This window comes from Poecilia mexicana, unplaced genomic scaffold (assembly GCF_051168715.1).
Source record: "Poecilia mexicana isolate PSO_F unplaced genomic scaffold, ASM5116871v1 scaffold_7, whole genome shotgun sequence".
In the NCBI taxonomy this organism is placed as follows: Eukaryota; Metazoa; Chordata; class Actinopteri; order Cyprinodontiformes; family Poeciliidae; genus Poecilia; species Poecilia mexicana.
Window position 1 is genome coordinate 15,450,940 of NW_028263376.1, and position 109,204 is coordinate 15,560,143.

Below are 109,204 nucleotides of genomic sequence, written 5' to 3' on the forward strand. Positions count from 1 at the left end.
GTGCAGAGTCTCATTTGAGTCTAAGCCATAAAAGCTTCATCTTTTTAAGATAATTGACAGTGCTCTCCTTTAATAACTTCTCGTGATTTATATTGTTTGCTTTCTGACCTTATCTCTGTGCAACACATCAGCAGCAGCTTCTAGTTTACTAACATCATTTCCAAAAAGCACGGCGCTGTGCTCCTGGTGATCATTCCCAATAGAACGCACATTTTGCTGCAGAGGCTGAGAGAATGACCCACTGCAGGGAAAAAAGGAATGAGTTCAAGGAGCAACTTTAGCTTGTGGGATGGTAATAAATTTCAGTTGCCCTTGTGGTTCATCAGTAAAAAGTTGTTGACAAAAATCTCATCTACATAGCATCTCCCCAGATCAAACATCCTTGCTTCATTTCCACTCTTGATCATAATCACAGTCTCTTTGTTGCCACTGTTTGAGTGGGAATTTAATTGTGATAGATGTTTTTGGGAAACATGCCCTGTTCCCTTAATTTTGTCCAATGACGGGTCATCTGTTTGGCTTTGATCTCATAATAACACAGGCTAGAATAATAAAGGGTGCTGGCAACAATTGTCTGGTTGCTTTTGGCCCAATGCAGAGTTACAAGTTTATCAACAAGATTTTTGAAAATACATGTATAATAGGATATGGAATGCTGATTTGTCCAAAAAATCATTTCATTTAAGCAGAGAATTTGGACTACGTTTTTAGGTGTCTACAACATATTTTTAACGTACTAACATTATTTGTGTGCGTTGTTAGTAAAAGTGCAAAAAAGTATCATTTAAGAGCAAATTGAAACAAAATCTCTTGAGGTAGAGTTGAGAAACTTCAAAAATAAAATTCACTTAAAAGTGTGAATCTGAAACTAAAGTATCAAGCTTACCACAATCCAATACTGATTTGGTATCGATATTATCAATATTTTGGATTGATCCACTCATGTTTACTGTAAATATCTGTACCCACGGGGGGAAAAAACTGTTATGCGATAATTTGGTCTTGGTCTGGCAGGGACTCCATCAAAAATATAATTTCAACTTGTTTGTAATATTTCATCAGCAACAAAATAGCTAATATTTCTCCACAGAGATAACTGGGTTGTCGATTAGGAGAATTGCTGAACCTCTCTGCACCCCCTAATCGCAGAGGCCAACAATCAACAACGTTTATCTACAGAGAAACAAATCTTGGGCTCCTGCTCACCAGCCAAACACCCTGTCATTCTGCCCGAATGATTTCATGCTCGGTGAGCCGAGCGGAGGGAGAATCTATCAGGTAAGAAGGGTCAGAAAGAACTACGAGGCTTTGGCACCTTCTTAGCACAGATAAACTGATTTGTCCTGGCCATGTTGTAGCGCAGTACGAGTGTGTGATTAGTGCTTTGAGTGCTGCTGGATATCTGAATTATGTTGTACTCTAAGCTTGAAAGGATCCACAACCAATTAGATTACACCAACTGGAAAAAAACAAAAAAAACATCTAAGTTATTGTTCAATTTTCATGGAGAATTTATCCAATAAAAGCTTCTCTCAAGCTGTCACGACGTTTGTTTAGTAACATAAACTCATAAACAACAATCAGTTTAATCTGAGCACAGTGACATCGGAACGCACACACTTCTGACACACTCATAATCATTCCTTTTTGTTTTCATTTTCCTTACATAACGTCTTGTTTTTAATTTCTCGAGTATTCCTGAAACCGCTGGGCTTGGTTGCCGTGGCGACTGGATCACATTTCCTCCTGTGGAATGAAAACAAGCTCATTTAATTTGTCATCTCCGTTCCCCATCTTCCTGCACCTGGTCAATACAAAGATGCGACTGTCTTAAATTACTAACAGACGTATCGCAGCAGAAACGGCTAACTCCAGGAACTATGGGCTGAGATTTTGGGGTTCACAGAGAAATTGACCAACTTTTCTTGCAATCTTTATTTATTTATGTATTTATTACTGAAAGTTACTTATATTCATATATAATTATTTTCACTTTAAAAAAAAAGAAAATAATCAATGTAAGATTTTCTAGTATGTGAGCATAAAAATTCACAATGTCAGATATTTAATTGAAAATTGTTTTTTCACAAGTAATTGTTCAATTACGTTTCAAATGATCCCACAATCTGCAGACTAATGTAATAAAAACATGGATTTTTCCCTTTCTTCATCTAAACTTTTATTGATGATATCTTCTACAGTCAAACTGCTTCTGTTTGTGTTGCTGATAAACTTGTGATTTGATTGTAAATCTGAATGGAGACATGCAGCAAATGATGAATGATGGATTTCTGACCATTTCTTGATGAAGTTTCTATAGTTTAATTTTTTTGCAGATCCAAGCATCGCCTCGAGATTTATTTATTTTTGTTAGTAATCGTGCGTCTAAGTGATTGTTCCTTCTTGTTCTTCTCTGGTAATACCAGAGAATAATAGAGGGCACTGACAACAGTAGCCTTTATGTGAGATACTTTCTTACTGTACTCAAACATTTCTTTTATTACATTAACTCATGTAAAATGCATCTTGTTTAAGTTAATTAAATTCACAACTCATCCCTGATGTATATGGATTTATGCAGATAAAAAGGAAAGCTTGCAAGTCATCATAGCTGTTGGTGAACTTTCTGATCCATGTACGTATAAACTTTCAAGAAACAAATGTAAAAGTTTAACAGGTTTACTGCAATTCAGGAAGTGGTAGGACATGTCGTGACCCAGATGGTTTCCTTTTAATGTGGAGGAGTGGAATCACTGCGAGGAAGAGGCTTAACAAGAATGAATATTGCTGAGAGTGAGATTTGTGGAAAGTCTTACTGGTTGGAGATGATTAGTTTGGAGCCAAGGAGGAGTAAGTATGAAAGACATATAGTCTCATTAGAACCAGACATTTTTTTTAGACACTGAATATTTAGGTTGTGCAATTATCAAATAATTTTACTTCAAATCTGCCTGCAAAAAACTTCATCTGAGAAAAAAAAAAAAACCTTTGAAAATACCTGCTCAAAAATAAATAAGTCATCTGTGAATGTGGCGACCTTCTGGTGACCCAACCAGAGTCAAGCCAATCAAAGTGTAGAACAGTTACAGCTGTAGTTGTTCTAGAAAGGCAAACAAAAAAAAACATTGTTGAAAGAAAATCTGAAGAAGTTTCTTTAAACAACACACAAGCCATGAGGGAGCCATGAGGGAACTTTCCGTATGTAGAAAACATGCGGAAGTTGTTCTGGTCAGATGACATCGGACAAAGTCTGCCAGACCACACAAACTTTAGATCCTTACCTCTCAGAAAAATTGCAATCTCACAGCTAAACCTCCATTAATTAATTTGTTCATTCCTTTGGGTACCTTAATTACCATTAATATGTCCTTCATTACAACTGGAATAATTCAAACCGTCCTGCTGAATCTGTCTGGCGGCCTCCTTAACAGCTTCAACTCAGCCTGGTAGTAAAAGGTTGGCCGGACACCAGCCTGCATGGTTGATTCACGGTGAAGATCCTTTCATTGCTCTTTTATCCCCTCGGCTCCCTGAGTTCTTCCCAGACGAGCAGCTTCTACACCTCCAGCTATGAAACTTATAATGAAATCCTATAGGCTAATTCATTTTAAATGCCTCCCAGCTCTCTGCATGGAGAAAGTGACTGTACAGCACTACTTCGATCATTGGGCCTATGAATAATTTATCTTATTTAGTAACTGGTGTGAAGATTTCTTCATATTTTCAATATTTTTATAGAACTGATCAATTTTTTATGGCATCTAAATATATAACATTTTGTTAAATTATTTACTGAGCTTTCAAAGTAAATGAAACATAGTTTGTTTTAACGCGAGGAAAGTTGATTTATTGCACATCGTGCCAATTTAAACTCTCAGAGGAGCAGTATTATGTATTTTCCCTGATACAGAGTGCCTTTTTATAGCACAATCAACTATGTTACCTACTGTTGTTATAAAAAATACCATATATATCAAACATAACAGAAATTTGACTTCACAACTGGACACCTGGAAAATGAGCCTCTGTCTCTTTAAGAAGTTTCTACACTTTCCGATGCTTGCGCCTACAGCACGTCATCAGTGTTTCTTCGCTAAGCTTTTTACAGCCACTCTTTGGAGTGTTGTTGGATTGTGAAGTAGTTCTTTGGATAAGCTCAGGAGTCTTGCAGTTCCACCATATGTTTGCTAATTGCTGCTGCTAGTCTGGAGGAGCACAGGGAGCAGAATAAGGAGATTCAAAGATGTCTCAAACATGCATGAATGAATCAAAGCAATACCCCAGCTTTGCTTTTGATAAGGCAATAAAATGATACAAAACAACAAAAAAAGTTGATTTTACACACTCTTCCTTTAAACGTTCAGCTGGGAAGATTCAAACGGAAACCCAACATAAAACATTAAAATGCTTCTTAAAAAGAAACCCCTTCTACGACGCCTGTCTCTTGGAACCGAGAGAATAGATCAAAGACATCATTGATCCTCTCCGCCTTCATTCACGCTCAGATCTGAAGAGAATCACTCAGCACACACCTGAGGAGCTGCTGTATTTACTGTACTAAAACTGAGCATTTTGATTGAACCTTTGATTTCTTTTTCATGTTGACATACTTTAAAATTGTGCACAGTTTTACCCATCAGGCCACACAAACAGTAAAGACTTGTTTATATAGAAGGCTGCCTGAAGAGACCTGAAAAGACACACACTGATCTAATTAAAACAGCAACAGATTTTAGTAAAAAATATAACCCGCTAAAGCTTTAAAGTCTCTCAAAGGAGGACGCGTCTCTAATTCAAGCTGTCATTTCACTAATGAGTTGCCAAACAGTGTAAAGCAGCCTCTCCCAGTAGATCAGTGGTGAACTGAGCACCTTGGTATGTGATCTGTATATGAAGCCAGCAGTGGATGTCAGATTTCTTTCCTATGAGCGAGGACAACAACAAGCAGACACTTTCCAAACACCACAGCTGGCCTGAGAACCTTTTCATGTAGCTCAATAAGGTGAATGTGGAAGCTGTCAGTGGAGATGAATCGAAGGGCTCGGCGGCAGACTGCCCCCACATGTTGCTGGTGTTGCTGTGAGTGGCAGCAACCTGTACTTAATATGGAAACAGTGTGGCAGGCTGTATAATGGTTTCTCTGCTTTCAAAAGGGGAAACAAGCTGCAGGAGCCGGAGAGACAACATAGATCTTTTTCTGTCTCAGACGCTTAGATGGTCAACTATTGTACCGAAGCAGCTACAAAAAATAATGACTTCTAGACATTTGTGGTGTAACGATACATTCAGAATACATGGCGAGACAAAACTACATTGGGATGCTGTTTTTGCCATCCTTAAAAAGTTAAGATTTCAAGGAAGTACTCTGGTAAAACTACACAGCCCATGTTTTTTTTTTTTCTTCTGGGTAATGGATTTTTTGGTCAAAAGAATTTGTAATAAGCACAGAATATGTCTCTGGTGTAGCTTCTCTGCCATCCAATGTCTTTATCTACTTCTCCATACAGGATCACATGGGACCTTAGGATATATGCTTATATCCAAAGGTCATTAAATGAGATTCAGGGTAATGTAGTTTGTTAGTTTTACCTTAAAATGAAAGACTGAAGCAGCTTTAGATTATTTGTTTGGAAGCTGAATATACTAGTACCAGAATAAGATTATAAGAAAATGAAAAATGTAAACTTTTATTTATCCATTTTTTACAGATATTTTTCTGGGACCTGTAACTATATTATGCCAATCTTCAGACTCATGAGAAGGCTTTGATATTCATGGCAGTACGTAGAGATCCCTCTGGAATCTTGTGCTAGTTAACAGGAGATTAATTAAATGCTTCACTTCAAGAACATGTGCACGTGTGAATGTATACCCCTTGGATGAAAAATGATAATGCTGATCCAACCTGCATTACAGTTGTTGTATTCTCTGGGCCTGAAACGATTAATTGAAGTCAAGTGAATTAATCGTCAAGTAAATGAATAATCGTCTAATCATTACCTAGACTATAAAGACTCAAAAGAAGTCCATTTGTCAAAAAAATGTATTCAGAGTAGTAATTAAGCCAAAACTGTACAAAAATATTTTGATAAAAAAAACAACAACCTTTGCCTGTAAATCTGTTCTATCCAGAACTCACCAAATTGCATAGTTTTAGCTTCACCTAGTTAATTTTTTTTATACAATTCATAAATTAATTGTCAGAATAATTGATTACCAAAAGAATCATTAGTTGGAGCCCTTCTATTCTTTTTAAGCCTAATTGGAAAAAGTAAAAAATGTCATTTAATTAAGCCAATACGGGGGCTGCCTTAAAATGGAAGAAGAGTATTCTATTACATTTATCCCATTCATTTGATGATCTATTCAGTCATATATTATTTGGAGGTACAAGCTTGATCCAAGTCCTCTTAGATAATTGAAAGCCGATTCCAATTAACTACAAACTAAGGTAGAATTATGTAGTTCCTCTGCAGCACTGCTGATTAGCAGTTCTTAAGCTAAAACCTGAACACAGCCTGGAACAAACTACTGCAGAAATTTTGCAACCGTGCCCTGCAGGACAGGTCCGACTCATGATGATTAGCATAACTTTGAGTGAGCCAGCAGTTTGTCATGCATCCGACACGATGAATCAAGTTCAGCATCTGCGGCCACTGGGCTGCCATCCCGAAAGATGAGAAGGATTTGCATATCAAACTGAAGTCCTACATGCTCCTGCCCCTTCATTGCACCTGCTATAAAAGTGCCTGTGAGGTCATTCTGGCATTCCTCATTTAGTTGTAGCTTATAGGCTGAATTCCTAAAGAGATCAGCGGGTTTTAAATCTGTTGGATTTAAAACTTGCTACCATTTAAAACCAGCTCCCTCAGCAGTCATTTTGATTACCGCATTTGTTCACCATTATCAAGCAGGGGGATACTTATTTGTTTTCTTCTCAGCACTTTTCTTTGTGCTAAATGATTTAGAAATGGAAAACACTTTTATAAGAGAGACATCACTGGGCCTAGTGAATAATTAACATGGATGATAAAATGTTCTTTGCAGGTAGATCTGAGCTGTTTAATCAATGTTTTATTCTTTTAAACTCTGCCAAGGTGGTCGTCTTACACACTTTACACCTCAGCAAAATAACTGTGTTGCGCCAAACGTGATATTCAGCAACATTCTTCCGTTACTGATTTCTATCTGTATAATATATAGTTCACTTATACCTGTGTATTGAAGTATAACTCAAACTGTAATGTGTAGATAAGATTCTAACTGAAGTCGATAAGAAGAAGGAAATTGTAAGGCTTTCTTGGTGATGGTAAATTATCCATTACAAGGCAGGTTATTTCACAGCTATGCCAGAGTAATTGAAGACACCCTACCAAAGAACATCTGGACTTCCAGTCCAGATGTTTAAAAAAAGTAATCAAAGTAACACAAGTGATGATTATTTGGAGGGTTTAGTAATAAAGCTTAATTGCTTTTTTTTATTTTTCTTTTTTTCCAGGGTGGAATGATCACACAGCAACCGACTTGATGTTTTTTTAAAAAACAGGAACTGGGTGGAAATATTTGAATTTATTGTGGATTTTCTCCCCAACACACATACATCCTTGCACTTCTATACAAACTGAGGACTTTGCACATTTTATTAACTGAATTAATGCCTAAACCAGGCATTTTCCCTAAGCCTAACCAGCACTAGTCTATTTCTTATCCTAAACTTAACCAGAACATCTAACTAGTAGAGCAGAGTGAGCCTGTAAAAAAGTGAGGACACTTTGTACAAATGACCTCCGTTTGTTGGTTAATAATATGTTAATAATGTACTAACCGACAAAGGTTATTTACAGTATTTTCAAGTAATACTCACACACCTTTAGATGACCTTGATATCTTTACAATTATAGTAGCGTAGAAAAACTAGCAGCACAAATGAATAATTTAGGTAATGTGTGGAAGTTGGTAGACCTTTGATAACCTCTGTAAATTCATTGTATTATCTTTAGAATCAGAGCACAAACGACATTAGTAATTAAAAGTCTTATGGAAATAAGACTTGTATGCAGTGGTTTTTACCCAGTTTGCCCCCATTTTCCTTTTTAAAATCACTTCAATTATTTATCGGCTAATTTCTGCATCATTTGTTGTCATCTATAGAACACACTTTGTGAACCCTTGTGTATCGACCAGACAGCACAGCAGTACTGATGATTGGAATTTGTATTAGTGGCATCTGAAGAAGTTCTGCAAATGACTCTTTTGAAAAGCCACAGCCAGAAACAATCCATTAGTCGCTTGTTAGGATACGCCAAGAAGAGTAGATCCAATCTAACAGTGACAGGAAGCACAGCAGACCCCACATCCAACCTCTAGGAAGACAGGAAGGGGACTCTAATAAGCTCTCCATTATCTAAGTGATTTATCAAGAGTAGCCCACTCACATGGTCACCAAAGTATTTACATCCCAGTTAATCAAATTATGGACGTAGTCAAACTGTGGCTGGCTAAACTCAGTGTAGTTTTTGTAATTACATAGATGTGATACTTCTCCTTAGGGAGTATTCATCAAAGTTTACAACATATCTTTTCTTAGTTAAAAGATATGTTCAGATGCCCTTTAAAGGAATACTATGGAAGAGGATTAGGGCCACTGGGGAAAAAACATAAAATAAATTCTGACTTTAATCTCAGAATTCTGAGATTAAAGTCAGAATTCTAAAAGTCACAATTATTATTTATGAATAATAATTGTGAATTCTGACTTTTTTTCTCAGAATTCTGAGATTAACATCAGAAGTGTTTAATTTTTTTTTCCAGTGGCCCTAATCCGAATACGGTCTGTATTCCGTAGAATACAGACCTTCCTTAGTTAATGGTTTCAAATTCAGTTAATTTTTTTCCGTCTTTATCAGCTCCTCTTCAAAATATTTTCCTGTAAAAATAAAAACCATATATATCAACAGTTAGAGATGTGTTTATCCTCAATTACCTCCAGTGCTAAAGTCCCGAGACACACTAGAGCATCTTCACTGCAAAATTACAATCAGTCCAATAATTTAGTGCCCAATGAAACACCTAAATAATTCCAGCACCTTTCTGATGCAACAAAAAATATAAAAGGTAGTTAGTTGTTTACAATAGTATTTCAATGCCTGGACATATACACGTGGACAAATTTGTTGGCACCCCTGTGTTAACGAACGACAAACCCACAATGGTTGCTGAATTAACTTGAAGCTGAAAAAAGTGATAAAAATTGGCTGAAATTTGACACATTGCGATTGCAATGTGGTTCAACAGAATCCATTAAAAAACAAACTAAAGGAAGAGGTAGCTACCATGTATGACAGCAGCTTTCCCTGTTTAGACTAGTTGTGCCTCAGATCATGTGTGACACATAATGTTCCCTGCATTTGCTGACATTATATCAGCAACTTCAAAGTATTCTTTTACACACCTGATAGTGTTGATTGGGACCATGTTGACACTTCTGGGCTGACAGTCATGAATCAGTCACCTCCATCTGGATAAATTCCTCTTCTGCATCACACATCTAGCTCACACACTTAATAACGCCAGGTTCTAAAGACAAAACAAAACGTCGAGCTAAATAAATCGGCTCCCGAAATGCTTTACAAGTGAAGACTTTTCAACAGGTGTCAAAAATGTTTTGGTTGGAAAACCTAAACAGATTGCTTACTGGTGTCCATTAAATGGGACACATAAAGCCCCTTTTTCACAAGCTTCCCTGTCTGCTTGTGTAAAAGCTTTCCTTGCTCAGATGAAGCCGCCTGTGGCAGCTTTTGCAAAATAAAACGAACAATATAGACCACATCAGATTCCTTTGTAGACTTGTTTTTTAATTGCAGTTTTTTTTCCAAACTTCTTAAATGGTGTTACTCCTCTCATAATGGTTTATTAAGTGCTGTGAGCTCCTTGTTTATCCCTCATCCAACTTCTCTGTGCCTCTGTTTGTACAAACTAAATGTGCACTGAAACCTTTAGAAATATTTTGATGCAATACCTTCTTAACTCTGGTCTGAAATGAATGCCAAGCCCACCTTTCACGTTATCACAGCAAGCATATGGACAGCTGTTTCCAATAATAATGAGGCGATTTCCATTGCCACCTGACACCTAATAATCATTAAAAGCGCCACCTACTGGTGTTTATTTAGCACCCAAACCAGCAGGTGTTTAATGAGTAACAACAGGCATTAATTAAACACCTGCTGACCGTAAAACGTTTGGTGGTGACATAACTCTGCCCTCTTATTTTGATAGCCAGTAATTTTGAAGACTTCTCATCCAATGAGTAAGCCGCTGAGTTTGACTTTTCAAATCTTCACTTTGAGATATTCAATAAACAGTGTGTTCAGTTTTATTGAAAAGAGGTGACATAACCTAAGAGTTTTGTATTGATGTCCGGAACAGTCACAATTTAAAACCTAAATAAGTCACTAAGTTAGAATCAGAATCAAATTTGTTGGCCAATATTATGTGCACAAATAAGGAATTTGATTTTGGTTTTAACCGGTCACAGTAGAGACACAGATTAGAAATACAAGGTTCTTGCTTGTAGCAATCAAACTATACATTGCCCAACTGTGAATATTTTCATATACACTTGTTATTGTATTTATTTTATATTCAGTCAATTTTAAATTACTTATAATTTAATGCTTTTTAGTAATTTTTTATGTTACTTATGGTTATATTTGTATTTGCTAATATTTAACATTTTGAATGGAGCAGCTTGTAAACAAATAAGCAATTTCCCTTTGGGGATCAATAAAGTGTATTTTCATTCTGATTTAGAGTAAATTAAATAAGAATAAAGGAACAATCTGCACATATATTTGCAGCCATTTTTTAATATTGTATTATAGGAGAGAAAAAGGAAGAATTGTTATGACAGTGCAATATGCTTAATTTGTTCCACAGCGGAGACGCTGTCTGCTTAGACTGAAAGGTGTTCATTGCGTTCATCAAAGAGACAACCTGGGGGAAGAAACTGTCTCTGTGATGGCTCGTTTTTGCAATAAGTAGATGTATAAAAAAATATTCATACATGTGATAAACAAAACTATAGACATACACTACATTAAATAAGAAAACACATCATATTTTTCCTACAGGAAATAGACTGTTTTAGAGTAAACTTTCCTGAAGTGTACACCTTCTTGTTGTCAGGTATACTGTGGCACATAGGCTATGTTAGCATAACGGTTTATAAAAATGTATTTTTTCTTGTTTTGTGTGTTCTTTAGTCGTTGTGTTTTGTTTGGAAATTATGTCAGTAATTCACCAGTAGGGGTCAGTAACGCTCCACCAATGACAAAGACGTCGAAGGAGAAAAGGAATTCTTAGGGAAATATCGCGCTATCAGACAGCGAGATGACCGTTTCTAAGATGGTTGTGCATGAGCGTTGTGTAGAGGCTGCACCACTAAACTGAGCTGCTTTTTGTTGCATGTAAGCTGATGATGTTAAAGTATAAAGTACCACAGTGAGTTCTATATTATCAGTTATTAACTAATTTTACTTTGTGCACTGCCGTTGCCATTACAGTGTTTATAGCTTGGGAGAGCAGTGTGTGTGTGTGTAGATGGAAATACTCATTAAAATAGAGGGAATATTAACCATACATTAATTTTCTTTTCTATTGTAATACATGTAAACAGAGAGATGACCGTTTCTAAGATGGATATATGAGCGCTGTGTAGCTACTGTACCACTAAACTGAGCTATTTTGATGTTTAATGAGGTAGTCTCCGTTTCTTCTCTACCAGGACAGCTAGCACAGCTACCATTGCTGCACAGAGCGCGGCAGTCACGTTGTGCGTTATTGTGAATGCTTGATCTGATATCAGGATCATCAGCTCAGTGTAACATAAGAAATAGCTTGATGTGAACACTGTTTCCTGTGTGAGTCAGTGCGTCACCGAGCATGTGGTCATAAAACTTTATTACCTTTGTGTGGATGTGCCCAGGAGACAATCTGTACTCAACAGGTTGTTGCTAAGTAACCAATGAGTTAGTTGATGCCACCAACCTTGCTTAAATGGGCTGTGAGGTTGAGCCGCAAAAGGGTTACCTCTGCCTACATCCCCCAGAAGGCTGTGCGGTTCTGGATCGGAGTTCAGTGGAATAATCAGCATTCTATCAGACGTATTTTCTATTGATTTTGATCACTTGTCTATAAGGATGGATGCCGTTATTGTTTTAATGCACATCACTAGCACCCATTAACCGTTTGGATTTACACATCCATTTTCCTCTCTTTTTAATCGTACCTTTTTCATACCAGCAGCAAAAGTGCACATAAACGCTGCTAAGGAACACACAGCCTTCTCTTATACCTTCTTCTGTTGCCATCATGTTTGTCACACAACCAGTTCAAACACCATCAGTACATGCTGTAAACAGAGATCACATCTGAAGCTCTGTCGGTGGGGACAGGGAGACCCAGCAGTCACTGGTGGTTCATCTCTGGGGAAATTTATCACATGAGACGCTCTGAACTCCAGAGACCCGTCATGTCAGGCGACCTGTGAGAAACAAGTAGACATTATGGTGGGTGTTTTTTTTTATTTTTTTTATTTTATTTTATTTTTTTAGTTTTTGCACAGGCCGGTAAGGGTGAAAGGTTTGACATTTGCAAATGTATCAAGTCTTATCTGTGATTTCTATGGTTCAAGTGAGTTACTTCATTAAGATATGATGCAATAATTCTATCCTTACATCACCTGGGGACAAATGTGATTCATGTCTGCAAACAGTGTAAGCACTGCTGGTGAACAGCACAAACAACCCACTCATGCACAAGCACACTTGAGAGTATCTGTGTGTAAACGCTGATGAGAGAGAGCGTAGATGAAGGAGAAGAATCAGCCGTGGATGGAGACAAGTTGCATTTATCTTGATGCGGGGCTGCAGCGTGTGAGCTTTTGTGTTTGGATGTCTGTGTGGGGGTGTGTGCGCTAGTCCCCTTGGATGAGCACACGCGTCTGAGGATGCAGCTGGGAGCATGAGTTCTGACCAGGAGGAGTATGACATGGTCTGTCAGAAAGCTGTGACCCTAATTGTTGACCTCTGCCTGCACAACAGCACCCTGTTGGATCAGGAGACCTGTCAGGATTTCCTCTTCGTCTTGACCAGCCAGGGCTTTGATCACAAAGACGCAGGTAAGTAACCGACCTCGTGTGCTGTGTGTTGTGTGAGAGGCAGCAGCCTTCCTTGTGTGCTTTCTAAAAACTAACTGCAAAGGATTTCTAGTTTGGCTGTTCTTTTCATTGTAGGGTCACAGACGGTTGTTCGGTCAGTTTCAGCTGAATGCTCAAAGCAATAACTACACCCTTAATAAGTTTTGTGACCCACCTATTGGAACAGAAGGGAACATAGGTGCGCGCGCAAATTCATATTGACTCCCCAATTTATTCCAGAGAGAAAGCATGTGTATGATTAGTAGATCATCTTGAGCCGAGTCGATTCCAGCTGATGTTGTCCAGACCACTAACCAAAAAGAAGAGATAAATGAATTCCTGTTTTGTGCCTCAGTAGATAACAAATGGACACAAGTGCAGCAGTTAGTGCAACACAGAAGACTTCTGTGTCTAAATCTCAACATCCTGAATGGGCTTTCTAACTTATTCATGAGCTGATATACACATGTATTTAAGGCGTGTAAGCACATGTTTTGAACTCTTCAGGTAAATTATCAATCAGCTTCTTCATTGTTAAGCTCCGATTCCCTGTCTGATCCAGACAAGATTGATTTTACTGTCTTGGGTTTTCTTCTAGCAGAAACACTTAATTTAATTTCCTTCTCACATGCAGATAAAATACAATAAGATATGATCAAAAGATGTTGAAAGCATTATTGTATTTCCGACTTAGAAGAAGCATGCCTCCATGAGCTTTTATCAGGTCGAGATTTGGAGATTGCGTGAGTTAGATGTTAAACACTTCCTTGCAGCGTGAAAAGTGATTCATTTCCATCTGATCTCATGAAAATAACTACTGCAGAACAGCTGTTTTAGAAGCTTGTCAGAGAATACAATTGTGCCCCAGTCTGTGATTGTTTTCATAGATCTAATCTGTAGTGGTTTGCTAATCTTTCCCTTTTTACATTTCTCCTCAAACCAAAACATGTTGTCCCCTATAGTGCTGATCTGATGTGCCGTGTTTATCTAAAAGAAAAGTTTTCAGCCTTATCCTCAGGTGCATGCCACAGTGGAAATATTATTTCTGGCTGTTTCTTCAAGAATGCTTTCCTGCTCACAGAGTGCATGTCGCACCAATCCTGACCAAATACACTGTCACCTCACATCATCCTCAGCAGAGGCATTGAACGTACATCACAGAGCCAGTGGCGTCCACCACTGAGCTGTGGGGACACTAAATGCCATTGCATGTTATGTGGCCACTGATGTAAATTCCTTCTGCCACATGGAAGCTAAAGACAAGCTGCTTCTCATAATGTTGGAGGATGTCTAGGCTGGGGGTTGTAGAAGATGTCGTCTTGCATGTATTTTCTGTGCAGCAATGCAGGAATCCCGCAGAGAGAACGCGGGCGATGGTATGGAGAAACCACCACTGAAATGAATTATTTAATTGAAGATTAAAGAGATTGTGACCTCCAGCTGTGGAGTCTAAAGCTTTATTGTAATTACAAACTTAACACATTAGTCACAGACAGACCCTCAGGCACACCCACTATAGGATTGCCTGGTCACTTGCAAAACATTTGCAATACAAGGTTTATGCGTATATTTAAGCCCTGGCAAGCTGTTACTTGCATCTAAACTGTGTGGCTTTCTAAAGGCTTTATGCATTAATTTCTAAGAAATGCATTCATAACTGTTCATATGCATGTAACCTAGAGCAGAAAAGAAAAACATCTGATTCCTAAACATAACTAATTGTGGCGTGTAGTTAGCATTTCATGTCTGCTGTCTTCTGAAAGGTTGTGGTACTTGTGACATAAGGGAAAGAAAAACAAAAACACTAATAGAGCACAATAGGAGAGAACCATTGTTGAAAATGGTTTAATTCATAATATTCTGTTTTAACAGAATGTAGAGCTTTACATGCAGAGGTTAAAAACTACAAATTAAGTAAATTTACTCAAAAATAACACATTCACTTTAGGAACTCATACAGAAACTATTGTTAGAACCTAAGCTAAGTTTTGCATTCACTAGCAGACAAAATGACAGTCAGTAGGGAAGCTTTTTAATATTCTGACTTTTCAAATTCAGTTTCAAAGACTATGGATAGACCAGGGGTGTCCAATGTGTGCCTGGGGGCCTTTTGTGACCCTTGAATGAATTTTTTGTAGTCTTTTTTTTCCTGCCAGAAATATATTAAAACATTTTTGAGACCAACAAAATGTAAACTACATTATTTTGTTTTTAAAGAAAACATACTTTGACTTTTTTTTCCCAGGCAATTTTGGCCCAAACTCAAAAAGTTTGGACAACACTGACTTAGACAAACAGTTTTATCTTTAAGTCATCAGTCAGGCATCTCTTACAATCAAGTTCTGGATTATAAACAATCATTTAGAAGTCCCATCCCAAATGTAAATTATCTTTTAAGATATTTTAACAGTTGTTGAGGTTGCAGTACATCATCTGTGGAAATCTAGAGGTGCTTGTGAGCAAAATGTTGCATCCCTGCATCTTTGGTGTCATTTGCTTTATGGATTAAATCCAGAGATGAAGCAAGGAGTCATTTATGAGCAAAATTGTGACATAAGAAGTAGTGGAATGTGAGGATATTGGGGCCTCAGCGAAGGCCGATGCAGGCTTATGCTGGTGTGGGCAAAATAAGTTTTGTCTTCACCTGGGTAAAACGTTTTTTGCTTGTGTGGTGCATTGGGAGGGGTCTGCGGTTCTACACTTGAGTTCTTATGAAGTATGAAATGTCATGGCTGGAAGTAAATTTATACTTGTTCTTGGCATCTTGAGTAAAAGAACAAATTTCTCGATTCTTGCATTTTTGATAAGGCTTAAGAAGTTAAAAAAAAAACCCTAATATTCCGTCCATAATAATATCACCAATAATAGGATCCATATAAGATGGCAGAAGGGCTTCAAGACAAATCTGTTTTCTTTCTTTTTTTGACTTTTTCATAAGAGTTTCAGTGTACTTCTTTACTATGCATATTTTTGCTCACATGAAGTCTATAAAATAACTTCAATAAAGTAAGCCATTAGATATAGTTGGTGTTTGAAAAACTTTGTGTTCACTTTCAAAATAAAATGTCAAGCAGATCCATAAGTGTTTTGGGACACTTTTGTGAGTTTTGTTTGTGTTGTGCTCTTCTTCTCCCTCCTATGACCACCTTGACAGCATCCCCCACTTATGTCTTTCCTTTTTTGGAATATCAAATCTCACAATAAAAGGATTAACACCAGCACTTGATTTCTAATTATGATTAGCCTGATATCTGTGATGGATCTCTCTGACTTAAATCTGCTACTGCAATAAATCACACAGTCTTACATCATAAAAGACACGGGTTACAGTCAAGATCTTATAATCTTGAGCTTGCACTGTGTAGCATGTTCAAATCCTGTAGGATTTTTTTAAGCGTCACCATATGCTGGGCTTCAGCTCGTAAAATATGCAATAAAATACAATATTGCAAACACTATCAGCGTTATTGTGGTAATAAAACCTCCAAACGCTCATCAACGTACAAAGAAATACACTTCCAAAATGATATTTTGTGAATACAATCACTTGTCATTTCTGTGGCGGGCTCAGCTTTATCCCGAGCTGCGTTTATTCTTACAGATACGACAAGGTATCGGAAACATTTCTCAGAGATTTTTGTCGACAGTGACAGAACTGTGGGCTCCACATCCATGATATGAAGCTTGTGTTCCTTACGTGTGTGTGTTTTGTGTGGCAAAATCAAGAATTAAATAACCATATACATGGTGAGGACTGTTAGATGCAGAATGTACATGTGCTATCTTACACAGATATGTCCTTTGACTCTGTGTTCCTCTTCAGCACCTGGGACTCATCAGAATGGAGTTGCCCCCATAGTTTAAAGAACAAACCTCCTTCTGTCAACAAGCCACACATTCCTCTACGCTCCATTAAATCACCAGTCAAACACAGGCCACTCAACAATAAAAACAGTTACACAGCTCATTCAACTCGGTCAATCCTTTGTTAGGAAACACTCACAAATAATAGTTGTGTGTTATATTCCATATACCTAATGCAGACATGAACACACACGGGATGTTTATGTGCGGAACTAAAAAAAAGCAATTCAGCATTATATAGTGTAACTTCAAAAAATGATGAACACCAAGTCAAACTCTTTTTATCCAATCAGCCCAAGTTCCACTCATCTTATAAATGCTAGTCAGACGAAGCTCCTTTAATGACGGGGGATTTTCCCTAAAGCTGTAAATGCTGCATTCAGGTACAGCTGGGACACTAGTTTGTTGAAATTAAAAGACAACAACAGCAAAAGTTATTTAAAGATGTTTAATTTTCACATAATTGCACACTGTCTTATGATTTCTATAGATTAACACTGGATGTTTTCAAAGGGTTTTATTGTGTCTCTAGCCAGGCATCGGCTGCTCATGCTACTTTATTCATTGAAAATAAATCCAACCGAATCTCCAGTCTTCAACTTTCCACTTTTTGTGATCTTTAGAACATTATAAAATCTAATAACTTTAAGGAAAAGATAAAAAGGCTGTTTACTGCTGACCGAAGTAAAAAAATAAATCACATCTAATGATGTGTGGCACAAACGTATCAAACCGTGTTTTTGTTGTACCCAGTGGCTATTGGAGCCTCTTTAGCCTGTCATCTAGAGGCAGTTTGCCTGTTCTCCTCTGATCTCAATGCATTTTGTCTTTATAACTGACACACACAGAATATGTTCCCCCTTTTGACACATTCTCTGATAGTTTTGAATATGCATCCCAAAAATGAGCAGTTTCTGATGCACTCGCCAAGCAAGTTAAAAGTTACTTAAATCCCCTTTCTTTCAAATTCTGATGGTCAGTTTGAACTTCAGCAAGTCATTTTCACCATGTCCAGATGCTGATGACTAGATATGTTGGGTTTCTGGCATGTTATTGACTAATTTGACATTTTCATTACTTGTATATATTATGTAGAAATTAATCAATAAACTATGGTGGTGACTATAATTCCGTTTTAAGTCAATATAAAAAACAACAAGCACCCTGGTCTATTTCTGCCAAATTTTATAAGAAAAAAAACAACTATTTATGTATCCAAGGAAGAAACTGATATATAATTTAAGCAAAATGAAACTCAAACGTACCTCAGTTATTTTTCATGCATCAAAGTCTTCATGGCTCGCTACAGTCTGTTGAGAACACAGTTTTGTCTTTGTTTGCATCAGCCTGTTGGTTTCGTCTTACAGCATCAAAAAGGTTACCTAATTCAGACACCAAAGATAGTAAAAATATTTTAGATCAAACTTTCACGTTGAATATTTCATTGCAGCATTTTTAAATAGACACATATCTTTGAAATGTGATTTTCTACCCAAGAGACCAGGTCAAGCTTAACATCCTGGTCTTTAATCAATAAATGTGTTTCAAAATCTTTAATAGAAAATGAAATGGCAACTTCTTTATTGTAATGTTTCAAACATGATTTAACAGAAATGTTCTAGTCATCTTGTAGGATGTTATTATTAGATTATTAAAATAAAGATGAAAAACAACATGAGAGGTTTGCTATTCAGTAAAATTAAGCCAAAGTGCAGATCAGTGTGTAAAAAATATGCAGAACAAAATAACTCCTGATTATAGGTGAACCCTGTTTAGCCACATTAACTCCAAGTAATGACCTTGTCACTCCTACAAATCGTCATTTTGGCCCACTCCACTCCCACAGTTTAATCATTTGTTTATGCACAGCTCTGTCAAAGCTTCACCACAACATTTTAATAATGTTGAAGTCAGGACTTTGGCCTTTGCAACACCCTTATTCTTTTCCATTTTGGCAGGATCTATTTTAGATTTAATACTTTGCCTGATGCCAGTTTTGCTGCATTACCTAATTTAAAAAAAGGTGAAGCATTCAAACCTTTCAGTACTTGTCTAATATAGTTATTCAAACACAAATGTGTAATTTATAGTAGAAAAAAAAAACAAGAAACTCAATCTTACCAGATATTGAGCTTAATGTGGGATTTTCCTCTCCACTGTCACCAGGAGCATGCTCAGTATGGGGGATTGCTTCAAAATCAACAACACAATGCAAATGATTGTCAATGAGGAATGAAATCTACAAGTGACTTGATGCAATCTACTGGATTTTCAAGAAAACTTCTTAAACCAATTTCAACAATGAGCTGAACTTCATGAGTTGTATGTCCATATATTTTTATTCCACGCCATTTCTTTGTAAATGACAAAAAGTATAACTTTGTAAATCACCTCATGCCAGATTTGGTTGAACTCTATAAGAACAGTTTTATTTCACATGCTGGTTATTCTTTCCAATTGCAGAAAATCTCAACAACAAAAATCTTTTTAATTTATCTCTATTTGCCTTATAACCTCATGGAAAAAAAAATAAAATCATGACAATGGAGATGATTATATTAATATGTGGCTATCTTGTTCCCAGCAGCACAGTAGAGTCATTTCACCTTACCATATTTTCCCTGCAACCCCCCCTGCTGTCGGATGAGTAATCCACTTAGTAGTTTTAAACCGATTACAATCAAATGAAAACAAATAATTAGAAAGCCTTGGGACTTCAATTCCCTCATGTTGATGTGGCAAGGAGATAACAAGCCCCTGACTTCAATAACCAATGTGTTGCATCCAGACCTGGTTGATTGTATTCTAATCAAAGCACAATGCTGGACCCACCTGCTGTTAACGGCAAAACTTGATGTTTTAAGGGAGGAGATGAAAGCTTGGATCAGTGTCTCACACTCTGCTGAGAAAACGTTTCCCACAGATCAGGCGCTTGTCTCAGTTATTGATATTCACTCCGTAGCCCTGATAAAGGTTACAAAGCATATTCCTTAAGCCCAGCATAGCTCCTAAATGGCCGAGTGCACGTTTCACCCCCTCCTCCTCCAGCTTCTCCACCTCGTTGCAGATTCCTCTCTCATTATCAACCGCTGCTTCAGGTGTGTGGGCTTGAAATGACGAGGCTCATATTTGATCACGGCATTTCTCTCAAGCTTGTCTCATTTCCAGGTTTATTGAGCAAGACCTCGGCCGGCGGAGGACATTAGCATCGGCGGATCATTCATTTGCTTCCCACTGATCTGCTCCTCTCCGTTTGTGATATTTGCAGGAGTAGATGGTGCATTGCAGGTTGAATCCAAAACAGAAAAACAAGAACATCAAATTAACTGCGCTGTGGAGATTAGCCTGAACTGCGGTGGCTTTCAATAATTCATACCCACTTTCTACTGTCTTGGCATTTTATTGATACAACATTTCACTGTAGACCACAAAGGAACGCAGCAGACAGCCCGTTCCTGTTGTGAGAGATAACACATGGAAAAATGTCCGTCTCAGCTGCCATGAAAAGACCAAACGCCAGTCCTCAAAGGCTTGTGCTATTATTGCTGCCACCATTAGAATATAAAATCACATTCCAACACTATTTTGCTGGTACATTTGGTTTTATTTTCACACAGCATTTAATTACCTCTGTACACAGATCCACGAAAAACATAAGCGAACCCTTAACAGATTCTTCTGTTTTTGCTTGTTTTGTTAGCTGAGATGTTTCACGTCATCAAATAAATTTTAATAATTGAAAAAGTGCAATTTCTAATTCAGGATTTTATTTATTAAAGGAAAAAGAACTTCTCAAACCAACTTGTGAAATAGTATTGTCCCCTAAACTCAATGAATGATTGTAGCTACATTTGCTAGTGCAATCAAGTGTTTTCAGTAACTGGTGATGTATTTCTTGCATCACTATTTCAGTGCACTCTTCTTTGCAGAATGGTTTGAGTTCATATAGAATGGGATGTGCTTGTGTTTTGTGAGACATTCAGATGTGAAAACCTTCTGATAATGTGATCGTTGCTCTATGGCAAAGGATGTTCTGATTCTTGTGTGATCTCCTGCATGATGCACTCTTGGAGTAATTTTGGTATATTGACCAGTGCTGAGAAGGTTCAGCAAGCTTCCATGTTTTCTTCATTTGCAGAAAATGGCTCTTACTATCTTTTAATTGGAAGACCAATCCTTAGAAATAGCTTTTGTTTTGGAATGTCTAGATTGGTACATGTTGGAATGCTTTTTAAGATCTTTTAGTCTATGTAATTTAGCCAGATATTCATCTGTTTCTCTGATTTTTTTCAAACTATTGTGGAAAATGAAGTGTGACAAAACCATAAGACATTAGTAAGGGGGCGAATACTTAGCAAAGCCAGTGTGCCTTAAAGTTAGGATTGATAACAAGATTTAATGCAGAGGTATTTTTTGACCTGGGGTCAAAAGCACAGCACCAACTTCGGAGAAGCACTTCAAGAGAAGGAGGAAATAAAGACATTCCATGTCAGAGTGATTTTTCATTGAAACAAATGCTCCAAAGATGAAACTTCAGCAGTGGCTCGAATACAAATCACCATCTCTGTAAGAACATCTGTGAACAGCATTATAAACGGAAACACATTTATCTCTCTTTTTTTTTTTCGGAAAGTCTTCGGGTGCTTCTTCCTCATTTTAATTCTGAAGACTTGAAGGCAATAAGGACATCCCTGAAGGTGATAATTTCATGTAATGTCAGCTGCTCCCTGGTTGAACATATGTGGAAGTGCATTGAAATCGTGTCCATGAATAAAAAAGATAAAAATAGTTCCAGAAAGCTCAGGCAATAGCACTCTGTGTTTTACCCGTGTGTAGCCTATCACCAGTCAGTGCCCTTCTTGAGGTTGTCTCCTGCAAAATATTTCAGTGCTATTAATAATGAAAGTGTTAGAAAGATCAGTATTTTAGACATGCTTGCCTTGTCTCTGCCCGAGGTCATATTTCCTATCATACTGCTGCAAACTCTTCTTTTGCCTAGTTCAAGCAGGCTTTAGAAACCTTAATTTTGCACTACCAGTAATGTTTTTGACATGACATAATGTGGACTCAAATCTGATTGAGATGCTTTGACATGACCTTTAACAGACCTTTCATAATCAAAAACTCCCCACTGTGGTAAAATTAAAACTTCAATTTTACATTGTAGGGCAACAGAAATATTACTGGTGAGTGGAGACTTTGCTAAAAACACTCTGAGTGTAAGACTGCACTTATTTATTGAGCTTTCTTGAGATGCAGTTAGCATTGTCCCAAAGAAGTGGATAATTAATTTCAACCCCTAAGATGATTGGATTGAAATTACTTTTTTTTTTTTGTAAAGTGCCTTGAGATGACGTGCTGTAAATTGGTGTTATCTAATTAAGCGGAATTTAATTGAAACTGAATCCAAACCTGCTGATAGGAAGCATGCTAAAGAAGAACTTCTTTCTGAAGACAGACAGTTCGCCAGGATTCTGTAACCTGAGTGAATCTTCTAGGAACCAAAGTGCTGCCCAGTTTAGAGAATCAGGGTGAAGCTCTGCAGGAAGAGCAACATGGTGGTAAAAGAATTTCCATCACTGGCTGCGTTTCCACTACAAATGTGCACAAATCTTCGTCAATGCCCTGCTGATGTCGAAACAACACTAGATATATTTATATTGCAGACTTTGTTGCTAGCGCTCATCGATCAGTCATCAGAGGAGACATCTGCATCTTATTCAGGCATTGGAGAGACAAGCCTGATAGTTGGGAGCGGCTACTTATGCAGCGTTTTGGGGAAATTGTAGTCGGCGATTTTACAGCACAGCTGTGGATTCAACGGGTTCGAATGACACACAACTTTTTATGCACTATGCAATGCTGTGAGAGCTTTGATGGAGAAAGCTGCACATTGCCCGAAAAAACCCCAGAAACTTCCTGTCATCTTCTACGTCGTTTGCACCAGTAGTAACATCCGATTACGTGATTGTGTGAAGCAAAAAAAGTGTTTTTTGGAGTTTTGTGATATACGATTAAATAAAAACTATTTAAAAAAATTTTTGTGTGTTTCTATTAAGCAGATTTTTCATAAATCCACTTTGCACATTTTTATAGTTAATAGAAACACAGCTATTCCTGCTTGACATTAGAAAAGTTATCCAAAAGAATAATGCAAAACATAGCAACAATTCTGACAGTTCCTGTGAGGTGGAACCTGTGCTTTTCAAGCCAGTCGAGGTCAAATTGGGCTCTAGCACTGTTTCAGCTTTTTGTTGGAGATTGCAAAATTTCTAAACAACAGCTGTCCTGTTGACTGGAATGCTGCTGATGAATCTGTTCAGTACCATTGTTCTCGGTAGGTTTAAAAAGAGTAGAGGGACGAATAATGTGGACTTTGTTGCAGAACGTGACAGAACTCTTGATGGGGAAATATTCCAAACTTTGCTCGATGCTGTTGTAAACCATCATTCTGGGGTGAAGATTTCTAACATAAACGTAGCAATCAGCTGAAGAAGTAGTGAGATGAGGCATCGAGCAAGCAAAAGAAAGTTCATGACCAAACTGATGAGAACAAAAACTCATTAGGACTTGTTCAAGTTGTTGCAGAAGATGAGTAAAGGGACAAAATGTCCTAAGTACTGCAGAAAAATCTGACTTTTTTCATCTATACATGATGCACTTCATATGTCATAGTTGGTAATGTGCTACTGCTCTTGAATGTTTTTCATCTATTTCTAAAATGAATAAACAAATCTTACATTGGAGTGTGGAGAGTTTGGAAGTATGAAAGAGATGAGGGCAACAACCTGCATCAACTCTAAAGTGTGCAGTACACTTTGTAGTGAGATTCATATATTTCTTTCACCCAAGGCTTCAAAGTATAACAGCATTATGAGGTGGAACCAACCAAAGGTATTTGCTGAAAGTATGAAGGGGTCCTAAAAGTGGCTGGCCTCAAATAGAAACCTGCTGTGTGTTACCTAGACTGTCACACCAGGCAAAAGCCTCTGCTGAGTTATTGAGAAGTAGCATTGGTTTATTGATTTAGCAGTTCAGCCCCAAGTGAGCATAACAGAGGGAGCCAAAGAGGCCGGAGAGAGAGACAACAAAGCATGAGATTTTTGTTTCTTACTCCTGTTTCCCTTCGAGAGCTCTACAATGTGCGACAATAAGATGGAAGCAGTCCTCTTTAAGATTGTTGAAGCTTTCTGCAGGGGGTTGCTTCCTCAAACCACAAAATTTGCCATCAAAATTACACTTGGGTAGTTTGAAATTTCTAGCCAGCAGCTATCGATTTATTCACAACAGCCTATTAGATTCATAGGCTAATGTGATGAAGAGCCCAAACCTCTCATTATCAAACATCAGGGAGGCACATTTGGTGACCACGCTACTTCAATCTGCCTCTAAAGAGCCAAATGTAAACAAAGAAGAAACGTAGATGGAATGATCTGAAATGAAATTGTATTTTTCAGTAGTATTGATTAAGGAATACAGCACCCTCATCATTTATTGGCATGTCTGGTGAAGATGTGCAAAACAGCAAACATTAATCCAGCTTTTTCTGCAATAGCCAGGGATTATTTTGAGTACCTTTATTCAGTGAACAGTATTTAACATAAATAAATATTTATCAATTTCATAATGACAGACTTATTTACAGCCCTTTCAGTTCCTAAAAATCAAATGTAATTACTGCATTAGTAATGTGTGCATTCTAAGGTGATCAGATTATTTAATTAATAAGCCATATCTTCTTGTTTATGCTTAAAAATAGAAATAGATGCAAGAAAAAGGCGTCATCACACATTTTAGAAGCAAAATGAGAAAAAAAAGGGAATTTGAACCTGTCTGGTGCCTCTTTATTGGATCAGAAGAAATTAGATTGAGCCTCTCTGCCACATCCACTCCAGTTTGTTCTGGCTTGAAACAAAGGCTGAGTGTGAAAAAGCACCTAATGTCTGCTGATAAGCATGGTGGAGGTTTCATGATGCTCTCGATCTGATTCTCCTCCAAAGACTGTTAATAAAATGGAGAACATCATGAACTATTTGAAACAGCAGGGGATTTCAAATTAAATTCCCCAGGAGGTACAAACTGACTCCTTTTGATGTGGAGAAGCAGCAGTTCTACTTTGAGTTCAACTTGAATTGGTATTAATATCAAGCCTGGACGTAAATCCTTCTGGGTTTTTTTTCTTACTTTTAACTGGAATGAGCTCAACTCCTAAAGCAGGACCAGTGCAGCAGTTCTCGTTTCTGTGATCAAAATCAATGTAACAAAACTATTTTATATTATCAAAATGGACACACACAAGACTATCAGGGTGAATCTCAGTGCAAGAGCAGAGGGGGAAAAAAGGAGACATTTATTATTCTGTCTTTTGTATTTTTTCCTCCCATGACACCCTTGCTTTGCACATGTCAAAAACTTCTGCGGCCGTCTCCAACTTCCACAAGCTGAATCGGTTCGTGTAACCGTTTTGTCATAATGGCCGTAGAGCTGTCTGTCATGGTGAAAGCTTCAGGCCGACAGGGTTTTCACGCTCATCGGGTTGATGGTGTAGAATCAGACGTCGGGCCTGCACACTTCATCACACAGATTAATGTGCAGCCTTACAGCCTAATATCACTTAACGCTTGATTGCTGAAAGTATTGTATTGTTCCAGCAAAGATCGAAACAAGAAGTGACAATGCCAGCATTGAAGATACAATTTTGTAACTTTGTTAAAAGTAAGAGGAGCTAGATGCAGTTTTTTCTTTTCCACCAACAGACTTTATGCTCCATATAGTGGCATTAAACTTTTTACTTTGGAGGCTGGAAGCGTATTTTACTGAACGACTGCACATTTATTTATAATTAATGAGAATTAAAACAGCAGGTTGTGAGAGGGATTAGCTTTTTTTGGTGTATAATTAAATGAAACAACAGATGCAAGAATGATTTTTCATGATGATGTACCCCACTGTGTACTCTAACCCACCCCTAATTTCTTTATTTCCTGCAAACAGGGAGCCAAACATGGTAATCTTTCACAGCTGACTGATCAATACTTCTCTAGGCATTCTGAAGCCCTGTTGCTTTTTCACTCCATTTTCAGTCCAGGCTCCGAACCCTGAAAAAAAACTACCTACTGTAGATGAACATGATCTGAGAGTCATATTTTTATAATAAAGGATAAAGTATTGCAAAGGCCTGACACGGGAATTTAAAGATGCATCATCCTTCCATTTATCATCTAATGTACGTCAAGTTTTTAGCTACCAACTCAAGAAATCTCCATGTTGACATTAAAACTCTACTTCCTGTCTCTCTTGAAGTTACAGAGATCAAATGTACAAAAAGGGGAACAAAGGCTGCGTGTAGCAAAGTGCCTTACAATATTTAAAGAGTTCTTTGTTAAGTTGTCTGTTATGTGTTGAAAACATTATTCATCTCCTGTGTTTTACAAGCTGTTGTATGAAGGCTTCACAGACAAGAGTTAAGAGGCTAAGCAAAGAAAAAAGGCATTCTTCAGGAACTGGAAGTGGAAAAAAAGACAATCAATCAATAAACATGACATATTCACTGAGTCACAAATAAATGATGATGGATTCCTTTTGGAAAAACTTATGAATGTCTGAATAAATATTGGCCACTTTAAACAACCACCATTAAGTTTGGCTCCTTGGAAGAAAAAACAACTCTTAAAACTCCTAACTTTTGGTATATCTACAAAATCTCTGTCAAAAGTCATGGGGGTCTGTTATTGTGGTGGGAGCATATCTGGTTGCTGATCAATGGCTTGCTTGCTCTGGTATGGATCAGATATTAGAAGATTGATTTAATGGTAAGTCTACAACTTCATTATTCCTACAGTCCATCTAAGTTATGGTGAGGCTCTTGGTGGCAGAGCGGTGATGCACATTGTGTAACAAAAAACATCACCAAACAATCCACAATTTTTACATCGATAAAATCAAATTTAACCATTAAACATTGTGATCAGTATAAGCTGGGCTTCCCATAGAAAATGTCTTCCAAATGGAAATAAATGCTCGCACCTCCATATATACAATGCTGTGAGAAATTATTTAACCCTTTTAGGAATTTGTTTTTCCCCACTTAAATGTTTTCAACAAATATGAAAATATTTAAAGGATTCATCCCCCTGTTAGAAGATGAATTAACAGATTTTATTTCATTAATCTCACTCTCAATACAAACAGACCAGTTTGTTTAAGAAATACCTTCCCAAAGTTTTTGGGGCTCCACTAAACTACAATGACAGAAACACTTCTAGCCTCACTTGCTTTAGTTAAATCATCATTGGACATGATTTCAGCTTCAGAAAAGACCGTGTTGGTTTGGATGACTTTTTATCTTTGTCAAGCATTTGAAAAATGCATTTTTTATTCACTTCATCTTTGTCCAACCTCACTGTCTTTGTCTAAATGTTAGTTTCATAATCTAAGCCTTTGGTTTTTGTAGACTGTTCCACCAAATTAATATTTTTGTTCACAGAAGTGTCATTAGTTTGCATTTTATGCTTCTAATGACATGTAAAAAAAAAGTGGTATTTTCCCTTTCAAAGTCAGACCACAATTGCTGGTAGAGGTGCAGAAATCTCTATTATTTACAGATAGATTTGACTGATCCTGTGGAAACATCTTGGTACATACTGCTATGATTGGTGACATTGTGGTTTCTTTTATTGCTCTTCATACATCCACTCCTGAATCAAGTCATTCACTACTTTGAGATTGACTCCTGTCTCTTAAAAGTCACAGTTTGTCACTTGCTTGAAACGAAGAAGTGCAACCATCGATTTCCAAAATACCTACTTCAGGAGAACTGATTATTTGTTTTTGGAAGGTGGGAGGAAACCAGAATAATGGAAGAAAGTCCTCACTGACAACAAGTTTTCAAGTTGTTTTATCGGTTCCCCTGAGGTGGTTGGTGCAAAGAGTTTTCTCTCTTTTTCAAATCTATTACCTCCAAATGGCTATGACAAGATAATGAGGTTGAGGTATAGCACATTAAAACTTTACCCACTAATTAGATAAAGACACTGCACGCATGGATGTCTAAATCAAGTATATAATATCAGAACTCTAGGGACAAAGCAAGGGTGTAATAAACATGCAGCAGAGACCTGTGTTGATTTTTTTGCACAGTATTGTTTGACAGTGATTGAAGATGTTATTCTTAATTTATTTAAGGTCAAATTGAAGGAGAAGAGCACAAATTTCTGTATTGGTGTATGAAATGCTCTGCTACAGAAAGTATCATTCTTGAGTTGAGAAACCTTTTGTGTGCAGAATAAACTGCTGCTGTTAGTCACAGTGCACCTAGAACATATGGTGCCTTAGGCCCTCCTTCTGTTCAGACTACATCTTTTCCATTTCTTGGGATCTCTGCTGCTTCCGATTTTCAGAGTTTTCATTTATACTGCCATTAACAACGCCCTGAGGAAACATGACCCACACATTGTACAATCATGGAGTGGGAGGAGGGACACACACAAAATTGAATAACAACCTCATCACTAAAGACTCGGAGGCAAATAGAAAAGTGACTGCATGTGTCTAATCATAGAAATCTATAAGCAAGTTGATAAGTATGCATTTTTATACACATCATCAGGATGATAAAGTTTATGACAGCTAAAGATAGGGTTGAATTTTTTGGGGGTGATTTTCTGTTTCCTCTGCACAAACACAGCTGTACTCTGAGGTTTGCAGTGACATTTCATCCTGTGATCATATTAGCGCCTGCTGCGAAGCAGCCGCTATCCAGACTTAAATGTTGTTACCTAAGCTGACAAGAATTGATGTAATGACCTTACAGATTGTCCACTCCTGAAAAATTACCCATTGGCTTCACTATGCGACAGTGAAATATAAAGAAGCGGCTCTTTGTTGTACTTGAAAAACTTTTAGCATTTGTAAGAAAGCAGACTTGGAAGATAAGAACACAAAGTAGCTTAAAACTTATATGTGGTTTTACATAAATCATGTCTTTGGTAAGAAACATAAAAGTTGTTTTCTATATCGGTACATTAACTCTGAAAGTCTTGGCAATAAAAAAAACAATGTGGAAGGATTTGAGGAAAACTAAGTTTAACCCATAAAACCCATTACTCCATTGACAAATGTATTAAGTTAATAGAAAAAAGGACTTGAAAATAGCCTCAACAGCAGGGGTGTCATAAAACATCTAGCTCTGTATTTACTTTCATTTTTGGGTCATGGTTTGATGCAGGGTACTGTAAAGATTTTAGACACTACAAACATCTTCATCTAGTTTAAAGAATTTTGCCTCGTGCAGATCATACATATGACAAAAAGTTTGGCTCTAAGCTAAAACTTATCTAGCTTAGGGCTAGATAACTGTTAAAAAAATTAACATTTTGCATGTTTTTCTACTTTTATTTGGATTTCTACTGCTTCTAAAAATAGACTAAGCAGTTACAAAAAGCAAAAACCTCCAGCCGGTTTTTGACAATAAGTTCATGCTTATTGATGTCTGGAAAATTACCTGTTTCAAAAACCTATGGAAAGTAACATCACAAATAGGCAGGCAACCCGAGCAAAGCCCAGTACGTTACCTAGCAAACCATGGAAAGCCCAGCCAGTCACCTAACAACCCAAGTTGAACTCTATCACATTTGATCAGTTTTACCGCTGTATGTGCTGTACAATGGCTGCTGGAAAAGAGAAGTGTTCTGTTGTTGATTTACCATCAAGAGACCACATGTTGCATTCCTGTTGGATGTGCAGTAGGCTCTACTTCTGCTTTTCAAAGATATGTGGTTGTATAATTGCACATCTGTTTGCAGCCATTTTCATGCGTGAGTGTAAACATTGACTTGGGAGGCGTGGCCAGTAGCAGCTAATTTGGATTTAAAGTAACAGAGGCCCGAAAACAGCTGATTCTGAAATGAGCTCAAAATAGACAGATCTGACCAGAAGAGAATCTCATTATCTAAGAATGATTTTGTGCAAAAAAATGTGATGAACATATTTTGTATAGCCCATAGACCTATTCTAACCTGTTCAAGGAAGCATAATAGATCATCTTTAAATTGATTCTGCTACTTAAATTTCTTTTTAAATCATCATGGTCGCTAGCTGATATTTGAACGTGACAATTTTCACGAACATGTTGCGAGCTGGAAGACGATTATCACAGTTGCATCAATTATCATTGCAGGTGAAATATGGTGGGAATGTGACAGAAACAAGACAGACCAATTTAACGCTTTAAGTGAAGACCCGGAGGTCAACCATGGAAATTTCTCGGTGTACATGATGTTTTATTGATAGTAATTTGTCTCCTGCTAGATCGTAGCCTCCCTTTGACCAACTAATCTCCAGCCATGCATGTAATTTGGAACAGAGTTGGGTACTCAGGGAACATGTTGCATGAGTGTGACATGTCAGTGAAGAGGCATTTTGTGCTTTCAGTTTAGCAACTGATGAACTGTCACTCAGAGTTACTGATCAGGCAGTGTCTAAAGCGTTCTCTGTGTGAGGTTGACATCATTTCATAATGATGCTCTACAAAGTCAGTCTGTCACATAGGGCATAACAACCCTGAATATGTCTTCTAAAGTGTTATAGGAAGGTTAGAGGGAATAATGAGGGTTTGAAGCCCCAAGCACGAACCTACTACAGTGCTGGATCCGTAACATCAAATCACTTCACTGCAGCAGGGATCCTGAGGGGTTTCTACTGAAACTAAGTCAGCAGTTTTGCTACTTTGCTTCTTCTTAGAAATCCTTGATCTGATTTCATTCTAAAACAATGTTTCATACATGAAAGCAATTATTCATAGTCTGTCAGCTGACTGGATGAAAGATCCAATGCAGAAAATTTTAATTCTGCCAAACAATTGTGAAATTTTGGCTAACAGTGTTGTGTTTGGTTTGGTTGAAGCAAGGTCAAGACACAGCTAGCCATTAGAGAAATGCATTTTGAAGCTTTTAATTAAAGCGGAACTTGAAATGAGGCAAAGGAATAGAAGAATCCAGCAAAGAGACAATGAGAAACCAGGAGCTTAAATACTGAGGAGGGGTGGAAGAAAACAAGGAACCAGATAAACTAAATAGAGGAAATCTGGTCGAGCTAAGACAGGAAAACAGGTAAACTGAGGGAGAGATTAACACAGAGGGATCTAAACTAAAACTCGAGGAACTACAAACCAGATGTTAAAAATGTTTGACAATAATCTAAGCATTGTTAAATAGACACTATATTTGATATAATATTTTAAATCTATTTGAATATACAAGGGACCTATAATGATAATGAACATAAACAATTCAAGCACAAAAGAAAACCAAAGGGATTGTAACAGATCAGTGTATGTTTATCAGAGACTGGATCTGGGTTATGATCTCTGCAAAAAAAAAAAAAATTCTGGACAATTTTGTTGTCTTTTACAGGTTTAAGGCAATTTTGAAAACCTCCTGCAACTGCTGAAATCTTCTGTCCAATTTATTGATGTAGGTATTTTCAATATCAATAAGAAAAGTAAAAACATCTCAACTTGATCTTTAGTTTAATTGTTCAGGAAAAACTTCTATCCCTCTTCAGCAACGCACAACAGTGACAAAAATGGCATTAACTTCAACATTGATCTGTTAAACAGTTATTTCCGCTGTAGCTTGAGTTGGATCAATTGAGACATAATTGCTTGCACATCAGAAAAGTCAGCCAGCTTCTGGTTGACTTGCAAAACATGCAAAATGATTTGGCACTACAACAGTTGTTCAGCTTTTGCATGTTGGTTGACTTTGCCTTGAAAGCTTGGCAGACTCCATCACAGGGTACGAGTCAAATGACCACCATCTGGAGCACACAGAGGAAAAAAACTCAAAAATCCCTGGTTAGTTATTCCAGTCAGGGTTAAAGCCAAGAAAAACTATACTCTGGTCTTACCATTAACAAAAGCAGAATTTATTTGCTGAACGTTTAAACTTATATCAAATTTTTGTCAGACTGAGCAGTACAATACATTTTGATGCACCATTTGTTTGTTTCCATAGTAAAGCAGCCCATGCAACCAACCAGTTCTACACCATTCCTGGGCCCCTTTCTGTTCCAGGTCCATAAGACATTGGTACTGTACGGTTAGAGTGATGCTACAATCCAGCCCATTGATCAGGGAACAGAAAATCATTACTGCTTGCATCAACAGGAGACATGCCAGTGTGTCGTTAGTCTTCCAATGGGCGGTGGAAACCTTCCTCAACAGCAACATTAGTTGCTGTTCTCCTGATATCCACCTCCTCAGTAGATAAATTTCCACATAAATCTTCACCTTATGAACTTAAATTCAAGCTGGAGACTTTGCTATCACTACTTTTATTTGTTGGATGTTATAACTCTACCAACCAGATGTAATGTCATCACTCTTTGGCAATTTACAGCTGTGTCCTTGGCAGCCTTGTCCCCTATTCTTTCTCCAGTTTTTATATATACCGCAATTTGGGTTATTGAAATCAAAACAATCCTAAACACAGAGGTAAAGTACATCAACATGCAATTTTTGAAAATAAATTAGAAAATTACTTATTGTTTGTTTGCTTTGAACCTTTGGCCTCAGAGCTCAACTAATATGAAACCATAAATGTTTTTTTTTTTTCTATGCCATCCATTACCTTTTATTGCTCTAAAGCCACTAGCACATTTTACAAGCAACATTCAATCCAAAGTGCAGCTCTAAGCATTTATAAAGTGGCTTGACAATGTTTTTTTCTCCAACATTATTATGCAGCCGACAGTGACTGAATTCCCTTTCAAGGTCCGCTGCACAAAAATACCCATCAGAGAGAGAGGGCCCTGCATACCAACGTGCTCTACAGGGTAGTGCATCTGTCTTTCACAGTGTAAAGATAATATATTCAGTCGGGAGGTGTTTCTATAGGCACAGCCCCTGGGCTTGTGTGGCATTCGGCCAGGATTGAGGAGAGAATGTGTCAGTGTTTGAGAACTGCCCTGCATTCAGAGTGGAGTAGGTCAGTCAGAGAGGAAATGGAAACGCTCTCTGTGGACTGCCCAAACCACTAGGCACAGAAGTCTCGCAATATCCGGCCTCTGCCAGACTTGATCCGGTACTGATATGTCTCAGTGTGGCTCTGCAGAGATCTTCAGAATTAGTGGTGGGAAAAACACCAACCACCCTCCGGGGTTAATTGACCGCTCTCTAAGCGCCGCAAACCCTTAGTTACTGCTGACATTTTGCAGCCTGAGAGGATGCAGCTTGCAGGACAAGATGTACTGTTGCAGAGCAAACACAAGCAAAGATTTGTATTTTTCTAATAAATAAATTACATACCTGTGGAGGGAGCGATAGAAATTCAAAGAAACCAGCCTAGCTCCAAAGTTAGAGGAGAAAATGGACAAGTGAACCACAGATGCAATGAACCACACCTCAAGCCCATAATTCTTTTTCTTGCTGGCCTTATGCCTTTCTTTTATGAGTTTTCAATTTTTATGTGGTATTTTCTTAACAATATTTTAGCAACAACCATAAAAATGCACAGTAGGTTTACTGTTACCTTTTACTCTAAATGAGTCGTGTCCAAATCCAATCAAGAGGAGCCATCTTGACACATTTACTCTGTATTCCAACCTTTGATTGCTTTCCTTTATCTTGAAAACGCAACGTAATGGTTTCTGGCCGTTTGTAGTTTTATGTAAAGCATTTTGAATCACCCCGCTGCTGAAATGTGCTTTACAAATAGTCTTGACACGTTTCCCTTATCCATGCCAATGAATCACATGAATGGTTAATTTCCTCACTGCTGCTAAATATGACTATGAGCGATTAGTCAGATTAGTTGTGTTGGAGACATGACACTTCTAGTATGCAGGACATCAGCCCTTGTGGACCTTAACTGAAAATCACTGGTTTTCCTATCAGGCCTTTATGTCAAATAAAATGAAAAATGTCCTGACATTAGGACATTTTTACACATTAGGTCAGCGGTTATCAAGGTAACTCGTGTATATACCCAACTTTTGACACTTCACTTTTCATGACTGCCCTTCTGAATTGCATTTTTGGCATTCAATAATAGCTGGTGTTACAGTTTCCTGAACATGAACATTCTCACATAAACTTTTTTCTTTTATAAAATTTTCAGAGTTTTCAAGCCGAAATAATTAAAGATGACTTCCTTTCTAATAAATCTTCCTTTTTTAACTTCTGACCTGACCTTCTTCCAATCTTCCCTTTGTTTGTCTCGATGTCTCTGCCACTTTCTGTACTTTTTCCCCAAACGAATGTCTTTACCTCAGATCTGCTGATAGGAGTAATTCTAAATTATCTGCTGGCTCACTTTTCCTCCAACCTACATTTGCTAAAACCCACATGAGCCTCATTAACATATCTTGACTGATGAGAGTGGAATAAACTGAGGGAAGCTTATAAAGGAAATCTCAACAGACCGCTTTTTAGATGGAATCTAATTTTCAGATGGAATCCAAACAAACTGAGAATATTTCTTGCTTTGTTGTCCCTCCATCAGCTGTAAATCTAAAAGTTTTTTTTGCTAATTGCTCAGATTGTTTGATGTTTAGCGACTAAGAAAGGCCGCTTCTAATCTTTTGACACGTCAGTGAAACTGTGCAGACAATGTGGGTATTTTTCACTAACATGTAGACTGGTGCAGTCATTCCCTCCCATTATATGTTCTCAGTTTGCAGCTCGTCACATTTGCCACTCATCAGGAATCATCACACCTGCCACTCATTCCACAGACATCCTCCCCGGTACTTATACTCCCGTTTTCTTTGCCAATATTCACATCATTATGGTACTTTTATACACGATCTTTTTAAAGGTCTTTTTGATTTTTATTTTGCTACCTACCACTAGCCTACAGGCTATGATTAATTTGGTTTACTATATAAATCTACTAAATGCTATTTGTTTTTGAAATATTTGGCTGGTTTATCTTATTGGATATAACCTGTGTGATGTCCCTAATCTCAATATGTCTTTAACATTATGCTATTTTGATGTTTTAATTAGTTTTCATTAAAATTAGCTATGGAATAATTGGGAAAATCCTTTTTTATTATTATTAAAGAAACCAGAAATCAAATGGGTGTGAGGAAATGTCCTATTACCTGTGATACTGAAGTGGAAAAAACTCTACCTGATAAAATCCAGCAGATCTTATATTAACTAAAAAAATAGAGTTGTATAGCTCTGAGTTTCAGGTGATACAAAATGAAAGACTTTCTGATTTAATCTTAGTTGTTGTGAAGTATTAATTCATCCAACATTGGTAGCAGAGATTCCTGGTCAATATTTTCTTTGTAGAAGGTTCCACCAGTCTGCTGTGTTTGCACAACAGTCTATTGGCATGGAGGCAGTTAATCTTCATCATCCATCAGTCTATTCAGCAGCTCTGTATACCGTCTGGTATCCACGGCTCACTGACTGGGACTGAAGTGATCGAAGCCATTCCTGTAAACAAAGCAGCTTTCAAATGTCATTAAAGGTCTTCAGAAAAAAATCAGACAATGTTTGGACAACGTGAGGAAATTTCCTGTCTTTTTGCTAGAAATCATCCTTCATTTCCGAACAGCCGTCTCTATTTGGCCTTGTTGCATTGTTGCATGTCAGAACTTTACATATAGCCACACATCATTGGCACGAACAAATTTATGTTTTTGTTTTGAGTTTATTGTAAGCAATAATACAAGTATATACTTTTTAATTTTGGATGCTCAATTTTGAATTCATTGCGGATTTCCTGTAATGCGCAGAGGGTCAAAATTATCCCTAAAAGTTTCAAGTTCATTTGCATAACACATTTCAGCAACAAGGCAGTTCAAGGTGCTTCACATCATAAAAACACAAAAATATAAGTCATAGAACCACAGCCAACAACTGAAGCATTGTTTTTTTTTAACAGGTTCATTTAAATGTTGCCATCATGTATTCATGTGAATAGTGAATAATAACTGCTGTATTAGTTCAACCTCTAATCTGCATCATGCATCGCAGGTTAGACACAACCAGCACGTACTCATAGCAAAATGTTTGAAATTTACAGCTTGCAACTGTGTTGCTAGGTTTAAAAGACTCAACTTCACATTCTCTCAAAACAGAACAATCTCTGTTCTGTCTGCTCTGGACATAAAACTCTGTTTTTTTATTAACTATTGGAAGCAAGTATGATTTCCTTTCTTTTTTAAATTGCTCTAAAAATGATAAAGTGTATTTTGAAATAAACTTCCTACACAATGACCACATGTGCAACAGAATAAAGTTTTGTTTGTGAAGATGCTTCCTTGCCCTTTCACTGTGTTTTCCTGCAGCTCTGCGGTAAATCTCTCATTTAACCTTCTCCACATTTTATTTCCCAGCTTAGAGCTCAGTTCCAGGTCAGCCTTGCTGATGCATGGAAGGATTTCATGGGGGGCTCTATTAAATCTCCTCAGGTGAAACTGAAAGTGGACGTGGTTTCATTTTGTTCTAAAGGCTTCCCTCCCTGGGGGGAAAACAGTCGTTCAGCCTTTGGAGTTTTCTCTCCTTTGAACCCGACTCAGATTTTCTCACGGAGCTTCCAGCCGCAAACGGATCCAATGTGTTGTTAGGGCGGAGGAGGAAAAGAGGCTCCTGATTTATAGCTCAGTAGGAAATTAAATGTGCTGAGTGCATTTCTGTTGACCCTTGACCTTGTGAGATCGTATTCTGAGCTTATTTATGAGTTTAGTTTATTGGTATTTTCACTTGAAGAACGAATCAAATCAATGTTTTCTCATCACAGAAGTCCAACTGACAAGAACATTTAACATACCAACCATTGTTATTATAGTTAACTAAAAAGAACTAAATAAAAACATTTTCATTACCTGAAATAAATAAAAATGATAATTGATTAGGAAAAGCTATAACTAACTGGAACAATATTGTGTGATTAACTAAAACATAATGAAATTCTAGATATAATACCCTTTGTTTTTGTATTTATAAATCTATTTATTTGCCTTTCAAATTGATGTGAAATTTATTTTTTCCCCTCACAATCAGTTTGCATTAGCTGTCGGCAAATTACGGTATTCCATCAAGATTTGCAAACATGGAAACACTGACATGAAAATTGATTTCAGTTATATGCAAAAAAAAATGTGGTGAGGACAATATTGGGCCTATCCTTCATCCTTTTCTCCTATTTAAAATCAGAGCACATGGTGCAATTTCACTCCAACATTTTCAGCGTAGTGAGCAGTAAGGTGAGGATTGAGCCTCATCCCCTCTGGAGAATGTATAGGTTGTGTCTACATGTGAGAGCAATCAGGCTGACAAAGTCTGAAACTGGCGACCAGACTCCTGTCTTTGTTCATGCACGCAATACCGGTGCAAGAAATTGAATATTTGTAGAGTGGAATAGCTGAAACAAAAGCTTACTTCTGCATCAATTCACACGTCAAACAGAAAGCGTACCTGACGGAAGAAGAAAAAGCCAATTAAAACTTAATCCATAAAGTTGTTTTGTTACTAACTTTTACCCAGTGGTTTATAACACCTCTCATTCTATATAATTCTCATTTTTGCTGAAAGTAGCAGATGAATAGTGTCAAATGCCTCAAGTAAATCAATAAAGGCTCTCACTGCAAGATGTGCCTTATCAACAGTTGTTGCTATATTTTCTACAAATTCAATTACAGCTGGAGAGGTTGATTTCTTTTTTTCCTCAACTCGTATGGATGGTCTCCAAGCAATTCTTGTTTCTCCAAATAGTTATGAACTTTTTCACAAATCATTCATTTAGTTTATTTTAAAAACTAAGGCAACAGGAACACAGACTTATAACTTAACTTAACAAACCTTGAATTTCCATAGATCAGCGATGTTTGCAGCTCTTGGGGGGGGGGGGGGGGGCTTTGTGTGGCCGTGCAGCACAGGCATTTTGTGCAGGGAGACACAGTTTGCAGCTTTTTAGGGTGAGACTTTAACAGAAAGTTTTTAATCTTGTCTAAATAGAAAATGTTTGGTTAAACTCAAATGTTTTTTGTTTTTTTTGTCTTGCCTCACTTTTCTCTTATTTTGCTTTGATTTTAACTTAACGGATCCATAAACAAGTCTTGGACACAAATCTGCAAAATATGACTGTTTTAAAGAAATGGCCATTCTGTAAATCCTTCCGGAAATACTGAGAAAATAGGCAAGAGACATGCATGCCTCTCTTTAAAAACAAACCTGTGAAGATCTATAATGATTTATAGATATCTTTTCTACAAAAATCAGAAATCAATGTCTATAGAGATAACTCTGTGTCTGTCACTGTCTGTAAAGGACTGTTTTAATGGGAGTATGTGAAATGGTTATGTAGCTGTTTGTGGTGACAGAAAAAGGATGAAATAAACACAGGTGAGTTTTACTAAAGTAAACACAGGCAGGAAGGTGTTTGTTTCCTCGAAGAAACTTCCAAATGTAAAAGTTATGCAAGATTCTCAAAAATAAACTTCTTTCTGCCATTATTCAGGCCTTTAGCAAATGCATAATCCTAAATAATAAATCAGAAAATCCAAACTTACCTAAAAAAGAGAAAGTTTTCTCTGAATTAAAGTGATGGAAAAAACTGCACACATCTGACTGTATATCTGACAGCACCACTTTTACAAATACTTAATTATAAGTAAAGTTCTACAAAGATCCCACACTGATTATATCCATTTTCTGTAGCTGCTTTTGTGTTTGAGATCACCGTAAGTTTTCAAACACATTGGAATATTTTCCAGAGTAACTGAACATGCAGATTATTGAGGTTAGAAGAGAACAGCTTGTCAGTCTGACCCAGAAACGGTCTCAAGGGAAATGTTGAAAACATCACCAGAAATGTCACAGGACTGATAATCAAAGCAAGGTCAGCCTGCTGATTATGACATGAAGTAATCATCTTTAATTAGAGTATAGAAAGTGAAGTAAAGACTTATAGATTTCACACTGTTGCATCCATTTTCCTCCTGACTTGAGGGAGTTTTTTTTAATAATAGATAAGCTTGACTGGAATGTGCAGAGGTTTAAGCTGCACAAGTACAACCTTATCTAGTAAATATTGATCTTCCACATATTGACCCGATCATAACAGAATATTTTCCACTTTTTTCTGTTACCTTCAAGATGAAGGCTTCACAAATTTTCAGCGAATAAGCTGGTGGACGATTCCGTTAAATTCTGTTGCGAAATTACCAACACATAACTTTAAAATTGAAAGTAGAGTCATTTTCAAAACTGATTTTACCAAAACTGTAGGAGAATCACATCATATTATGTATATATTCTGTGACAGAGCCATAGACCAACACACTGAGGTGTGGAGAAAAGCTAAAAAAACAGTCATCCAAAAAAGCTATTTAAGTGTATAAAATTATTTGGTGCAAAGGCTACTGATGTTCTGGTTTACTGATCACATCTGATTTAATATTTATTGTTAAGAAGATCTTCTCTGGTCAGGAATAGACTTCCAGAAAACTGCAGAAATGCAGAATTTCTTTAAATCAAGGCTAAAATCCCTTTTGTTTAGAGTTTTGTTCAATTAATAACTGCAACAGAGATTACATATAGATTTAAAACAATAACATTATTGAATATTACGTGCAGAGAATCACCTTTTAAAGACTACTCTGTTTGGTTTGAGGTGTGATTTGTTTGTTTTTGCAGATTTTACAGCCACTGATTGAGATTTGAATATTATTTGCCCCCCATACTGTATGCTTTCATGCAAGATGCTGGATTTTTTTCTTGCCCTGAACATTTACTGCATGACATCAAACCTGAACCATGTTCTTCCTGCAGACTAACTTTAATCAGTTGTTATTCCATGACTCTGAATTAGAAGCTAGCTGCATTCAGCTGAGACAGAAGTTGGAGATTCTGCTTGGTGGCCTTGCAAATTACTCTGGAGCCACGACTGATTAGATCTTTTTTTTGTGGATGTTTGTTGCTGTTGTTTGTTGGCTATTTTTACCCTGTAGTGACTTTGCTTCCAGTTATGCTTCATGCTGTGCGGCCTTTTGTTGCACAGGCGTGAACAATTGTATCATTGCCATCTTTTTCTCTACTAATCTTACCGTCACAAGAAATGAGGTTTTCTGCTGCTGCATATGCGATGGCGCTTTTGTTTTTCCTCAGATATTTCTCAGGGGCATCTTCTGCACAGACACAAGGACAATAAAATCCTGCAGTTTGCTTTTGTTTTTTAATTTTTTTATGTTAAAACTAGCCCTCTGTGCTTGTTTAGGGGTTTCTTTGGTTGTTGTGTCTCTGTGTTAAACTAATGACTTAGGTGTGACAAAGGAGGTGCTATAACACATCAATATGAATCATGGAAGAACCATAATAGTTTTGTTACCTCAACCTCAGACATTTTTCTGGCAGTCTTTTGGAGCAAACTCGGATTTAAGTGCTTTGAATTATGAATTATACAGGCTTGAAGAATGGAATGCAAACCTTGAACATAATTTATCTGTTTTGATTCATGTTGTGTGGGTCTAGTTCTTCTTAATTTATTTCAAATTTGGCTTGTTTGTATATTTTTTCATATTGAGTGTTTTACACGTTAAGGTGATACAGAGTGCTTCATATTGACTTACTTAGTGTTTTCACAGCTGGTAGTCCTGTAGACTCGGTTCAATGGGCTCTTTGCACCTCAGCTTCCGCGTTCGGGGTAAAGCGGCTCGATTGTTTCCGATCCAATACAAATATCATTTACATTAGGTGCTTGCAGGGCTTGGCCAAGGTTTGTACATCGATCCGAAGCCCCAACAAGTCAGCTGGAGAAAGGTTTTAAGATGTATGCCTTGTTATACATTCACTGACACGAAGGTGAGTTTTACTTAAACTTTGTGGCTAACATTAACGTTAGCTTATGCTAGTAGGCAATATTCTCGGACATTGTTCTTGTAAAATGTGCTATTTAAGTATCTAAACATTCTAACGGACAATGTATTTATCTTATTTTCAAGTATATTATGTGTGTTTATTGTCGTTAGTGTCACAGATTAACGGGGAGGTTACGGTTTGGGCTTTTTACTTCCGAAGCCTGACGAAGCTCAACAAGCCTCATAGCTTAACAGTAGCGCAGCTCTGGTGTCAGAGATCTGGTTCAGCTGTTCAGGTTCAAAGTTGCTGCTTTTAGAAAAATATGACCGTGTTGCTTCATGTCTCCGTGTTATTTTGTTTTATTACCTTTGCATGTTTCTTGTGAAGAGCTCAGATAGGACGGTGTTTACAGCAGGATGTACAGGCGGATCAGTTGCTCGGCTGTCTGGCTCTGGTCTGCTCTCTCTTTCCCATAAACTCTTTCAGGCTGAATATAGAAGTGATTCCATGGAAATAACTCAGGGAGGCTCCTTTATTTACCATCCGTATCCCTGGTAGTTTTAGGCTGATCCGGAGTGAAGTGAAGGCTGCAAACTTTGCTGTGCGGCGTTAGCTGGTAGCGACAGATATTTACAAGCCATCTTCTTAATTCGGGAACGCTTGGAAATTAACAAAAACTTAAAAGCCCATTATATTAGGAAGACAACAATGTTAATAGTATTGTTTTTTTGCATCTGAAATACAACTTAGTCTTTTCTACCAGTCATGGTAACTCAAAGCGGAAAAAAGTGAGCCGCATTAGCTTCTGGAGATGTGACGTCAACGCCTTAGGTGCAAAGAGCCCGTTGGGAACCAAAACTGCAACATTTGTTCCATTTCCAGCTGGTGCTGTTTGCTTTCACACTACACTGTGCCAAACAAACCAAACCCTTTGAGCAACCTGTTTCCTCCTCCTCACATGTGGTGGCACTGCACCAAAACCCACTGAAGGAAACAACACAAAAATCTCCAAAGAAGACACAAACTTCCTTCTTCATGTAATGCAAACAAGAAAAGGAATGCCATCAAATTTTAGCGGTTGTAGGATTTTCTCTTGTGTTTGTTTTGGTTGTATTTGCCCACAATACCCTTAGATTATAGCGCACCTTCCTACTTTTGGAGCAGTCTCCAGTTCACTTGCATTCACATATGCATTCAAACCCCACCAGAGTTCACTTCAACCAAACTAAAGATCTGGTTAGTAGGTGGACCAGAGTTTGATTTATTTGGTCTGCATCAGAGTTCAATTGTGCATTCATACCAGATTAGTAGACAAACAAGGCGGCCATCTGGACTACAATCATAGTCCAGATGGCCAAAGGTCATACCGACACAGATTAATTTTTCATTATGCGATATGTCTACTTGGGTGTCAGGGGCAACCCTGATTTAATAAAGCCAATAATGCAATTAGGCTACCACCCTCATCCCCCTTTTTGTAGTCAACCAGTCTCTTCATATGGTATTCCTGGAATGCCAAGGCCTAAGGAAGGCAGTGGAAAAAGTAAAAAGGAAGAAAGGAAGGTGACAGTAAAAAAATTCTGACTTTGTGATCTCTGGTTTGTGACTAAAACTATAAAACACTGTTCTATTTTTATTTATTTATTTTTTAATTTTCATGAAATCTGTACCTCCAAAAAAGCACTGAGATGAAACAGGGGTCAATGCTTGACAATTTCTTCCGAATAAATCTGTATGTTACTTTTGTAGTCAAAACATAGGGGTGGCACAGTCAAATCCCAACCAGTTCTTTTGCCATGGAGTTTTTATACTTCCTCCACAGTCTAAAAATGTGTTTGATAGGATTATTACTTTATATTAAGAGTGAATGTGTGCATGACTGTGCATGAATACCCCAAAACTCGACCCTGACTCTGTCCAGAAATAGGATGTCTGAAACAATGCTTCATCGGATTAACCTTCAGTGTTGTTTTATTGCATCTTCACAGCTATTGCAAAATTAAGACCATCTGATTAGTTGCTGGTTAACTTGATTATAAATAAACTGGAAGCCGTTTATAACAGGGAACAGGTCAGACTAGATTCCATCACCAAAAAACCACAGAGGTCTATTTGAGACAAGCTGTTATAAAAACTATTAGGCCTGATTGATGTGTTCGGTGAAGAAGCTGGAAGTGAAAGATGTTCTTGAAGTCTAAACAATATATCCTGTCGGGATCTGCTGTATCTCCTGCTACCTTCCCTTTATGCTGATTGCCAAGCAGACAGACGTATCCTCCCAGGTAGCTCCACTATGACGCACCTGCATGTCAGCTGAGGTGACACAGACAGAATACCGTATAGAGAACATGTATGGATTTCAAAGCAGAAATTTAAGTAGACTTTTACCAGTTTAAACTCCAAACATTATAATTGTCTTCCTCTCTGTTTACTGCAGATTTGTCATTTGCAGGTGTATCAATCATAGCTTGGGGATCCCCAGAGTCTGTGGCCGAAACAAAAGACATCAAACCCCTCGACACTCAAACGTTTCCTATTTCTGGTCTTTATTGTGTCGTCAGACTTGCATCCTTGGGGGTTCACTGGAATGGTTCATTGGAATGTGCAAAACTGTGCTTTTATTTTTATTTTTTTTTGCCTGCTAGTTTCTTTTCAAAATCTCCACACATTGTCTTTTTCAGGCAAGCTAAGCCTGCAGACAGGCCTGCAAAGTACCTCTACCTTCTGTTTCTTCAGCCATGCATTTTATAAATTCTTGAGTATGTTTTTTTGTATATTTTGCATTGTTTTGCTGAAAAATTCATGGAGGTTTGTGGAAAATGTGGTCTTGAATACATATGTTCTCTGCTATTTACTTTTCTGCATTAATGCCACCATTATAGAAGTGGAAATGAGACTTGCTGAAGGCACTGATCCGACCCCACACCATCATTATGTTATTCTAAGCCATCCCATCACTTCTAAAATATACCCCCACCTTCCACCACTCCCTCCAGTTCTAAGCGATCAGCAGAAACAACGCTGGCTTTTTTAAAAGCGGTGAGAAGCCTTCTGAGCCGGTGTTTGCTTTATTTGCTCTGTGCTGCAGTAAAAACCTGATCGTGAAACATTGCAGTCTTAATGGGTGGGAATCTGTGTTTTCTGCAGGCATAATAAATGGCTTGGCTTAGCTGAAAAAAAAAACAAACAAAAAAACCCTTCGAATTTATATGTGATTATACAACGCTGTAATAAGTAGCAGTATCATAATAAATTTGCAGCAGGATTATGCACTGGAAATGTAATTTGGGATCCTTGGCCTTTATTATTCTGACAGTCCAACTTTTCTTGCCCTCCAAAATACTAAGAATTGCTCAGTTTGTGAATTTTTAGTTATTGAGCAAATATAATATTTAGGTCATTTAGAGCAGTGTTTTTCAACCACTGTTCCGCGGCTCACTAGTGTGCCGTGAGTGATCGTCAGGTGTGCCGTGGAAATTATTCAATTTCACCTATGGTACCGTATTTTCCGGACTATAAGCTGCTACTTTTTTCCTAAACTTTGAACCATGCGGTGCGGCTTTTCTGTGTATTTTTCTTCAACCACCAGGGGGCTCTCTAGCAGGAAGTGAATCATTAGAAGTCAAAATTATAAATCAAAGAAGAACGCGTTAATTTTCATTTAGAACAACCACGTGCTAGCAGCAGACACGACGGAGAAATGTTTTCAAACTCATATGATGCAGCTTTTAAGTTGAGGGCTGTCGAGCTGCCACTACAGGAGAGAAATAGAGCCGCTGCACTTAAGCTCGGCGTGAACGAAACCATGGTTAGTCATTGTCTCTCTTCAATTTCTGCCAGAAAATCAGCTGTTTTATCCAAACATGCACAGGTTTCACACTAGGTCGGTAAAATATACAGATATTGACATTTTCTACATGCAAATCTTCATATTGTAACAGTGAAATCTTTCCCAAATAAGCTAATCTAATAATATAATTTTATAATAATATAATCTTTCAGAATAAGAATTATTTTCTGTATTCCAGCTATAAGAATGCTTGTGGATTAGTTTGTAAAACACTAAAGTTTAATACAACTTCTTTAAATTTAAGACCACATTGTTGTGGCCCTGTTCAGGTGTATTTTTGAAGTGGACATGTTACGTGCAATTTGAAATAAGAAATGTAAAATGTGATAAAAATACATTTTTGTGTTTATTTTATTCCTATTCAAGACACTTTGATAAGAATGGCTATATATGTAACATAGGCGGATACAGAGTATCTTTCTTTACATTTTTGGTTGGTGGTGTGCCTCGAGATTTTTTCAATTAAAACAGTGTACCTTGGCTCAAAAAAGGTTGAAAAACACTGATTTAGAGCATAGATGCTATTACCTTTGCTGTTCATACTGTTCATTATTTTAAAATATTTTGTTTTGTAAAAATGGTGCCCCACTGAAATTGATTCTGTAAAACCTTGTGCAACTTAACCTCTATCACATAAAATATATGGCATAGAAGTTATGTTCTAACATATTTGTTACTCTCAGTGAGTAATGCTGTTTTGAAATATTATTATAATTCATAATTGTTTTTATAAGCAAAATCAAATGAAAAATTTGATAAAATTGACAAATTAATTAGAACATAATACATGTTCTAATTAATTTGTTTAATTTTCATTTTAATCATTAAAAAATTGGACATAACTTTATATTTTTATTTGTCTGATTAAATAAGTTTTAAATATTAAATGAGGTGATATAATCAGATCCTCAGTAAAATAGTATTTTACTCTTACTTGAGTCATTTCTTGGATGACTACTTTCTACTTTTAATTGAGTAAAAAGATGTTTAAGTAGTGCTACTCTTATTTGAGTAATGTTTTTGACTTCTCTATCCCACTCCGGTCAAAATATGTTGAGTTTTCACCACTTGATATAACTTTTTGATTTCAGTGTTGATTTTTATCCCATTTCTTTAAAACACACACTCACACACACACACACACACACACACACACACACACACACACACACACACACACACACACACACACATGTTTGTGTTGCTATCTTTGTGGGGACTTTCCATTGACTTCCATTCATTTCTACAGCCTAAACCTTACCTTTACCCTTTTCCTAACCCTATCCATCACATACCTAACCCTAACCAAAACTCAGTTCACACCTTAGCCCTAAGTCTGACCCCTGACCCAAAAACAGGGTTTCCCCTTGTGGGGACCAGGCTCCGGTCCCCACAAGGAGCAATTGGTCCCCTCAACGTAGTATATGTCAGGAAAATCGTCCCCACAAGGTATTACAAACAAAAACACACACGCACACACACACCACAAGTTTCAAAGCAGAAAACTTAACTGAAGCATTCAAATTTAGTTTTTGGATGAGGAAAATTTGAATTTCTCATCATGCCTTTTTATACTTTAAAACAAAACTGCTGCTGGAGAAAACATATTTTCTTTCTATAGTTCAATATTTGTTATAGTTTTAAAGAGAAGAGTCCTCATTATATTTATTTGCATAATTTTAATTTTTAAATGTGCAGTTTTTCCCATGTATTTTGTATGAAAACAGCAGCTGAGAATCACCTTTAAAACTACGAAACTTTACTTTTTAAAGTTTCACCAAGAGGTCATAAATAAATAAATTATTTTCTAATTAGCAAGCCTTGAGGAGTAATCAGAAGAAGCATTTTGCAAACACAGTTAGTGTTATATGGAACAGAATAAGAAGGTTATATTGAGGAAGAAGAAGGTTGAACATAAATGAATAAACAGTGCTCTAAATTATTGCATTAATTCTTCCCCCTGTAATTATCGCACTGTAATTAGATGGGTGCATATAATTTGTTAAGATATGTGTGTATGTGTGGCAATTTTTTGTGTTATAATTGTACTTAGCTGTGCTGGTAACTCCAAGTTATATTTGGCTTTAATTATTCTGCTCTCAGAAGACACTTCTCTGTACTTTTAAATCCAGGACACCGTAAAAAAAAAAAGATCTGTCTGAATTTAATTCAGATGTGTCTGTCTGGATCTGTGATGCCATGTCAGAGTTATAAAAATGTTAATTACATCACCTTCAGTCTATGCTTGTCTCAGTACAAAAGACATGTTTGGGACAGAGTTTTCTTTTTATCTGACAGTCCCCGCTCAGACACATTGTGTGTTTTCTCATCTACACACCAACATTTGCTTGGCTAATACCCATCAGCGGTTCACCTTAAGCTGAGGCATCACCACCCCCTCGCTTACACCCATCATTGCCCCAACAAGAGCCTGTCCAGCTGCTGTCAGCTGATTGTCATGCTGTTTGCTACTTATAACCCAATCTGTCATGCATTGTTAATGTTTTAGGGATGTTGATGTGTGTGTGTTTATGGCAGCTCCATCAAAGGAAAGTGGATGATGTGATTGGACAAGAGGGCCAATAGATAATGGATGCATCTACAAGCATCTTTTTTTTTTTTTACATGTTTTGAATGTTTGGTTGTTAATAAAGAAATAAAATCACTGAGTGTTCAGTAACAGTCACCGTGACCATCTTGGTAGAATTTGATGTGCTTTGACAATGTCAAGCCAGGAGTATTACATGGGTCTATTATACAGGCTTAAATAAATCTCATTACAAATGCCAGGCAGTCATGTCTTTGAAACCACTGATTTCACAGCTTCTTGAAAATGCAACTAAGATCAAACAGATAAAGTAAGCCTTATAGCAAGCGAAAAAAATATTTTCCCTACGTATCTTTGACAATGAACAGCTATTGACTTTGCGACTTCGCCCTGCTTTTGAAATAGTTGCAAATAATGATGTAGTTGTATGATTACCACTTTTTTCCAAAGCATCACATACTCTGGTTTTTCCCAGTATCGTCACTCTGATGTGCACAGGTATGCCCTGGCATTTTTCTCCAAATGACTGTGTTGGAAGAATACAGTTTGTATTGTTTAAAGCAGCAGCTGAAAGTTTTATTTCTCTACATGCAATCAGTCAGTGTTTTATTAGTGAACGCTTAGCTATGCTACAGCAATTTATATATTAAAAACAGTATTCTGATCTACATGGTCATGCCACTTAAATTTTTTACATCTAGATTTTACTGGTTACAGTAAATGCTCACATACAAAGAGCCACAACTAAGCGCTCCCCTTCATTTGCTCAGACACTGACAGAAACTCCTCACTTCTACAGCTAATTTCTGAGTGAACACAGAATAAATGTTTGTTTCGAAAGAGTGATTATCAATATAATTTTAAGTGATTTGTCAACAGCAGAATACATTTTATGCTTAGAGAGATCAAATTTAACACAATTTCTGAGAAACTTTATGCTCACAAACAACACCCGATGTCTCCTCTATGGTCTGGCTGATGACTTTGCTAAAACTTTCTGTCACTGATGTGGCATTAAATTTGCCCCAACCTATTTGTTTAGTTTCAGGTTCCTACTTCTCTTGAAGGGAAGAAAACTGAGTGGCACCTTTTGGAAGGTAGAGAAAAATGTTCATCCCGTTCAGCAGTTTAATTTTGCAAAGTTTCCCCAGTTTTTCTGCAGAATATTTTCAGGGAAAATGGATTCACTCAGTCTCTCCTGTGTTGCTAATTAGATGCTACACAGGCTTTTAACAAATTCCCATTTGAAATCTTTTTTTGTCCAGAAATCAATCTGTTTTCTGTTCACAACAAACAGTCTCATCCTGCGGTTCGAGGTGACATGCCATCATTGATAAATCAAAGAGCATTTCTGTTTAGAAAAATACATTTTTGTGAGAAAAATGTTTTAAAATAGATTTTTGATGTGAGAAGCATTCAAAGGTTAATTGTGATTTATTTAATGTTACTACTTTCAAGATTCTTTAAAATATGTTTGATTTTTGACCACCTGTTGATGTGTACTGCTAGTCAACAGGTGTGGGAGGGACGCTGCTGTGTAATCAGAAAACCACCACCACATTTTCTCTGCCATCTCATTAAATTAACACTGAAGCTGAAACCAAGCTACATGTCTACAACAGTAACATACTTGTATATCCCAGTAGCAACGAACATTTAAAATAATTTAAATGTAAAGATTTGTCATCACAATGTGATGGTTTAAAATTAGCAGTCTTATTTGTTAATCTGACCATCCAAGCCATTAGAAAAATGAATTTACCACCTCTCAAGTGTACAGCAAATCTCTTCCTGTCCTCATTATAAACATTTTCTCTGTTTATTTGCTCTATTTTCAGCTCGGTGAGCTGAACACAGATTTGCTAATTGACATCATTCCTGGAGAGAACAAGGTAATGAGCATTTCAGGTTCAGCGAAGCTCAGAAAAGTTGGACAGATTCTCACTTCCAGGATCAATACCTTCAGAAATAAACTGTTGCTGAATCACAAACTTCACCTCCCTCCAACTACAGAAAAGTGGACAGGCATTAAGCTACAAATAGTTAAAAAAAATTCTCCTGGATAAATATTAGTAACTTTCTGAAAGCAGCTGTGACAGCAGTTCTTGTGGACGGTCGAAAAAGTGTGACTTTCTCTCTAAGTGCTGTGGAGGCATCAACAGGACGAATAACTACTCCAGTCAGAAAGTACAACTTTGGTAAATACAAAGTTTGGTAGCTGTCAGTATCTGAGATCTTGTTCAATGATGGGAATTTATTCAGTTCAAATAATTGAAAATTCAGGACAAAATTTTACTTCCATAATGAACTACTTCACATTTTTTAATTTATTTTTTTCATATGAAATCCAAGTCTAATAGACCATGTTGGCATATTTAGCATAACTAAATTGGCATTAAGTTAATGTTTTTTTGGTGTCTGAAAATCGAGCTGTTTCAAAAACCTCTTGATTGTTGAGTAGCACTGCGCTGTTACCTAGCAACCTCAGAGAAGCCCAGCCCATCACCTAGCAACCCAAACAAAGCTCCAGGACGTTTGGCTGATTTTACCGCTGTATGAACTGTACAATGGATGCTGGAAAAGAGAAGTGTTTTGTTGTTGACTTCCAGAAACCACTTGCGTCATTCTTCCTGGTTGTGCAGGAGTCTCAACTTTTGTTTAGAAGACATACGATTATATAACTGCACATTTGTTTGTAGCTATTTTCATGTGCGAGTGTAAATGTTGAGTTGGGCGTGGCCAGCATTTGGATTTACAGTGTCAATAGGCCCTAAAACAGCTTTTTCTAAAAAGAGTCAAAATAGGTAGAAATGAACAGACTAAAGTCTCATTATTTAAGAATGATTTTGTGCAAAAAATATGATGAATATGTTGTTATAGCTCATAGATGATGTTCAGCTAAGAAATCTGAGACAAACTTATCTGTTAATATAATATTATCTTTTATTAGATTTTTCAACAGGGACAAATGTTAAAAACATTCCTTCATATGGAAAACACTAGCTAGATGTCATGGATAAAGGTTTTGGCCAATGAGCCAAAATGAATTTCTAATCCCCGAGTCAGAGTTTGAGCTAGTGTTTTACCTGTCATAAATACCTTATCCAAACTATACCCCGTAGATTTCAACTTTTACAGTTTGATTAACGCTCCAAAATGCCTTTAGCCTGACTATTCTGAGGATTGTACAAGAATATTTGTGTGTTATAAGTTATGAAACTATTACTTACTACTTCCAAAAAGCTGACAATCCCTTTAATGCATTCTGCTGCTGTTCTGGATGCCACTGGGATACATACACAACAAGAATGATCCAACAAAAATGACAAACCTTCAGTTGTACTTACAGTAGGTTTAATGCATTGGTAGCAGCATGTGTTATACACATATGTGTATGCAACAGTCAGATCGAATGGCAAACAGCCAGTAAACTAAATAAGTATTACAGCGTTTCTCTAGACGAAGTTGCAGAGGATTGCCTTAAACAGAAAAGTGAATCACACTCATTCGAACGCTTTCACAGGCAACCCACTGCCGAGAGCGAGGGTTGAAAATTTATACATTTGGTTTATAAAGTGAGAGAACAAATTTTCCTCGTTTCTGTTTATATTCAGACACTTGCAGGCTCGGTTTACTCACAGCCACTAGAGAGCCTCATCATTTTGCTTTACGCTGCTGATACTGGGAGGTCTGTGGTGTCCTTATTTCATGCAGGATAAAATAGGAATCAAGAACAACCCAACATTTTGCACTACCACGCTGGGTTTGAGACTAATCTATAATGCATTGGTTAATGTAACAGTTGGCAAAGAAAGTGTTTACCTTTCATAGCTGTTATTCAGAATGCCTCATCTTAACTTTGCAACTTCTTATACTGCTATTTCAGGTAACTATATACATATATTTTGTCAGAGCTGGTCTGAAAATTGATTTCAAGGAGCTGTAGTCAGAAAGTAATTCCCTTTTGACAAGAAAGTGATGATTTTCCAGATAATGGTTAGATAGGGGGTAATATAACCCCTTCCCCCCATGTTTCCGCCTCTCCCCTTCTCTCTTTGCTGAAGATTGTACTGATTGTGCTGCAATATGTCGCATGACCACAGTCAACGCTGCAGACCGGGGGAGCGGTGTCCCATGCTTATTAAATCAATGGTGTGTGTCTCTTGAAGCAGTGTGTGGCATGTACGCGTTCATCGCAGCATCTCACTGCAGGCTCTCTTCACACAGAACAAAGCGCTGGCTCGCATTTGTTACTCATCAAAATAAAAATGAGGGGGGGCAAAAAAAAGACTCCCTTTTGATCCTTCGTTACACATTTGCCTAATCTGATTCTGTGTAGGAATAAAACAACTCTCTGAATGTGTTATCTGGACATCTATTCAAGGAGATTCTTTGATATTTATGAGGATACCCTCATCTATATTCATTCACTCTAACTTGTGCATGTTGACTTTTTTATTTGCTGCATTGCCTGCATTTGTAGGAGCCATGAAACCGCATGTTGAGTCTCAGCGGCGATTTAAGCTGAAGTTAAAGTGGTTTGTGGGTGTTTGAGCACTACAGGACTGAAGTGAAAGGCTATTGAGCTTGTTTGACTGTTCGTTGGGCTGAGTGAGGGATGTGCCCCCTAGACATTTGCACTACAGTATCCTGCTGACTTGCTTTGCTTGCTTGCACTGCCATAGAAACAGGGTTCCAGAGTGCAGTGGAGGCTCATTCTGTGCAGGAGCAAGCAAGGGAGAGGATCGGGAGGAGAGAGTGAGGGAGCGTGGGGGAAAAAGAGAGAGAGCCAGAAAGGAACAGAGAAACAGGGAGGGAAAAGTGAGAGTGAAGGATCAAGAGAGGGAAAAGTGAAAGGCGCTGTCACTGGTGAGTACACAGCTGTCACAGGAGATTGAATCACAGGTTCAGATCTGATGCTTTGAGTGCTCCTTTTTTCCTCTTTGTTGGCTTTTGACGATTGATTTCTCCAGCTTTGGTTCAGTGGTGTGAAACAGGTTGCACGTTGTCGTTGTGTTTGCGCTCCGATGCAGAGCAGCAGTGGATTTTTTATTTTTTTTAATACTTATCTTGTAACCTCTTGTTTGGTTAGTCCAACACTGACTATGTACTTTTGAATAATTCATGCTGAGGTAAAAAAAATTTCTCTTTTTGGTAGTCATTACACTCCTCTGTATCATTCATGAGGCATAGTTTTAATATTTGATTAGTCTGGATGTCTGCAGCAGGACTTTCTTCCTCTGTCTTACACACCTTTTGTCAATTAAATCAGTGTCGGAGCCACAGGGAATTTATTTAAATATTGACTTGTCTTCTCTGCCGCTTTTATCAATTATTGAAGAGCTGAACTGATGCCACGTCCCTCTACCTGTACGGTGGAGGTGTGGAAACTCACTCAACTGCATAGCGTAAAATGTTTACGCAGGTCACTGCTGTTTGCTGGTGTGATTGAGTGTGTGTTTTGTTGCGTTCGCTCCCCTGTGCACACTTTCTTTTTTCTTCCGCTGTTCTCCACATCACTCCTGCTGGGTTTGATCAACTTGCATCATGACACTTTGATGAAGCACCAGAGCTCTTGGGCTAATATGGGAGAGATACCGCAGGATAGCCTGTGCCTCCTGTCAGTCTGAGTAAGAGGAAATTGTGTTATCCTCATCACTGCTAGCCTTATTGTCACTTAGGATTTAAAGCGCGTCGGATGTGATAATGGGCTAAGATTTATCTCTGAGCAAATATCCGCTACAACTTGTTTCTGGCGGAGTGGTAATCCTGTTTACATTTATCTTTGCAGCTCCCTGCTTATGTTCACCTGTTCCTGGGGTGCAGTTTTATGTTTTGTTCCCCCCTCCTATCCTCCACCCGCAGCCACAGAATTAAACAAATCCAGCCAGTCTTATCAGCTTCCTGCTGCCTCCTGGCATGACTGGACCCAGTGGCCTTCCTGCAGCATGTGTGTGTTGGAGTTTATGGACGCGTGGGGACATACATGGTCACAAAGCTCATGTGACCAAGTGCATGGATGCGTGCAATTGTGTGTGTGCACACCGTGACATGATTATGTGTGATCAGGATAGCCGCAGGGGTCGTTTGCTCCCCTTTAGTGGGCAGATTCAGGGATTCTGGCATTTTGTCTTGCTTCTTCTCTCCTGTGACACGTTTATGACTTCTTGTTAAAATGTCACTCACTGAGGCTGGACTGTAAAATACCCTTGCGCTGTGGCTTACTGTGCGAACAATAGAGCGCCTTGGTGTGATAAAGCCTGCTAAAGCACACATCTGGGAGTACAAGGCTGCAGGATGGGTGAGATAACGCTGAGCTCTCTCTGGGGCCGCCTTTTACTGGCAATGTTTGTTTCAATGCAATATGAAATTGGGTTGAAATTTGACAGCTTTGCAGCCTGGATCAATACTCTGGCCGTTCATGAGAGGAAACGACGCCATTCTTGTAAACAAGAGGATTTCCTGTGCTGACAGTAATTTTCCATGTTTAGAGGGAGCAACATAAGCTAATGTTAAATGAGGTACCTGAAAGAAAATCAGAATTTTACACTTATGAGTTGACCAAATGGTGCGCCTCAGAGAAAAGCTGCAGCTAAAATGAAAACGGTTTTTCGGTAAGTAGAGACAGATTCCCATAATGACATCCCTGTTGGTGAATGATCTGGATTTCTAAAGCTCTGAGGCTAAGAAGTCTTCTACCAAATTTTTATTTCACACTTAGGAAAGCTGTTTTCACACATGTACTGCCGCAGAGATTTTTTTTTTCCAAACATCATCTTTAGGGAATCCATGTAAGAGGCTTCAGAGGGACTGAACATTTCTATTCCATATTGATTTCAACCTATTTGCTTTTCATAACCCTGTGAATTTTAAAGGTTTCTACTGAGCTCATATCTCTTCAGAAAATAAGACTCCTTAAAGTTACATTGCAGCCATCTTAAAAGTGTTCAAGTTACAAACTGGGAAAACTGCACACACATGTGACACTACAGCTAGCTCACAAGACAAGATACCCGAATGACGAGACGTTTTTGTGGAAAATAAAGAATGACAATTTATTTCTTTTAATTTTAGAATTTAAAGATTTACCACTGAAACTTTGTAAGCATTGCACACTGATTCAGGCCAGGTTTGACAAATCCATACATTTAAGTTTTTGTTGCCCTCATTCCAAGATGGCCCTTTCACCAAAACAGGGTTAAAAATTCTCCCTTTTGTGTTTTCACAAGTAAAATAAAGGCTTCGACATTCAACAATTCCTAGCTCATAAAAAAGTGAAATTGCTCTTTAGTTTATTACCAATAGTGAACTTAAATCATAGACTAACTTTGGTTTCATCAGCAGCTAATGGTTAGCCACTCATTCTCACAATGCTCCATGTCTTTGGTTATGAAATAATTACGACTTAAACTACTGTATTTTCCGCACCATAAGGTGCACCTAAAAACCTTCAATTTCCTCAAAAGCCGACAGTGCGCCTTATAATCCGGTGCGCCTTATATATGGACCGATATTGAGCCACAACAGGTCTAGCAACTACGGTAAGCAGCCGCCGACTTCATTTTCGCCCATAGAAGAAGAAGCGCACGGTGCATGCTGGGATAGTTGTCAGAACGCTGGTTTGTTAATAAAGTTTGACCGTCTAGAATCAGGTCGTCTGCAGGTCATTTAGCACCACGTTCTCCACGAACATGCTGTGCGTGAACGGACCATCGTCCGGCCACGCCCCGGCCCAGTCGTGGAAGGCTCTCCTCGCAGACCGGAATCGGACTGTTTTGTTGACATTCTGTTTAGTGCAGCTCCATCTAGTGGATGCATAATGTAACTCCAGCCTCTACTGTAGCATCTATTCTATGTGCCTTATAATGCGGTGTGCCTTATATATGAAAAAGTTGTAAAATAGCCCATTCATTGAAGGTGCGCCTTATAGTGTGGAAAATACGGTACTCAAAAGATGAGGTCAATTTCACTGTCATCATATAAAGCCCTTCTAGTGGTTAGCATGGTCAGAAAGTGCCATATAAATTCAGTTTTATTGTTTTAGCTGGAGATTACAGTATTTTGTATGTAGTATTCTAGATATTGTACAATTTATCTTTTGAACTGGTTTATTTATTTATAAATTAGTGTATTTAATCCACAAACTTTATGAATCAGAAATGCCGAGAGCAAGTAAAGTAACATCAGCACTGTTGGAGCCCATCAAAGTTTTAATTTCCCCCTTTTATTGTCTTTTATTTAATCAGAGGTCTCCCTAATTAGCTGCACAGTGTTGACTAAAGCAAATAAATGACAAAAATGCAACACACAATTGTGTCCTGTTTGCCATCTTCATCTATCAAGAAAACACTTTTTACTTATGTGAGTTTAGGGAGAGTGAATAATAGACATTATTCCAGAGAAGCCAACATTTTAAATCTTTTTGTTCCTAAAATATTTCCTGAATCAAACTAATTTTAGGCTTTTCATCTTAAATAAAAGTCTGCACCACAAGGCAGACATTTTATTGTCCCTAGAGTCAGCCAAGTCTTACTTTTAATACTCAGAGAATTGACTTTAATTAGAAACAGCTGGCAGTTTTGTAAACCAGCCTGTGATGGTATTAAGAAACTAGAGTTTATAAAGTCACTGTGATATTGTTTTGCTTATCTAGGAACACGTTTCACCAGCACCCATAAATGCATTCAAACTCAAATTGTTATCCTCATTAATGCTGCTCAGTGGATCCAACCAGCTTAGATCCACTAAACAGAGAAAAGGTTATGCAGTCATTGTAAAAATAAACTTAGACCTGATTCTTTGCATGAGTTTCTACTGTTTGCCGACTCAAGTGAAAACCTACTGTCACACTTTTCTGCTGCCATTAAATTTTTTTGACCAGCGGCAGCACCAACGTCTCCTCACCTGATGCTCGAAACCAGCATGACCTTTCGGCCACCACAGTTCATTTAGGTGTCTCGTAAAGTCTTCAAACTACATTAATTATGATTTGCACTGTGCTTTCTTTAATTTCCTTTGCTGCTTGCACAGCCGCAGCTGCGAGGCTAAAAAAGGAAAGCGTAAGGACAGGGTTAATGAATGTCACAAAGCGGGAGAAGCCTGACACCTTACAGCTCTGCACAGTCTCTTTCATTTCAGAATATTTTTTTACCCACTTTCTTGATGATTTTTTTCCCCATTGATCAATTAACTAAATGCATGCGACTAATCAGAAGATTTTATTTTCTATTCTAAAATTTTGCGTCATGATCCTTGGAGCTATTTCCAGTTGTCTTTGAAATATTTTTGACTAAACTATCCCTCAATAAAAGTTGATATGTATCCTTGAGAACTATTACATACGTTCACTGACCATTGTATTATGAACACCTTTTCAGTTTCTTGTTAGCACAAATACCATATAAGCTAATAACATACATGTAACTGAATGAACGTAAGCATCTTGATATGGAAAAGATGACTGAAATTCCAACTCAAAATGGGGAAAATGGATTTAAGTGACTTTGAACATAGAATGTTTATTAGTTCTCGCAGTATTTAATAGACTGCTGACGTTCTAGGATTTTTGTGCACAATTGTTGCTCCTGTTTTCAGAGAATCAGTTAGCAGTTAGCAACACGGGTGGAGAAAAGAGAAACAAATGTGGATATTGTAGTCTGGACGAAGAAAAGCACTGGTGCCAACTTAGGAATTTGTTGCTATATTTAACAACTTGTCCGATCCTTCTTGTATTTTAATTTTTGTATTTTTTGTTGAAAAAGCGACAAACGTAGGATCGTTTTTCCTTTATTGTGTTGTAATTCAAATGCAGTTTCCATTGTTCGACCCAAAGAGGGCAGCGCTATCTTGACTTTAGGTGAAGTATTTCAGAGTTAAAAAGTTCACACAAAATTTCTCACAGTATGCACAGAAACAAACAAATTTACAATTTATCTGCATAAATAAGTTGATTGGAGATCGTTTATTCTTTAATTTGATTTGTTAGTCACCTTATATGGTGACACATTTTTATTCATTTTACTAAGATTCAAGGACAGGATAATTATACCTTCTCAAGATCACACCTGTGGTAAACAACATGAAAGCATAGATACATCCATCCTTGTATCAACGCTACAGGCTGCTGCTGGTGGCATCATGGTTGTCAGATATTTTTACTTGACACACCTTTGGCCCATTATTACTAACTGAATATCTTTAAGGACAATCTACCTGAGTATTGTTGCTGTCCATCCTTTTATAGCCACAATGTAACAACAATCTTACAGCTACTTTCAACAGGGTGTCTGAAATTTCACTACTGTTTTTTAAACAGGTCAAGTAGTCACAATCATCAGATCTCAATCCCATAGCGCACCATTAGGATGTGATTGAACAGAAGATTTGCTTTATGAATGTAGAGTCGACTAGTCTGCAGCAACTCCCTAATGCTATTATGCAATTATCGACCAAAACTTCTGCTCTCTTCTTCTGGGAGAGAAGGAAGGTCCAACCTGGTACAAACAAGGTGTACATAATAAAGCAGCTGTTTAGTGTACACACACTATCTGGGAAATATCCGTAAAATCTTGACAGCCGTGAGTGGCAGATCCGAGGAAAGCCATTATTTTATTACAGCTCAGGCACCGCTTTTTACTGGAACTACACACCAAAGCTTTCAGCACAACACATTGTTACTGTTTAATGCTGATCCTTTTTCTGAACCATCAACATAACAATGAAACACCTTGAAAGCACTGTTTGGATTTTTTTTCTGTCCGCTATAAAAATTTAATTTCATAGGGGTTTGCTTAAATGGTTGGTCTTAAAAGTCAACATGGGCAGCTTCTGCTCTGTGAATTAAATTCAAGAAAGCTATGTAAACAATAATATCCTTTCAGTGGTGTCACTAGGGTGTGGCATGTGAGCTAGGAGGCCATTACCACGCCTATTGCTGACTCCCTAGCCAGACAGTCTTAAAAGCATACTGCTTTTATGTGTAGGCATTAAGGTACACATATTGTTGATATTTATCTGTAAGCATGACTTGAAGAAAGGAGAGGACAAACTTTAAGGTGGTACACTGCTATGGTTTTTGCTTTTGTGTGCCATTTTCAATACCATCAGTACCCACCTGTCTACCTTTTGGACAACTTTCAAAAGAAATTGTAAGTTATAGTGTCAAAATTAAATTGGGGTTTGAAGGTTGTAGTCTTTCAGGGACACATATAAGTTGAGTTGAAGTTAGCGCTTTAACATTAGCATCCACTAAGTGTTGGTGTAGTGCATTAGTGTTTGTGTAACTAATGTTTATTAGTGCTTTAGGGTTAGCGCAACTAGCTGTTCAGTTTGTCTTAGCCACCACTCCAAGTCACACATCGAATCTCAGACAGTATGTCTACAACATAGACTGGGAATTAAGTTTAGTTAGGGGCTAAACAAACGATCCTTGCTTTGGATTGAATTAGAACAACTCTATGATAAACCGTGAGGCATGTTAAAGGGGCATTATTATGTAAACTTGCCTTTTGTGAGCTTTACATAATGTTATAATATTATTCCCTGATCAAAAACATATCTGGAGTGTTGCCTTGATTCTTTCATGCCTGTTTGAGAAATCATTTAATCTCCCATGGCAACCATTCAGCTGGGTGGACCCAGCACCACTGGGCTGCAGTTTCCAAGCAACTTCCCCACTCAGCTCCTTCAGACTAGCCAGCAGCAATTAGCAAACACCTGGTAGAACTGCACATCAACCCAGCTCATTGTACAAGCTACTTCTCAGTAAATGCAGGTAAAAACGTTGTTAAATGGTTAATAGAGGAGAGATGTGATGACTTCCTGAAAGAATTTTTTTAAGCCGTACTTGATACATACACACACACATATATATATATATATATATATATATATATATATATATTAGGGCTGTAGTGATACAATAATCTCACGATACGATATGATACACGATATTCTGCTCACGATACAATATATATTGCGATATTCAGCAAACGATACAATTCAATACACTTTTGCAATTTTCTGAAAGATTTTTGAGGGACAGAGTGATTTTGGTGACATTTTGTAACTGTTATAGCGTTGGATTGAACTAATTTAACTGAAAATTGATTAAAAGCACCAACTACACAATACCTCGCTCTGGTTGGACATGGACACAGACTTAAAGTCGACAGCTGGACAAAATGAATCAAAGAAGTGGTGAGAAAACATGTTAAACATGTTTCTTTTAATTGAAACAGTACAAACTGTAGCTTACATGCATTTGTAAAGTAAATAAAGTGCACCAAGTTCCCTGCTCTGAATAGTTTGATACCTTTTTAACCTTGGCACTTAACATCTGAAGGAATCACTCTAAGCCTGATGACCTAATCACTCTCCCGGCGAAGCAAGCAGTGAGTGAACAAGGTGACAGTTGGATGTTACGATACTTGCGGATGAATATCGATTTTTTTCTAGGAAAGAATATCGATATATATCGCAATATTGATATTATTACACAGCCCTAATATATATATATATATATATATATATATATATATATATATATATATATATATATATATATAGCATCTTTATAACAAGTGAAGCAAACATAGTTACTTGATTGTGCTAAAAAATAGCACTATGTGCCTGGAAAACACATAATATTGTATCTTTAAAGAACTATTAATGTTGTAGACTTTTCTAGAGAGAAAAGTGCAGTGACTACAAAACTCCTTTCAATGGGGAAAAAACCTCCCAATAGGACTGGAAGCAAGCAGGGTGGCGAGCAGAGGGAAAATGATAAGCACTAAAGAAGGATTTACCAGTAAATACTGGGAGGGTTATTCTGGTCTGTAACCAGAGCCAGACGAGCTCATTAATCACAACCATGTGGAGGAGATAAATGAGTGAATTCAGCTGCTTCGCCGAGCCGTGCTGGAGCTCATCTTGGTCCGATAACACCCTCATCATGATGAAGCCCCCTCACCCTTGCCATTTTTCTTGCCATCAGCTGAGCTATCATGCATCATGAGGCTGCTTGCTTCTGAGCATACAGGGCCCCAAATGTCAGGCCACTCATGATTTAGCAGCTCTGGAGAGATGGATGCATCATGTCCTTGGACTGAGTAGTTGTTTCCGCAATCATTCAGGGTCCCAAGGCCACAGGTCTCAACAGACCGGAGTTTGTTGACCCCATTAAGACATCTGATGAGGTGGCACATTTTAGTTAATGCCAGTATAATTTAAATGTCCCACAACTGGACTTTGGACAGATTTAGGACAGTGAAGTAAATGAGTGATTGTGATACAAAAAACACTTTGTCAGCAATCAAAAAAACTCATTGTCTGACATTTTAAAATACCATCTTCATTTAGAGCATCAGTAGACACTTACATTGTTTAACATTTAAGAAAGTTTGCGTCTTAGCTTATTTAAAAGTTTATAATTTCATTTTAATACCTTAAATGAACTATGATAAAAAAAATAAATGTGAAAAACCCAAGTAAGATATTATAAAGAGATTACTTGGCATCCTTTATGACTACCTCTAAAAAGCTGGATGTCATTGCATTACTTCAAATGTTTAATTAACCCATTCATTTTATTCTTAATTTCTGTGGAGGACTGCATTGCAGGAGGCAGTTTAATTACACAAACCACATTACACATCTCAATATATCTGCAGACACATGTCCTTAATGTCAATGGCTTTATTTCTAACAGAAATGGGTTTGGAGATTGAGCCTGAAATTGGAGCAAAGAAGCAAGCACTTTATTAAGCCAAAAGCCAAACTGGTGCTAAGCAAGCATTAGCAGTAGCTTAGCACTGGAGCAAGATTAGAGAAAAAAGTTTTGGAAAACTTGTGCAATTTAGAACCGTATTTTATCTGTTTCCATTGTGAAAGTGGCCCATGCAGCTGGCTTGTTATACACTAGTTCCCCTTTACTTGTTCAGCTGGTGGAGAAAACTAAAGTCTGGTAATGACAAGTTGTTTTGATAAAACCTTAATTATTAACTTAAGCATGAATCAATGTGGCATTTGGTGTTTTACTTGTGGCCCAAACTCAGAAAATTAGCTCAATAATCTATTTTATGGTCCATCGTATGCAGGAGAGAGAACAAGGTCTTACGTTTGTCTCTTTTTAAACGATGCATTTGTATTTTCCAAAGATTGATTTTATTGTTTAATGCTACAATCCCTAAAAGTGAAAAGAAATAAAAGTATTGGTTAAATTTCTTCTGCTTTAACTTCTTCTTCTTCTGGTACATAGTTAGGCTCTCAAGGAATTACCAAACCATTAACAGTTCAATTATGTTTTTAGTCACAAATGTTTCCAACACATTAGGAAGTGATATCTCCTTCATGCTGCCTGAACATCCCTCAGATTATCTCTACATGCATGACGATTATATGTATTCATCATGATTAACAATGCAATATTTCAAAGCAATGGAGCATTTTTCAGAAGATGAAAAAGCTTTTGTCAAGCAATATCAGGCTCAACCTCCATCTCTAATGGAGGTTGTGCATCCATATAAAATCCCTGGTAATGGGAATTTCTCAAACTGAAAATGAACTTAAGTTTTTTCTTTTACAGCAGTGGATTGCAGCTGGTTATTTTTATTGCTTACTGTTGCAAATTAAAACATCCACACAGTTGTATACAGAAAGCAAAGGCTAAATCGATAAAGGTCCTCCAGCCTTGTAATGTCATAAATTTGCTAGCCTTTATTATTTGATAGCATCATGCAATCCACCTGCTTCCCTGGTCTCTGGAGTTCCTATACTGCCAAAGCACTAACTGGAGTTGCTTTATGACATTTCCTTCCTCTACATCTCATATAAAAACAAATTATAATACTTCATATTGGATAGAATGCCGTATCTCTCTATATGGTAAAAATTCATTACTCACATAGTGACAGAGTAAGTCCCTGAGACGAGGCTTGGGATGAATGATGAATCAGGCACGAGGCGGATGTATCACAGGTCAGCTGACTGGGGAATGAGGCATGCGTCCAACCAACAACAGACGCAATGATGAGTCAACTCAAGGTCAGGGACTCATAACGAGAACGACAGGAACACTGTCCAGTTTTTCATGGCTTGAAATATTACCCAAACCAAAAAAAAAAAAAGCCAGCAGAACAGAGGACTGGCATTTAAAACAGCTTTATTATATAAACTCATGAAACTATTATTAAAACTAGTTTGACACAGCTCCACCTACATTTTTTTATTTATTTGTTATACACATGCTGTATTATATTCACAATACATTTTTGTAGAGGTAAAACAGTTACTTCTCCCAGGAGTGAGAAGTAACCAAACAACAAAAAATCCTTGTTTTGTAAATAATCACGGGATATATTGCTACAAATGTTCCTGTTTCTGATTATACAGTTTTAGTTGTAATAACCATGTGTAACAGCAATGGTCAAAAAATTTTTTATTTGATTACAACATAATGATTTAAAAGCAGAGTTCATCATATTGTGTTGTCATAAAGTCTACAAATTTTGACAAAACTAAGACATAAACTGCAACTGATCTTAACATTGGTTTTTAAATGTAGGCAGAGGAAAGGCTTTACCAACTCAACCTCTCACAGCCAACTAAGCTGTTGGTGGCATCAATTAACTAACTCCTTGGTTACCTAGCAACAACTTGTTGAGTCACTGGCACAGCAGCAGTTTAAGGTTTCACCACTGTGCCTCATAGCTGCTTAAAAATAAACAGCAATGGCGTAGCGTGAAAACTGTGGATAAAACAGGAAGGGTCATTTTGCACGAGTCTGGCAGAATTTCAGATATTTGAAACAAAAAGCTAATCAATAATTATCAGCATCAACTTACATGAAAAGCTTGATACATTTTTCAGCCATTTCATTTATCCCTACTGCACCAGATTAACTTTTAGTTTAAAGGAAGTCAGGGTGAGTGAAACATACATAGAGGTAGTTTAATTTTGCAATATTTGACATTTATATTTGATTATGTAGCTGTGGTGCACATGTGCAGAATACATTGCATATTAGGGCTGGCAGTGAAGCTTTTCCCCAGGTCTAAACCAAAGCGTGGCAGTCTGCTTTTTCTAGTTAAAGACACTGTGTATGCAACAGTGCTAAATATCTAGTAAGTTAACAGTTATAGTTGTTAGTTTTTTTTAAGCCATTGGAACAAAATCTCATTACAATTAAGCCAACCAAACGACCATGAACTGAAAGTGATTCATACAAGGAATCTTCTGGTCACTTTCTTTAAGTACATTTTACATTTATGCCCCCAAACTGTCAGCTTAAAAAAAAATAATTACATCCTCTTGTCCTCTCTCTGAGACAGAAGAGAAGGAAGGATGTGTGAATGACCCCCATGTGTGACGGCGAGCTGTGTGCAGATGGGGTCCCGCGGTCAACAAGCGGGTTAATTGTGTGATAAGACCAGGTGCCAACACTTAGCTGAACTTGACTCTCACATCCTCACGGGATTTCCTCTCATGGCCTCTGATTGGCCAAGGAAGACAATAATCAAGTTTTATCAGAATGAAGGGCGTTTTCAAAGAGAAACGTCATTTCTGCTGTAATCACTTTAATATTTCAGGTTTGGTGTCTAGATTATAAAGTTTATAAGCAGTTAAGGGACTTAGAAAGAGAGGAGTCTGGAGACTGTGCTTGGATAAACTTCACACTTTCGGAGGAGATAACCGCTCTCAGAGTCTCTGCTGGTGGATTATTGAGTGCAAGTGCTGGCATCACTTAGGAGCCCTCTTAAGTCCAAATAGCAAACTTGAGTTTTAATATGGCGAGGTAGTGGTGCCAGAAGCAATGAAGCGAAGGATAGGGATGCTAAGTTCAGAAAGAAAGATTAATATTCAACCTACATTACATTTATGATAAGGATTATTATAATGATAGCAGCTTGGTGAGGATGGTTTTAAGTCTCTGTTGTCAGTATGTTAAACTTATCAACACCATTTCATATTTTTGTGAATAGATCCAAGATGGCGATAGTGTAAGGTTTATTTCTATTCCTTAAAGGTTTTAGATGAACCAATACAAAGACTGTTACGCAGGCAAAGAAAATAGTGAGGCACGGAAATCATGTTGACTGAAGCAGAAACAATTTATCAGACAAACAGTAACGCGTAAAACAACACAACTCTAAAATAGATAAAAGGTAGAAAGGAGAGGAGCAAAAGACCTGAGCTATTTTATTTACCTCAAAAATATATTTTTTTCACTGCCCTTAATATTTGCAGCTATAAAAATAGATTCAAAAACCATGTAGGAGTAAAGAGCACTGATTTTAGCCACCACATTTACAGCAAGTTTAGACTATTTTCATACTAAATTTCTAAATAAAATCACAGATATGGTAAGTGTTATCTCTGTTACATAGGTTTTTTGTTTACTTAGAAAACTGCTCAGCTTAAAAATAAAGTAAAACTTTACGTCACACTAGTCTAAAAGACAGACTGTCCCTTGTGTGTGGGGAGAGACTGAAGTAAACAGATCCTGCCTGAATACGGATGAACAAACAATGCATTTAGATCACTTATTCCTGCTAATGCTGCTGTCGCACGGTTTCTTTTCTTTTTCCATATGTTGAAGTGTCTTCAGACACAGTTTTATGTCATTCCAAAAGAATAATTGAAGCACATTTATGCCCTGTCACATTTATGAAGTATGTATAATATAACATGTACAGTTTGCTCGTTGTAACATAGTGATACTATGGTAAAAGTATTTTTCTTTGTCCTGTCACACTTGATGGTTAAATTCCACATCGCACTACAAATGCACTTTTTAAAGTAAAAGTAACACACATTTTAAGAACACCTGTTACACAAATACATGCATTTTAACAGAATAATAAAATCATTGAAGTTCAACATAATGGTTTTCTCATTACAGGTTATTAGTATATATTTTGTCATATATCCATTTTTTTTAAAACACTGCAATCCAAGGTAGCTATAGTTTATTTTCCATAGTTTCAAAGTTCCCAAACCAACTTTTCTTGCCCTTATTAAAATTTTAAATTAAGGAAAATTGTTTCAGAAAATAGATATATCATTTTCTGAAACAAAAAGGATATATCTCCTTTTTAGCTAAAGACCATAGAAACCAGCTAAGGAGACAGGTTAAAATAGATAAGAAGATAGATTAGGTCTCAGCGGTGGTCTTGCTTTTTATAAAGAGTCTAATTCTGAAGTGTGAATAAATCAACCTTGAGGTGTGAAAGTTAGAGACAGAGTGAGAAGTTCTCACTTGGGGACCTTAAAGAAGAGAAATACCAAATCCCCACTTAATTTGTCCAATTGTTGAGTTGCAGACTTTTGGCCTTTTCGATGCAACAGCTGATGTGTTGTTCAGCAATGAATTTCCAAAAAGAAAACTGCAAGGAGTGGTTGTTTAAAAGTTTCAATTCTTGCTCTTTGCTTCTTGAGATTTTTTTTTAAATTGCATGTCTTGTTTTGCACAGGTGCCTACAATTATGTTTTGATATCTATGGGTGTTTTTTCCTAAACCAAACAGTTTTCCATTTGAAACTAAGCAATAAGGGTTATATGGACATCTGCCTACATTTTATTTACCATTTAATTAGTCAAGAAAATCAGATAGATGTAAATTATCTGCTCATTTATACAACAACAATAGTGGAAGTTTTTCTTTAAATTAACCAAATACTAAAATGCACCCAGCTTGAAACAGAGAGAAAACAGAAATGTTCTAAAAAAAAAAAATCACCTTGGAAATGTTTGATGTTTTGCATTCCAGGGACAGAATCTGTCTGTCTGCATGCATCCTTTAACTCTGGAGCCAAGTTTGAACATCTTCACAGTCACAGCTTTCTGGACAAGACATCTCTGTGGCATATTTTGGCAAAACGCAGACAGAAAACGCACCAGCTGCTCAAAAAGACAAGGCTAAACTATTTGAACAGCAGTCTTACAGGATATCTTGGGACTCCAGGTTGAAGCCAGATAGAGATTGAGCTGGAAAAAAATGTAATAAAACAAGTTCACAGTTTCAATTTGGACTGAAGGTGCATCCTCCAGATATTTTATGTCAGCAATGTTGCATTTGAAATTGAAACCTTTTTATTTCTAAGATTTTTCACCTAATGGCTTTTCAGTAAGTAATAGAAATAAGGTTATTTCAATAAATGCCTTCAGAAATTGAGATGTAATATATATTATCACCTTATTAGAAGTGTGGGAGTATGTTTTTCCCCTCCACTTGCAGATTCCCAGTCTCACCTCAGGCTGATTTGCTGGGCTCTAAACCCCTCTTTGCATGTGGTGGTGGTGGTGAGGGATTTAGGGATCTGAAGGATTATGGGTTTTGATGATTGCTCTGGAAAGAAAAAAAAAGACAGATACAGAGAAATCCAAAAACAGCTGAAGTAACAACATCAAGATTAGGGTGTATTATTGAAGACCTTTGGGAAAACGGCAAAGCCACAACTTACAGCTCTGACATAAGTATGTTTGTAAGATGCTTCATTTGCAGAGGTGTAAGTTAACATGCATAAGTGGCAAAAATCTGATACATGCAGGTTTTGTAAGGTGGACTCTTCTCAAGTCATTGTAAGCTTCTCTGAAAATGGCATTAGAACCATCTCCAGTCCACATGAATTTGATTTTCTTAACATGAGAACTGATATTACAGTCAAACCCTTCGTGCTTTTGCTTCAGACTTTATGGGCCTTGTTTTTGTTTTAAAACCAGAATTTTGATTAGCTTTTATGATTTTCAATTATCACAGCCATTTGAAACATTTGTTGAAAGGTTTTATGCTCATTCATCTTTACTGCAACTAAACTACGTTGGAACCCGGTCCTATCAGAGAGCACCGTTGTCCACAATCCACAAAGACATAATTCAGGGTGTTTCTTTGTGTGCTGCAGTGTGCAAATGACATGGCCTCCCTTTGAATAGTCAGCTGCATTATCTGTCAACTCCATAGTTTTGAAAGCCCAGTCAATACTTTATAATGGCTGCTTAATGGACTGCATAGAGACAATGAACATCTGGACTTGAACATAACATTTTGGCCTGTAGGACTGTTGTGCTTTTCTTTATGTGTCTATGTTTATCCTATGTCATAATTTCAGTTGTGTCAGTCATTGAGGACCGTTTTTGTTAATGTTAATTATTTTTGTGGTAACCAGCAACTACTGTAAAACTGCAATGAATGTTGTTTTACTTTTTTGGGATCAACAAGACTTTTTTTCTTTACAGTGAAAGCTGTGGTCTGTTTTAATAGTGGACTCATTACATAAAGTCATTACTGCTGCCTGCCATTTACAGCAAAGTTCACCCTAATTGTCCACCTTAAGCAATTATTTACACCAATATGACCTTTTTAACTATAGGTGCTGCAAAGGTTAACTGAAAATTACAAAAAATTGAGGTCAATACACAGAAATGTTTCCAATTGCAATGACTGATTAGTTTATTTACCACATTTGAGATTATTGACCAGAACCCAATTTGAGTCCTAATCAAAATGTGTAAAAAAAAAAAACCTCACTCTTTGTGTGTTTCTATTATCTGAGCGTTATCTATAATGGGATGGAATATTCCTGCCACAGACAATTCAATTCATCACAGCAAATAGAGTGAACACTCCCTGGCTATAATGACTATGTTACTATGGAAACCAGGTGAGATCTGAAAAAACATGATTTTTTAAAAAAAGCAAAGGATGTAGTTTTCACTCAGACTTCAAAACAAATCTTAATTAAATGTTCGTGTCATCAGAAATGCCTGATAAGATTCAGAAATTCTACCTCTGGATGAAACCTGAGCAATGTGTGGCCACAAGTTGCCTGCCACAGGGCACTAGCGCTGTTCTGGATATATTTCATAATAATGCATTTATTTATGAAGCTCTTTGACTCAAAGGGCTGTACAAGGGAAGCAGCTCTGGATCCAGTTGCAGTCGCTGTCATTTTGTCTGCCTCCTGTCTCAGTTAGTTACCTGTAAACAAATTATTTTGTTGCCACATACTTAAACATTGCATATTACATTGATTCCCTTGTCATTTAAATATGATAATGGATTGTGGTAATAATCCACAGGTAGTTTAAATAAAATGTTTTCTCGTCTCTTTTTTTCCCAATACAACGCAAATAAAAATAACTGAAATCCACATATACTCGAGACCCCCTCTAAAAACTCAAATGGTAATCCAATGGCTATGATAACTGAAAACCTGTTTTAATAATTCAAACACCAGATATAATTTAATGTGCATTAATACACACAGTGGAAACCTTCGTAGCACTACAGCTTCTAAAAATAATCCAAGTATTAGAAAACGCTGTTTTTCTTTTCTGCCAATAAGTTAATGTTTTTTTTGGTGTCTGGAAACAAACTGTTTCAAAAACCTCCCGATTATTATGTCACCACTGCGAGGCACTGCCCCGTTACCTAGCAACCACAGCTGAGTCACCTAGCAACCCGAGCAGAACTCCTTTGCTTTTCAAGCAGGTATTGTACCCAGTGTTCTGTTCGGACCCAGGGTGAAAGACCTATAGACTTATAACCTGTTCAACCAATAGAGCCCCTTAAATTTATCACTTAAAGCTCAGGGGACTTCTGTCTTTTTTTGTCGCAAATGTTTTTCTTCATAACGTCAGTAAACATTTTTCTGACAACTTTTTGATTTCATAATTTCAGAATATTCTAAGTTAATATTATAAATTCATGCTTGTGATTATGGAAAATTTACCTTTTTTGTAAGTTTTTGACTTTTTGACGTTGCATAATATCCACATTTTTACTTGGAAATATGTTAAATTAGTCTAGAACTTTCTGAGTTTTTTTGGCACAATTTTTGCAACGGAGTATTAGGGCCAAACTAAGAAAAGATAAAAAAATAAATAAATAATAATAATAATAATAATAATAATGAGAATAAAGTCACAATATTATGAGAATAGACTCTTATGATAAAATAGCTATAATATTACAGCAATAAAGCCATAGTATTATGATAATTAACTTATATTACAAGAATAAAGTTGTATGAGAATAAAGTTGTAGTATCATGACTGCATTCTCATAATTTACTTTTAAAATTTTCTTAGTGTGGCCCCAATACTTTGTTGTTGAATTTTTTTCCTCCCTCACCAATATTTTTTTTGTGTTTTTATCTACAATGGCACTAATACGCTGTAGTACTTCCCTAATCCTCCACTTCCATTCCATGCAACCTAGAACCAAGCTGGGAAGCTTTATAGTGACACTGATAAATCCTTGGTGACGGTTTGAAGGTTCTTCTTTTTGATTGACTGTAGGATTGAGATAAACCACTCCACCATGGCATGGGTGTAATCATTAATAGAGTGCTAAACCCTGAGGTCGGTGTAGGCTTGTGCTGTCGGGGGAGATTTGGTCCGGAGGTACTAATATGTTCACACGGCTCTGCTTCATTACCTATCTGTCTAGAGAGGAAGAACAATGGCTTTTTCAACCATGCTCCGTTTCTCCAGCACTCTCACCCGCTCTGTGACTCACTGCATCATTAGCTATCTGCATTTAGTTCATCTTCTCTCCTCAACACAGGAAGAAAGTGAAAAGGATGAAGAAATTAGCAGCATTTCAACTCTATCGCCTCTATGTTTTACATTTATGACAGCAGAAAATACTTAATGTAATGTATAATCAAAGATAGGCATCATGTCATTAACCTCATTACACCTTTTCTGATAGGATTTAGCTGCTGTAATTACTGAGAGGAATGCGTGATGTAAAAAGTGACAAGAATTTCTTCTACTTTTTCTCCGTTTGTCAGCTTTAGAAGTGGCAACTTCTTCAATACGCATTTTTCAGCAGGATTACAACTAAACATACAGGTCCAATTGGGTTCCAACCTCACATTGCTTAAATATTAAGTACTTTCCAGAAAGGCATTGGAAAGTACTTGACATAAAAGAAAGTTACACAATGCAGGTAAGGTTTGAGAGGAAGGAGATATGTTATTTATCAAAACTGAAGCACACCCAAGGCAGAATTTCGAAGAAAAAACGAAACATGATGCACAGACAACAACCAGAAGCAACCACAAGGAACTAGAAAGAAGGTCTGACAAGGAATGACGGAAAATCGAAACTAGAACCAGATGTGTGGGGAGAAATTTAAGATAAACTAGAAAAGCATGAAGTCAAACCATGTAGAACAAGAAACCAGGTCCAGCTGGGTAACAGGTGGTTCTAATAATTACTGAAAGCAAACCAGGAGCTTAAGTGCTTAATTTTCCAAACATTTTTGGCATTAAACCCTTTATTGACAGTTACCAAACAGGAAATTGGTGGAGAGAGGAGGAGGGTAAGGACTGGCCTCTGTATATCCTTTACACCATGCAGAACCCCTGTTTTCCAAATTTTTATCATTTGTTTTTTCTACTTTTTTCTGAGTTGAACTCCCTCAACATCTATTTACTATTTACTCTATTATTGAAGTTCATGAGATGTTTGGAGACTTAAACATTCTCTGGTGTTTTTTGGTGGGCCAAGCACACTTTGCAGATCACACTCTTCTTTTTTGTTTTGTTCATCATCAACATACTGCATTTCTTTTTATGAAGCTTTACCTGGAGCAACTAAATATGTTGCACCACCTTTCTTCTCTAAATATCAGGGTTTTGGAGAAAGAACAGCTGCAGAGTTTAGGGCCAAAGTTTGCACAGCAACCGGCAGATGCTGAAGAGCTGATGGCAAGCTAAAGAGAGGAGCAGGCGTTTTCTCTTCTGGGTGTGATGGAAAAACTCCAATCTGGCAAGAGATCAGTGGTTCATCATCACAGCACGTGTTAAGCTGTGGTGACTGAGACTTAAAATTTCCCTGTGAGGGTGGGTAATCCAATGAGACACACTTGTGAACAGGATTTTAGGTTTTATTCCAATAAATGTGTTTGTGAATATCTGAATATCTTTCAGGATGACCATAATGACTGTGTGCTAATGAGCTTACCTCTGGTCAGCTGGGAGAAAGATATCCACTAAATACGCACAGTTAATAAACATCATCATTCAGTCATCAGTCATCTGTGAGCACAAATGAGAAATGCAGAATTTTTATCATTGCCTGTGAGTCTCAAATGATTTCAGAATCATTTGTATGCTGTGAAGTTGCTACTATTTCCATCAGCAGGTCATGGTGGCCAATCAGCACTCTGCACCTGATAATGTTATGTTCGGAAAACTACAAAAAAAGGCCTTGACTTCATCACGTAGCAAAGAAAATAACACATTTTTCCATCAAACTGGAGTCTACACCTTCTACAATTCTACATTTTTTGTGTGATAGGCAGCAGAATTGTTTTTTTTTGTGGCAAGGAGATCTACCTCAGGGTTTCTGGCAACAGCTTTCTTGCATGTGAGATGGTGCCTTGCAGATGTTTCCTCAAGCTGGGATGTATTTTTCACTCTATGGGAGGACATGCATGTGTCCAGCCAGCTTTAGTGGGCAGGTTTGGAAGGTGTGTCGTCCAGCTGGAGCAAATCTGGTTCTGTTGGGGAGTTCTGATTCCCCAACAGGATGGGCATGGTTTGTCTGAAGCAACCAGAAAATGATTGCTTTCAGTTTTGACAATGGTGCTTGGCAAAAGTATTTGTACCCTTTGAATTGATTCATGTTTTTTCACAATACAACCACAAAATGTATTTTATTCAGCTTGCATAACATAAATCAACACAAAGTAGTGCACACTGAAGAATGATACATCGTATTTTTTGTGTTTTATGTTCTTGTGGGTAAAATAAGTATTGAACACATCACAGTTTTTCTTAGTAAACATATTTCCAAGGGGACCAATGACATAAAATTTTCACCAGGTGTTGGTAACGTTCCATGTACTCCGTACACAGAAAGAAACCAAAACAAATAATTAAAGAAACTAACTCATGTGTAATAATGTGAAGTGGCACAGGAGGAAAAGAATTGAACACACTTACTGATATTTATTTAATACTTTGTACAAACGTATGTGTTGGTCATAACAGATTCAAGACAGCCCTTGTATGGTGGAACTGTAGTCACATGTATTGTTCGATACTTATTTTACTCATTTTATGTGCAATCGGTCTGTCTTTCCTGCTCTTTTTCCTGGTGTTCATGATGCTGTTAGTTTTACTAGAGTTAATTGTATTAGAGTAGGATAGACTGAATACAAAAGCATGCCATACTTCAGGTTTTTGTTCATAGAAATTATGTTGAAACTATTTATTCTTTTCAGTTAAATTGACAATTATCAGCTTCTTTATTTTGCCACATAAAATGTGACTAAATCATATTGAGGTTTGTGGTTGTAATGCGACAAAATGCGATGAAAAAAAATCCTTGACATTTTATTTTATCTGCCTTTTTTATTTTTCATGAGAAATTTTGTTGCTATCAGCAAAAAGACAATGATATAAACAGTCTTTTCATCTTCTGGAAGCTGCTCATTCAAAGATGAATATGTCAAGGTCAATGTGCCTGGTAAACAATCACAAGCGTATTAAGATCACATGTCTGGGAGTCTGCTCACACAGTCATGTTTTTTTGGTGCCAGTTATTTTCACACTGTGAGGTTCAGCCCGAGTTATTGCGTGAGAGGAGAGGGACCAGTGAAAAGACTGTTATTATCACTGTCAGCTCTCGAGCTGCAGCATCAAAGTTCAGGCTCAGATGCATTCAAATGTGAACACACTCAAATGATTCATTCTCATACAATGGGACCTGGAATGCCACTGTGTCTGACGCACGGCTGCATTTCCATGAATCTGGGCAATCACAGCAAACATGCATGAAAATCGCTGTGTTTGTTCTGTAACACAATAATCAAGTCAAGGCTGTTTGTACATCCTGTGCAAGCAGGGGCTTCTAAAGTTAACAGCAAATTTACAATGCTTTGATCATGTCGGCTTGAAGAAGTGCAAATGTTTCAAATGTAAGCATGAAGCACAGCAGGTGTGACAAAATGCATTAATGAATCCAGCATGACTGAAGTTCAGAACGCCTTACCATAAATCAGGCTTGGGCTGTTTTTCTGTTTGTGTCTGTCATACACCGTTCAATGTCAAAGATGTGGAAACCCATTAAAACTAGAAAGAATTACATGCTCAACTTGAATTCCCATCCCGTCAACACATTTTTGTAGTGAAAGACTGAGACGTATGGCAGCGTGTCTGAGAGCACAGTCTGAGATCAGCTTCGATTTGCTGTGACCAAGGATGAAGACTGCAAGCGACAGTCCAGTCCGGATGAAGCTCTGTGGAGAGCCGTGTGAAATTTCACATGACGTGGAGGCCAGGGCCGCGGACAGCTGAGAAATCCTCCTCAGGGATAAATCCCTGAGACTCGAAATCCAGTCCGTTGCATGGCTAAGCCAAAAAGTTTCCTTAAAGGACTTTCCAATTAGTTCAAGTTCCTTGTAATGAATCCCATAAATTTGGGCACATTGTGATAGGAAGCTTAAAAAGTAGCCCATTGACATATTAAATGAGTTCCCTTTTTAAATTAATCAAAATTATGTTCTTTAGTATTTTTACTCTCATGAGTTTCACTGGATAATCAGAGGGAAATAAAGCTCTACTTCCACTACATTTATGTAATAGTTTCAGGATGAATGTTATAGATTTATGTATTTACAAGATCTGCTCCTCATCTAGGAAAATTTTCACTTATCCATTTGAATTCAGTTTAATTTAAATTAATTTTATTTAGGTGAGGCATTTAAAAAAAGCTCATCTAAATCAAGTTACATTCAGTCTATTCATTTCAGTCAGTATTCATTTTTAACATCCGGTTAAATACAAACATTGCAAATCTATCCAAATGTCAGTTTGCTTTGTAGCAATATGTTAATATGTTAATATATTTTGGAAGCATCTCTTCCAAAACATATTAAATATATTAATTGTATTCTAAATTGTTGTACAAGATAACAGTGCAGACAATTTATTTACGTGGAGCACCATATTTGGCTTATCATTTTCTACAATTGTCTTTTGATCACCAGCGTAATCTTTAAATGCATGGGGCAGTTACTCATATCAAGGTGTATTGAGGTTTGATTGTTTCAACAAACCTATTCCGTCATGCTCTTCCTGCAGTTCAGCCCCTTAAGGACGAATGATGCTAATTAGCCTCATATCCATTTTGTTGTGAATATAGCACATGAACACCACAAATGTTGGTTGAAACGCATGCCAATCGTTCTCCATCCATCCATTTTCTTTACACCCTTGTCCCTCAGTGGGGTCGGGAAGGTTGCTGGTGCCTATCTCCACCTATCGTTCCGGGCGAGAGGCGGGGTACACCCTGGACAGGTTGCCAGTCTGTTGCAGGGCAACACAGAGACAAACAACCATGCAAACTCCATGCAGAAAGACCGGGGCCAGGAATCGAACCCAGGACCTTCTTGCTGCAAGGCAACAGCTCTACCAACTGCGCCACTGTGCAGCCGCCAATTGTTCTGAGGATACTATTTTATCTAGTGGTCAGAGTTACAACTACATGTCGTTCAGGGAAGCGAAAGTGGGCAATGGACAGGCTACATGTAATTTGACTGATAAGCTCGGTAAATAATCTTAATTGTGAGCTAGATTGCGCAATAAACGTGACCAAAATTAAACAAGTTATTTTCTTTTTAAGCTTTTTAGTGACATGAGGAAACTAAGGAATGGAAATGAGTGATACTGGTACTAATAAGTGAAATATAAAAATCAGGTATAGTTGTAAAAATTTTAAATTTAAAGGAATATTGCTTTACTTAGTAATAATTAAAGAAGCTTAAAAAAGTATGCTTTGACTCAATTTCAAAGTCCTGTTTCATTCTAGCATGAGTAATAATAGTTTTTTGTTTGTTTAATTATCTTAAAACTATGATATAAATCTGCAGAAATATTTGTGTGTATTGGTTTATTCTTCCAATAATGGCAAAATTATCCTCTATTTCCGCTGTTTATGTAATTCTAGCCAAGACCTATCCTGCACTGTTGTAAACTAAGCTCATGATGTAACCTGGAAGAACACCAGCAGCAGGTTTCTGCTCATGTCAGTGCTCATATTTGAGTTTTGGTGAGAAAAGGTCGAGTCAAAGCCATTCCCACATGCCTTTGTGGAGCCTTTTGCTCTTTCCCTGGTGCATTCTGTGAAGAAGAGGAGTTCAAGCATCCTCTGAGTGGCCACTAAAACTCTCCTCTGCATGTAATTGTAGATGCAACTGAACAATCAAAACGGAACACTGAAGCAAATTTTTGACAGCAGAGTCTAAATCCCCTGTGAAGAGCAGAAGACGCTCTAAGCCACAGGTGCTGAGTATAATATTTATTTAAAGGGAAAAAGGCTGCACTTGTAGACTGAGTACACTTCCCTGTGGATTTTGTCCTTCGCTCATTGCGAATCCCTGCAGGGTGCTTGACAGCCTTCTTGGTGAATGTCCAGCTCTGTGTGTGTTGCTCATGTAAAGGATTTTCATAGAGAAGAAAATAAACGGGCTTGACTGTGCATTCATTTTGTTTGTGCCTGATTGCTAAAAATACCAGAGATATTTCTGGTATCCTTGTCGCTTTGGTTGTTTTAATGCAAATGCTGAATTTGTTTGTTTTTATTAATAATTTGCCACATTTGGAATAACATATTCACAGCCAATAACATGGTGGAAACTAGGAGCCAGCTACGCTTGGATTTAAATTATGTTTACTTTGCGCATCCCTTGGCTGAACTGACTAATGGTGGTTTGTTTTAAATATTTATGAAGCACGTCGCACACTGTACTTACACAATGCTCTCGGTGTTATATAGAAACCACTGATGCAGCAGCAGACTGTATCAGAAACCATGTTCTAATAGTCTCTTTCTTTCTCTCTGTGTGTGTCCTCTCTCACCCTTGTAATCACCATCTGTTTGTCCATATTGTGTGATCCTCTGCTTCTGGTCCCTGCGGCTCACCACCAGAAGCTACTTTTGGCCTTGTGCTCGCTGTGTTTCTTGTTTGCGGCCTCGCTCTGCTGGGCCTTCTCACGTTAGTCTCCTGGAAGCTCTGCTGGGTGCCTTGGCGGAGCAAGGCCCAGTTCCCAAGCCCGTCTCTCAGCCCGGCCTGTGGCCCGCAGCACTGCCCGCTCCAGCCACCCCTCCCTCTGGCCAGTCCCCAGCAGCAAGCGATCACCATGGCGACAGAGAAGGTGAAAGACCCCGTGGGTTCGATGGGCTTCCTGGAGGCGGCCGTGAAGATAAGCCATACTTCCCCCGACATCCCCGCCGATGTGCAGCTCTCCATGAGGGAGCACTTCCTGCGCCGCACACAGCGCATGCAGAGGCAAACCACTGAGCCGGCCTCCTCCACACGGTTAGTGTCACACACACACGCATGCAAAGGCAGACCTCGCTGCATATAAAACTGTCAGGTATGGTTTGTTCATATAAAAATATGTCTGGGGTTGCATGCTGGCTGTGAATGCACACTGCAAAAACACAAAATCTTATCAAGTATTTTTGGTCTAGTTTATAGAGCAAATATCTTAGTACACTTTGAACAAGACAAAGCTAACTTTTCAGCAAAGCTTGTTTTAACTCAATAATTACTTCATACTGATGAAAAAGTACTACTTCTAAGTAAAATAATCTGCCAGTGGAACTAGAATTAGACTAAAAATATCGTTCCACTGTTTGTTTATTTCACTGACAACTAGTGCTTTTTCCTCAATATTAAAGTATTATTAACTTACAACAAGCTCATATTTCTTGATGAAAAGTTACTTGTAAGTTAGTTTTATCTTATTTCAGGTGTACTAAGATATTTGCACAAGAAACCAGACTAAAAGTACATAGTACGGTTTTGTGTTTTTGCAATGCAGACTTTTTACAACATGAATTGTAGACGCTCCATTCACTACAAAAACACAAAATCTTACATATTTTTGGTCTAGTGTCTAGTCTTAATTTATTTTTACTCTTGAAACAAGCAAAATTATTTTACAAGCAACTTTTCAGCAAGCTATAGGAGAGAAGAGAGAAAGAATATTTCAATATTGATGAAAAAGTACAAGCTCCTTTGGCAGATTAGTTCATTTATAGCATGGAAAAATGTATTTTCATACTGAAATGATCTGCTAACGGAACTAGGACTTTTTCATCAAGAGATCATAGTAAGGAATTATTTACTTAAAACAAGCTCGTACATCTTATTGAAAAATTGCTGTACTTGTAAGTTAACTTTGTCTTATGTTAAGTGTACAAATATATTTTCTCTAGAAACAAGACCAAAGTACTTGGTAAGATTTTATGGTTTTGCAGAGTTAGTAAATATAAATAATGCAAATTAGAAGCAACCTCAAGCTGCAGCACATTTTCACGGAACAGTCGCCGTATAACTAATATGAGAGAATTACATTTTCAAAGCAAGTTGGTTCTGCAGAGATTAACTTAATATACATTGTGGTTGTCAAACATAATTCAGCCGCAACTCTCTGTGGGTCATTCTCGTAAAGCTGATATGAGTCCTCAAACTAATTAATGAAACAGAGTACACAAACATATGCTGCACCAGAAGCACTTTGCAGCATATTTGGAGCAGACTAAGAAGCCAATATCAGTTTTTTTAAGCCTGTTTTATTGCACCTTCCAGTCTTAGCACCCTGGGTGAATATGTGTCAAAATCCTTGAAATAAATTTAACCTTTATTAAAGCTGCATAACCTCATACTGAAAAATGTAAAAAAAAGAAAAAAGGAAAAAAAAAGAAATCTCACCCTTAATTTTTGAGCATTTTCATGAATTGTGTTAAAAATAACAGTTTCTAATAAAATCTTTGTCGTTACAATGATTGGACAAATTGAACAAATTCTATTATATGTTGGTAACAAATTTTCATTTAATTCGCACTTTACTTTTTTTTGTTTCATCATCATCAGTTAATTCAGTTAGTAATCCACGACTTTCAACTTACCCGGAGCACAGATAGGACATGACACACAGACCCATTTCATTTAACTACTGAGCTTGGTCACAGCCTGACTCATTGCTTCATGAGTTTTGATATTGTGGTGAATAATCAAAATTAAAGCTATGCTTTTAAAAACAAAATACATAAAATTCCACCAGACACAGTTACACTATTCTTCCAAATGGTTTCACATGACAAATATCAATATATTATGAACTGTCTAAACTGTTTATGATCTGTTTAACACAAACACAATTATTTTTCATTCATTGAAGAAGTTTGTTTCTGATTGGAAATGGGATAGCCATCTCTCAAAAAGGCTTTAAAATACATAAAAAGACGAACAGGGCTCATTCACACCTGCTCTGTTTAATCTGCTTTAATCAAGCTCTAGTTCATTTGCCTAGAAAGTCCAACTTTGGTCCACCTTGCAGTTAAAGAGCTTAACTTCCTTTTCTCGTAGAAGTTAAGCTCATCTCACTGCGGACAGTTCCAGCATCTTCCAGTTTACGATAGGGTTGAGCTTTGGTTGTTCCCAGGTTGCTCTTCAACATCCCAACCAATTTCCTTTTAGCTGAGGCTGACACTTTGGGTGAGATGAGTCAAAGCTTTCAACACAGTTGGATGTTCAAACACATCAATGATCTCAAACAGACTTTTAGAAGCAGGCTAACATTAAGCTTCTGAAATGGTCACAACTTCAACCTCCCAGGAAACCAACCACTTTAAATAAGCTCTTTTATTTTTGATGAGCATGGTCAAATATCAAACCAGAGTTATTTCTATTAACTTAATATCCATAAAAATATTTGATAAAGACATGCAACATAATATCAGTGGGCGTTTTTGTATATATTCGAAGCTGTATTGATCATTTTGAGCCTGATTGGATCTGAATTTTATTATTCATTAAACTTATTTGTTGTATACCACACCAAAAACAGAAGAATTCAAATGCATATAAAAAGCCCATCGTAAATGTTACGTTCATGTCAGTGAAGGAGCTTCTGACCAGCACTGTGTTTCAAACCTTTAAGCTTTAAATAAAGGCGAAACCAACACAAGAAATTTGAATAGAGCGTCTTACCTAACAACCATAACATCTTGGTAGAAAAAGTACATTAAAATCCTTTCTGTTTGTGATTAAAGTCAAGAACCATGGTTATGTTGTGTGTAATTGCTAGGCATATTTAGATTTTCTTTTTATCAGAGATACATGTGCCGGCAGGATTGTTAGAGTCTGTTGCTAAGAGTGAAAAACAATCCTCTGCCCTTTGTCAACAAGAGTGGGTCTGTGCCTGTTAATTAAACAAATCCCACAGTTATTCCCTGCATTCTCACTGCAGCTGTTTAACACAAACGCCATCTAATCATTTCTGTCTCTTCAGGCACAATTCGTTCAAAAGACACCTCCCCAGGCAGATGCAGGTGGGCAGCTTAGATCTGGGAAACGACTACGTGGTGGACAGGGAAGAAAAGCCAACCAGCCTTGGTCGCATCCAGCCAGAGCTCTACCAGCAGAAGGCCTCGGAGTCAGAGGAATCGTCCAAGAATGGCGGCGAAAAAAACTGTGGCAGGATTAACTTCTCGCTCAAGTATGACTACGAAAATGAGGCGTTGCTTGTCAATATTCTCAGGGCCGTTGACCTACCTGCCAAGGACTTGTGTGGCACCTCTGACCCTTATGTGAAGGTCTACCTGCTGCCTGACCGCAAGAAGTTCCAGACGCGCGTCCACCGGAAGACGCTCAATCCCACGTTCAGCGAAAGCTTCCAGTTTCCTGTGCCTTATGACGAGCTCCCCGTCAGGAAGCTACACATGAGCGTCTTTGACTTTGACCGATTTTCCCGGCATGATATGATCGGGGAAGTGGTGCTGGAGAATTTGTTCGAGATGTCGGACCTGTCGAGGGAGACGAACATATGGAGGGACATCCAGTATGCTACAAGTGTAAGAATTGGCTTTGTTCTTTTTCATACTTTAGGTCCATCAATCTATTCATCCATTGTCTATAATCACTTATACACAAATAGACGTTTGATTGATGGCTAGAAAATGGAAAGTTGACATTTTGCATGGTTTTATACTTCTATTTGGCTGCTTTTTGACAATAAGTTAATGTTTTTTGGTGTCTGTTTCAAAAATCTCCCGATTGTTAAGTCACACTTGAAGGGCACTGCGCTGTGACCTAGTAATCCCAGCTAAACCCAACCGAAGCAGATCTCCACGATGTTTGGTCAGCTGGTTTTACTGTTTTATGCTCTGTACAGAGTTTTGTTGGTGACTTACCATCCAGAAACCAATTGCTGAATTCTTGTTGGTTGTGCAGAAGGCTCCACTTCGACTTTTCAAAGATGCACCAATGAATAATTGTGCATCTGCTTGCAGCCATTTTCACATGCAAGTATAAACATTGAGTCGCAGGGCGTGGCCAGCAGCAGGTTATTTGGATTTAAATTGACAGGAAGACCTAAAACAGTACTGGAAGGAGATAAAATTGTCTAGGACTGATTTTCTGCAGAAAAAAAAAAAAAAAAATTAATGAAAATGTTTTGTATAGCCCATAGACTGATCCTGACTTGTTCAAGTTAACATAATAGATCAACTTTAAGTAAAATCAGGTTTGCTGCTGTAGTATGGCAAAATGGGGAACAGTTCAAGGTGCTCTACGTAAACTGAGGAAAAATGTATTGTAATTATTGTATTACTTACATTTGGTACTACTATAAGACACAGATTAACATTGCAGATATCCCTTTTGGGTATTCAGATAACAATTAATCCTCGATTTTTCAAAATATTATTTTTTCTTCTGTGTTGCATGGTGGCACAGTTGGTAGTAAGTGCCAGGTAGACCCAGTTTAGGATCTTTCCTGTTTGGAGCGTTGAAGTTCTTTTTGGGTACTCCAGCTTATTCTCACTGTTCAACATCTTGAATGTTAGATTAATCAACTTTACTAAATGTCCCTTAGACCAATGTTTTTCAACCACTGTTCCGCGGCACACTAGTGTGCCGTGAGTGATCGTCAGGTGTGCCGTGGAAATTATTCAATTTCACCTATGATACCGTATTTTCCGGACTATAAGCTGCTACTTTTTTCCTAAACTTTGAACCATGCAGATTGTAGCCCGGTGTGGCTTTTCTGTGTATTTTTCTTCAACCACCAGGGGGCTCTCTAGCAGGAAGTGAATCATTAGAAGTCAAAATTATAAATCAAAGAAGAACGCGTTAATTTTCATTTAGAACAACCACATGCTAGCAGCAGGCACGACGGAGAAATGTTTTCAAACTCATATCCAAATATGCACAGGTTTCATACTTGGTGGGTAAAATATACAGATATTGACATTTTGTACATGCAAATCTTCATATTGTAACAGTGAAATCTTTCCCAAATATTATTGCTTCTTTCAGAATAAGAATTATTTTCTGTATTCTGGCTATAAGAATGCTTGTGGATTAGTTTGTAAAACACTTTGAAGTTTCCTACAACTTCTTTAAATTTAACACCACATTGTTGTGGCACTGTTCAGGTGTATTTTTGAAGTGGACATGTTACATGCAATTTGAAATAAGAAATGTAAAATGTGATAAAAATACATTTTTGTGTTTATTTGATTCCTATTTAAGACACTTTGATAAGAATGACTATATATATAATATAGGCGGCTACAGAGTATCTTTGTTTACATTTTTGGTTGGTGGTGTGCCTCGTGATTTTTTTCAATTAAAACAGTGTACCTTGGCCCAAAATAGGTTGAAAAACACTGCCTTAGACATGTGTGTACATGGCTGTGTGTCTCTGTGTTGCCTGTAATAGATTGCCAAACGACTGCTTGAGATACCAGCCCCTCACAACCCTGCAAGGACAAAGAGGTGTAAATGATGAATGGGTGGTTTTTCTCAACCAGATAAGATAATATTTAAGCTGCCTCTAAGAGCTGCTTATTAACTAACAGAGCTATCTGATTAGTAATTTCTACACACAAATGCTCTTCAGCTGCACATCTATATTTCTCAGAACCTTGAGTTTTACACGAAAGTCAAAAAGGTACATTTATCAAATGTATCTGCATATTTAATTTATTTTCGGACTGTAGTTTCTTTAAATAGGGTTACATTCCTTCCTTTCATTTGCCCAACTCGTTATCACTGCCAGTCATTTTGATAAAGCTAAGCAGAAAAGTACAGGGTTTTTGGGTTATTGCGCCTCTTGAAAGGATTATAAAATCTGTTAGTATTTTCTCTAATTTCAAGGCTGTTATAGTTTGTATTTCATCCATCCATTACCATTTGCAATTTTGCTGCTAATCTTTAAATTTACACTCGATGCACAGTCGTATTTTGATGCTCAGCTAGCACTATGCATCTCCTCAAGGAGATGAGGAAGTGTAGATGGGTTCCAGTGGGAAAATTACAGCATATTAATGTACATTTGGTGTTTGAAATTTTAAAATAGGCAGTTAGAAGCAACTGATACCAGAGATTCACGGTAATTGTTTTTCCAAAACCCTGATGCCAATGTATTTACACACCTGATATTTAAACCTTGACCAATACACTTTTGCTAACTATGTGGTAACCTGTGTTTTATTGCACATTATTGGGGCATGCAGCTTTAGGTCTGGAGCCAGCTATGCCCATGGAAAAGGGTTGATTTGGTGTTTTTTCTGGTAATTTTATTCTTCTGAAAGTCCCAGTGAGGAGCTATTTTCAGTTTATCTGGCAGAGATCACCAGACTATATCCTGGTATATAATTTGTTAGAAACCTTTCACTCTAACCAGCCTTCCAGGGCCTTTGGAGGAGAAATTGAATGGAAATATTCATCCTCTGTTTTTCGTCAGGCACACAATCAGAAGCATCTAGCAAACTCCACCTTTGCTTTTGTGATGGTGGGGCTGAAAAGACTTTGTGTTCTGCGTGTCCCAAACAGACAGCCGTTTTAATTGTTTTAATGATTTGATTGGATTTAACAAAAATAAAAAATCAGTCTGGGATTATGTGGCTGCAAATAAAAGCTTTTTGTAGATTTTTATCGGAGGTGCCAATAAGATTGCAGGGTGAGGGGAGGCCGTGTGTTACACTCATAACTTTTAAAGTAAGTTTTGTGGCTTCGTAACAATTTCCAGAGGCCGTTTTCAAGAATGACATGTTTACTTGTTGGCAGCACATTAGGCGCCTCGGAGCCCTTGTCATTTTATCACCTCCACAGGGTGCCATTATCTGACAGGTCCCCTCGCTCCCGCTGTTGAACTTCTTCAGGGGTTGTTCAATAATCTCAACATTATTGCTTTGCGGGCAGAAAAACAGGCATCCTTTCTTGGCACACTAACTTAATTGAACCACCGATTGATTTTATGACAAAACGCCTTGCTGTCATCAACTCCAGGATAGGTAACATAAAGAATGCACAGATGGTGAGTGTTCAAAAAGCAGCTGTACGACGGTGAAAGACTTAATGAGTGCAAAAGATAGCAATATTGAGGTATCTTTTGCCCACTTGGATTATTTGATTGGAGGGAGATATTTACTTATAGCCTCAGCCTTGAAGATAAAGATTACAAGTGTTGCAGATAATAGAAACATATTGATTTCAAGCAATTTGTCCTGTGCGTTTGATCAATACAAAGTATTATCAGAACGATTTCACTGGCTAATCGCATGCATGAATAGAGGTGACTATTGATCAGGAAGCAATGAATACTAAAGGTGACGTATATGAAATGAATAAATACATTATAAGGATGTAATAAAACAGAAAATCAATTAGGTTTCAAACCCGTTTAAACCTGAAAAAATGTTGTTGTTTTTTCAAATGATTTTTGAAAACATTAGAGGATCTTATAGGCTGTATGGCTTTTTCCAGTTTACTATGGTGCGACTAGTGCTAACGTGTGATTCTGACAGATCATAAAGGTCACACAGATGTGATCCAGGGCCTGGCTTCATTTTTAATTATTCATGGGACTTTAGTGGAGCTCCAAATGTCAAAGGTACACAGATCAATATTAGTAGGTCACCAATTCCCCTTCAGGTATATTTTCAGGTTTTTTAAGCAAAGGACACTATAAGTATGGTCCAAAAGTGCAATAGTTTTATATATATATATATATATATATATATATATATATATATATATATATATATATATATATATATATATATATATATATATATATATATAAAACAGTATATATATATACTGCTCAAAAAAATAAAGGGAACATTTCACTTTAATTCTGTGTGTGGATCCAAATCCAGGCCTCCATTGGTTAATAAATTTGATTTCCATTGATGATTTTTGTGTGATTTTGTTGTCAGCACATTCAACTTTGTACAGAACAAAGTATTCAATGAGAATATTTCATTCATTCAGATCTAGGATGTGTTATTTGAGTGTTCCCTTTATTTTTTTGAGCAGTGTATATATATATGTATATATATTGCTTTTTGCAACAGGCCTGGTGTGGCCTCTACTTTTAGTGTGTAAACCCCAGTGTTCCTAGAAAAGAGTCACGCTGTGCAGATGTTACTGTCATCCTCCTATACAGCCTGCGATTCTACACGGACAACCAAAGTGTCACATTATGCTTTTATAGCTCTTGATACATCTCTTGATATATTTGCTGTACTCCCACATTACGGGAGAACCTTCCCACCCTTCGAACAGAATCCCACACTGGCACAGCGGAGAAATCCGGATCGCAGCTGTATGTGTGGCGTTAAGACTGCTGCTCTCTGACAGGAGGCTTATGGATTTGCCAATCATCAGAGTTCTTCCCAAGCTCATTCAGTGTGATTAGGGCTCTGTGAGATTTTAATAATGTTGATGGGGCTAAGAGCCCACATATAGCAGATATCAGGACACTCATTCCACTTAATAGTATTAGCTCAATAACGACTCCCATAGGACTTTCTTTAAGTAAGCTAGAGTTAATATTTAGGAATGTAGGCAGGTTTATAGAAATATGTTAGATAGAAGAAGGCTAAAATTTCAAATATTCATTGTCTTAAACACATTTCACGCTCGGTTACCTACATTAAAGTATAACGCCGTAGCTTTCATATTTTCTGCTGAAGAGCCTTGAAGGTTTAAAGTGAAGCTGTCTGCTATCTGGTTTTGGTGTGGCACCTTCAGGCTTCTCTTTATCACTTTCATGAGCACCACATGTGCATGACAAATGGAGCAAGTGGAGCAACAACTTTCATTGACTCAAAAAATAATTCCCTGCAAGTGGACATATTTGCTAACTCTTGTTAAGTGTAATTATCCTTTCTAAATGTTAAAAATCCATCCACCATCTCAACCTGCTTGTCCATGCAAGGTTATTGGGGCGTGGTCAGGTCTCATCAGTCATTAGCTGTGTGCAAAAAAACTGATATTTCACCAATGTTGAAAGAAACACAATTTTGCAATTGTGGTGTTGCCATTAAATAACAAACGCAATTAAAATCACATGTGGATAAGTTTATTTACACGATAAGTCATTGAAGAACATGCTGCGCAATGATCCTCCAACTATTTCTTAATGGTTTGCTCCAATTGTAACATCGGGTGGTTGATCCTTTGGTGTTTTGCAAAATAATAATTTTGATATGGCCAAAAAAAGAAAAACCCTCCTCATCCCAGGGGAAAAACTTTTTATCAAAAAAAGGAGAGTTTATTCGAAATTGTCATGTTTCTGTTATGTTAATTTATTTTCAAAATGTCAAATTCTGCAACTCTGTGGTTAATGGAAATCCAGCTTGAGGATGAGTTGTTCATTTCTGCTTCTGAGGAGATACAAACAAATATGAAAGTAATCCAGTCTGTGTCTGGCCCAGTAAACATTTTAACAACTTAATCCAGTGGTAACTGTAGTCAATAGGATGGATGCATGGCTGGATGGCTAGTACAATATTATTCTGCATAATGATAATATATTACCACAATTATATAAATTAAACTTGTTATACATTTTCCCTATTTTATTGACATGTTTTTTAACATATTCCAGTTCCAAAGTTGTCCACAAATTATATGTAGCCCATAGATTAACATTCACATCCATGCAAAACTAGAACTTACCTGAGAAACGTGTAACAAAAACGATTCACTAACCTCTCAGCATGATTCTCCCTGATACTACAGAAGGATCATTAGTAAGGGAGTAGGTGCTAATGGTGTGCTTTTCTCTTGCTTGTTCACAGTTACTTCTGAATCACTCCTCATTAATGAGGTATCATTCATTAAACTGATGATTCATTGATTATCAGATCATTATCGTCCACATGATTCTTCTTTTCAAAAATACATAATTTGCCTGAAAATGGTGAAGATATTGTTTCTGATTTAATGTCAAACACACCGTTAACTGATCGTCAGCCCCTTTTAGATTATAGTTTCACAAGAAACAGAAACACAAACGTGCCTCTATAGCAGGGGTGTCAAACTCAATTTCACCGAGGGCCACTTCAGCATATTGGCCCCCCTCAACGGGCCACATTGACGGTACAAATCAGGAGTGCATCCCTGCTAAAACACCCCAGACAGAAGGTTGACTTCCCTCATTCAGTTCTATAGAGGCTTATAATGAGTCAATAGTCCAGGTGTGTTAGAGAAGGAATCCATCTAAAGTTGCAGATGGTAGCTCTGGGAAACTGGACTTGGGCACCTCTAGCATAAATGTATAAAAATACAATGTTAAAAATAAATTAAACACCACCTCATATTGTTAAATAACTGATTTTATGTATTGAAGTTTTAAATATTACATTTGAGTTTCCATGGATGTAAAATTACTGCTCAGTTTAAAAATTACAATATTTAAATCAGTTGTTTAAAGGTAAGCAAACAAATAATAAAAACAAGTCACATGGGCAGACATTATAGACTTTGTGCAAAGATATAGTCTCAGAGGCAACTGAAATCAATTAATTTAAAAAATCCTTTCTGAATATCATCTCATGGTCTCTGAACTAAATGCATCTTTCTGACCAGGAGCTGACAGCGTGTTGAAGAGTTATGGACCGGACGCTTTGGAGCGTCTGGTTAGGAAGCGCATTACAAACCTTTGGTTGAAATGTAGTTTGTAGTCAATTCGTGCTCAAAACCTATTTTAAGTCAATCATTGGCCTATAAAATGCTGGGGGGCCACATGTGGCCGACAGGCCTTGAGTTTGACACATGTGCATTACGCCATAGAACTGCCAATTGGTAATTGAAGTAAAGTAGCTTCGATTTCAAAGAAGCCTACATTGAAGTCGATTGGCAAATGAACCATCACAAAAGAGGAAGGCTCTTGTTGTCTCACTGCACCCCAAGAGATGCATAACCTACAAAAACCATTTCTGTCTGGTTTCGAACCAGAAACCTTTTGCATGTAAAGCAAACGTGATAACCACTACACTACAGGAACTGAACTTCTCTGCTTTGTTTCAGTTTGAGGTTCCAAAGTTGATGATGTGAGATGCAACGCATGAAAATTTCAACTGAGGCTTGCACTCAGATGCCTGGATTCAGAGTACAGACCATGACACCACAGAACCCTTGTTGACCTTTAGTAAACACCTGTGATGAATAGAACATGCAAAATCTGTTTCTTTCTGGTTTCGAACCAGAAACCTTTTGCATGTAAAGCCAACGTGATAACCACTACACTACAGAAACTCATGCTCTTTGGAGTGTTCCTGGTAGATGATCCACATTTTGTTAGAGACTAATGTCAACTATGGGCATAGAACAATGTCAAATACTTATACCACAGATCCTCTCAGAGAGCACAGTAACTTGGTGAACAAACTGTCAGACTTATAATTGTGCCCAATTTCACATTACAGTCCATAAACTCAGCCTGGGATCAAAGAAATGTATTAAAGATGTCATTAGCAGAGACAAATGGTTCTACAGAGAATTGGTTAAATGGCTAAAAAATAAAATCAATACTTACAAATAAAAAATGGTTCAAAAATAACATTAAGACATTAAATAAAAAAAGTATATCTGAAATACAATCACTTGAAAATTAAAAATGGTTCAAAAATAATATCAACACTTCAAAATACAAAATCTCTGGAAAATAAAATATTATGTATGTTGTTTTGAAAAACATTGGAATATAAGCACTTTTATCAAATCTCCATTGTGGTAAGATCATGTAAGTTCTTCTTAAATCCATGGAAACTCAACAGTTTGTAAGGTAGGTGAGTTAGCTCAGCAGGTTAGAGCACCGTGCTGGCAATGCTGAGGTCATCGGTTCAAACCCCATATGGGGCAATTCATGTGTAAGGTCTTTCAGACAATCATCACTTCAAAATAAATAAGGTTTCAAAAATAAAATCAACACTTCAAAATAAATAAGGTTTCAAAAATAAAATCAACACTTCAAAATAAATAAGGTTTCAAAAATAAAATCAGCACTTTACAATTAAAAAAATGGTGCAAAAATAAAATCAACATTTTACAATTTAAAAAATGGTTCAAAAATACAAACAGTTCAAAATGTATAATGGTAACTGTTTCCGTCTGTTCAGTCCATAAACTAAGCCTGGGATCAAAAAATGTATTGAAGATGTCATTAGCAGAGACAGAGGCTTGGCTAAAAAATAAAATCAATACTTACAAATTAAAAAATGGTTAGGAAGCACATTACAAACCTTTGGTTGAAATGGCGTGTTAAATTCAAGTCTCCATTACAGACCAGAGAAAACTAAAGAGAATGCAACGTTGTGTTAATCCATTTGAGGAGCCGGTAGTTTATCTGGAGGAAATAAATGACGATGCAAAAGTTAATTAGCAGTCCGCTGCTCAACCACTGCGGACGCGGCTCCGCCGCTGCGAAGAATTAGAAACCGCTGGGAGAAACTCTTCCAGCGGATTTAACAAATGGAGCCTTCTTTGTTGATACCTGTTGGTGTTTTTGATGAGATGTGTCCATGAAAAATCTGACAATGATGATGTTTTTCATACATGTTTCAGTTTCATTTTGAATTTTGTTGCGTACATTACACAGTTCAATCCTAGGAAACCACATGACATTATCTATTTTCAAGCAGCTGGCATCTTCAAAATGAAGGGGTGTGCATAATTTAGCAGCATTGATGTGCATCAAGCATATTCCATGTAGCCAATAAAACCTGTCTGATCTGTGTGTGTTGCAGTCTCCATACTAATTCTTCAAATTCATGCATGAGTTTCAAATGCATAGAAACACCATGATCCCTAGGAATTTCAGCTAAATTCTTTCACAGCTGTTTCTCGTTTGTTCACTTACTCACCTGGGCAGCATTCAGTAATCAAACTGCCCATTATAAATACTCTTTGGTTCAGGTACTTCATCGTCAGCTCATCTGTAGTCTACCGGCTATTGTTGCAACTTCCAGTCTGGTCCTGATTTCTGAGTCGTTATGAAAATCATTTACTCACCATGGTCCTGCCTCAGCCCTCATCACAGCTAAAACATAGCAACAAATCTGCTCTGCCCAGTGTTTATTCACTAGTCAGTATGACTAGAAATACCTTTTAGCTAATCATCTAATTGCTTTTATCTAAAACAAAACTAGCAATTATGCCATATATTGCAAGAAAATGTAAATTATATATATATATATATATATATATATATATATATATATATATATATATATGTTGTTTTATTTAGATATGTAGACTAAAACAGAAATGTAGAATAAAAAAACATTTAGCAGTAATCCTTAAATAAAAAACTGATTTTATTTTTTTTTCTTTTTGCCCTCTTTTTTAAAATATTTTTTCTAAATAATTCAAACTCAGACTAAATAGAGAAAATCTCTGAAAACTCATTTTAAACTTTTGCCAAAGATTTTCTGTTAGCATTAGGACTGGACTTTGACTGGGTCTTTCTAATAAACATTAGAAAGGCCCATTTTCCCATGAAGTCTGACCAATTTCTCTGTTTCTACTGTTTTCTAGTTTTATTCCACATGCATGTAGCTCCAAAGTTACATTTTTATGACCAAAGCTCTGTGTTTCACATGTTTGCTGTGAATGGATTGTGGCAATCTGCAAGTGTGTATGTTTCTCCAAAAGTAGTGTTTTTCTTTCTGTTTTTCCTTCAGATTTACAGAGAGCTTTGATGTAATCCTTGGTTTTCATTATGCTGTTTATTCACAAAACTCACAGAACAGCTGCGTAAGGACATAAGAGACATAAGGGACATTTCACTTCTAATTTCATTCAAAAAGCATCTGAAAAAACTCCATGGTGTTATTTTGTGGTTTTTGTCCTTGCATTTATTATGTTTTAAATCAACTTGACAATAGGAATAAAGATGGAAATTAGCCACCTGACCATAGATTTGTGTATTTAAATGTTATTTATTATGTACTGTCCTGTTAAAAAAAAAGATAAGCTTGAACTTGAATCTATAGAAAATTTAAATTGCACAGAAGTGCATTCAAATTGTTATTCTGAAGACAATTAATTGAGCTGGATTTCAATTAGATGTGTCAGAAAATGGGGACTATATACAATTACACTCCACACTTTTAAGTGTTTTGACCCAAAAAGTAAGTTAAAGCAAAAATGAATAAATAAAGTATAGGTGTATGCAGAGTTTTTAGGGTAATGTAAATCCTGAAAGTATTGTATTAAATGAAGAGTTAAAATTTTGGTGAAAGCTGCTGTAAAATCCAGTATATAAAAGAAGTCTTCAAATATCTTGTATGTCAAATCCACGCAATGTGTAGAAAACTTGAGGGCTGAAAGTAAAACAGTTTTTCCCCCTCCTTTCTGTTTGTGTTCTGACAGGAAAGCGTTGACCTTGGGGAGATCATGTTCTCACTCTGCTACCTGCCCACCGCTGGCAGACTCACACTAACCGTCATCAAGTGCAGGAACCTCAAGGCCATGGACATCACTGGGTACTCTGGTGAGTCGTGTTCTCTTTGTGTGATTCACTTACAGTGACAGCGAGTCAAAAAGAATGGTCCTCCTCTGAATACCCATTTGTAGGCATGTCAGGGAGAATGAAGAAACCGTGGAAGATACTCTGCATGGGTGAATTCTGATTATTTCAGCAGTTATTAATACCCCGCACCTGCAAGATTGAGAATTTGTCAGCAAATAGTTGCAGACAATCTGTTGTTTTAATAGAGTGCCATCCTACTTCTCTATTAAACCTTCCCCTTTGATTGGGGTATCACTTGTAAAATGTGACATTTATTATGCTTTAAATGCCAGAGTTCAGGTGTTATTCAGGATGAATGTGGTACTTTTTCTCTCACACATTTAATGACATTTCACAGCTTTTGATGTGACTCACAGTTTTAATTCCCCGAGTTGTCAGAGCTTTTGCTGTCTGCCATTATTTCAGTCTGTGCATTGTAAACCCAAATCTATTGTATTGTGCCTTCCAGCATATCCAACTGTTTATGGATCCAGAGCAGCTTACAAATGACTAAGACTTGGCTTGACGGACGGCGTGCAGTGATTTATCACTCAAAATGAAGAAGGAGATCAGCATTCAGGAAGCTTTCTCAGTGATGCTATTTGGAAGTTATCTTTGGCTCTCACATCCATTTTGTTTACGCACAGTGATGAGTCACTTTAATGCACGTTACTGATGCCAGGTCCTCCAGCACTGCCTTCCTGTTTGAGTAGAAACACTCACGCTCTAGTTTATGAAATCCGGAAGGGATGCGTCTTTGTTGACAGCAAACATTGAAGCTTTATCTTTTTAAACAATGCTCTCAGATTGGTACTGCTCTACTGGAGGGAAAATGAGTTCAATAAGTAGGAGGATGTACAAACGTGATGAGTTTCATTTTCTTATTTTCTTTTCTTCTTATTATTAGATCCCTATGTCAAAGTATCGCTCATTTGTGACGGCAGACGTTTGAAAAAGAAGAAGACGAGCATTAAGAAGAACACCCTGAATCCCACCTACAACGAGGCCATCATCTTCGACATCCCTCCAGACAGCATGGACCACGTCAGCCTGCACATCTCTGTGATGGATTATGATTTGTACGTTTGAGTAGAGCTCAAGTCATTAGTCTTATTTTTAATTGAGGATTTAGAATTAAGAGATTCAATAGTTGCCTCTTGCACAAAAAATTAATATTGGACAAATATAACCTGAATAAATACAAAACACAGTTATAAATTCTGATTTCATTTTCACAAAAGCTATCCAGTTTGCGACCAATCTGGCCCTATGTAAAAATACACTTTCCACTCTTTAAAATCAGCCTAGTCAAAGTCTGGACTTAAATCCGAGTGAGCTCTCCTGTTTATGTTCGTAGATCCTCGAGTGACTTTCAATTAAATCAATTCTGTGAGGGAGAATAAACCAAAACTCCTTCACATGGATGAAAAAAACAAATTCCCAGTTATCACAGATGGTTGATGGCAGTTAATGCTGCAACCAGCGATAAATCATTTGCAAAATTATGCAGGCTATCTTTATCTGATATAAAATGTGCGTGCTAATCTGAAACATTTAGGTTGGAGATAAAAATAAAAACAGAAAATCTTTAAGAGGCAATTCTTTCTCACTGCACTGCCTGTCATGCAGAAAGAAACATCACACAGAGTAAATGCATCATAACAGACTAGACAAATTGGGCTCTGCACACTACGTAGATGTAATTATAAGAATCTGCTGGGTAGGTAATTACAATTTGCTGTAGCAAACACTGAAATGATATTCTTTAGATAAAGATAAGCGCAAAAGCAGTGTAATACGGTGCTTTGTGTTTATAGAATGTGACTCTGTCCAAGCAATGTGAAAGGAACGGCTGCAGTGCAGACAGCTGACAGAATGAGAACATGCATGTTAAAGGTCAAATTGTGGGTATTTTTCTTGTCCTGTTCCTTTTGTTGTTAAAAGGAGAGGATACCTGCAGAATTAGATTCCTAGCCCTTCATGCTTTATTTACAGCCTGCAATCCTAATGGGACCTAATCAGGTTGTCTTAATAATATAAGGAGTTTTAGATTAAAAGAAAGTCTAAATTTATCCACAGTTTGCTAAATTGTTAACAAACATCAGCTGTAATGCCTTCGGATCAAGTCCATGTAAATGTCACAGAGACAACCAGCTGCATCAGTTGAAAGGGGATGGGCAATCAGAATTGTGTCTCCTTTGATTACAAAATGGTCCTCACGCAATTATGAAAAATGGCATGTATGAGATGTTGCATCGAGTTAAATCAGATTTATTCATAGTACTACGTGCTTGTGCCTCTGCAGGGTGGGTCATAATGAGATCATTGGTGTGATGAGGGTTGGAAGCCATGCTGAGGGACTTGGCAGGGACCACTGGAATGAAATGCTGGCTTATCCACGGAAGCCTATTGCACACTGGCATCCCCTCCTGGAGTCCAAGAAATCTGAGAAGGAGGTGAGTAAGATTTTAGGGCTCCTCATGGAAGATGTGGAGCTTCCCACTTGTTAGATCAAGTGCCCATTGATGGATAAATCTCCACCATCTGGATCATCTCAAGCCAAAAGCTGGGTTGAGTATTTGTACATGTCATGTCATCAGTTATTTTCTTAATAAATCAAAAATATAAGTTGCTCTGTAGTAAAGCTGTTCCTAACCCCTAATTTATACTGCATCCAACTCCGCTCCGCAATTCGCAGGTGAACTGTAGCCGCTCCAGAGCAGCCCAATTTGTACTACTTCGGTCTCTTCTCCATTTTGCTTCGAATGGCAGAAATGCTTCACGAAGCATGCGTGCGAAATGAGAGCTTGCACGATAAAGCAAGTGGTAAAAATGATGAGTGGTGTCGTAAAATACTCTAGTTCTTAATTTCCCATTTTAATAAATTTCCCTCCTTTGCTCTCCCACTTCATTTGCCTTGACTGGTGCTCCAGCTTGGACTTTAGCAGAAACTTGACTTGATGCGTTTTATGTATTTGCAATAGCATAACTGTTGCATGCTAAAAGTACTATAAAAATGCCCAGATCTTCATTCATATAGCTAATGTTTTAAGCAAATATCATGTGTCTTGGTGAATTATTTTGAAAATATGAATGCTGTGCTCATGCATCTTCCTGTTGGGAGCAGTGTGATCTTTGAAGATTTACTCTGGTGTCGGGTCAAAACAGAATCAGTTCTGCAGAAGTGCGACGCCGTGTGGACTCAATGTAAATGCTCTCTTTGACTATATTGGGTGCGTATTTACCGTAGCACAGTGGAGCCTCATGTAGTGTAAATTAGGGATAAAAGTAGCTTTTTTCAAAAAGTTGCTCAAGCAAATGTAACAGAGTAAAGGTAACTGGTTACTACCATACTGTGCTTTAAATAATGAAGACAAAGTTCCTTGATTTTAGATAAAAATATAGTTTTATTTTATTTTTTCACAGCATATTTTATCCTTGAAGCACCTCTCTGCTCTGTAACAGAAGTGCGTGTGCCGAATGAATATCTGTCTTGTGTTTTGTGTGTCCCACAGTGGAAGGCGAGAACTGCCAGCTTTGACAGCCAGGGCTCCTGCCCCTCACCGAGGCCCCCTGCTAGTCCCTGAGATGAGCTACCTGCGACCCAGCGGCCCAGAAGGGGTTTCCTCCCTCCTCTTGATCCACTTCCTGTCTGTGTGCTTGAGGAGAAACACAATCCCACCGTCTTTCCCTTCTCCCTCTCTCTATCTCTCACTCCCAGCCCCTCCACTTCCTCAAATCTAGTCCCAGAGCACTCCCAAGTACTGAACTAGGACTTTCTGTCTGTCAGCTAAGAGAAGCTCAGGCTTTTCTAAACGTGGCTGGTGTGATGGCCTGAAGCTAGCATTGTTTTCTAGGAGACTGGCTGGAAATCCTGTCTGCAGACATTGATTGTTGATTTGTCCAAGCTTAGGTAAATCGAGCTTGTTGGCATCACAAAGGACCTGGAAAAACAGAGGTTTTAACTATGAGCCATGGGGTCTCTTTGATGGAAAAAGCCCTGTCGGATATCACTCCATGAAAGCAGCGGATGTTTCACAAAGGGAAGCTGAGCACATGTTGCCAAGGAAGGGGAAAAAAGAGATGATCTTAAAAACAAGCTGTTTTAGAAGTCTATGGCTCACTCACATTTATTTTTACAGTCCTGAATTAACATATAGTATTCCTTTTTTAAATGATTTATATATATAATTAGCTATAAATGTATTTAGTTTAAAATATTATCTATTTCATTATAGCTTAAGATGTCTGTTTTATTTATGAGAGGAAGGGTGAGGCTGAAACCTCAAGTATCTATTCGGTGTAGCTTTCAAAATCTGAAAAGAAAGACGAAATAAGGCAACAGGAATTCAGAGTTGAGCAACCTGGTTTCCACTGCAGTTCAAAAGTTCAGGGAACCTACAAACTTCACAATGTCACGAAGGCACAGGAGTCTGACACTGTCAAAAATAACAACTATTATAACGCTTTGTGTAAAAACAAGTGAAGCTGTTAAAGAAGAGAGGTGCAAATATCTCCATCAACAGGGACTTTTCAAGCACACTTTTAACACCAGAACCTTTTTATCACCTTGGTGTTCAGTTTCTTCCAAAATAGAACAGAAATGCTTGATTTTCTTCCAAAATACACTACAAAAAAAGCACTTTTGTCTCCTTGTTAGGTTTATTTTTGTTACTTATTTTGGTGGATGTAAATATATTTATGTACAGGTGTTCTGCTGTCTGTTTTGCTTTTCTAAATTAAAGAATATAAAATGAGAACGTATGTAGAATTTAAAAAAAGGATATTTTGAAGTTTTGTGGTATTTTTTGTGGTTGGTGATCATGACTAAAAAAATTGAAAAGAATAAAGTATATTCCCCCTTTTTTCTTTTTCAAATGCCACATTTTTCTGTTTATTTTTGTCTAAATAATCAGTTAGCTCAATGTGAGGGAATTTGCAGTAAACTATCACCCCCGCAAAGGTAAAAAGAAAAGGCTGTAGTACGTTTTATGGAACAAAATGCAGTTATACCAAACCAAATAGAGCAGAACTTTTCCACAAAGCAAAAAAAAAACCTCTCTTTTATGCTAGCTAGCAACATTAGCTAGTGAGATTAGCAACATTAGCTCTTGTCGTTTGGTGTTTTGGTAAGAGCTCTAGATTGTGTTGAAATTGGGAACTTTTTTGAACTATAATGGGCAAGCAAGTATGTTTTTGTTTAACCATTTCACATTGGCGTTTCTGTCTTCCTCGTTTAGCATTAAAACTTCCTGTAAAAGTTTCTGTTTCTGCTAATGTCTATGTAATTTAGCCTGCAAAATGTGATGTAGGTCTCTCCCCAATTTGAGTCACGTTTAAGGTTTCACTTTCAAATAGAAGTTGCACACGTCCCAGTTGCCTGATTAGAAAATAATCCTAAATGTTTACAACATGAAAACAATATGGCTGACCTTTCCAGCACAAATAATTACTGTTCAGGGTCTTTAAAATGCACATTTCCAAAACAGTGAAAAATATTTCAATAATACTGTTCATACGGTTTTAAGCCTCTCTTAAAAGATGCCAAACAATTAATTGAGTTTTTCCCGGCTTCCGTACAGCACATTCTCCCGTTTTCACAATCCCTTTCTATTCATTAAGTATTTCTGGGCGTTCATGGTGTGATTTCTAAATAAGATCTAGCCTAAATCTTATGAAAGAGATATTTTAAAACTACAGTTGGCCATCTAAGTGTAGCATCTGTTAAGAAGCCGACTGCAAGCTGGCTCTCTGAGCAGAAAGCCCAACTACCAGTTTTTATCCTAAGCAGAGAGAATAGAAAATAATATTCTGTGAAATTAGCTGTGAATATTACCAAAGTGTTTATTCCATGTTATGTTTCTCCATCAATGGGCCAAAGGTATAGCAGAAATAATAATTCTTACTTTTGTGTTTTTAATAAAAGCAACTATACACATTTTTGCTTATTTTTTATTAATACATTTCTAATTTAATTGACAGATTGTTTTGTTCTGTCTTTCCATTTAGAAGACATATGCATTTGCTTTAAATATGTTACATTTTATGTAATGAAAGTATTGTTTTTAAATTTAAAACATTTTAAAAATACAGATGTGACTACATTATATCCCCAAAGAACTACTACAACTTTTAGAGATGAACAGCAAATTATATTGTTTATTCACATCTGTACAAAAAATGTAAAGTTTTCCAAATCTATTTAGGATAGAAAGAGCAGCATAAAGCGTGGTCGTAGCTCACCTTCTTCATGTTAGTGACTCAGATCGGGCAGCGACTCATATCTGGTAATGACAGAGTCTTCACTTTCATTTTCAGATTCTGCAAACAACCATCTGCTGCAGCGTCTGCTAACTGTGTAATCTGATTTATTGTTATTGCTACGGAGTCTTTTGTTAGCAAGCAGACATAAAAGGGAGTGAATTCTAAAAACTTTACAGCTGTAAGATAAAAGCACATTTATCTTGTATTTGTATCGGTTTACGATTGTTTTATGTTGTAATACTGAAATTATTATATTGTAAATGATCATGACATTGTGGGATTTTCTGTTCTGTGTTATCAGACATCATAAAAAAATTTTTAAAAATCATAAACATGTTTGTTTTTACCAAAACATGTTATTCAGGTCCAATTTCCTGTAGCGTCCTGTTTTAGTTTGTGTTTCAGTTTGAGCCACCAGATGCAGTAATTGATGTCAAGCTCCTTATTAACATGTCTAGCACACAATATGAGAAACTGCAATCTGGAGATGATACCTGGCAGGACAGCTGCTTAACAAGAATCACAGATTACAGTTTGGTACAGTTTGTACAGATGCATTTTACTTTGTGCCACAGAATATGTCATGGGAAAATCGGAGGCAGACATGACGACAAAAGCAGATGGATTCAGCAGACCCAGAAAGGCCTGTTTTAGACATTTCCGTAGCGGATAAATTTACCCACAGCAAGTCGTTTGGCACCTTGGTGTTAAACTGAAAGCCTAAGATGACAGAGCGGGGGAAGCTGTTGGGCGGACAGGTCAGCATCAACATAACGGTGGCATTTCTCTAATTGGCACTTGTTAGAGCAAGAATGAGTCAGTGCATTGTTCATGCTTGACGTATTCTACCATAGCATCAACACGCTGCTGTAATTCAGTTATTTGAATGTTGAAGTTCTTCTTTAGACTAATGGCATTATTAGATTTCTACTATCTAAACAAGTGAGTGAATTATTGTGTTTCTGTTCCTTTTTAAAAAAAATACAATGTATTTTACGATGGTCATATTTCTCTGACTGTGGTGTGTTTTCATCGTCGGTGGAACCCGTTAGGTCAATTGCCTCAGTTTATGGACTGTTTTAAGACCTTCTAGCTTTGCCTAATATTGTACTGTTTGTTGATATGATCTTGTAATCCTTTCCAAATGTTAAAATAGCTCTGAGGTTTAAATTTTTTATTAAACATTTTGTATTTGTAATAATAGAGATGTTGGTAAAGACAAATGGGTTCTAGATAAACTCAGTGATCCAGTGTGTAATAAAGTCAAACTGAAATACAAAACTGTATTTTCTCCACCAGTTTTCATTTCTCAAAAAGAAAGAGCATCAGGAAAATAGCTTGTTGTGCTTTTTCCCATGGAGCGTGACATGATTTCTTTTTCTTTGATTAAAAGACTTTTACAAAAAGAAAGGGGCCTCTGTGTAGCAGGTTTCTGAGAGAAAAATACAGACAACACCAGCACTGGGTTAACAAACTGGCTGAACATGAATTAGGGGTGGACTTTATTTTTGTCTTCCTTATTCTGTGCATACCAAATGGCTTGTTCCAGTTGCACATTGGAATAATTTAACCACACTGATATTTACATAAACAGAATCCCTCTGAACTTCTTCTGAACTCTTCTGATACTGTTATTGCCCCCACACCTCATTTCACAAATGCGTATCTTTCAGCATTTTCTGACTATGTATATAATTTTGTAGTGTACATAGTTTGATCTCATGCTGAGGATTTCTTTGGTATTTAGAAAAAAAAATCAGTTTTTCAAATTTGAGACTCCACCTGTATTGCATATTATGCACATGTGCAGCTTACAGCTACAATTCTTGTACCAATGAAGATTATCTTTCCTTTGGAGGCAGAATGATAAACTGACATCAGTCTGACTTAGAAGTCCATAAAAATATTAGCTCCTTTCAAATTTACATTCGTTTTTCCTTTTTTTATTTTTAGCTACATCTTGTGTTTCAGATCTTCAAAACAAATTTTAAAATATGGAAAAGCATGAGAAAAAAACAGCTCCCTCTTGGAAATGAGACCACATATGAACTCTATCTTAATGTTTATCATTTATGCAACTTCACACATATTGTTTTTGGCAGAAGAAGCAGAAAGTGGAAGTGAACTTTATTAACTTGTATGCATTTCACAGTAAATATCAGCCCACTATGACAACATATATTTCCATTTTCTTTTACTTTACTGTGCATATCCTTTATACATCAAAGTAGACACTTAGATCAACTTCTTCCAAATTTTCTCTATGTTAGCACTGAACAGAGGAGTAGTCACTAAGGGAAGAAAAGTGATATCATGTTTGGACTGTTTGTGCACTGAGGCTCACAATCACTTGGGTTTTGAAGGTGGACAGAGATTCAGAGTGCACTAATAAGTTCACATTTAGAGGGGTAAAATTACTTAATTGAATTAATTTAGTTTGGATCTTTTTTTAGTCTGGGTCTTTTTACAATTTAACATGGCTGACTTAAGACAATTCTATAAAGAAGAACCGGTGGAAATTCTTCCACGGTGATGTGAAAGAACCATTGTCAAATATTTAATGACACCAAGGATGTTTGACCAGCTGGTTTTATGCACAGTACAATGGCTGCTGGAAAAGACAAGTATTTTGTTTCAGAAACAACTTGCTGCATTCTTGTTGGTTGTGCAGGAGGCTCCATTTCTGCTTTTCAAAGATGTACAGTTGTATAATTAAGCATCTGAGTTGGATGAGCATAGCCAGCAGCAGCTTATTTGGATTTTTTATTTGACAAGCTCATTCTGAAAAGAGCTTGAAATAGGCAGAACCAAGCAGACTAAAATCTCATATATCCAAGAGTGATTTTGTGCAAAAAAACGTAATGAACATGTTTTGTTTAGTCCATTCACCTGTCCTAACCTGTTCAAGGAAGCATAATATGTCACCTTGACAGCTTCCATTGCACAGCCACCATATTTGGAAAAAGTGAGCATGCATTATTCTTCTCAAAGCAAATCTATGTGAATGATAGAAGAAATGCACTGCTACTGTCCTTCCGTTTTTCAAACATAATCCTATTTCTCTTCTGTCAAGCTAAGAGTTTCGTCTTTATAGTGAGTCTGTAAATGATTTGGTAGCCGTCATCCCAGCCATAAAGCTGATTCTCCTCAGGGTTGTACTTCAGACTGGCATGAGCTCCGTACCTCCTGGGGAAGTAAAGCAGAGGAGCCTCTTCAGTTAGCATCATGTCATTCACGTCAAACACACACTGAACTCGAGATCGGCTGGCCATGCGGGTGTTGTAAACGACATAGACTGTCCCGCACACTACAAAAGCCGCCTCTGCGTTCCCCCGTGGGCACTGGGTGTCCCAGATTTGTTCTATGTCAAGCGTGGAAGTGTCCATCTTAGCGAGGCTAATGTTTGGTTCACTGTCAGTGGGGGTGAAAAGGAGCCACAAGCCCTCATCGTCGACTGCAAGGTCTGCAACAGTCTCAGGATTAAGAGTGTAAAGACTGGCATGCCTCTCCATAGGGAACATAGCAGTGTCTGTCACTGAACCACTCATCAGGTCAAATTTAACCACCTGCACATCTGCATCAGTTTCCTGATTTATGTAATACAAATAGCCATTATAAACGGCACTTCCAGGACCCGTCCACTTAGAGGGAAGGTGGATCATCCTGCTCCCAGCCACTCCTAGAGATGTGGAAAAGTCACGGACGGATTTGAACTCGTAGACTGTGTCTCCTGATGTGCCATTGAAGACGTAAAGCTTGGAGGACTTGGGATCTCTGGTCCACATTCCTTTTGGGCTTCCTATTCTCTTCAGGATCTTCACAGATCTGATGCCAGAGATGATTTCCACACAGTCTGAAGGCGAAAAAAACAAACAAACAAACAAGCAGCCACAAAGAAGAGGATTAGGATTTTGCTTTAACAGGAACATACAAAAAAAGCGAGCGTGTGTTTATTCATATTCATCTTGCTTACACCGCTTGTAATGAGATTATGGGATGAAAGGAGCCGCTGGCTGCACAGCTGCGATGTTGCAAAGGTTGGGCACTTCAGCCGCAGGAAGATAGACTTTATCACCCCAGCTGGTTTTTACTGATACAGTGTTATCATAAAACAGGTATAGCAGTCTATGTCATGTGGCATTAAAAACCTAAAATTGCTGAAGTTGCTGGGAAGGAAGAGGTAACTGCATAAACTGAAAACAGGAGGAAAAGGAAAAAGGCACCAATGCAGATATTTAACAAATCTAGAACTATAAAAGAATGGTAACTAATCAGGCATTCTTGGAAACTTTGTTTACAACAAAAAACATTATATTGTAAAATGATTAAGAAATTATTCAGTTATATCTATTTTAAAAAGACTATTCAAAGCAGAAATAATTGTGACACCTGTGATAAATGCAGTCATGATACTTCAACAAAAATGGATCTGCATTAAGGATTTTTACACATCTTTACCAGATGTACCAGTAGGCATGGCCAACAGATTATGTTCACATTATAATAAAGAATGAATTCAGACTCCAGCTGTCTGTCTGGATGAGGAGAAGTGCCGTTTCTCAATAGGAAATGTGGGTTTCCAGCCTGCAGCCACTGATATCTTGGCTCTAGTTCTCAAAACTGGGTCAAGTTCAAAGTCGGGGCAAAATTAGACACAAACTCATCATGAGATGAAGCTTGAGCACAGCTAATAGACAGATGAAAGATGCTGTCTGTAAAAGAAAATATCATAACACAATTCTTTCTCTGAACCACACAAAAGAAAAGAAAATTCCCAGCAGTCGTCACCGACCGTCACCCATCCTCTCCCTTTTTTGTCCCGGAGCCACATCAGGATTAAGTTTCCAGATCTGAACTGGCTCTTCTATGGAGAAAAGATTGTTCCGGATCACTTCACAGACATTCACAATGGGTCTCTATGTACGGAGCTCATTTCTGTGAGCATGAGCATGGAGAGCAGCGCCGCTGACCTCAGGGCAGTTTTCTGTCCTTCTGCAGCCACTGACAGCAAATAAAAAGTAATAGAGAGGGATTTCTCATTCCAGGACCATCTTTGGCTTCAGTCTTTAACAAACATGAAATGAAATGTCAGCGTTATAATTATGAATGGACGCTTGGTAATATTTCTGCATAATCCTTTCATTATGTCTTATTGATTTTGCTATTAACTCTGTTGGTGTATTAAAACAATCAATATTTCTTCATTTGCTTTGTGATAAAAATAAAACATAAAATTAAAAAGTAAATTAATTATTCATTTAGCACACATTAAATTAAAAAAAATTATAGGTTTTTGAAGAAGTACAATGCTTTGAAAAAATATTCATACTGCTTAAATCTTTCAACATTTTTATTAAATTAAAATCATAAACTTTAATGTGTTTCATTGGGATTTTTCATGACAAACCAAGAACAATAAATATATCCATATGTTCAAAGTTATTATATTTGTTTCTTTATTATCCACATTGCATTTTAGTGGAGTTTTAATATCAGTAGTTTTGATTTGCAGTCGTTGCTGTGCTGTGCCATTTTTGGCCAGGTCTCTCCTGAAACAGAGATTTTGAGATATTGCTAGTTAAATACGGGTTACACATATGCAGACGTTAGTCAGTGAAAATCCAAACTTCAATCCAACTCAAAGTCTGTGACCTGAGAATTCCTATGTACTTTCCATCCAATCTTACTGAACATTGTTACAAAGAAAATGGAGCAATATCTTTTATCTCTAGCAATGTGAAGCTGGATTTGCAGTTGAAACTGCTGCAAAAGGTGTTTCTAGGATAAACATGCCCTCCACACTTTTCAGGATAATATTTGTTGAACCATTTATCATTTTCCTTCACTTCACAAATATGTACTGTTTTATGTTAGTCGATCATAAAGTCCCAATAGAATTGAGTAAAGCTTCTGAATGACAAAATATGGAAAAGTTCAAGAGGTAAAAATGCTTTTACGTATATATTCCTAGAAATTCAAAGCCCTTCTCTCAACCTTCTTCATGATGATTTAAACAAGCTTTAATTCCTTGCACAAACCTGAGTGAAAACCTTTTTGTAGCAGCTGTGTAGCAGCACATCTTTGGATGTGAGGATTATGATGATGAATGCCTTCCTCAAACAGGAGAGTATTTGTGCAGAAATGAATTACTTGCCTATGACCACATTTTGGCTGGGAAACATGACTCCACACAGACTCAGAAGCACTTGTTATGGTGCTGTGTTTGTCTCCCTGTTTTCAAAAGACATAACTTTTCCAAGACAACAACCTTGTAAAATGTTTGATGTGTTGCCTGTGGGATGTGTAATGTGGGTAATACAGAGCACAACTCCTATATAACTTATGGGTTTTGACTCTTCTAGGCTTCTTGCCGTGAATACATTTGAAAGATTGAATATCTCTAGAGGTTGTTTGGCTGAAGTATGAGCATACTTCTTCAAACTCACCAGAGACTCTGGACTGCAGCTCCTCCCAGTCTTCCTCCTCCTCCACCTCATCTCTCTCCTGCAGACCCCAGGCCTCCTGCTCCAACACTTTTTCAGCGTTGTTCGCACAAGCCCGTGGAGAATTCTGGGTCTCCACGTAGTCCATTTCTGTCTCCACAAGGTCCACTCGAGCAGAAGCTCCTTTCAGGTCTTTGAACATCATGCTGTGGTCATTTTTTATCCCTGTCATGGCCTCTGATGTGAGCTTTTTAAAATCCAGCATCTCTGTGCGGTATTGATGGGCTTGTTCATGCCACAGCTGCATGCGGTCCTGTGAGTAAGGAGGAGAGCAACGTAAATGTTAGACTGCGCAGCAGGAGAAGGTTTCTCTTTTGTGTTCAGGTATGCCAATCTGACTGTCTATATTAGACACTGCAAAAACATAAAATCAAATCAAGTATTTTTAGTCTAGTTTCTAGTGCAAATATCTTAGTACACTTGAAATAAGACAAAACTAATTCACAAGTAACTTTTCAGCAAGACATAGGGTCATTTTTTAAGTGATGAATTCCTTAATACTGATGAAAAAGTTCTAGTTTTTCTAGTTTTATAACATGGGAAAAATGTCTTGTTATAAGTTAAGGGGTCAGTATTGTGTATTTTCTAGGCACATAGCACCATTTTACAGCACTATCTAGTGAGTGTCTTCAGTTGTTATAAAAATGCTACATGTAAATAATATTACTTAAAAGAAATTTGACTTTGCAAACTAACGCCTTGAAATTGGGCCTCTGTCTCTTTAAAAACCTCCTGCTCTTTCTGAAACCCCACCTTCAGGAAGTCATCACAACATCGCTCTTCTTTTAACCATTTAACAACATTTTTACCAACAATGCTCTGAGAAGTAGCCTGGATAAAAAGCTCAGCAGGTGTACATTTCCGCTAGGTGTTGCTAATTGCTGGTGGCTAGTCTGAAGGAGCTGAGTGGGAGAGTTGCAGGGGAGGGCTGCTCTGTGAGGCAGAAGCTTGGGTTCTGTAGTTCAGAGATGGAGTTGAGACTCAAAGACAGAGCTAAGTCTGTCCAATCATTTTGCACAGCTGAATGGTTGCCATGGAGATTAAAGAATTTCTCAAACATGCATAAGAGAAGCAAGGCAACAGAAAGTTGATTTTACATAATACTGTCCCTTTAAATAATCTGCCAACAGCACTAATACTTTTTCATTAATATTAAGGAATTATATTATTGAAATTTTACTTGTAAGTTACTTTTGTCTTATTTCAAGTACTAGGGTATTAGAACAAAAACACTTGGTAGGTTTTTTCTGTTTATGTAGTGAGGAGTCTGCAATCTGCAACCTCTAATAACTGGCTGAAAATGACATATGTTTTAAAAACACACATAATTAAAAATATGATTTTTTTAATTGAAAAGTGTGTTTATATTTCCTCCAAATATTAACACACTGCAGAAGGAAGTATCCATCCTCATTTTACAAAAGATTGATGTCTTTCTTTATTCTAAAGGCTGTCAATAAAAAATAAAATAGTGGTTCCTTAAAAATTACAACAAATTTTCTGTGGTAGATTAACAGTTGGCTTTTTTTTTGAGAATGTTATACAACATATGTGGCTGTAGTGAAGCTTTATTTACCTTTATTTATTTAACTCTGGATTTTAAAGATTGCAGATCCCAGGTTTAAACACTTGTTGCACATTGATAACAGAAAAAGGACAGTTTCTCTTCAACTTTTCTTTATACCACATCAAAAAAGACATTTAATCACTCATAGCCACTGCTGGCTGCATTGCATCATATGGCACAGGTTATCTTTGTAGTTTCTCCTACTTAAGGCAGTAAATATTTGGATGGACAACCTGTACTAATTTTACAATCTGATATATTTTAACATCTGTCAAAGTTTTCTAATCTTCCAGAGGGGAAGTGAATCATTACAATATATTTTACGATCCACCACGTTTTTCAAAGAACATCTGTATCACTTAAAGAGACTGAGACAAAATTACCAGAGTGATTTTAGCCCAGAGGTCTCAACCTGCAGCTTTGGCCCTGCCATTGTGACCCTTACAAAGCCAAAAAGGAAATGGTTTTGATTAAGAATGCAAAGGGAAATTGTCATTTTATGAGTTTTTCCATAAGTTCTTCTTCAAAATCTGCTTTTAATGGCTACAACAGGCTTGAAAAAGCAACTGGCTTTAAACTATGCTCCTTATCTGTTTTCATTTTCCATATTTGTTGAAAAGGCTCAGCTCATTCTATAAAATTGTTTAATTTTATAATAGAGGATTCATTTTAGTTTATTCAAGTTTACTTTTAGCATTCATAATAAAACACTTTATTGCATTCCTTTTCGCAGCTCTAGGTGAGATTTATTTTATGTCTCTGTGAATGGAAACGGCTGCTGACCCCTGTTCCAGCCTGACACAGTTATGATGTTAACCTTTTGAGTGGTGAGACCTCATGCATCAGAGGTTTAAATGGCTGCAGCTGCTCAACTTGATCGATGTGTACTCTGTGTTGTGGATCCAGTGCAGAAATAAAGCAGAAAGAGTGTGCAAAAGTGCAAAAAAAATAAAATAAAAATTTTAGCAGATTGCATTCCTTTGTGTATTAAATCTCCCTTCAAGTGTTTTAGGGACCTTAGCATTCACCTGAAATGCTAAGGCCCTTTTCTCACTCTTCATCTCGCTTCCTAAAATAAATCTCCCAGGGTTGGAAGTTTCTGTTTCAATCCACCAAAACATCATCACCGTCTCAAATGCAATACCGTGATGTGGTTCCTCACACTGACACAATGAGAGTGAAAAGTAAGTAATTCAGAGGAAGACGTAATAACTTCAATCTCTGTCATTTTTTTGCTTTTCCTCAGGCTTCATTTTCCACCGTAGCTCGCTGTCGGCCTGCTGTCGACTGGAAGGGAAAGCGCATTTAAAGCTTGCTGATGAACTGTTTTATACAAAAGTAGGAGACAGCAGATAGTCGCTGAAAGTATTTTAAAAGAAAAACGCTGGGAGCTTAACTGTTGTACATAGATAATGTATTTTTGCATCACAACCATATGTGCCAGTGTTCATTTGAAGAGTAATTTAAAAGATAAGCAGAATATATAAACCTCTATAAATGCATGTGCCGGTTTGCAGAAGTGTTTTGGACATTTCAATCATAAACTTTAATGTATTTCATTGTGAATTTATGAAATAGATGTTAAGTGTGGTAATGCATTGACATGGGTTCTACTTTACTCTGAAACCCTCTTTGGGAACATTCAGCAAAATGTGCAATGAAATGGATTAAAACAAAGTGTATTCATGAGTTAGAATAACACAAAGTCTTGACTTACATTCACAGAGGCTTTCCATTCAATCTGAGTGACTTTCAGCTATTTTGTAAAGAAGAATGGGGGGAAAAATCAGTTTCTAAATGCACAAAGCTGGTAGAGACGTATCCAGAAAAACGTAAAACAGCTGCACACATGGTGGAGCCGGTGGTAACGCGATAGTCTTGCAGCAAGAAGGTCCTGAGTTTGAATCCTAGCCAAATGTTTTTCTGCATAGACTTTGTATGTGCATGGATGGGATCTATCTGGGGACTCCAGATGGATGGATGCACGTGCAACTGACATTGCAGTGTAAAGTGTAAACCTGCATTCCAAATTCACACCATCTTACAGTTTTTTGCTACTTTTTCTTGGTCATTAACTTAAAATTGGAATGAAATATATTGAACAATGTGCTGTAACAAAAAGGGGAAAAGTCCAAATGGTATGAATACTTTTGCATTGTACATGCCCCAATCAAATTTAATGCATCAATGCTGCTTTTTAAATGTGAGGTTTTTGTGAGTTGTTTGGATTCAGACAATGAACCTGTCTCTGCTCAGAACAGCCAGACTTGGATATTCATACTTCAGATTTTGGCTAGCCACACAAACCCCACAACACTTGACTGGCATTCCCAGAGGCTTTCTCAAAGTACAACAGCCGATGGGTTGTAAGAGTGGCTGACATATAATCCTCTTGTGTTTCATATCACACTCGGCGCACGCCAAGTCTTCCTTCACACAAACTGAGCCTTCTCTTATTTCTGACATACTGCTGCATGTAACCTCACTTTTAAACTCTTTGCAATCGGATCCTCACCCTGAGGCTGCTCATCGTTGCAGAGCTTCATTTTACCTTGGCAGAGCAGACTCTATTAGACTGCCGGCATGTTTGATGCAACACCAGCAAAGGTCGAGATTGTACTCATTAATATTGTGTCATTGTCTTAGACGTGGAAGATGTTGTAATACTGCCGGACAGAAGCTGCTTGTTGCATGAGAAGGAGAGCTCTGCATGCATGAACTGTTATTTCTCCCAAAGCCTCCAGGGAAGTTGATGAGCCTGCCAGAGATTGCGTTAATTAGTTTGCATGAGTTAGGACATTAAACTCGAACAAAAGGAGGAGGAGAGGGTTATCAACTGGTGTCTCTAATTTTTAATGACTGCAGAGAAATCTGTGCTGCCACTTAAAGAGAGTCATTTGTCAAAAGTCATTTTAAAAGGGGGCTTGTTTCTTACCTCAATGGCCAACAATCTGTTCTCCAGATAATCCATCAGTGCCTGGTAGTAATTCTGGGCTCCAATTAAAGTACAGGCACAGGAAACGAGGAGGACGAACAGCGGCTTCATTGTGAGCCGATCAGCAGGACATCTGAGTTTCTTTGTCTTCACAGATTGAAGAGGACTCCTCAGGTTTCTCTCTCTGCCTTGTTCCCCTGCTAAACAGTCTGTACTGGTCGCACAATGTCTAAACACAATGTGCCATAACAGAAGAACTGTGCAAAAAGGTGAGAATGATAGAGAAAGTAGGAGGCCACTCTGAGGGTTTCCGATTCTTTGACCGCTCTGACTTTGCTGGAATGTTTTCACAAACTCTCAGGGAGGAGCTTTGTGCCTCTCAGCCTGCTCTTTCCTTAGGAAAGTGGACTCACTCTGTGCATATGGGCTCGCTTCATGTGGTGCTGGTACTGTTTCAGGTGTACAAGTTGGCTTGAGCTTGCAGAAAATATGTATGACACATACAGCTCATTCTTTCACTTGGTTTATCTTAAATGCCATATATTCTTGATACATTTCACAAACTCTCAGGGAGGAGTTTTTCCATTTTTTTTCTAAACTGACATGTCATTTTCAAGTGAAATTTTATTTGTCATATTGTGACAAATACGGCTGACAAAAACTTTGCTCCATCAAGTCACTTTATGACAATAGCACAGCATAAACATTACCAGGACTTTGCAATAACCCTCCTACAAAGAACCCTGTTATTCTGATGCAAACAGTTACCTTTCCTTGTTATTGCATTGTCAAGATTGAATATTAGGTTTCAGGAAGATTGTAGGG

The 109,204-nt window shown here is 37.4% G+C and overlaps 2 protein-coding genes across 2 annotated transcripts; one reads left to right on the forward strand and one right to left on the reverse strand.

Annotated features, from left to right (window-relative positions):
* Nucleotides 1-11,880: 11,880 nt before the first annotated feature.
* On the forward strand, nt 11,881-95,992 carry syt6a (synaptotagmin VIa). Its single transcript, XM_015004651.2, has 7 exons — nt 11,881-13,180; nt 76,217-76,607; nt 79,591-80,152; nt 90,972-91,092; nt 92,018-92,189; nt 93,416-93,566; nt 94,626-95,992. The coding sequence occupies exons 1-7, from the start codon at nt 13,024-13,026 to the stop codon at nt 94,695-94,697; spliced, it is 1,626 nt and encodes a 541-aa protein (XP_014860137.2). The 5' UTR covers nt 11,881-13,023; the 3' UTR covers nt 94,698-95,992.
* Nucleotides 95,993-99,301: 3,309 nt separating this feature from the next.
* On the reverse strand, nt 99,302-108,693 carry olfml3a (olfactomedin-like 3a). The gene is made up of 3 exons (XM_015004652.2): nt 108,380-108,693; nt 103,821-104,130; nt 99,302-101,227 (listed from the first exon to the last, which is right to left on the reverse strand). The coding sequence occupies exons 1-3, from the start codon at nt 108,488-108,490 to the stop codon at nt 100,443-100,445; spliced, it is 1,206 nt and encodes a 401-aa protein (XP_014860138.2). The 5' UTR covers nt 108,491-108,693; the 3' UTR covers nt 99,302-100,442.
* Nucleotides 108,694-109,204: the final 511 nt, after the last annotated feature.

What these genes read in the sequence shown, in the direction of transcription:
- syt6a (XM_015004651.2), top strand. Translation starts at nt 13,024, where the DNA reads ATGAGTTCTGACCAGGAGGAGTATGACATGGTCTGTCAGAAAGCTGTG. An exon ending in TCTGTGATGGATTATGATTT is followed by an intron (nt 92,190 to 93,415) that starts GTACGTTTGAGT and finishes GTGCCTCTGCAG; the next exon opens with GGTGGGTCATAATGAGATCA. An exon ending in CCAAGAAATCTGAGAAGGAG is followed by an intron (nt 93,567 to 94,625) that starts GTGAGTAAGATT and finishes TGTGTCCCACAG; the next exon opens with TGGAAGGCGAGAACTGCCAG.
- olfml3a (XM_015004652.2), bottom strand. Translation starts at nt 108,490, where the DNA reads ATGAAGCCGCTGTTCGTCCTCCTCGTTTCCTGTGCCTGTACTTTAATT. An exon ending in ACAGATTGTTGGCCATTGAG is followed by an intron (nt 104,131 to 108,379) that starts GTAAGAAACAAG and finishes CCTTACTCACAG; the next exon opens with GACCGCATGCAGCTGTGGCA. An exon ending in GCTGCAGTCCAGAGTCTCTG is followed by an intron (nt 101,228 to 103,820) that starts GTGAGTTTGAAG and finishes TTTCGCCTTCAG; the next exon opens with ACTGTGTGGAAATCATCTCT.